The 136,009-nt window shown below is 28.0% G+C and overlaps 6 protein-coding genes and 1 long non-coding RNA gene across 12 annotated transcripts; 3 read left to right on the top strand and 4 right to left on the bottom strand.

Annotated features, from left to right (window-relative positions):
• The first annotated feature begins 9,805 nt into the window (after positions 1 to 9,805).
• LOC122510072 lies at positions 9,806 to 12,847 on the top strand. Of its 2 annotated transcripts, XR_006302413.1 has the most exons (4): positions 9,806 to 9,949; positions 10,421 to 10,786; positions 11,740 to 12,325; positions 12,665 to 12,847. XR_006302413.1 is itself a non-coding variant. In XM_043624479.1 (3 exons), the coding sequence occupies exons 1-3, from the start codon at positions 9,890 to 9,892 to the stop codon at positions 12,169 to 12,171; spliced, it is 858 nt and encodes a 285-aa protein (XP_043480414.1). In that variant the 5' UTR covers positions 9,806 to 9,889; the 3' UTR covers positions 12,172 to 12,423. The 2 variants fall into 2 exon arrangements, 1 of the variants encoding a protein (XP_043480414.1); XM_043624479.1 differs by lacking the exon at positions 12,665 to 12,847 and having other exon boundaries at positions 11,740 to 12,423.
• A 21,225-nt stretch (positions 12,848 to 34,072) lies between these two features.
• LOC122510070 (RING finger protein 121) lies at positions 34,073 to 53,100 on the bottom strand. 4 transcript variants are annotated; one of them, XM_043624473.1, is made up of 8 exons: positions 52,945 to 53,100; positions 49,088 to 49,122; positions 37,965 to 38,106; positions 37,725 to 37,879; positions 37,405 to 37,633; positions 36,110 to 36,345; positions 35,658 to 35,774; positions 34,074 to 34,289 (listed from the first exon to the last, which is right to left on the bottom strand). In XM_043624473.1, exons 1-8 carry the CDS (start codon positions 52,969 to 52,971, stop codon positions 34,265 to 34,267), a joined length of 966 nt encoding a protein of 321 aa, XP_043480408.1. In that variant the 5' UTR covers positions 52,972 to 53,100; the 3' UTR covers positions 34,074 to 34,264. The 4 variants fall into 4 exon arrangements, with proteins under 4 accessions (XP_043480410.1, XP_043480412.1, XP_043480408.1 ...); XM_043624475.1 differs by lacking the exons at positions 49,088 to 49,122; positions 52,945 to 53,100 and adding an exon at positions 39,172 to 39,301 and having other exon boundaries at positions 34,073 to 34,289; XM_043624477.1 differs by lacking the exons at positions 49,088 to 49,122; positions 52,945 to 53,100 and adding an exon at positions 39,187 to 39,301 and having other exon boundaries at positions 34,073 to 34,289.
• A 1,230-nt stretch (positions 53,101 to 54,330) lies between these two features.
• LOC122510057 (protein kinase C and casein kinase substrate in neurons protein 1) lies at positions 54,331 to 100,303 on the top strand. Of its 2 annotated transcripts, XM_043624453.1 has the most exons (9): positions 54,333 to 54,724; positions 67,376 to 67,767; positions 69,977 to 70,165; positions 70,350 to 70,576; positions 83,236 to 83,356; positions 84,063 to 84,173; positions 85,118 to 85,284; positions 96,406 to 96,566; positions 97,313 to 100,303. In XM_043624453.1, exons 2-9 carry the CDS (start codon positions 67,405 to 67,407, stop codon positions 97,423 to 97,425), a joined length of 1,452 nt encoding a protein of 483 aa, XP_043480388.1. In that variant the 5' UTR covers positions 54,333 to 54,724; positions 67,376 to 67,404; the 3' UTR covers positions 97,426 to 100,303. The 2 variants fall into 2 exon arrangements, with proteins under 2 accessions (XP_043480389.1, XP_043480388.1); XM_043624454.1 differs by lacking the exon at positions 84,063 to 84,173 and having other exon boundaries at positions 54,331 to 54,724.
• Positions 79,057 to 80,546, bottom strand: LOC122510058. Its single transcript, XM_043624455.1, has one exon. The coding sequence runs from the start codon at positions 80,379 to 80,381 to the stop codon at positions 79,059 to 79,061; it is 1,323 nt and encodes a 440-aa protein (XP_043480390.1). The 5' UTR covers positions 80,382 to 80,546; the 3' UTR covers positions 79,057 to 79,058.
• A 5,560-nt stretch (positions 100,304 to 105,863) lies between the features above and the next one.
• LOC122510084 lies at positions 105,864 to 107,177 on the top strand. The gene is made up of 2 exons (XM_043624493.1): positions 105,864 to 106,047; positions 106,177 to 107,177. The coding sequence occupies exons 1-2, from the start codon at positions 105,864 to 105,866 to the stop codon at positions 107,175 to 107,177; spliced, it is 1,185 nt and encodes a 394-aa protein (XP_043480428.1).
• Positions 107,178 to 116,806: 9,629 nt separating this feature from the next.
• On the bottom strand, positions 116,807 to 117,811 carry LOC122510083 (piggyBac transposable element-derived protein 3-like). The gene has a single exon (XM_043624492.1). The coding sequence runs from the start codon at positions 117,809 to 117,811 to the stop codon at positions 116,807 to 116,809; it is 1,005 nt and encodes a 334-aa protein (XP_043480427.1).
• Positions 117,812 to 124,770: 6,959 nt separating this feature from the next.
• On the bottom strand, positions 124,771 to 126,965 carry LOC122510077. Its single transcript, XR_006302415.1, has 3 exons — positions 126,656 to 126,965; positions 125,652 to 126,381; positions 124,771 to 125,584 (listed from the first exon to the last, which is right to left on the bottom strand). It is a non-coding gene; the product is annotated as an uncharacterized LOC122510077 (long non-coding RNA).
• Positions 126,966 to 136,009: the final 9,044 nt, after the last annotated feature.

Raw genomic sequence — 136,009 nt, 5'->3', positions numbered from 1 at the left:
ACTGCGCAAGTTTGCAAGTTGTTTTTCGCCCAAAAAGTATTTTTCTTAGTAAATTTTGAGTCAACTTATTCGTACCTATGGTTCAAAATAATTAAAAATTATTTGGTTTTGAATAAATGAGGTTATAAATGTCATACTTTTTCTCACCTCGTTTAAAACAAATTAAAAATAATTTTTTTGATAACTGAAGGTATTTTAGGGGTTTTTGGGGTCGCTGATTACGAATCTGAAGTCAGATTTTTAAAATTCAAAATGGCGGATTCAATATGGCGGATGACATATTTAAAATTTGATCGAATTGGCTTGAAAGTTGTTACCTGGGGGTTTTTTCGGTCGCTGATTACGAATCTGATGTTAGTTTCTTAAAATTCAAAATGGCGGATCCAATATGTCGGATAATATATATAAAAATTGATCAAATTGGCTTGAAATTCGTTACCTGGGGGTTTTTCCGGTCGCTGATTACGAATCTGATGTTAGTTTCTTAAAATTCAAAATGGCGGATCCAATATGGCGGATGACATATATAAAATTTGATCGAATTGGCTTGAAAGTTGTTACCTGGGGGTTTTCTCGGTCGCTGATTACGAATCTGATGTTAGTTTTTTAAAATTCAAAATGGCGGATCCAATATGGCGGATAATATATATAAAAATTGATCAAATTGGCTTCGAAGTCATTATTCGGGAGATTTTATGGTCGCTGATTACGAATCTGAGGTCAGTTTTTTGAAATTCCAATTTGCGGATTTAAAATTTGTATGTTTAATATGGTCGTCTGCAGTGTTATTAGTGTTGCAAATTTAATTTTAATTAAATACATGTTAACATCTTTTTTGTATCCGGAATTATTAAAAAAATACGTATTAAAGTTCCATGCTGTTATTTAAGAAAAGAGAATTTAGCAACGAAAAGTATATTCAAAAAAACAAATGAGTAGATACTTTCTGATATGCTTTGACATTTCTAATACGGATGAGAGAATATGTCTATTTAAAAAATTATAGTTTAAACATTTTTATTTGAAAGTGTATACTCATTTGTTTTTTTGAATATACTTTTCGTTGCTAAATTCTCTTTTCTTAAATAACAGCATGGAACTTTAATACGTATTTTTTTAATAATTCCGGATACAAAAAAGATGTTAACATGTATTTAATTAAAATTAAATTTGCAACACTAATAACACTGCAGACGACCATATTAAACATACAAATTTTAAATCCGCAAATTGGAATTTCAAAAAACTGACCTCAGATTCGTAATCAGCGACCATAAAATCTCCCGAATAATGACTTCTAAGCCAATTTGATCAATTTTTATATATATTATCCGCCATATTGGATCCGCCATTTTGAATTTTAAAAAACTAACATCAGATTCGTAATCAGCGACCGAGAAAACCCCCAGGTAACAACTTTCAAGCCAATTCGATCAAATTTTATATATGTCATCCGCCATATTGGATCCGCCATTTTGAATTTTAAGAAACTAACATCAGATTCGTAATCAGCGACCGGAAAAACCCCCAGGTAACGAATTTCAAGCCAATTTGATCAATTTTTATATATATTATCCGACATATTGGATCCGCCATTTTGAATTTTAAGAAACTAACATCAGATTCGTAATCAGCGACCGAAAAAACCCCCAGGTAACAACTTTCAAGCCAATTCGATCAAATTTTAAATATGTCATCCGCCATATTGAATCCGCCATTTTGAATTTTAAAAATCTGACTTCAGATTCGTAATCAGCGACCCCAAAAACCCCTAAAATACCTTCAGTTATCAAAAAAATTATTTTTAATTTGTTTTAAACGAGGTGAGAAAAAGTATGACATTTATAACCTCATTTATTCAAAACCAAATAATTTTTAATTATTTTGAACCATAGGTACGAATAAGTTGACTCAAAATTTACTAAGAAAAATACTTTTTGGGCGAAAAACAACTTGCAAACTTGCGCAGTAATGGATAATATTGATTGTTTACTGAAACTTCTGACTTCCACGTAAAATTTTAAGGTTATAAAATTTTTTTTAACGCTTCTGTTTATTTTTCCCGTAATCTGTAGGCACTAATCTATACTCTCGAAAAAGATTTATCCTTTTATGTTGTTTCTGCTCAGAGTTTTACGATTTTGACACAAAAATGAGCAAAATCACCCACTGTGCGTCGCATCAATGCTCCGGCAATGCTATAACGTCTATGTAACTAACGGAGGCGGTTCAGGGCCCATCCTGGCCAGATGGTAGTACCTTGTTAAGGCCTGATTGTCTATCGACACGAGACAAAGAATTAAAAAAAATGAAATGGACAAAAAATTAGATATTATACTCCAAGCGGGTACCTCAAATGAGGGTAATCCCGTCACCGATTCTGATCGGGTTGAAGCCCCAGTAGTCGGTGCAGACGGCTCCAAGGATTTTGGAGGGAGCCAAAGCAAAAATTCTGAGGATGTGGGACTTAGCAGATTCGAAAGAAATGTTTTAGAACAGGTCGATCTGATCCCTAAAATACTGGAAAGTATGTGGCGTGCATGCAAAAAGCAAAGAAACATTAGCAAGGATGTTCAGGATGGAATGGTGGCATTGGGGAAGGTGCACGAGGTGCTTCGCAGCAACCTGCGTTTTATACCTAAGCCCTTCATTAGCCCAGGCAAACCAAGGTCGAATCCTGAAACTCCTAGATCGATGTCGCACGCCACATCCAGCGAAAGCAAGTCCATCGACCCAAGGAAGCGCCCTAGAGAGTTTGAAGGTCCGGAGACTGATTCTACTGTGAACACTCCCAAGGGCAAGAGGGTTAAGAGCAAAGAAACAAAGGCAAACCCTACTGCTATGGAGACGGAGGTGAGTAAGGCTGCTTCGGCCAGGGTTGCTTCTTATTCGGAGGCAACTGTGGAAAATAAGCCTGAAAACGAAAAAGACTTTGAAACCGTCTCCAACAGGAAACGGGAGGCTCGTAAGAGAAAGGCCTTGAAGAGAGCGGAGGAGAGGGAGGGACTTCAGAAGCGCCTTTCAAGATTAGAACCACGGAGGCAATAAAAATTTCGGCCCAGAATCCAGAGACCTACTATGATCTTATAAAACTGGCAACAACTTCGGTAAAGACAGAGGAAATTGGCACCGAGATTGTGAAAATTAGGAGAACTCTCAAAAAGGAGGTTCTTGTTGTGGTCAAAAAGAGGGGTGAAACTTCAAAGTTCGCTGAGAAACTTACCTCCGTCCTTCAGGACAAGGCCGAGCAGTAGCGTAACAAGAGAGGCCGGGCCCTGGGGCGAGTAAATAGCCTGGGGGCCCACTAGTAGAAATTAAATTTGATTAACAATGGGAAATACCAAATACCTTACAGCAATAATAAAATTACTCCTTATTCTCTTTAAAAACATTTATTAAGTTTTTCTAGTCGTAAGAAATATTTATAGAAGAATGTTGAGACTAGATATCAAGCTTAAAGTATATTTACTCAAAGACATAAATAAAAATTTTAGTATAATTTATTATAACAATTTGACGATAGAATGATTACAATATATATATTATAGTAAAAATTTTATCTTTAGAATTTATTTAAACAAGATTTTTAGTTTCAAATATGTTCATATTAAATATCAATAATAATTCATTAATTTAATAAAATGAAAAATAATAATAAATATAATAAATACATAAAATAATTTAAAAAATTAATAATAATCTAAGTTTCATATTTAAATCGTCTTAATCGCGGGCCCCCAAAGTCGCGGGGCCCCGGGATTTCACCCGGTTTGCCCTATGGTAGTTCCGCCACTGCCCAGTGGGCACACTTGTTCAAAAGACGTCCTAAGGATGTCTTTTTACGGACGTCTTTTGGACTTGTACAAAAAGACGTCTTAAAGACGTCCTATTCATTATCTATGTCTTGGCCATTAGATATCTTTAAAGTGTCTAAAAGACGTCTTTTTTATTCAACATTCGAAAATAGAAAAATTTTCATAAATAGAAAATATTATTTTCTAAGTTCAACTTGGACTTAGAAATTTATGAATGTGAAAATCATTGGAATTTTTCTAAGTTAAAATCATTTTATTGACAAGTGAGATTGTTAACTTTGTAGAGGTTCATATCTGTCTTGAACGGCTGAGGTGCTTAAGGCGCAGTGTTTCAAGCCCAAGGTATCCGAGTTCGATCCCAGCTTCGTAGGATTTTTTTCATTATTTCTCCACATTTTAGAAAAAATAAAATGAAACATAAAATAAATTTAATACAATGTTACTGAATTTCAACTTAGAAAATGTTATAAAAGAAATGTTTATTTAAGATCTGAAGGAATGTAAAAAGGACGTCCAAAAGACGTCTTTTAGACGTCCCTTTTATGTCTTTTAGACGTCTTTTGGACCAGACATAGAACGTCTTTTAGTTGTCTTTTTGATGACTCAGAGACATTGCCATCATTGTCCCCGAATCGTCCGCGGACAAAAAGGGACGTCTTTTAGACGTCCCTGTGCCCACTGGGAGGACCACGTTTTGTCTAAAAATGAATGCAATTCAATTCTGTTTGTAATTGTTAACAAAGACAAAATTTTTTTCTGAATGCTTTCCAATCCCATCCGAAATTATTATAGCCTGTCATTCCATCACTTTTCAATTTTTCATTGGAACCGCGTTTCTGCATGCATTCAAGCAATCTTCTGGATTTTTGTAATTTATAAGATACATACATTGGCAGATTTTGTAAAAAGTGTTTGTGTTGAAAGAAAAACTTGCTGAAAAATTGATTGTTTACCAATTTTACGTCATTTAAACGAGTCAGGGCCGTTATTCTGTTAGACAATAAATCATAACCTAAAAATTTCAGAGACCTTTAAACAATTTTAACCCTCTTAACTAATAATTTAATAATTATTCCTTTTTAAAATAGCAAATAAAGTCATGAGTGCAGTTATTTAGAAGTAATTGAACATTCTATGCAATGTCAACAATATTAGTATTATATTATTATACTATATTTGTATGAGCATTAGGGTGTCCGTTATTTCCCAAGTTAGCTATTTTCATTTGGGTATCGTCAAAATCGATTCTTTTTGACCTCAAAATAATTCTAGAAACTAGAAAAAAATGTTGCGATGCTGTTTAACCCTGCCTAAATAACAATACTTTTCCCATTTAATTAACATGGGATTTTTGCACTTTTTAGAAAATAATTTTTATTTCGTTTAAAATACTCTTTGACTAACCAACAATGCTTGATTTTGCTTCTATTATGATTCCTTTAGATAGAGAATTTTTCCTTGTATCGCGAAAAATTTATTACACAATTTTTAAAAAGGTCAATTTCATTTTTATTGATTTTTCTGATTATTTTGCTAAATCTACTTATTAATTAATTTTTACTCGGTATTTTATTGAAAGTTTCTTGTTTTATGCATCCAATTGGACCATAGCAATAATTTCAATTCATAAACTATCCAAGAATCACACAGTAGACTGAATCCATTTCAAATCAGGCATGTCGACTAACTTCATGTTATAGAAAAAAAATTGTTTTGCTTGTCATTTATTTTCTTTTGAGTATAATTGAATTTTCTTTCTTAGGTCTTGTAGATGGTCCTGTCCTCTTCAAAATCCAGTTCGAAATTTGAAAAAATATTTAAAATTATTAAAATAGGGGATGATTTTTTGAAAATAAATAAGATCAATTTTCCCAAAAACACCACCTTTTTTGTTATCAAATTTTTACTACAAATTCTTAAAATAATTATGAACATTTCCTATGAATTTTAAGCGGGCTAAACCATTCTGGCAATCAGGAGAATTTTTTTCGAAAATATTATTTTTACAAATTTTCAAATTGTTAACGTTCACGTCAACAATGCTATAACGATTTATTTGTTTTTAAAAATGCAAGTTAAAAATTTGAAATTTTGCAAAACTAAGTATTTAAAAAAAAATTCTCTTGATTGACAGAATGGTTTAGCCCGCTTGAAATTCATAGGAAATGTTCATAATTATTTTAAGAATTTGTAGCAAAAATTTGATAACAGAAAAAGGTGGTGTTTTTGAGAAAATTGATCTTATTTATTTTCAGAAAATCATCCCCTATTTTTATAATTTTAAATATTTTTTTAAATTTTAAACTGGATTGTGAAGAGGACAAGACCATCTACAAGACTCAAAAAAGAAAATTCAATTATACTCAAAAGAAAAAAAATGACAAGCAAAACAATTTTTTTTTCTATAACATGAAGTTAGTCGACATGCCTGATTTGAAATGGATTTAGTCTACTGTGTGACTCTTGGATAGTTTATGAATTGAAATTATTGTTATGGTCCAATTGGATGCATAAAACAAGAAACTTTCAATGAAATACCGAATAAAAATTAATTAATATGTATTTTTAGCAAAATAATCAGAAAAATCAATAAAAATGAAATTGACCTTTTTAAAACTTGTGTAATAAATTTTTCGCGATAATATAAAAATTTCTCTATCTAAAGGAATCATAATAGAAGCAAAATCAAGCATTGTTGGTTAGTCAAAGAGTATTATAAACAAAATAAAAATTATTTTCTAATACTTGCAAAAATCCCATGTTAATTAAACGGGAAAAGTCTTGTTATTAAGGCAGGGTTAAACGGCATCGTAAAAATTTTTTCTAGTTTCTAAAATTGTTTTTAGGTCAAAAAGAAACGATTTTGACTATACCCAAATGAAAATAGCTAACTTGGGAAATAACGGACACCCTAATGAGCATTTGAAAGGATTGAAATTGTAAACTTTTCAACTACTGTCGCGGAATTCAGAAGCATAGGGCAGAAATGGTATTTAAACGGATAGAATTTTTTTAATGCTTCTTAATTTTTGCTTTCTTACTGGGTATTCAAGAGAATTGATATCGTTACATTTCATATTGCTCTCACTGGATAGAAAAGTATTGGACAGAAATGGCATTCAAAAGAATAAAATCTTTTCATAACGCGGTGCAAAAAAGGGCACTTTTTTGCACCTTGTTATGAAAAATATCGTTCGTAACTAGTGCTAGCAGTTGCCAATTTTTGAACGAGCACTTTTTTTGGAACAAACTGTAGGCGAAGCTTCGCTTCGCCTACAGTTCGTTCCAAAAAAAGTGCTCATTCAAAAATTGACAACTGCTCGCACTCGTTACGAAATATACTATTTAAATACTTTTCAATTTTTTGTTTCTTACTGGAGAATAACCTTTTTTCCTTGCGACGCGGCGGAGAACGATATGTAAACAAAACCGGCCGGCTTCTAATTTTCACGAAAATCGCACATTTTAGGAAAAATAACACACGCCACAATGAGACAAATCTAGAACATTGAAGTTCAGAAGATACTACACAACAATTGGCTTTACGAATTCGTGATAAATTACTCAAAATGCACTCTTAGTCGTTTATATCATAAATATATTATTTTTTAAAACCAATTGTTTACCATCGTAAAATTGAGAAATTTTTCTTTTAAAAGCAATAATATTAAATAAAGTTTAGCTTTAATAAATAGGAGAAATAAATATTTAAAAATTGCCTTATAATGACAATTGTTTATAAGGCGGGTCTTTCTAAAATTGAATGCTACATATACAAAAATAAATGTAGTAGTTTTAATAAATATATTCATTTTGTATTATTTATAATTATAAATTAAAATTGTTATTTAATTTGAAGAAAAACCTTAAAGTGATACAGTAGATTTTAATAATATGTTAACAACAAAATTCTTAATTACTAACAAAATAAATTGATAAATAATAAAGGCATTATTAATAATAAAGTAGGGGAACATAGTCGAAGTCGGCCCACTTTTTGACTTTTGTTTATAACTTTTTTTAAAAAATGAATTTGGACAATTGAAGTATATTGTTGGAAAGTCCTGTTTAATAGGAACATTTTTTCTGTACAAAGTAAATTGATTGGTTTTAAAATGAAAAAGTTATAAAGATTTAAAAAAAAAAATTTGTAGTCCAGGTTGGTCCTTACAGTCAAGGTCGGTCCATGTTTAAAATTCAAAGGGCATTAATCGTTAAAAAATAAAATAACATGTTTGGAGTTACGGAAAATTGATTCTTTATTGCTTACAGCTTGCAACTTAATCAAATAATAAAATAATAAAAATAAACAATATAAAAAAATAAATATAAATAAAAAAAATTTTTGCACTGAAATATTAATAAAAATTAATAAAATAATATTAATAAGAATTTTTTGGGGGCATCAGCTACAGTTTGCACAAAGGTTAATATTTTTTAAGTTTCAAAGTAGCTAAAAGTTCATAAAACCATGTAGGGGAGGATGGGGCAAGGATAGTTAGGTAAGACCTTTTCGGATCTAGCGGCCAAACTTGATTATGTATCTGCAAATGAAAAGTATTTTTGGAAAGCCTGGTTATTTGGCTATAATTTTGCTGTACATTATTTTACTGTAGACTCAAATCCCTACGAGATACGAATGAAAAAGTTATCAAAAATTTTTAACTATCCTTGCCCCAGGACCGGGGCAAGGATAGTTAAAAGAATTCGAATGCCAAAAATGTTATAGAAAATCAGTAAATTTTTGTTTTTTTTTATTTTACTGGATTTAGACTATTCAATATTGATATCCGAAGTATTAAAAATATGTATGGGAGATTTTCTGAATTGCAATTATTATATTAAAATTCATCTGAACTAGAATCAGAAGTTTAACCAATTTTTTTCAGACGACCACCTATTTCTTGGTCATAAGCTTCGTTTTCCGTATGTAATTACGCAACATTATGTATATCAACCTAAAAAGAACAATTAAACAGTTTTTTAAAATTTTCAATGGTATTAACACGCTTTTACCGTGCCGTATTATCTCTAACATATCCTTGCCCCATGAGCCCATATTTCAGTTTATTCCAAATTTTAAGGAACGACGTGAATTAATTTGAAAATAAATACGATATTCGTGTTCAGCAGGAAATTCCACTCCGGAAAACATTTTACGTAAAAAATATTCTGAAATTCTAATGTAGAAAACAATATGATAAACATTACGTTGACATTTTAGCAAAACAGACTTTTTTCAAAAATAATCTCCCAACTTCGCAAATGGTGACAGATTGACTTGCAATTTTTACAATCACCTTTTGGTGTTAAAACGCGAATATACTATGAATTACGCGATTTTTGAGCAAGCCGTCTAAGCATAACAGCAACTAACTATCCTTGCCCCTTAATTATCCTTGCCCCATCCTCCCCTACTATCTGTTGCAACGTAAATTATTTTAATAAAATTTTAATGAAAAGTCTAAAAATAATTATGAAAATCACTTTTTTGCGATTAAAAATGTATGTAATCCCTTAAATGTAGAATAAATGTAAAAAACTCAATAAAACAAGAACTATAAAAAAAATTTTGAAATATTTTGAAGAAGCACTTTTTGTAAATAATTAGTAGAACATTGTATTAAGTACACTTAATATGCAGAAAGCTTCAATATAATGAAATAACCTTTCGTCTTTATAATTATCATTTCTGTGCTTTACATAAATTTTTTTATTCTCTCAAAAGTTACAGTGTCAAAATTTCAGAAAATTATAAGTATATAAAAAATAATGCAATTATATGATTAATATTTAAAAAATATAAATATGAGAATGACCGCTAAGATCTGCTAGTCAACATATTTGTAGATATATTAGATAAACTTAGTTCACTACATAGTATATACTATCGTAACAGGTTAAATGATATAAGAGAAGAAATATTTGTAAATAAAAAATATAAATTAGCTTAGAGAGAGATTGTTTTCAGTTTATGATTTAATCTTTAGCAAGTAACTGAACAAATTTATTCATTTCTAACTAGAAATTTACATTAATTACATTTGTCTTTTAAGTGTTAAGTCAAAATAAAAATGTTGTTTAAAACTATTTTCCATATAGTGATTTTCTTCATTGTCTTCGATCTTAATTATGTAAGCAATAAATCAACAATATAGTTGACGTTTTGATAAAAAATTTCATCAAATTCTAGATACATTTGTCAATAATGCGTGCTTAAGAAGTAGTGTACAGCAATATAAAGTAAAGCAATCTTCTTCCAATACTGTTTTTAAAAGTTGTTACAAAATCATTATACATGATTTTAAATCTTTCAATTAATCAGAAAAATCAACTATTTACATTTACCCCAAATTACTCATATACAATTTTATTTTCAAATTAAGGAAAATTATACGAAAACATTCGAACAATGAAAAAAATATTTATTTACTTCAACGTTTCGAAATCCAAATGATTTCCTCTTCAGGGAGTCTATCCAAAAAAATATACAAAATTAAAATAATAATAAAAATTATATACATAATTAAAATAAAAAAAAATTATTTAACAATAAGCAAATAAAGATAATTTTAGAATAATGCCAAGTATTTAACAATTTACAGAGTTATTACCAAAATTGTCCAAAAAATATGAAAATTTTCACGGAAGAGGATGAATATGAATATGAAGAATTTTGTGATTGTGAAGATAATCTATTATATAATCCTGCAGATGGAAATTGTTACGATCCTTATAGAGAAGGGCCTTGTTCGATTGGATATTATTTTGCACTTCTGCCTGGAGAAATAAGTGCAAAATGTATAGAAAATCCTTGTCGCATTGATGGTCTTGTTCCTTATAATGGACAATGCTACAATCTGTGGAGATATGGACACCCATGTAGTAATAATAACACTTATTTAGGAATTAGTGAAAATTTTCAAATACAATGTGATAACTCGAAGTATTTAGGAACAATTGATAATCAGGTAACTTTTATTAAAGACGAAAATAGTTCTTTAATTTTAAAACAATCTGCTTTAATCTAAAATGATCAAGAAAGAGTATTTTCCATTCATAGAGCAGATATTGACCTAAATTTTTTTTACCAATGAAAAGTTATGCGGTTACAAAGAAAAAATGCTAAAAAATGTCAAAGTTGTATATTCCCTATGTTTATATATAAATATTTTCCCAAAAAGTTTCACAATTTTCTTTTAGTTGCATTCAAGAGAACAATAAAACACAGTTTCATCAAAATCCCATACTAGCAGGATATTTACATGATCACTTATCATGGAATTGATCATTTTCTTTTTTTAGATTTTATTAGTTCTTTCTGGACATAGCCAATCGTAATTGTTAATTCTTTTTTGCTAATGATGTTCCACTTTCTCTGAATTACACAGTCCGTCCAAATTTTGGCCATCGCAGAACGAAGAACTGAAAGATTTTTTTTGGAATGTGTTTTTAATCAATAAACTCAAGATTTTCATTGGGATATAATATTTACATATTTCTTAAAATATTATATAATTCCTAATTTATTCTTGCAGTACATTAAAACTATTTTTATTGTTTAAAAATTCAGAAAAATTGGAAAGCTATTTCCAGTCACTACATTAAAAAAAAAACATATCTTGCAGTTGTCAAAACTTAAAAAAAAAATAAATAAAATATATAAAAAAAATATATAAATAAAAAAATAAAAATAAAATAAATAAATATATAATAAATATATAAATATATTTATATTTATAAATTTTTTTTTACTCTAATTAGTAGTGTAGTTAACTGTTTCTAGCTCATAACTATTTAAATTGAAACAGAAAAGGAACATGTTTAAATTAACATAATTACATACTAATTTAATTCTATTCTTTAATATATAATGACATTTATTCCTGTTTTATGTTGTTAATCTTGACGCATTTAATTTCAGAATTCTTCTAAAATATGTCCACAAAATGCCTATTTACATTCGAGCCATTACCCGTCAAACTATCTCTGTCGGTGTAGAAATAATTTTATATTCTCAAATGGTTCTTGCTATGAACCTTATAGGCAAGGTCCTTGTCATCTAGGAAGTTACTTAATATTTACTCCAGGAGAAGGTCATCCGAAATGCGAAGCAAATCCATGTGAATCAGATGGTATTGTTCCATTTGAAGGTGGATGTTATAAAATAAACAAATACGGTCATCCATGTACTCCATATTTCTATAAATTAACTGTGACTAAAGGAACTTTTGAATTAAAATGCATTTCTACTTCGTTGACCGAATATAAAAAGATGATAACTGCACCTGGTAAAATTTGTCGACCTGGAAGTAAAAGAGTTCTTCTATTAGGGTGTAAACATGTTTTTCAATAGAGTTCAACTTTTCTGTAATCCTTATATGAAATTAGTAGATATGCAAATTAGGGCATTACTGGTGTTCAAAACGTTCCATTGCTGGGCCAATGATGGCGTCGATGGTCAGATTTTCAAATTTTCTAAGACTGGGCCGGCTCTCAGCCCAATAATGGTACATTCACGGCAAAGTTGAACAATCTTTAATAACAAAAGACAATTGCCAGTGATGTGACGTAGATCGGCCCATTAATGGAACATGAGTGGCACTTTAATGGCAAAAATTTTGTATCTTTGATGGCAAATTACAATTGCCAGTATTTTGTATTTTTGTATTTTTGTTATTAAAGTGCCACTCATGTTTCATTAATGGGCCGATCTACGTCACATCACTGGCAATTGTAAAACCTTATTCTTCAATGTTTAAAGAATATTAAACAATTTTTTTTATGTAAAATGAATGATAAGTTTATAAAGAGTACAGTTTTGAAAAGTAACATTCTTTCAATTTCAGTAGTGGATACAGAACAGAAATTTTCCATTCATTTTCTATTTTTCGTCGTTTAAAGATAAGTTAATGAATATTGAGTTTTTTATCAAACAATCAGTGAACTGTAAGTTATTTCCACATAATAAATTAATATATTTTTTACAATTTATATAGATAGAGCAAACAAATATTTTTAGTACAAAAGACATTGAAATTAGTTATTTAAACAATATAAAATTTTCTTTTTGTACAGTTCTTATATATTTTTTCTATGATACAAAATTGTCTACAGATATTTATAATGAAAATTCATTAACATTCTGTAATTTAAAATTGTAATAATTAGAATTAGATGTTAAATAACACTAAAATAAAAATTGGAAATAGATATTGAATACAAATAAATTAAAAATAAAGAAAAATGAAAAAATTGTAAATAAACAAATAAGAGAAAACTGGAAATGGACATTTTTAATCAAATTGTATTAAGAAAAACTTAATCTTTCTTTCTTTCTTTTGAATAAAAAGGAAGTTAATTGAATATATAATGTTTTGGTTCTTTGGATTTAGACAATTTAGTTTAAATGTAAGATGTCAGCGAGAGAAAGCTTATAAATAAATTATATTTAGATTTCTTTCCCAATGTAAATCTTGGAAGTTTAAGTGAAGAACAAGGGGAAAGGTTCCATCAGGATATAAAAGAAATGAAAAAGTGGTATCAGGGAAGATGGAATACGAATATGCTAGCTGATTATTGTTGGTCCTTAAAACGCGACTTTCAGTCACAAGCTTAAAAAACGAAAATCTAAAAAACCAAGCTTCTTTGAAACTCAATGATTTCTGCATTAGCTCACTTTCGTTTCGTTGTTTTTTCAAATTTTCTTAAGACATCATTTTTTTTAATAAAACAAAAAAGTACTTTTAGAAATACAAAAAATATAAAAGAACAAAAATACATAAAAAATTACAACAAATGGAGTGTAATTTAGATCGCCTCCCCGTAGTGTACTCTGGCAAGCAGAGTATTATAAATCCTGTAGCTAAATGATCTTAACAAATACAGAGTTTTAGTATTCTTTATAACATTTACTTCGAACGTCATTTCTTTACTGCATATAAAGCTTCTCCGATTTTTCTCAAACAACAAAATTCATAATTTTTTAAAAATTTTTATTGACTTTCGTATTGAATTAAACCTATACACTTGAATTTTTTAAATCTAACTTTTTATTCGTACTCAGGAACCCCAACAACCCCGCTTAAACGTTTCATTGAAATAGACGGAGTTTTAAATATTTTTGTTCTATTAACATTTTCTTCTTGCACCCCTAGATATAAACACACCCCCTGCTTCAAGGGTGCATGCGATCAAATCTTCATAGGGCTCATGTGAAAGGGCATGGTTTAATTTTTAATTTCTGATATTAGCGAAGTTTGTAGCACGTCAGGATTTAGCTGTATAATTTTTTAAAAATGGCCAAAAACGCAGTTTTTAGGGGTTTCAATCACAATTTTTTCTAAAACCTAACGCGATGGGAAGTTTTCAAGCCCTGCACTGTAAATAAAAGCTTCTAAATTAGAGCTGATTTTCGGTATTAAAATAGAACCAAATCTCGATTTAGTACCGAAAATTGGTACTGAATTAGTACCTTTCTTTTTACAGTGTGATTCGTGTTCAGCACAAAAAGTCAGTTCGGGAACACTATACCACATTCTATTCGCAGAACCCTTGCAGGGCAGCGATATTTAAATTTATTTATTTTAAAAACAGATTACTTTAATTACATTTAATACTTTATTTTAATTATTTGAGTTCAATAGAATATTTTCAGAAATTAAATATTACAAACTAAAAAATAAAATAGGTTTGATTTATAAAATTTTTAAAACCATTTTTTAAATTATTTCCAAAATATATGTAATTTAATCAATTTTTTGTTATTATAAAGTTTCTTATATCTAATTAATTGTTACATTATTCAATATGAGTATTTATAATTAATAATAAGTAATACATTTGTTAATTTTTATTGTATTAAATTATAAAGGGATTCTTTATTTGAAGTAATATTATCTTCGATTCATTTAATAATAATTATAAAAAATTAATTAAAAAATGGATTAATTAATACCTAATAAAATTTTTATTTTAATTAATACATTAATAAACTAAAATGTACTACTGAATTAAAATGTAGTTTATAACTATAAATTATAGAAGAATTTAATAATGTTTATTCAAATTACGACATCAAAAACATTTTTGGATCTGAGTGTTTCTGACATAGAAGTTCGTTTTGTCAAACAATTCAAAATGACAGTTTAGTTGTCAAGTCAAGTGCAAAACAAAAATTTCGTTCGTCTAACGGTTCGTTTCGTCCGAATGAATCACTTGTGATTTATCTAACTTTTTTATATGTCCCAAAAAAGTAACATTTGTTTCATAGGCTTATTTGTATCGAATTTTTTATAGAATTGATATTTTGACGAGACTTTATCTACATACGTTTCTTTAGAAAATGCAAGTAAAATGTATAAAAAATTTTAAGTTACTTTTACAATAGAAAAATAATTCTTATATATAAAATATATACTAGATATTATTACAGTAGTGTTACAGTAATGTCACCGTAATAATACGGAAAAAGATCACCTGTCATATAAGAAGAATTGTTTTTATCTTTCTTTGCGATAATACTTTCACATTACTGCAATATTACAGTAATATTACCATGTAATGTAACTACAATAACTTAAAATATCACATTGGGGTGGACATGTTAATGTTGTTGAAATTTCATTTTTGTATTACATTGGTATATTAATAACATTACATGGAACATTACGGTCACATTACTGTAATGTCATGTGTTACTTAGGTGATATTTAAGAATACCCTGAATGTTTCCCATTTCTATACAATTAGGGTATCCCTCAGATATTTGTACTCTCTAAATTTGAATCAGTGATAAGTCGCTGATTGGGTAGCTATAAGTATATATGCAGCTGATTCAATCAGCGAATAGTCACTTATTTTTTAGCTTATATTCTACGATATCTGTAGGATATTAAAATTCTTCGCTCTACTGGATATTCGAAATATTTTATGTGAACATTTTAAAAGGTCTGTGAAGCTGGCCGAACCACTTTCATAAAAATGAATTTAAATTATACCATTAATTAGTGCTCAATTAGTGCTATTTTTGTAGCATATTGACGAATTTAGTGCTCAATGTTTATTTAAAAAAAACAATGGTTCTGCTGAGTGAACGTTCCGCTGGCCGGACCATAACGAAAAACGCTTAAAAAACGTGAACAGAATATTTATAAATAGCCTATTATTTAGTGCTCAATTAGTGCTCAAAGATTAACAAAATAAAAAATTTTTTTATTAATTATTTATTTAAAAAAAATTTTTTTCGAATGAGTGAGTAATCCGCTAGCCAGACCATAACGAAAAACGCAATAAAAACACCAACAAAATATTTACCGATAGCCTATTATTTAGTGCTCAATAAGTGCTCAAAGATTAACAAAATAAAAAATTTTTTTATTAATTATTTATTTAAAAAAAATTTTTTTTCGAATGAGTGAGTAATCCGCTAGCCAGACCATAACGAAAAACGCACTAAAAACACCAACAAAATATTTATCGATAGCCTATTATTTAGTGCTCAATTAGTGCTCAAAGATTAACAAAATAAAAAATTTTTTTATTAATTATTTATTTAAAAAAAAAAATTTTTCGAATGAGTGAGTAATCCGCCAACCGCACCATTACGACAGACACGTCAAAAACAACAACAAAATATTTATCAATAGCCTAAAATTTAATGCTCAATTAGTGCTTAAATATTAACACAGTAAAAAATTGTTTATTAATTATTTATTTTATAAAAAACATTTCTTTGAAAGAGTGAACACGTTAAAAATGTTTTAAATTCGTTTTATAATTCGTTTTCTTAGCCTATAATTTAGTGCTCAAATAGTGTTCGCAGATTAACAAAATAAAAAATTTTTTTTATTAATTATTTATTTAAAAAACTAACTTATTCGTCTGACTGAGCGATCCGCTGGCCGGACCATAACGAAAAACACGCTAAAAACGCCAACAGAATATTTACAATTAGCCTATTATTTAGTGCTCAATTAGTGCTCAAAGATTAACAAAATAAAAAATTGTTTATTAATTATTTATTTATAAAAAACATTTCTTCAATAGTTCTAGAGTTCCTGATAGTTTTTAGAAATAGTTCCGGCGATTAATAAATAGTAAAAAATAAGTTTTTCCATAATAGGGGGCCAACTTCACGCAGTTCCCCACTATTGAAAAATTGGATTTATAATTAGAGTTTTGAGTTGTTTTAATAGAGTTCTAGAGTTCCCTACATTTTATTCGAATAGTTCTGATAATCCGAAGTGATAAAAACATAATTGAAAACACGAGAATTTTTCAAAAAATTTTAAATGTTACGTTACAAGAGTTCTGATTAGAGTTCCGTTAGCCCCCCATCTAGATCGATAAAAAACTCTTATAACAATTTTTTCAAAACCTAAAAACTACAAGACTTTCATGTTTTAAAAGAAATTTTTTTTTTCAATTGAAAGTTCTATGAGTTCTAATCAGATTTCTGTGAGCTCCCAATACTGTTCGATAAAATAACTATAATAGGTAACAATTTTCTTAAGATCCAAAAACTACTGAATTACAAGACTTTAAAGTTTCAAAAAAATTCAGTTTTTTGTTAAATTTAGAGTTCTAAGAGTTCTGATGAGATTTCTGCAAGCCCCCAATAGTGTTCGATAAAAAACCCTGAAACCAATTTTTTCAAAACCTAAAAACTATTAAACTACAAGACTTTTATGTTTCAAAAGAAATTTGTTTTTTTTAAATTGAAAGTTCTATGAGTTCTGATCAGAGTTTTGTGAACCCCCAATAGTGTTTGATATAAAACCCTAATAAGAATTTTTTCAAAACCTAAAAACTACTGAACTACAAGACATTGAAGTTTCAAAAAAATTTGTTTTTTTTAAATTAAGAGTTCTTGTAGTTCTGATCAGAGTTCTGTGAGCCACCCATGGAGTTCGAGAAAAAACCCTAATAACAATTTTCTCAAAAACCCAAAAACTACTGAATTACAAGACTTTAAGGTTTGAAATTAATTTGTTTTTGAATAATTGAATAAGTTCAAACACTCAGTCATGTAAAGTTGGCACTACTTTTTAAAAAAATCAAAATTTTAACAAGAGTTCTGGGCACTTTAGCAATAGTTCTCGAGTTCTATAACGATTATTATTTAAATAGTTCTGATGATTGACAAAAAAAAGCGACAATGAAAAAACTTGGTGTTAACTTTGCATAGAACTATTATTTATGCAAAAAAGTTTTGTCCTCATATTCTGAAAGAGAATAAAGAGTTCTACAGTTCTCTACCAAAACAACAAGAGTTCTGCAAAATTCATCGAATTTGCTTGAAACTGGTTACTCAGGGGTTTTAAGCGTCACTGATCACGATTCTGACATTAGTTTTTCAAAATTCAAAATGGCGGATCCAATATGTCGGAAAATTTTTTTAATTGGGGGGCAAGGATAGTTAGAGATAATACGGCACGGTAAAATCCTGTTAATGCCATTGCAAATTTTAAAAAAGTGTTTAATTGTTCGTTTTAGGTTGATATACATAATGGTGTGTAATTATATATGGAAAACAAAGCTTATATTAACCAAGCAATTGGTAGTTGTCTGAAGATTTGGGGTTCACAAAACTCTGATCAGAACTCATAGAACTTTCAATTTAAATAAAAAACAAATTTCTTTTGAAACATAAAAGTCTTCACTGCAAAAACAAGTGTCTCATTTTGAGACGTTTTGTCCCATATTTGAAACACATAAGATGTCTTAGTCCACATATTTGAAACAGATATGCGTCTCATTTTAAGACGTTTCAAAGTGTCTTACACATTTAGCAATGCATTTTGAGGCACGAAATGTGTTTCGAGTATCCGTCTCACACTAAGAAGACGTTTTACGTGTCTTATACGCATTGAGTTACCTTTAATGTCTTAAAATAAGACACGAGATGTAATTAAATGTCTCAATATAAAACAGATTTTGTATCTCAATGGTTTAAACACTTAAAGCAACTCATTTTAAGACACGAGTGAGATACCAGTTTTTGCAGTGTTGTAGTTTAATAGTTTTTAGGTTTTGAAAAAATTGGTTTCAGGGTTTTTTATCGAACACTATTGGGGGCTTGCAGAAATCTCATCAGAACTCCCAGGTGGAAATTTCAACTCTATAATGACCAGTCACTGAGAAGTTTTTCTAGATTCTGGCCAGTGATTGACCAGAAAATCTGGCAAGTGATTGATTAGAAATGTAACGCGCTGCTTTAGCAGTCACTGGTTAGATTATCTGGCCAGTGACTGGCAAGTAACTGACCAGTAACTGGACAGTTTTCTGCTCAAAATCTAGAATAAAATATAATTTTTCCCGGCTCTTTTTATTTTGTTTATAATTACATATTTATTTATATTTTTGTGTTTATTCCAATATTTAAGACTAATGAACAATTACTCTACCAATAACACTTAAATCTAAGAATGAAAAATTCGCACGCATGGGGGATCGAACCCTAGACCCTGGAGACACAACGCATGTGCGTTACCACGCAGTCACGGTGACTAGATGATAACTTATCATAACTACAAGTTTAAGAACTGCAGTTCTATTCCGATTGTGACCAGAATTTCTGGCCAGTGACTTGTCAGAAGTAATGATCAGAAATCATGACCAGATAAACTGTTTAGTCACTTGTCAGAGACTTGACGGCTTATCTTGTCAAAATTTAGAAAAATGTAAACTTTGGTAATGTGACAGTGAAACGATCATAGCTTTTATATATAAAGTTTCTTTAGACTTTTCTGTTTTTGACCGTATGGAACATAAAAATTATTTTTAATATCTAATTATAAATGATTGACTAAGAGTTTATTTTTATGGCTTTGTTTTTTTTCTTAGTAACTGGTCAGTTTCTGTGTCCGCAGTTTCTTTTTTTAATAGTGTCAAGATTTTCTGGCTATAAAATTTTATTTTCTAATATATATTTAATTGAAGAAATTACAAATAATTGAAATTTCGTAAAATTGAATATTGTAAACAAATGGATTTGAAAATTGTCAAAGAACTTTTTCGAAAATTATTAAAAATAATCGATTTTAAGAAGAATTTTAGTTAAAAATTCTTGAAAAAATCTAGAATAATTCATTTAATAGGTTTCGGCAAGTTTTTCTGATCAGTGGTGGACCAGTTTTTCTAGGTGGAATCTTAAATAATTCTTCAAATCAGTGACTGGCCAGTGTCTGGAAAGAAATTTTTGTCCCGATTATGATCAGATTTTCTGGTCAGTGACTTGACAAAAGTACTGTTTGCAAAGAGGAATTGTTTTTACTTTTTATCCAGTAAAACTGTCCAGTCGCTTATTCAGGACTGGCCAGATTGTCTTGGCAAGTAAAACTCGCTCTCGACTCTACAGCTACTGGAAGGAAACAAGTAATACTTGATAAATTTCTACCTGGGCTCTTAGAACTCTAAATTTAACAAAAAACTGAATTTTTTTGAAACTTTAAAGTCTTGTAATTCAGTACTTTTTGGGTCTTAAGAAAATTGTTACCTATTATAGTTATTTTATCAAACAGTATTGGGGGCTCACAGAAATCTGATTAGAACTCATAGAACTTTCAAGTGAAAAAAAAAATTTCTTTTAAAACATGAAAGTCTTGTAGTTTTTAGGTTTTGACAAAATTGCTATAAGAGTTTTTTATCGATCTAGATGGGGGGCTAACGGAACTCTAATCAGAACTCTTGTAACGTAACATTTAAAATTTTTTGAAAAATTCTCGTGTTTTCAATTATTTTTTTATGACTTCGGATTACACAGGCCTACAAAATTTGGAATTTTGTCAGACCCAGAAACGGGATAAGTCATTTCCGATGTAATTTGTCACCCTGAATCCAAAACTGGCAGCGAAATTGCTCTATCACGTCAGGATTATGAGATATTCTAACCTAAAAGAGTAAAAAAGGTCATTTTTGGCAACATTGGACTCTTAATAAAATCTACAAAAAATTTTTTTTATCATTGGAACAAATTTTAAAAGAAAGTACAATTATTCACCTTTCAAAATATTCTACACCCGATCCGATCAGACTTTTTTTTCACTAAGGTACAACAATTTAAAGTTTAGGTTACACGACCTAAAAACTGAAAAAAGGAAGAAAAGAATAATTGGAAAGTACTTTAACTTAAGCATTTGATTCTTAATATTTTGGGATCGTTTATTAGAAAACCGATGTCGGATTTTCAAAATTCAAAATGGCGGATCCAATATGGCGGCTGTCAAATTAAAAAATTGATCGGATTCGCTTGAAACTTTTTACTCGGGGGTTTTTGAGGTCGCTAATTACGAATCTGATGTCACATTTTCGAAATTAAAAATTGCGGATCTAATATGGTATTGTATGTTAGTAAAATCGAAAAACGTAAAATTCAAACATTTAGGGCATAATTTATACACTCTTTTAGTAAAGAAAATTAAAAGTTTTATTTTTCTTTATAAACCTTAACACATTTTTCTTCAAAGAATCTTCGTATAGTTGGTTTCGTTTTTAGAATATAATACAAAATCACTCCTTTGCTTATATCTGGAGCTGTAAATACATCTTTTCTCAATTTAGATATCTATAGGTGTGGAAATCTTTTTTTCAAGTACTCAAAAGACTTCGAATTTCACGCTTTTCGATTTTACTAACATATAATACCATAATAGATCCACAATAATTTTAAATTTCGAAAATGTGACACCAGATTCGTAATAAGCGACCTCAAAAACACCCGAGTGAAGAGTTTCAAGCGAATCCGTTAAATTTTTTAAAATTATGTTGCCATATTACATCCGCCATTTTTAATTTCGAAAATCTGACATCAGATTCATAATTAGCGACCTCAAAAACCCCCGAGTAAAAAGTTTCAAGCGAATCCGATCAATTTTTTATTTTGACAGCCGCCATATTGGATCCGCCATTTTGAATTTTGAAAATCCGACATCGGTTTTCTAATCAACGATCCCAAAATATTAAGAATCAAATGCTTAAGTTAAAGTACTTTCCAATTATTCTTTTCTTCCTTTTTTCAGTTATTAGGTCGTGTAACCTAAACTTTAAATTGTTGTACCTTAGTGAAAAAAAAGTCTGATCGGATCGGGTGTAGAATATTTTGAAAGGTGAATAATTGTACTTTCTTTTAAAATTTGTTCCAATGATAAAAAAAATTTTTTGTAGATTTTATTGAGAGTCCAATGTTGCCAAAAATGACCTTTTTTACTCTTTTAGGTTAGAATATCTCAGAATCCTGACGTGATAGAGTCAGTCAGACGAATAAGTTAGTTTTTTAAATAAATAATTAATAAAAAAAATTTTTTATTTTGTTAATCTGCGAACACTATTTGAGCACTAAATTATAGGCTAAGAAAACGAATTATAAAACGAATTTAAAACATTTTTAACGTGTTCACTCTTTCAAAGAAATGTTTTTTATAAAATAAATAATTAATAAACAATTTTTTACTGTGTTAATATTTAAGCACTAATTGAGCATTAAATTTTAGGCTATTGATAAATATTTTGTTGTTGTTTTTGACGTGTCTGTCGTAATGGTGCGGTTGGCGGATTACTCACTCATTCGAAAAATTTTTTTTTTTTAAATAAATAATTAATAAAAAAATTTTTTATTTTGTTAATCTTTGAGCACTAATTGAGCACTAAATAATAGGCTATCGATAAATATTTTGTTGGTGTTTTTAGTGCGTTTTTCGTTATGGTCTGGCTAGCGGATTACTCACTCATTCGAAAAAAAATTTTTTTTAAATAAATAATTAATAAAAAAATTTTTTATTTTGTTAATCTTTGAGCACTTATTGAGCACTAAATAATAGGCTATCGGTAAATATTTTGTTGGTGTTTTTATTGCGTTTTTCGTTATGGTCTGGCTAGCGGATTACTCACTCATTCGAAAAAAATTTTTTTTAAATAAATAATTAATAAAAAAATTTTTTATTTTGTTAATCTTTGAGCACTAATTGAGCACTAAATAATAGGCTATTTATAAATATTCTGTTCACGTTTTTTAAGCGTTTTTCGTTATGGTCCGGCCAGCGGAACGTTCACTCAGCAGAACCATTGTTTTTTTTAAATAAACATTGAGCACTAAATTCGTCAATATGGTACAAAAATAGCACTAATTGAGCACTAATTAATGGTATAATTTAAATTCATTTTTATGAAAGTGGTTCGGCCAGCTTCACAGACCTCATTTTTAAGATATTAAAGCATATGAAAATTACTTAAATGTATTGTGGAATTTGTGGGATTCATTTCTAAATGATTGACATATTAAAAAAAATTGAAGTGCTCATTTAAAGCGTTTTTGTTTAAAAGAAGCATAATCTTTTATAGTTAAAAAACAATTAATGGGCGCGCGTAGCGCGCAGAAGTTGTACTAGTATATATTAAATATACATATAAAGATTTTTTATTTATGACTAAATTATAAAGGATGTTAATAATTTTTAGTCATTTCATAATCAAAATTTTATAATATACAAACTTCAAGGCGCAAAAAGCTTGTACAACAGTGGTCTTGAATCATTTTCTTGAAACCCTTTCTAAATCTTGAAAAAAATGATTCTGTAACACCTTCTGAATTGATTTTAACAAAAATCAAAATCGCGTATTGGGCCAATTTTTTTTAAACTGACAAAAAGCTGTCAACATTTTTTAAACAATATTTACTGTCAATTAAAAAATAATAAATAAATGAACGATCACAAAAGATTACAAACTCATTTTGAATCAGTTTTTAAGTTTACGTCACCAGCTTCAACAATAAAATCTATAAATATTGATCTGAAGAAACAATTAGAAGTTAAAAAGAGATATTGGAGAAATGTATTGCGAAGAGTTATTAGTGTTATTGTATTTTTAGTTGAACGAAATTTGTCTTTTTGGGGAAACAATGAAATGTTAGGATCACCAAATAACAATAACTTTCCTGGCTCTTGAAGCAAAAGTAGGGTTTTTGAAAATGGATGGAAGATCTTTCAACGTAAAGTTTACCTACATGCTCTCTAGTTATGGAATTTTCAAACTCAAAAACAGTGTATAATCATTCTTTTTGTAATAATTACTGAGAAATATAATTATTTGGAATAAGGTACAAAATAAAATGAAATAAGTTTAATAAATTTAATTTAGTATTTTTAATCCATTTTAATCAATATGACGATAACATATTACTTTAAATTCTTTAAAATAATAAAATATTCATATAACGACTGAGAAAAATTTACAGTGAATAAATAGTTGTTTGAATGCAACAAATAAAAAAATTGATTTTAGTAAAAAGTAGGAGATTGAATCTTATTTTTATTGATCAAAAGTCTCTATTTTCTCTTTAGGGGTTGAGGCTAAATATTATATTTTTTGAAAATTAAAATTTTTCGCTATTTTCTTCAAATGACCAAACGAATAAAAAAAATTGATGTTAGTAAAAAAAGGAATTTAAATCTTATTTTTATTGGTCAAAAGTCTTTAATTATTCTTTGAGGATTGAGGCTAAAAGTATTATATATTTTAAAATGAAATATTCTCACTACTTTTTTAATTGACGCAACGAATAAACAAGTATGACCATTTACCTTCTTCAATATTATATAATATACAGATTGCTTGATTTTTTATTATAGAATAATAATTATTTTAAAGTGTTAAGATAAAATTTCAAACATGCAAAATTTGAATTTTTTGTGAAAAATATAAATGGGTGATTCTCCTCGTAGCGCACGATTTGGTTTATGCAATTAAATAAATTTTTTTTATCGTTATGATTATTATCAATATATTTTTTTGAAGATAAAGGCTTTAAAAAGAAAAATCCATAGTGGGCCGGAAAAATTATTTATAATTTTTGTTGTAAACAAGTGTAGTAATTAACTAATTCACTGTTTGGACACATTCTGTCAAAAAAAAATTTTGCGGTAATTTAAACAATATTATAGCATAAATCTCATTTAAAAATTATTATTTTGGTAATTTATGGAAATTTATGGAAATTTTAGCGGTAATTTATGGAAATTTATAAGGTAATTTATGGCAATTTGTAAGGTAATTTAAAGAAATTTTTAAAAATATGCAAAGTAGAAATCACAATTGAAAATTTTTATTTCGGTAATTTATGGAAATTTTTGCGGTAATTTATAAAAATTTTCGTGGTAATTTATGGAAATTTATTTAAGTAATTTATGGTAAACTTTCCTGAGCTATAGGTTTTTTTTATTCCTTATATATGTGTTACCATAACACTACATTTGCACTAGGTTCTTCGTAATACGAAAAGGTAATACGAAGGTCGGTGGAAATTCTGAGGTCGGTGGAAACTCAGGCTGGTGGGAACTTTTTCAACCGACTTTGGATATTTTAATTTTTTGAAAAAAGTATCATTAATTTTCAATCGGTTTAAAGTGGATCTCATTCGTATTCTAAAACAATATAACTACGCTTTATTTAACCTTTTTTTTATAAATAATTGTTTAATTTGTGGTAAAATATTTAAGGATCGGTGGAGATTATTTTGTGATTCCCTTATCAAATTTCCAACTTAAAATGAGTGAAAAATGAATAAATCAATTAGAACATTAGAAATTCAATATTCAATTAGACATTCAATTAGAACATTGATTTTTTTTCCTAAATTAACTTAAGGAATTTATTTATTGGGTTTACAAAAGTAATTTTAAGTTAACATTTGATTTTCATTTAAATAATTTACTGTTTTTTAATAAAATAATGAATAGCATCCAAATTTGCTGTCAAGCATAAACTGAAAAAAAACATATATAAAATGAATTTTTTTTAAAAAAAATTTTTTATTCAACTGTACTAAAGTAGACGATACTAAAATGTCAATAATAATTGTATTTATTATTGCATATTACTAAAATTATTAACTTTTTTTTCTAAACTTCCTGTGGGGACAGGTAAAATTTTGACGTTTGTAGCCTTAAAACCGCTTATTTATGAAAAATTATAATATTAGATACAAAAGTAATTATTGGTTTTTGTTTTTAAACATATAGTTAACCTTTTCACGTTGAAATTGTAAAAATATATGAAAATTATTTATTATTTTTCCATTTCAACATGAAAAAAACTAAGTTCTGCGCTACGCGGAGAATTACCCAAATAGCGATTAATTTTATAAATTTTAATAAAATGTATACTTTATATACATGAATCGATTTGTTTTCATGTTGGGAATGTAATTTTGACAAGAATATATTAAAATTAGACATTTGTGACTGTAATACAGGTAATACAGTAATACACCCTAATATGATACACTTGAAAATTAAGGCAAAATTTGAAAAACTTTTGAGCGGTCTTGGAATCTTTTTGGTGAAAAATTCGATGACCCGGTAAGAAGCTGAAAATTGAAAATAATTCAAAAGTTGTATTCTTCTTAATAGGCGAATTTACCTCGGAGATCTGAGGTGCCGTAAAATCTTATAATTACCAGTTGTCCAAATTACCACTTAACCGAAAATCATTTAACCGATTAATCAAACTTCAGAAATTTTGTTTAATATACTAAAACATTATCAAACTTTTGATTTAATAATGTTTTTAACTAGTAAAAAATTTGAAATTCTTAACTTGTTATAAGTATAATTTTTGTTTTTAATATTATTTGTATAAAATATTATTTATTTAGTACAATTTTGAACATACCTAATACTTCTTTTAATTAGAATGAAATTCAGATATTTTTTCTTTTCTAAACTATAACTTTTTATAACTTTTGATAAGTTTAAATGCCAAATGACAAAAATTTTTCGTCGTCAAACTGGCATTTGTTTAAATTTTATACATCTAAATTATTCATTCAAGTCATGTCTTATAAAATCAAATCAATAATAAATATAAACGCTTTTGAATCTAATGCTAAAAAGGTTTAATGTTTTTTTATAAAATCATCATTTGTCACAATTTTCAAACAACCTAACAATAACTTAACAGAAATACATTGTCTGCTAATTTTAATGTGTCGTAAATTTTTTAAATACGTAAACAACTTATTCCATATTTTCGTTTGTCTAAAATTACATATCAGACAATTTTAGTTTAACAGAATTTATAAATGTCATAATTACCACTTATCAAATTTACCATTTTTCCTAAACTTTCTTAGAAAACCTGTATTATCTCCTTTTGTTGAAGACGAACAATAATGGTTTCCTAGGAGATAATACAGGTTTTCTAAGAAAGTTTAGGAAAAATGGTAAATTTGATAAGTGGTAATTATGACATTTATAAATTCTGTTAAACTAAAATTGTCTGATATGTAATTTTAGACAAACGAAAATATGGAATAAGTTGTTTACGTATTTAAAAAATTTACGACACATTAAAATTAGCAGACAATGTATTTCTGTTAAGTTATTGTTAGGTTGTTTGAAAATTGTGACAAATGATGATTTTATAAAAAAAACATTAAACCTTTTCACCATTAGATTCAAAAGGGTTTATATTTATTATTGATTTGATTTTATAAGACATGACTTGAATGAATAATTTAGATGTAGGGGAGAGTCTCCAGTTGTGAGACGGGTTTTATTTTTGACCCGTAAATTGTAAACGGGTAAACGAAATTGTAAATAAAATACACCGTTCGACAGGTAACAGAAATACGCAACTTTTATTAAAAGAAAGTATAGTGTTTCGATGAACTCAAAAAATTTTACGATACATTTTCCGAGCACATCGCTTTTTTCAAAAAAAAAAAATGTCTCCAGTTGTGAGACACTCATTAAAAATTGCTAAAATTTAATAAGTTTGACATAAAATGTTATGTTTAGTAGAAATAATTAAATATATTAATAATATATATATTATTATATACTAAATATTAATATTTATTCGCAAAAATATGACTATCAAATAACCACAATTTAATAGCTTCAAGAAGAGGATTAAAATTGATTTCTTCTGAATCAATTGACTTTTTTCCACTTGAAATGCCCAAAAATACTAGAAAAAAAATCAAAACAACATTTAAATAGTATGCCTGCAAAGTCGTATTTTTTATGCTGCCCAGATGGGTGTTGACACCGTCTCACAACTGGTGATATGCTGTGTCTCACACCCAGAAATTGGCGCTATTTTGAAAAAGGAAAATTAAATTATTTTTAACCGTAGATTGGAACAATGCAATATTGCATCACAAAATATAAGGAAAACACTAAAAGAAAATGCATTACATTTACCTTTTCCAATTAATTAACTTGGAAAAGAAGTACTTTGCATTTATTGAAAAAACGCTTTTTAGTCGATTATCACACACAGTGTTGGTATTTAACAAAAACAGTTTATGTATCTGCTTCGGCGTACACGAAAAAGTTGGCTCATACAAAAAGAAATGTTTTTATATAAACCAATCGGCTTTTTAATATTGCATGTTAAAAAAAATTGACTGTCTCACAACTGGAGGTGTCTCACAACTGGAGACTCTCCCCTATAAAATTTAAACAAATGCCAATTTGACGACGAAAAATTTTTATCATTTGGCATTTAAACTTATCAAAAGTTATAAAAAGTTATAGTTTAGAAAAGAAAAAATATCTGAATTTCATTCTAATTAAAAGAAGTATTAGGTATGTTCAAAATTGTACTAAATAAATAATATTTTATACAAATATTATTAAAAACAAAAATTATACTTATGACAAGTTAAGAATTTCAAATATTTTACTAGTTAAAAACAGTATTAAATCAAAAGTTTGATAATGTTTTAGTATATTAAACAAAATTTCTGAAGTTTGATTAATCGGTTAAATGATTTTCGGTTAAGTGGTAATTTGGACAACTGGTAATTATAAGATTTTACGGCACCTCCGGAGATCTTGAGTGGTAGTAAGTTAATTCAGTGGAATAGAAATTTCTACCGATTTGTTGCACTTTCTCATTCTTTTGAATGCACGTTTCATATTTTTGCGATGTCAATTCAGAATAATAGTTGGTTCCCATTATGGAATAGAGCTCCGAGGTAAATTTGCCTATTAAGAAGAATACATGTTTTCAATTCTTCGCTTCTTACCGGGATCATAGTATCTGGAGATGCTTCTAACCCAGAGAAGTTTGCTCTCTTAATCTGAATCAGTGAAATTCCACTGAAGATAAGTGAAATTTGACTGATAATCAGTGACTCTATTCTCGCGATTTGATTCAGTAGAATTTCATTGAAAATCAGTTAAAAATATCTGAAATTTCAGTCATTTTCCACTGATTCGCCAATTAAAAAACTACTGAAAATTTCTGTCACACATATTGAAAATGTCAGTTATTTTTTAATTGGCCAATCAGTGAAAAATGACTTAAATTTCAATTATTTTTAACTGATCTTTAGTGAAATTTCACTGATTTAAATCGCGAGAATAAAGTTACTGATTCTCAGTCAAATTTCACTAATTCAGTTTTAGAGAGTGAATTGATCCATAAACCTGTTTTTTAACCTCATATCCAAAATTCGCAATATAATCTTGCAGAGCTTTACTCTAATGTTCTTTTCCGTATTTTAAAGTAGGAACAAAATCGATTGATACATCTTCCCATAAATGACGTTTTTAAATTCATTATAATTTTTTGGTAGAACGTAAGTTTTAACATTGGAAACAGATATTAGAAGCTTCTTCAAACTTTTCCATTTCTGAGAATCTTGATCCTGAGTTATTTCTTCCGGTCCATTTACATCTGATTCAAGAGCAAACCTAAACTGACAATGAGTTACTTGTTCTTCCAAAAAAATTCTTCTTTCAGCGGTTAATTTATAATCTTCATACGCAGGCTGAAATAATAATTCCCAACCGCATGGAGTATACTTCGCACCTTGATGTTTTTTAAACGAATACATTTGCAAGCTGGTCAGAAAATCTGAAACTTTCTCATTAGATTTTTTAGGATCGCAAACGTTGTTCGAGTTACGCGGATCAAATGATTGCTTTGCGAGTGCTAAAGATCTGTAATTATACTGCTTCTCTGCAGCTTTAGTTGGCTCATTTTTTTGCGACGCTGTTTTCAATAGCATGGTTTGCTGGTAGGTGCTATTTTTATTTTTCACAGCATTTCATATAGTCTTGAATAACATAGAGAACTGCTGCGACATGACTGCATCTACTCAAAGCTGATGTTTTACAACAACACTTTCCTTTCATCACTTCTCCATTTTTGCAAAGCATCATATTGACTTTGTATTGGACGATTGATTGAAAAAATGCTGCAACCAAAGATAGAACAGAATAATATTCATTTACCACAGAATCCTACATCTTTATAACATGGTAACATGCTTGCAAAGGGCATAAAGAGGAGGAAGAAGAGACTTTCTAAACGGACTGAAGGCAAGGGTACCAAAACGGCACCAAAGCCGAGTTTAGTCAAGAAAGGAAGACATACACAAGAACGAACAACAATGATCGTCAAAGTGGCTGAAGGAACGTCGTTCGCCAGTGTTGCGGAAGGTTCGGAAAGAGGCTGACCTAGAAGCCAGTCAGACAAGAGTTGTGGTAGCTTTATCCACTAAAAAGGGAGACCTCCGTATTAAAATTGGAGGGACTTTAAATAAGGCGTCGTTCACCGAGGAGGTGACAAAGGTAATTGGAGCTTTAGGTAAGGTGCAGATTGCGGACCGGCAAACTTAACTACGTTGGAAATCCGCGATATGGATGCCTTTACAAAAAAGCAAGACGTTCAGAATGACCTGAAAAAAATTTCTACGGTTCTAGCAGGAAGGTGACGGCTCTTGGACCAAATAAGCGAGGAGTTTACGCTCGCTGTCGTAGTTACCAGCCAAGAAGACGCTGACAAGCTGGAGAAATTTCGGTACGTTAAGATTGTTTTTGTGTCCTGCAAGGTTACAAGAAGAGTTATGGTTACAAGGTGCCATAGGTGCCTTGACTACAGCCATATGTGACCGGGTCTGAGAAAAGGGACCTACTTACCAAAATCAACTTTTTGAGAAAAATGCGTTTAAAGTTTTCTATCCAAATAAATTAGATTTCTTGAAACATTTTACATTTAAATTAACATGATGAGTGTTCTTTATGTATTTTTTTATGCTAAATCCGATTTTCATGGTTAATAATTGTTCAAAAAACCCTGTAATTGTTATAAACAATTTACTTTGCAAAAGTCAAATTATGAAATTTTCAAAATTAATTTAAAAGACTTCCGGATGTCCTAGAGGTCTGAAATTTTTTATGCAAGTTCAGAACTGATACAATAATGAATAATTCTGAACTCTACAATAATCCATAGTTATTGTTTGACTTGCACAACCAGGTTGCCGATGACGGGTATACTTGGGGATCATCTTCGAGGAATTAAGTCGAATTTTTTGTAAATGGTTTAGGCATTCAATTTAAAATTTAGGGGAAATATTTTTGACACTTAGACGACCAAGAGTAATTTTTGTCTTAAAATTACTAATTAATTACTAATTATTAGATTTTCATAAAAAAACTTTTAAAAAAATTTTTTTTTTTAATTTGTTTAAACAATTGCAAAAAAAATTTTTTAACAATCGGGACTGATTGCATTGTATTTCTAAGACCTTAAGGGGTTACGTACAGTTAGGGCTTCAAAAAAAAGCTGTTTTTTAGGAATTTTTTGTGGCCACACATTAAAATAATTATTAACAAATCTTTTTCCACATAAAATATATATATTTCAAGAAAATTTTCTGAAATTATAGTCCATAAATATAAAGAAATATGCGAATAATAGAACATTTGCGTGAGCTTCTCAAATAAAAATGGTTTCGCGGTGATCACGCTATCTTTTGACTAGATCATCTAAAATCAAATCGTGAAGAAGAAATCGTTAGGTAATGATATAATGCGGTACTTGAACGAAGGGATTTGAAAAATTTTGATTTTTCGCAAAATGGCGGATGTTGAAAGTCAAAAATTGTTTTTTGACCAAAATTTTACTCACATTTTCAGCTATACAAAAAAAATTATTGTCAAAAAAAAATCCTTCGTTCAAGTACCGACCAATTATATAACAAATAAGTGGTAAAAATTTCAAACCGATCGGTAAAGCCGTTCTCAAGTTACAGTGATCACCGACTCCCAAAACATGGTTTTGAGAAAAACGAGTTTAAAGTTTTGAATACCGCCGCCTGGCCACAGTAACGGCTGAGATGGCTGCATTCAAAATTCTATATCTCCATAAATAATAGTCCGATTTGTCTCAAATTTTCAGAGAATACTTTTGAAATGGTATACTTTTAGAAAATGCATTTTTAAAAAAATCGATTTTTTGAAAATCCTAAGTGTACGTAACCCCTTAAACTATAAGAAACCATCATAAAAGAAAAAATTTTTTTGGTAAGTAGGTCCCTTTTTTCAGACCCGGTCACATATAGGTTGAAACTGTCAAGCAGTAGATAGGTCGACTGCGTGCTTCAAGTGCGAAAAAGCCGGTCACAAAAGTAGCAGATTGCAAGAAGCCGGTCGACAAAAAGCTTCTTATGCAAAGAAAAGTGCAGCGACAAAGCTGACATCAACCATGTCGCAGGCAGTGGTGAATGCGGAGTCTTCAGGTCGGCCTTTGAGGAAGCCAAAAAGACTCTCGCAAGAACGAGAAATAAATAGGCCAGAACAAGAGAGGCACGGAAGGGTTGCGCGAGCAACAAAATGGGACCTTTACCCCACGAAGTTTAAAGCTAATAGGTACTTCCTTCGACCAGAACAAGAGCAGTTATCCCCACATAACCTGGGATTCTTTATCCAGGTATCTGAATTCACAGATTTTCCACTTCCGACTACAAAAAAACATGGTCGCTGCTGAAATACTGTTCAGCTCTTTTTAAAGATTTTTCATGAACCTTGTGTGGTTCCTGTCACTTGGAATATAGAATTTTCATATATTCAAGAGCTTGATTCTCTTTGGAGATCTCTGAAAATGAATTGCGCATGCGAGGTTGCAAAAGTCCCGAATCTCCGCGGTCCCTCCCAAGTTGTCTTTTACAGGTTGTCGCTATCCAATGGTGTGAGTGAGAGAACAGATGCGGGCCCTTATCAAAATTAGAAAGAGATACAAAAGATGAAAGAAACTGGTAAGCGTGCGAATCTTATCAGTAGTATAGTTCGTAGGCCGTTAATTTAATAGGGCCGAATTTTACTCAGGTTTCCACTTTTAGAAATTTCGAAGTAGTGTGTTTGTCGAATTGTATGTAATGGTTGTATTAAATGAAGTTTTAAAGATTAAATAAATTAGCCAATTGTTAAGTGAAATATTGTGTTTCATTATTTATTTGTAATATGAATGATTGTTTGGCTAAGTCATTGCGGTAAGTCATTGTGTCCAACATTCTGATGTCTTGTATCCGTCTGTTGGTCTGTGGCAAAATCTCCTCTGCGATATGTCTTTTTGTTTTTGGTGTATCATTGAACGGTCGATACAATTAATTTCATTATTATAAGACCGAATAAAAAAACCACCAATTCACTAATTCAATTTAAGGGTAGGGGAAAGGTATTAAAATTATGAGTATTTTAGTTCCATTGGTTCAGGCTTCAGGATTCATGTTTTTTTATTAAATAATTTGTTTATTTTTAAATTTGCAATATTTTTGGCTACCCACTTTGAAAAAACGATTCCTGAGCCATAAGAAATATCTATTGCTAAATTTTTTAAATTGCGTTTTAAAGTTTAAAAATTTCGTATGAAATTTGGTACAGTACTTCATTACTGGGAGATTTTTTTAAAAACGAAAAAAGTATTAATTTTACAATAACAAATTTGCCGATGTTTTAAAAAGAAAATGGTTTTTTTGGCTTCAAAGTGCTGCATAAAAATAAAAAATAATTATCCTCCCAGGATTACCCTTAGAAATGTTTCCTTTAACAAATGTATTTCGATTTTTTTGTTTTAAATGGTTCTGTTGCGAGATACAGCGTACACCCTGAATTTCTTCCACTGTTTTAGGCTGACACCATAATTTCAAAAAAATTTACTAAATATTATATAATATTTAATTTTATAACTAACAGAGACCGAACTTACTGTATTGAAAATCTTTAGAGAAGACTGTATTCTATAAAATAATTATTTAAAATTATAGTGCAAAATAAAAGTTTGCAATTATTGTTCTAAGGACTGCAAATATCGAATAATAGTTGTAATAATCTATTAGTTAATAAGTAAGAATAAAAACTTTTCATTTTTAATAACATATTTATTCTAGATATAATTATAATTAGAATTTTAGGTTTTATATTTGACAAGATTGTTGTAAACAACTAAGTTTCTTTTTAAATTGAAAGATTTAATAAACGTGCTTTATTTAAAATTGGTTTTGCAGTAGTATTAATAAACATTAATATAGAATTCTTCTTTCTTATTAATTATATACAAGAAAACATTTATTAAATATTTATTTCACAACAAATTCATTATATAACGTAAATTTATTTATAAGGCTAAGAAAATGCTGACATGATTTCTGCAGCTTAACTTGTTGACAGACGCTCAGATCTGAAAAAATTTCAAAAATATCTTGTAATTTATTGTTAATATAAATTTTAGGCACAATATTCAAAATAGATACATAAAAGATAATCAGTTTGTTTTATGTAAGGAATCAAATTTTATTTTACATTAATTTTTATTTGAAAAAAGAAATAAATTTTATAATACAACAAAATTTTTCAGAAACTAATTTTCTCTGGGTATCTCTAGAAATCATTGTCTCTATTGTCATTTTAATGATATAAATGAATCTATCAAATTTAATTGCTAAAACGTTTTCAATTTATTCTGTTTAAAAGAAAGTGCCTTCTACACAAAAACAAACATACGTACATTCAAAGATTTCAATGGTAATCATCCCGAGCTCCGCAGCATATTGAAAAAAATAAAAAAGAGAAAATACGTATCTCATGTTTTTAGACATTGAATAAAATTTATAAGTAAACTTGTTTATTTGTTTATTTAAATAATTAAAAATTAAGGTTTGAAAGTAATTTTGTCTTTGGTAGAATGTATTAAAATAATATATGAATATTTCAAACAAGAGAAAAACTATAAGAAAAGGGTGTGGTTCAGAAAAAGATTCTCACTCGAAAGCTACAAATCATGTATTTCAGACCATTCTAGCAGCAGCTGCTAAAATGTAATATTAATTTTGTTTGGAGTGAAAAAGCCTAAATAAATTAACGCTGTTATATACAGATAAAAAACTGTTTATTTACATAAAATTTTTAAATAGGAAAATCTATTTATATTTTAAAAATGTAAACGTACATATTAATATATAGTAATTTGCATTTTATCAGTTTACATTAAAGTTAATATTTCGAAGTTTTCAACACAAGTTCAGTTTTCGATAAAAAGCCATTTAAGGGGACCTTCTGGTGCAGAATTTGTAAAAAATACACTTTTTAAAAGTTTTACTTTACCTGTTTTACATAGATTAAAAATCAAAACGGATTTCTCTTCATGAGGTTTTTTTTCCAGAAAAGAAACCTTAAAAACTATTTTTTTAATGTTTTACAATTTTTTATACACATTTTTTTCAGAAAATCGAAAAAATGCTGTATTTCTGGGTCAATGTGAAATTTTAGAGGTTTGTTGTCTAGTTTTTTAAATAAAGATTGGAATGGTTTTTTTTACCCAGAAAGTTCCCTTGAAACATGTGAATGTTTTTGAAATGTTTTTACGAAGGCCACTAAAAGATAATTTTATTTTTCATGTAAATGGTAAGTATTACTGCATAACGCAAAATTATAAATTTAATACATGTACCGTCGTTTTTCAATTATCTCAATGCTTTTCAAAAGTAGAAAAGAGAATCGTGCGGTGATTTGATGATACATTGATGCATATCAAAACAATTTTACTTACTCAAGGCCCAAGGCCCAATTGATACCACGTACTAGGAACAAAATTAATGGCTGCCATGCAACCAACCACCTGATCCAATCTAATAACTGGCCATAAAGAACGTGTGGTCGTTCCCATCTGTATATTTTTATTAAGAAAATACAATTGAAAGTGCATGGAAAATAAAATAAACTTAATAGTTGTAGTGATATGACAAAGAATAAAGAAGAGATTTTGTTTATCAATAGTGGATGCTTATAATGATATTTGTAGATAATAAAAGAATAATTTTATAGATATCATTATAAACGCCGAAGCATTTTCAATCAAAAACAGTACAAAATTGTTTAATTTAATGCATTTGTCCGAAAACATGCTCTGACATTTATAATGATATCTCGCGAACCAAATAAGATTTTTTAACTTTTTTTGAAATTAATCAAATTAATCAAATCAATTTTTTAAAAGGATACGGATTGCAAAACATTTTCTTGAGATCAACTTTTTCTTTGCAGTAAGGACAAATTTGTTTCTTTCCTACAATGCACCAACCTCGGATGCAAAACTCGTGAAATTCGTGTTCACAACTAAGTTTATAAGTGTTTTCTATAACTCCTTCTTCGTTTTCAGAAACTAGAAGTTTGTTTCCACACACAGCACACACATGTTTGTCTAACGTTCTAGTTGGCATTTTTCCTGGTGTATAATACTGAAAAATATAGTACAAAATGTTAATTTTTTAAATTAATCAAGTAGAAATAAAAGGGAAGAACTCTTTATGCTTTTAAGATTTCCACTATTTCTATCATAAAATAGTTATTTTCGATTAAAAAACGTTTCGTTAAAATGACAGTTCGGTAAAATGACACTTCGGCCAAATGACAGTTGGGGAATAATCATACGCCTCAGAAAGTATATTTTGTAACAAAGTAGAATAAAAAATAACAAATATACGTTCTGTAAAAATTCGAATGAGGGTATTTAGAAATTTTTTTATTTGGGAACAATCATGGGAGTCGAAAAGAGACATTCATCTCTCAAAGGGAGTATTTCTATTGCCGCTATAATCCACATAATCGCTCAGCAAGTGATTGCACGCTGGACAGTCACTCTAAATATGGAATAAGTTCTCGTTTTCCAGTTAGCACGATTCACAAAAGGATTCCTGATTTAATACTATTTTCTTTTTATCAAAGTAAGCTCTACAAACATATTTATTTAGTAGTCTGAGTTGAGCAAGAATTTTTTTGTATCTTAAAGGCATATTTAGGGAAAGGTAGTTTCGCGAATCTCCCGGGGTAATAACTATAAATAATTAACAAATAACATAACAAATTATAATTAAAAATAACAAATTAAAAATTGATAATTAACAAAAATGTAATAAAAAATAACACGTGTAATAATAGAACAGGTTCCACGTGCGATCTCATGGATGAGTCAAACAAGTGTTCATACAAACAATGGTTTTTGAAAAATACATGGCTTAGGAGACAATTTTTTAGTATAACAAGAGCGAAACTATCAATTTTTGGTTCCACATGGTAGCCCCCTAGAGTAATTAATCGCTGTGAATATAGCGATTAATTATAATTAAAAATGACTACAAAGATTTAAATACATTCACCAAGTTGAAGGAAGAAATAGTTTGTTTGTAACGTGCCTCTTGTGTGCACATACTACTCACATTCTCCCAAAGTCTACGTTTTGTAAACTTTAGAAAATTGAGAGTTCTAATTTCAAGTTGAGAGATTACACACTAACTTACCCCTATATGAGATGCCATTTTATCAGCACATATTTCAGCAACATCTCTTCCCAATACTCCAAAATATAGTCCATAAAATAAACACAGTAAAGCAAAATCCATCCAAACTTGTGGTTTCATGTTGAAAATATAATTTAAACCAAAGAAAGCTGCAAGCATTGCAAAATAACCAACGATACCGAAACCGTAACTAAGTTTGTATATAAAATAGAACCACTTGTATACCAATCTGAAAAATATTAATAGTTATACAAACATAAATATGTTGCAATTAGTAATTATGAATAGATAATTAAGCAAAGTAATGAAATATATTAAACCTTGGAGTGTTCCCCTGCAATGGATGCTGTAAAGCTTTCCTCATAATAAGACCAGTTATGCACGAAAATACTAGCCATACAAAAATGAACCTCCACCAAAGATTTTGTATACAAATTCCTAATGGTATAATCCACATGGCTACTAATGTAACTAACTAAAATAACAAATAAGTGTTAATTTAATTAATCTAAATTTTAAATATAAGGTGAGTTGATAAATAAGTTGTTATTAATAAGCACCTGATATGATCTGCAGTGCCTTTTCTTCCATTCAACTAGTGCAATTTGGGCTACTATTAAAGTTACCAATAATATAAATAACATCTCTGCATGCATTGCTTCGTGACCTCGATGCAATTCGTGCATCTTTATATGTTCCAGTCTATAAAAATAAACGTATATTACATACAAATTTAATATTTAGGTATGTAAATATAATTTAATTACATATCGGTCTTTATTTCTATAATATGTGAAATGATAAATGGATTATCATATTTTGCACAATTAAAAGTTTCCAATCATATTGATAGTAATTTTTAAAATTCAGCATTCAAGCTATTTAGAAATAGTCGTTATATTGCAGCTGAAAATTTTCTACCACCAATACAATTCGGCTTTGCACCCCATCTCCTTTTCTACTAAGCCACTTACATTTTTCTCATACCCAACTGACTTGCAAATTTATCGCAAGCTTGCAACTCCGGATCTTAAAAAGGCACATATTTTTTTTATAGTCAATGTTGCATGTGCCCTCTTAAAATCTGGAGCCTCAATTGGATAGTCTCTAAAAACAAATGGAAAAAGAGGTGAGTACATATTTTTAACTTTAAGGATGTTGGAGCAAGAAAGGTATTTAAAAATGATGGTCACAAGTTATACTTTTTTTAAACGAATGTTTACCGTTTGGGAAACATTGATCGTAATTTGAAAAGAATAACTAATTTTGAAAATTCATCGAAATTTCTTGAAACTTGTTTCTTGGGGGTTTTTATGATCGCTGATTACGAATTTAGCATTGACTTTAAAATTCAAAATGGCGGATCTAATGTGGCGAACAATTTTTACAAAAATCATCTAATTCGCTTGAATCTTGTCTCAATTCCAAAAAAAAAAAATTTTCTAAAATATTATGGGGATTTCGAGTAACAAAGTTGCCAAGATATCAATCTTTGCTATTTAGTAAATTAAAGTTAATAACATTTCGTTAAAACATTAAAAAACGCATTTGTAAATTACCTACTTCCAATACAAAGGGGTTCTGCCAAATTGATTTTTTAATAGATTTACATAATAATATCAATGACACAAAATAAAATTATAAATTAGGTTATCTGGATATTTTAATGTATACAATTATCTTAATATTCGGAAAAAATATAAATAAATATATTAAACAAATTTTAGTGTAGAAATCTTTATTCATTACAAAATTTTTATAACATACCTTGTCAAAACTTACATTATTTATAGTTATAACTGAATTATAAATTTCTAGAAAATTGGAATGGTTTTTGATTAATGCTGACAGAAGATGTAAACTTGAGTTAACAAATCCAAGGCCATCACGCAGGTATCTAAAATAAAAATCATACATTTAGAATCGTAGTATTTATTTGTAAATGATCAATTGTTACAGTAAATAATTTAAACTAGTAGAAAAAACAAATCTTTCAGTAAAACACACGTAAAGTGGTATAGAGAAAATTCTCAACAAAGTGCGGATACGAATTCTATGAATCTATTGCTAGCAACTAGTGAGTTTCTATAAGCTATAGAAAATTTTATTTACTTTATGTTGTGCCACTTCTTTAAAGTAATTATGTACAGTTTAAGGTCGATTCTATCACTAAATCGCATTAATAGGTAAAAAAAATTGTTGAAATGAATGCTCAGTCCGACTCAATGTAAATGAGAATTTATTTTTACGCTTTATAAACGTATTCGTCACATAAACTCAAACTTACAAAAAACAATAATTTCTACAATATACTGACAGAAATGTTCTTACCATACGTTCCAAAACTTTACAAAACACTCTGCTTTCTTATCTGTTCCCGTCAAAACCAAAAATTCAGGCATTTCAGGCAATTACAAACAACGTCTAATGTTTGAGATGATTCTTACTAGTTTACAAAACAATTCTACTAATAAAAAAGATGACATACAAATACAAAATTATTACTACATTCACTTTAACGAAAAGATATATTTGTAATTTATCTATTTTGATTTACCTTGGCAGATCCCTTTTAGAACAACTTTATTTTCTGCTTTGCTAATTTTTTGGTAATTGATTTTTTAAAGAACTATTTTGTTAATTGATTTTTAAAGTTTTTCTTATGGACTACGAACTCACTCTTCGAAATACATCGAGGCATTCACTCAAGTTGATACTGATCAGACGGATATTTCCTAACATCCTTGCTCTGCATCCCAGGTGTATAAAGGTGCTACTCTTACACCAGAGTCTATGCCACAGAGATAAATTCATATCTCAGGGTGCTACCTGGATAAGAAATCGCCGTTGTGTTTCCTTATTTAACGAACAACGAATCATCAAATGTTAATTACTCACGTTCATGATTATTTTATTTGTCATTTGCAAATGCTCATTTACTTGTGTTATGGAATTATATTGTTAATGAGTATTATTTCTCGATTATATTCTCGATCATTATTATTTTATCATCGTTGTACTTTATTTGTTGTTATTATTTTTCTATAATATTATTGTTAATTCTAAATATTTATTAGTTTGTATTGTATTATTATAATATACATTTCTTTCGAAGGTTTAATTCTCTTCTCTTTACTGACTACAACTCTTCTCAAAATCACAGATACAACGTTATAGTTTTTGAATAATAGTAAGCTCGATAGATGGCGCTTAGCCTCAATAACTATTGATAATTAATTATTTAAATAATATTTAAGGAAACCCTGACTCCATCCAGCGAGCGAATTCCTAGCAGATAAAAAAGCATATCATTACATTTGTAAAAAGGATAGATATGCTGTTGAGACATAAATAAAAATTCTTATTTACATTAACTCGGAGTGATCGTTCATTTCAACAGTTTTTATCCTAATTGTGTAATGGTTTAAATTTAGTTAACATTAGCATTGTGCTGCACGAAATACGTCGAATTTGGAACAAGTCCAAAAGATGTGATCAAAATCTTGTTCAATATTGGGACAATATTGGCAATTGATTTATTAATTATTTTTTCTACCTATAACTATTAATACATGAGAGTATAGATCGGCTGGCGTGATATAAAGTGAAACAGTTCTTAATCTATTACTTGCGAAGTTCACAAATCAAGACTTCCTTCCAGGTTAATAGAAATATTTTATACATTTAATTCTCTTTTTTACCTACACCTTTAAATACGAATTTGCTCAAATGATACAGAAAAAGGTAGAAAATGGAAAAGATATGTTTAGAGGAACTCGGTTGGTGATTGCGTTCTTTGGTACTTTGTTGGATGTTTCATTTGCATTAATTTCTGAATGATCATGCAGATGCAGAGAAAATAATCATCCTTTTCTAGCAAATCATCTATACTTCTTTTGAATATACTCTTTCGTTCGTTTTTGGTACTATCAGACCAAGGACTGTAGTGCCCAAAATTACGGCTGCTCTAGAATAGGACGGAGTCTGCAGCAATAATACCAAAACGAACAAAGAAGTACATATAAATGATGTTTTGATATAAAGTGTAGATTTCTTCCGTGCAGGAATCTAAATAGAGGTTGTTGGTTGATTCCAGTTATTAAGGAATGTTAATCGCTTTTTAATAGCCATAATGATATAAGACTAAGGGCTAATTCCGCCAACCTCAATTAAAAGTTAATTAATGATTGAAACCAGTTAAAAAACTAAATTTTTTTTTTTAAATTGAAAATTTTTTTTATTGCTAATTGCATTTAAACAATGAAGAACTTGTTTTTTAAATTTATTATTTTGATATTAGGAAAGTAAAAAATATTCGCTTTGAAATGAGACCTTAACCAACTTTCTATCTTTACTAGAAATTAAAATAAATAACCTTTTGTAATCTCTTGATTTACAGTAGGGTGGGCAAATCCTACTGGCCTGCACTGTATATGCAGTTCAAAAAAGGTTTTTCTTTATCCAAATTTAGAAGTATTTTTTAACAATATCAAACCAAGATAGAAAAAAGTAAAAAATGTTAGAAGATGCAATCAATTAAAAAAATGTTTCAAATTAGTTGAAAAATCACCTTTTCAAAAAATAAAACAGTAACTTTCATTTCTATAATATCCCAAAACAGTCAAACTATTTGAAAATATTAAATGTACTCTGTAATAGTAAAATACATATGCAACATCAAACATTATTTTTTTATATCACTGTAAAAAGTAAGTATTATTTTACGCCTGATTATGGTTCAAAGAACTTACTTTAGCCAAAGATATGAATCAATTTCAGTTACAGAAACTGATATTTAGACTTAAAATTCGGCTACTAATATAAGTAACCGAATTTTAAGTCCTATTTTTTGGTATTAAATATAATACCTAAAAATAGGAAGAATTTAAGCAAGAATGCATTTCAGTTATAAGTAATTAAGACTTTTCTTTACAGTGATATCAAAACTCTACGCACGACAAAAATTTGAATTTTTGAAGATAAGACAAATCCTAAAAGTTAATCAAGAGTCCTACCTGGCTTAGGTGGTCACAGAAGTCATCACTATTGAACTTCTTCACAATACTGTATCACTTAATTTATCTTAGATACTTGAATTAAAATATCAAAATTACCGAAAAATAAGCATAAGTTTATGAGCTATTTCCAAACTTGATATCTCATCAAAAAAATTACCCATGTTTTTTTAATTAAGCAATATTAAACTGTGCCTAAGATACTTAAAATGTGATAAAAATCATGTTTCGTAAATTTAACATAAAATCTAAAAAAAAACTTATATTTTTTAATAAGAATTTAATGTTCTCTTTCAAAATATTCGAAAAATAAAATTCATACACATATTTAAAAAAAACTTTATTTTTAATATTTTAAAATACTATTGAAACATTCGCATAAAAACAAAAAACGGGAATTTATTACAGAGCTTCACAAAAAAGTTTTGATCTGGAGGTCTAACTGAGATTACTGTATGATGCAAAGAAAGGGCAAAACATTGTAGGAGAAATCTTTTTGAGTTTAATTTATTACTTCATTTACTTCTGTAAATATCCAACTCGAGAGGGTAGGGGGATCAATTTTACCAACTTTGCTAAACACTTTATGGGTATTATATATGTCGCAGGCAATAAGGAGAATTAGACGTTTAGCTTAATTCTTAAACATTAAGCTAAATGGTGGCAACTACACCTTAATGACGCGTAAGAAACGCATATTTTTCTATTTGCCTGGATTCAATCAGACAAATAGCCTAATGCCTAAGCAATTTAAAAAATTGCCAAAAGTGCTCTCGGTAATAAGAAAAATAAAAAAGTCTGAAAAATTTAAAAGGAATTATTATTATTATTATATGTATTATATATATTTTATATTATTATTATAACTTTTATTTTATTATTAATTTACTATAAATTAATTTTGTATTTTGAAAATCCAATTGCAGATTCCTGATCAGTGACCTAAAAACCCCTAAGTAACAATTTTCAAGTGAATCGAACAAATTTTTTAAATTCTTGTCCGACATAATAAATCCGCCATTTTGTATTTTGAAACTTCGATTATCGTAATGAGCGACCTCAAAAACATATATAAATACTAAGTTCTATTACGAATTATATTTTAAATAAATTAAACACAAAGTTTCAGAGGTTGCAGGCGATAATGGGTTAATGCGTGTTACAGTTAATAATTTAAATTCTCTGAAAAGTGAAAATGTCAGTTGTAATAAAGATTTACTTAATTTTTCAAGACGAACGTTGTTTCTTTTCGAAATTTTGTTGTATATTGTAAAGGAAGCGAAAAAACTCCGAATTTTCATTTTTGAAAAAACAAAAAAGTTTTTTATTCATCTTTAAGTCGCGGGACCCCGATAAATTCTGTTGGAAAATAATCTTTAGACTTCCAGAAAGTAATAAAAAAATCGAGAGGAAAAAAACGCTGGGGTTTATGAGAAAACTTGATTTTAATTTTTTTTCGAAAAATAGCCGCCATTTTGTTAAATTTAAAATTTTTTTAATTAAACCTGTGGGATTTCAAAGAACATTTAATCCGTAATTAGGGACAAAAAGAATCATTACATTATAGGCAGATACAAGAAAGATACAATAATTTTAATATTTTTTACCGGCATTTTCTTGAATTCAGACTTGCGGAGTGGGTGTTCCACAGGGGGGTGTATTATCTCCTCTACTCTTCAACTTTTATCTTCGAGATCTAGAACAATACCTCCCTCATAATGTCAGAGCAGCTATGTACGCTGACGACCTGCAAGTTTGATTCAACTCGTAATTTGGGTCAAGATCTGTCCGCTGCCTTAGAAAGCTTATTATTAAACTGGCTGCAAACTCTGGGTATGGACATTGCACCCCAGAAAACAATTTGTTGTATCTTCTCGCGATCGAGAACCAAATTTAATGATATACAGATAAAGATAGGGAATTCAATGATCCCCTGCGAATCTACGATGAAACACTTGGGGATCCTTCTTGACCGGGAACTTTTATGGTCCCCGCATATGAGGACATTTTTGGAGAGGAGATTTCCGGGTTCTGATCCTGGACAAGCTGAGATCAACCAACTGGTATTCTCTCCAAATGAACTAGTGGTCAGAGAATTGGCTGGCTTTCTAACTCACAATCGTTATTGTATTTAAAGTAAAGCTTTCCTTAATACAGCTTGATTTCTTTCAAATCTCCCTCCTTAAACGACTTATATCAAAATTGGACTTCAAATGATTGCGAACGAAGCTGAAAATGTCTACCACCAGCACAACTGGTCTGCCCTCTGGTTCATCATATTCAATCACGCAACATGGATCTACATACATTTTCAACTACCAACTTGATTTTCTCTTTTTCTTATATTTTTAGAGTTCTGACAGTCGGCAATGCCACAAGTCATTTAAGAAGAAGAAGACTTTGACATCCCCTTAAGAATTGGTATGTTCTTGGGCCATGCGCGTGGAGCCGTACCGATAATTTCCAACGGTAGTGTATATTGATATTTAAAATAAATTCTTTTTGCATAAATTTTCTTCTGAATATGTTCCCTTTTATATAAAAAAATTTTAGTTATTATGTCATTAGAAAAAACACTTCGAAAAAAACCTTCGGTTTGACCAGACTCCCCCTTAAGCTAAACGTCTAATTCTTCTTATTGCCTGCACGTGTTAATACATTTATTTATTTATTTAAATTTGACGAAACTCGGTACTCGGGGGGTTTGTCGGGTCGCTGATTACGAATCGGAGGTCATTTTGAAAAAATTCAAAATGGCGGATCCAATATGGCGGACATAAAAAATAGAAAGTCGTTCAATTGAACTGAAACTCCGTACTCGAAGGTTCTTGGCGTCGCTGATTACGAATCATTTTGAAAAAGGTCAATTTGAAAAAATTCAAATTGGCGGAGCTAATTTTTTTGTTTTTTAAAAACTTTTTTTCGTTTCTTAATTTTTTTGCTTTTTTATTTGTTTGTAGTGTGTTTTTTTTGGCACATATTAACTATTTATATGAAATTCCAGAAAATATTTTCTCTCTTCTGAAAGGCAGAGATACTCAGCCTTCTATGGCATTGCAAAATTATCGATTTAAAATCTTAGAAACGCAAATAACGAGTAAGTATATCCGCGATTTTGGCTCCGACATTTCGAATTTTTTCAAAATGATCTTTTTCAAAATGATTCGTAATCAGCGACCCCTAAATCCTCCGAGTACCGAGTTTCAGTTCAATTAAACGACTTTTTATTTTTTATGTCCGCCATATTGGATCCGCCATTTTGAATTTTTTAAAACTAACCCCGGATTCGTAATCAGCGACCCCAGAAACCCCCGAGTACCAAGTTTCAGTCCAATTGAACGACTTTTTATTTTTTATGTCCGCCATATTAGATCCACCATATTGAATTTTTTTAAAATGACCTTTGTTTCGTAATCAGTGACCCGATAAACCCCCCGAGTACCGAGTTTCGTCAAATTTAAATGAATAAATAAATGTATGCATCTAAGTGTTAATATATGGTCCTGTTTACTGTGATAGCGGCATATTCATCAAGCTTCTAAATGAAGAAAATACTTTCAAAAAAATTTGGAAAAATTGAAAGTTTTACCTCTTATTATGTACTAAAAGAACCCAAAGATAGAGAATTTTAAATAAATTTGTATAAGCTAGAAATTTTCTTTTGTGTTTTCTAGGAAAAATTACATGTATTTTCCATTTAAAATTTCAGTCGACTAAAGGCACGTGTTAATATTGATCGATTTGCTTCAAACTTTCAGGAAAATTTTTTTTTTTATACCTTAATTAATTTTTTGGGGTGAGACCGAAGATTTGGAAACATCGCCTAAATAAGAACCACCCTAATATATATATGTAAATATGTTGTTCAAATTATAATTCTGTTTCATTTCAATTATGTTTCTTATTTTTCCTTTGCAAAAATGTTATTAATCAGTTAAGAATATTTCAACAGGAATAATACGGTGTTTGCATTTATAAAAATTTTATAAAAATAGCTCCTGCTTAATTTTTTAACGCATTATATAGTAATATATCGATAATAATAAATTTTTTTCGTGCGTAGTAATTGGATTATTAGTAGATACAGAAGTTTGTGAAAGAGTAAAAATGCATCTATTAAAGTACATGATATGAATATTCCTCGGAATATTATTACTATATTAATGTATTAAGGCAGAATAATTTATAAAGTAGGTATTTGTAATGAAAACATATCAATATATTAAGGTTAAGAAATAGAAACATTTTATGCATGCAAAAAGATGACTGTAAACTTGTATAGAAGTATTCCTGAATTGAAGGGCTACATAGAATAAGGGGACGAACGCGAGGCTTGGAAGGGATAGTACCAGTCAGGTAGCAGTGACGAGCCTTGAGCCGCTCGCTGCTACCTGACTGATATTATCCCTTTCAACCATGCGTTCGTCCCCTTATTTTATGTAGCCCTTCAATTGTCCCAACTTTTTTTGGCAAAATTTAAGATCGCTTCCAAATGCTTCTTACTTTTTTTAAAAAAGTAAACTAAACTTTTAAATTTAAAAAAAGTTTTTCATGGCTTTCAATAATATTGTTAAACAAAACAACAATCACTTTTATTTGGGGAAATAGTTTCCGGGCAACCTATTTTACATAAATTAAAAATTCCAACGGGATTCTTTTCATAAGGATTTTTTCTAGACAACAAACCTCAAAAACAATTTTTCTAAATGTTTTACCATTTTATATACACACATTTCTCAAAAAATCTAAAAAATGCTGTTTTTGTGTCAATTTACCACAGTAGAAAAAAATAGGGGGTAAAAATGTAAAATTTTAGAGGTTTCTTGTCTACTTTTTTAAATAAAGAATAGAATGGTTTTCGGATTTTTAAAATCGGTTCAGTAATTTTCAAGAAAAGTTTATCCCCGTTTTCAAAAATGTTTTTTCGAGAAAAACGTGTTTAAAGTTTTCTAAATGTATTACATTGAGTTAAAACACTGTTATAAAAATTGCTATAACTTTTTTCTTTCGCATATTTTTTCGAAAATGTTTTGGGACAGTAATTTTATGATACTAAGGAACATTTTAAATTTTAAAGAAAAAAAAAGAAAAATCGATTTTTTTAAGGTGGTTACACCCATTGTAAAGTTTACAACGGGTTTAATTGCCTTTTTCAAGAATTTTTTTCTTATAAATCATGAAACTTTTTTAAAAATACTATTTATTACTTAAAAGTACTTAGGCTTTATTATAAATAAAGTATAAAGCTTTAATTTAAAAAAGAAAATAATCTTATTTATCAATATGAGCATTGAAGTGACGCCTTCGGAAAAAACATGAATTCCAGTGACCAGCATTCCGCAAGACGAAAGATTTTAAAAATAGTATTTGACAAAATGACGACCTGTCAAAGTCTAGAGTATGATTTTCGTTAAAAAATAAATGTCGATTTTCAACTGTAGGAAAACAAGTTTTGCATTAAAAAAGAAAACCTTCGATTGGGAACTAGATAATCTTATAATAAATGTAAATCAATTTCATTTCTGCATTTCAGACAAACTGTACTTGCGGAATGCTGGTTACTGGAATTCATGTTTTTTCCGAAGGCGTCACTTCAATGGCTCATATCTCAGAAAGTTTTTGATAAAAAGTTTTTTTTAAAATTAAAGCCTTATGTATGTACTTTTAGGTAATAAATAGTATTTTTAAAAAAGTTTCATAGTTTATTAGAACAAAATTTTTGAAAAAGGCATTTTTTAACATTCAAACTGGTGTACCCCTCTTAAATCCTTGACCAGAAATTCCCTTACAAAAATGTTAAGGGGTAACATTACCCAAAGGTCATGTTTTTCAAAAGAATCTCTACAGCCGGAAGGATTTCTCCCACGGTTTCTAACCGATTTAATTCAAATTTGGACTATAGCTTTAAAACACCATTCTTTAGAGAAGTACATAAGATTTTTCAAAAATATTAATTTTTGGCAAAATAGCATGACTTTGATGACAGAAATATCATTTTTCATAAAAAGAATCACACAAGAAATAGTTATATAAAATGGAAACGTATCAACCAATTTAAAAAAATCCTATGTTCTTCTAAAGAATGGTGTTTTAAAGCTACAGTCCAAATTTGAATTAAATCCGTTAAAAACAGTGAGAGAAAACCTTTCGACCATAGAGGTTATTTTGAGAAACGTAATTTCAGTTGAACTCTAATAAAGGAGCCGTTTTGTAAAAAAAAGAAAAACAAATTTAGTTTTAAATTAAGTTTGATACATACGTTTAACGTTAAAGAAAACTCAGTTTCATTATACTGTACTATTTTTTAGAAATAATCAGTTGAAAATAGACTTAATTTTTTATGAGCTTTAGGTGATGTTACCCCTTAAATTTAAACTATTTAACTTTTTAAGACTTTTTGGGTATTTTCTCAAGTATTAAGAGGCAAATAATATTTTTTATGGTTGTTTATAACCAAAAAAAAGCTTTTGTTTGAAAAAAAATATAAAAATTATTAGGCAGGCGAATTGGACAGACGGCTTAACCAATTCGCTTTTTAGCTATTGGCGAATTGGACCGATTGTTCAATTGGCCTTTGTTATAAGTCTAATTTTATCTTGAAATTTTTCTGGGCTTGAAAATAGAAGAATTTATAATTATGAATTATTTCAAATATTATTAAAATTTACCTCATTTTTTCCTCCCGCGTCAACTCAGTCTCGTTCTGAAACAAAAGAAACAATTTTTTTTATGTCAACATAAAAATTAGGATACATTTAGTGCAAACGTTAAAAAAAGTGTGAATCAAATCCACTTTTTTAGGTGCCTATTGTAGAAGCTCCTTAAAATTTTCAAACTTAAAAAATACTTCTTTCTGGGTATCTTAGCTAATGTTATTAATATTTTAAAAATTAAAGAATGCGTAAAAAAGTGTCTATTTACAGGATAAAATTAAAAAAATGAAAATTAATAAAACTTAACATCTAATTTTTTAAAATTAAATATTTTCAGTATTTACAATTACATATTTTCGAAAATTCAAATACATAGGGGAATATAGTCAAGGTTGGCCCATCGCGATTTTTTTTAGACAAAATCACTAGCGTCACCTATGCCCATGCTTGAAGAAGCTTGTCTTAGTGACACCTAACTTTTTGTTTCATTAAATTCTTGGAGAATCGAAAGTAGTGTTTTTTGTGACCCGGTACATTAAGAAGCTCAAAAAAAATTTTGTACATCATGTGAAATAAACATATAAAAAATGGTAAAAAAACATGGAATCGTCAAGTTAAGCATGCAGAAGTATTGTGGGATTCATGATTGAAAAAAAACAAAGTGAAAAATCGAACCCTGAAACGTATCCCTTTTTGGTTAGAACAATTCGGCAATGGTACCTGCTTTTTGTCAAGGTTGGCCCACCATTTATAATATGAATTTGACAGATACTTTTTAAATTAATATACAACAAAACATTAGGACATATACACACATTTTGACATAGATATTAGAAAAATAATATTAAATCCTATAAATTTTGTTCATTATTTCATTATGTTACTTTGAACTGTTACGCGTTACTTTTTGTAACAGTAACGTATTACTTTTTTGTTTTTTGTATTTGTAACCCTTTACAAGTTGTAAACAATAAAGGATACATTTTTCGTAATGCTAAAAAAGTTATTTTATTTTTTAACGGTAATTCCCTTTGAATTTCAATTATGGGCCGACCTTGACTATAAGGGACAACCTTAACTATTTATATATATATATATATTTTGAAATCTTTATAACTTTTGTTAGAATTTAAATTTTCGTAGTTAAAATATTTTATACTTCCGGTGTTTCTAGTTTATTTTTCGGAATTTGGAAATTTAGTTTACGCGGGATTTCTTAATGGTAAGCGAGGGAAAAGTAGGTTTGATAGTCTTTGGCGGGGCAGAGCCCTTTTGGAGTGCAAAGAGTTTGGTCGTGCGTTACGGAAACCAAATCTTGCAAATTGTAATAAGCGTCGGTCGAATTGTGAATTAAATAAGTGAGAACTTTAAAGGCAGTATGCTGCGTGTTATTTTAATTATTAGTTCAAATGTTAAATAAACTTACGAGTTAATTTTTAATAAACTGTGTTTAATATTTTTAAATTCAGTGGTATAATCTCTTTGTCTCATTAAGCCCGAAACTCAGTTGCTTCCTTGATAACTAAACTAAAGTTAAAAAAATCTCTAACACTTTTTCATTTTAAAACTAATCAATTTACATTGTTCATCAAAAGTGTTCATATTACACAGGACTTTCCAACAATATACTTCAATTGGCCAAATTCATTTTTAAAAAAAAGTTATAAAGAAAAGTCAAAAGGTGGGCCGACCTTGACTATGTTTTCTTACAAAAATAATAACATTCTATAATTATTTTTAATATTTAGGAGAAAAAAATCAAGTTCAAAATTTTTAATTAAATTTCATCAAAAAAATTAATTAGTCTTTTTAAATTATACAAAAATTCTTTTAAGAAATCCAATTATTATGGAAAAATTACATTAAAATAATGTTATCATAATTTTTTTTAATTTAATTATCTTCCAACGAAGTAAATAAATAAAAATTTGTAAGAATTTATTTTTTTAAACTTATTAAAATTTCGGAGAAATAATGGTCATAATTATAATTAAACTTCTTCAAAAATTTATTTATTTATTTCAAGTATCAACGGGCTTACAAAATAAAAAACGCCCTTTCTAAATTTGATTATTTTTGTAAATATGTTTTTTGAAAATTCAATTAATTTAGAAAGATTTTACCAAATTTCAATTGTTTGGAAATTTTTCAATTGTACATGATTAATTAAATAACTTTATCTTTCAAAAATTATTTAAAAAATTAATTGTAAGAATTTCTTTATTATAATTTTTTGAAAATATTAAATTTTAATAACTTATGAAAGAACATGGACAGTTACAATTATTAAAAATTAATTTTTTGTATTCAAATAATTGAATTCTAGAAGAACTTTCAGAAAATTATTTTAAATAATTGATGTTGAAATGAAGTTTATAGTTGAAAATTGAAGAAAATAATTAAATGTAGGAAGGATTATAATTTTATAATTGTAATTTTTAGAAATTATTAAATTTCATAAATTTTATTCATTTTCCGTAAACTTTTTATATTTTCCTATAAAAAGAATTTTGTCAGGGAAAATATTTTAATGTCAGTAAGTTGTCAGGAAAATTGATAAACTGAAACTTGTGACCACCCTGGATTTTGGGTATTGACTGAATCTGGTTACTAATTTATATCTAGAAACAATTCGAATTTAGTTTACTTTATTTATTTAATTTTAATTGGATTTATTAATTCAGCCGAAAAAATTTTTTCTAAAATTCAAAATGGCGGCCATTTTTGAGGCGCCATTTTGAATTTTGTAAAAAAATTTCATTTGGGACGAAATGGGGTTAGTATACCATAATAATTAACAACTAGTTAAATAATAATAATTATTAATGGTAAATATTCATAAATTAATATTTTTATAATTCTAAAAAAAGTCAATAAACTTTTGTAAAAAAACGCGTTTTTCATTGTTTAAAATCAATAATAAACACCTTGGTTTGGTTTTTTGAAATGAATAAATCAATATTATCAAGTTTCAAGAAAATTGGTTAGGTTGATGAGAAATTATATTAAACATCTCTTAAACTCATTATAACTTATAATTTATCGATTTGTATAAGTTTTTGGTATTGACAAATACTTAAAAATTGTTTTAAAGAAATGATTGTGTAACACAATTCACATGAAAAAATAAATATTAAAAAGATTGGGTTTACTTTAGTCTTGATAAGATAATTTTAAAATACAGTTAAAAGAATGTGATACTCATTTTTTCTATTTTCTGTTAGAAAAAACATTTAATTAACAAAAAAACAAAAAATTAAAAAAAGATTTTTAAATTAAACTTTTTCGGTAAATAAAATAATTTAGAAAAGAAAAGTAAATTATTTAAATAAAATTAAAAACAAAAGAATAATTCAAAATAAAAAATACATCAATACTGTTTAAAAAAAAGAGTATTCTAATCGTTAAATATTTGTACTTATTTAAAAATAATTAAAAATCGTCCTTGATAACATTTATGAAAATATATGATGTTTAAAATTTTGATAAACTTTTGTCGAATTTAAGTGATTACCGAAAAACCCTCAATTCATATATTTATCACGAATCGGAATAAATTAATACTCTTTTGTATATTCAATCTAAATTAGGCTAATTTATTTTCCTTTACTGATAAAAAACACTTAATATTTTAGACCAATTGCGAATGAAGGAAAAAATTCTTCGATACAACGTAGTTTTAAACTAGGTAAAATTTAGAATTTTCTTAATGTGATAAAGTTGGTGAAATAATTTTTTTTTAATATACGACTATATGTATATATTATTTATTTATTCTAAATTTTGAGGTTATTTGCAAAAGAAACATTAGAATAAATGGATTATTAAAAAATAAAATTTAAAGAAAAAATAATAAAATTATTGTATATTACCTTATTGTGTATGCTATTTAAATCCATTTTAATATTTTTTAATTACTATTACTCCTGATGAATGTTCGAGTGTTAAAAAATAGGTGAATTGACACAACAGTTCTATATACATACATAACATGACATATCAATTTGTCAATGAATAAATCGATACAAGTGTGGCCACTGACAAAGGAGAATTTGTCGACTTTAATGTTAATAAGTTGGATCATTTTCCAATAGGGAGCGTCCTAACGACGTGACGTAAACAACGGAGTTATGCTCATTCCACACTTAAGTCCAACGCACAATAGATTCGTGAAATGGAAAGTCGTTCGCGAACGAGACGCATGAGATAGAAAAGGACAGAGATATATTTGTGTCATTTTCTATTTCATGTGACTCGTTCGCGAACGAGTTTCGCGAACCTATTGGGAACCGCAGAGCTGCGTAGGCCCTCTGGTGTCGACCCACTTGCGGTAGTTGTCTTTTCATTTCGTCTCTCTCTAACATATGTAAAAAAAAGAGATAAAATCCAAGATGTCGGACGCAAGTGGGTACAGGGGTGGGTCAGTTTCACATGATTTCGGATCCCAATTGTGCGTTGGACTAAAGGCCTAAGCACAATAGATCCGCGAAAGTCGTTCGCGAACGCAAAGCATGAGTTAGAAAAGGACAGAGATATATTTGTGTCCTTGTCTATCTCATGCGTCTCGTTCACGAACGACTTTCGCGAACCTATTGTGCGTTGGACTTTAGGCTGGAGTCCCATGGTAGCGTTTTGCGTTTTGTAACTAGGCTATGAGTGCAAATAGAGCAAACATAGTAGGCATAAGTTTGTCTCACTCTGCATTTTCTGTTTTTGGAAAAGTAAGAAAACGTAAAGTGAGACAAACTTATGCCTCTGCCATAGGAGAGAGAAAGATAAGACGATTTTTCCAAAAGTCGTGTGAACGTACTCTAAGGGTGCAATCCCATGTGAGCAGAATACGTCGACCGAAAGCAGAAAATCATGAGTGCAAAAGAGATAGGTAGATATTGTTGTTCTTTTCACTCTCATGATTTTCTGCTTTCGGTCGACGTATTCTGCTCACATGGGATCGCACCCTGAGGCCACAGTCCCATGGCAGCGTTTTGCGTTGCGTTGTAATAAGAGAGAATGCAGCAAACGTATATTTGCGTCTTTTTCTCTTCCATTACGACGCAACGCAAAACGCTGTCATGGGACACCACCCTGAGAGTACGTTCACACGATAAAATAAATAATAATTATCATTCATCCCAAGTGTCATATTTCGGAATCACACTCTAGCACCTCTATTGGATTCTTAACGAACTACATTTTAAAGAACATGTTTTTTGTTAAACAGGTTGGGACGTAACTTAACATTTTAATTCAACGTCCTCCTTTCTAACAGTATGCCATGGGCAAAATATCCCATTTCTATATAGTTGATGGATTGTTTCGTAAAAGAAGTAAACTTGAAAGTTACACGGAATCAATTAAAATTATTGTTGTACAGCATAATACCAATGTGTTTTATTGGTAGATTATTTCAAGAAATTGTGTGTGAATTTCTAAACTAGTTATAATATCAAATATTCAATGCATACATCTATTTTGAATGTAAATTTCACAGTGTTCACTACTGATTCTTGTCAGTTTGAGTTTACATTATAAACCTACACGTGGATACTGAATTCCAGGACCTTTAAAAGCACTTGTCTGAACTACATTTTTATCATCATCATCATCATCATCAAATCAAGTTTTATTTATTTTCGTAAAAATTCTTCTGCGGTATGTATATATAGAAGTAAATAACACTATATTTGTCTCTAAAGAAAAATTTACATAAATTGTGTTTTACTTTTTCTCGGTATAAATTTCATCTCATTTTTTTTTCGTCAATTAAATGACTTTTAATCTACATTTCCCTCTTTAATTATCATTTATTTTCTTATAAAAGTTGTGAGAAAATAAATTTCAATTTTTTTCAACTTAATTATTTCTCTGTAAATGGAACTATAGCTATATGCATATTTATCTTTCCAACTTTTATTAAATTATAATTAACTAGTCAGGTTTCCACTACCAACTGTTGATGCAATTTCTAATCCGAGAATGTGACAATATATATATAAGGTTACCAGACGTACTGTTTTCTCTAGACCTGTTTTGGAAGTGTATTCATTTCCTTTTTTTGTACAAAAAAATAAGTCTCACTTTAAATACCTATTTATTTTCACAATTTGAAGTTTAGAAAATTTTTTTTGGAATTTTAGTTGTTTATTTTTATGATTATGTCGATAAATCAAAAAGATAAGGTTCATCAATTTAATACATAATAAATAAATTACGAAACTATTTTAATTGTAATTATTTTCATCAGTTAATAATAATTACTTTAGCAGTAAATGAATAAATTTTACCTCGTTATAAATAATTTTTAGCTGTGAAATTAATTGAAAATTTAAATCATATGTATTTTAACATAAAGTGCAATATTGCACATTTTACGAGCAGTTTTATAAAAAAAAAGAAATACTATTACATAATCTTTATTTTCCGTTAGTTTGTTTGTTCAAGAAATTAATTTATGTGGGTTATTGTCATTTAAACGACAAACTTGGCGACAGTTATGTAAAAGTTTGTTATTTTGAGTATTCGTAACATTTTTTTTCTACTGATGATGTAAAAAGAATTTTAAATTCACAAAATATAGTTAAAGTCAACAACGATTTATTATAATTTCTGAACTTAAATTAAATAATTGGTTACAGGGTCAATTCATTGAATTTCATCTATAGGCACTAGTAGTTTTATTTGTTTACTATTTTTTAATTTTTTAATTTCATACACTTAACTATATGTGTTTTTTTGCCCTAAATTATTCTTTGAAAAATTTCGAATTATTTAGCGATTTTATGTTAAATTTACATGCTGAAAATCTTGATAACTTTCGCCACTATTTTCAAAATATTTTCAGGCCTCGGATATTATGACTTTTTTTTACTTTTTTCAACTTATTTTAAAAAATTGATATCTTTTCGACTTTTCTTACAAATATTGCGACTTTTTCTCCAAATATTGCAACAAAATATCACATTTTTAGTATAAATATTGCAAATTATTTCGATTTTTCTAGTGTAAAAAATAAATTATAAACAAAATTTATCAAAAATTATTTTTGAATAATTTTTCTAATTAAATTTTCGAAATATACAATTAAAGTGATTTGGAATAATTGAAATTTTGTAAAATTTAATTTTGAAAATAATTGATTTTTTGTTCAAGTATTTATTATTACAATTTTTGAAAATCAACTTTTGAAGAAATATAATTGCAAATTTTGTGAAAATAATTATTGAATTCTCAAAAAAAATTTAATGAAAAATCTTCAAATTAGAAAGAAACGAATATTTTTTTTCATTATTTTTTTTTTTTGTGTCTAACCGATACTTACTCATTTTTAAAAATGAAAATTATAATAAAAACATTCTTCTATAAACTAATATTAAATTTTTTTCTAAAAAAGAGTGCTTCTTAGAATTTTTTATCATTATAAATTTTTAAAATTAAATTATCAATATTTTCAAAAATATAATTTCGAAAATTCAAATACATAGGTACAAAAAATAATACAAATATTAAAATTTTCCACAAATTATTTTTAACATTTTTGGATAAAACAATAATTATTGTAGAAATTTTTAATTAAAATTCTTCTAAAAATTACTTAGTTTTTTTTAAATTATACAAAAATTCTTTTAATAAATTCAATTATTTTCGAAAAATTACATTAGAATATTTTTAAAAAACTAATTCTTAGAATTTTTTTAAGATTTACTTATCTTCGAACAAAGTAAATTAAATTTTCTTTAAATTCACTTCTTTAGATTCTTATTAAAATTTCGGAAAAATCATGTTTATATTTATAATTGAAATTCTTCAAAAATTTGATTATTTATATTATATTTTTCAAAAATTTGCAATTATTTTAAAAATACTTTCACAAATTTCATGTATTTTTAAACGATTTTATCAAAATTCAATTGTTTTAAAAAGTTTTATAAAATTTCAATTATTTTTAAAAGATTTTACCAAAATTCAATTCTTTGGAAATTTTCTAATTGTTTATATACCTAATTGAAAGGCAACCTATTATCTTTAAAAAATTATTTTAAAATATTTAAAAAAAATTAATTTTAAGAGTTTCTTTATTATAGTTTTTTAAAAATATTATATCTTAATAACTTTAAGAAAAACATGGGCAATAATTACAGTTACAAGGTAAAATTTTTGTTGCAACACTGAATTAAATAAACGATTTTTTTTTACTTTTTTTGTATTTTTAAAATCGACTAAAGCGACTTTTTTGTGTGTCTTAAAGTCGATCCGAGGTCTGTTATTTTAATAGAATTCGACTTTTTTCCACGTATTGGTATAAAATTATAAATTGAAAAAAACAAATGAATTATTCTAGTGGTACACGGAGAAAACTGAATATTCAAAATTAGAAATAAATAATAAACAAATAATAATAAATAATAAATGAATAATAAATAAATAATTAACCCACTAAATTAATTTCTTGAACAAACTAATTATTCTATAATACAAAATTAAGCAATTGGTATATATTATATTGAGGAAAGCTAAATGATCATGAAATAAACAACTTTTGTTATATTGTTGAGAACAATATTTATACAATATTTAGATTGCCTACCTAACAGTACATTTTGTTAGTAAATTTAAGTTTATCAATCAAATTAATTTAATCAAACTTTAGTAGATTAAAATTTTAAACTATTAAAACTTTAACTGTTAAAAAAAGCTTTAATCCATCCATAGAAGGCCGCGCCGTGAGAAAAATTCTCACGCAACACTACTCACAATCTGTAGAACGCTCTTGTAGTGTGAGTGAGACACTGTAAGAACAGCGCGACTGCTTACAGGTTAATTAATTAAAATTATGGTACAGGTTTATATTAATTATTTTATAATTAAATTAGTTTTATTTTAATTTTTTTAATACGTATTTTAAAAAAAAATTCCAACCTCTCATCTATTATAGTTAGCAATGTGCCGTTGAAATTTTCAATTGGTAACTTTTGTTTAGAAAGTTTCAAATCATGAAATTTATGATCGATGAAATTTATAAAATTTGTAAGGATTATATTTTGGTGAAATCAAGTCTCAATCATGTTTAGAAGTTGGTAGAATTTGTGCGTATTTTAAATTCATAACCTGCACAAACTTGTTATTACATAGATATATGTAATATTTATTTATTCATGTGATCCTTGAAATCTTATTTTTAAAAGACTAAATTATTTTTAAAAAATGTAATGATTTTGGTGCAATTTAATTACTATGATTATAATATAGATGTTCTTTAAGACATAAATGGTATTAAAAACTTTTTTTGTGTTTATTAAGTTCATGTGTTTAAAAAAATCTTAGTTTAATAATGCAAATAAAAAAAATTTTATGAAAATTAAAATTAAGGAATTCAATTTTTATAAAAATAAATATTTTGAATTAAAACATTTAGAATAGTACAAAAAAACGTAAAGTAAAATAAAACATAAAATAATAAATAGTAAAATAAAGAAATTTTTTCTGTCTTATTATGAAAATAATTAATTTTTTTCAAATATTTTGTTATAATTTTTGTAAATCAACTTTTGAAGAATTTTAATTGCAAATTTTGTAATTGAATTATCAAAAATCTTTAAATGTAAATTTAAAAATGGAATAATTAATGAAAATTAGCTCTTAATTTTTTTAAAATTCAATATTTTCAGTATTTTCAATTACATATTTCCGAAAATTCAAATACATACAAGAATAATAACATTTTAGAATTATTGTTAACATTTTGGAGAAAAAAATCATGTTCAAAATTTTTAATTAAAATTCCATAAAAAAATTAATTAGTTTTTTTTAAATTATACAAAAATTCTTTTAAGAAATTAATTATTTTCGAAAAGTTACATTGAAATATTTTTAAAAACTAATTCTTAAAATTGTTTCATCATAATTTTTTAATATTCAATTATTTTCGAACAAAGTAAATGAAAATTTATAAGAATATACTTTTTTAGACTTTTTAAAATTTCGGAGAAATCATGGCCATGTTTATAATTAAAATTCTTTAAAAATTTGATTATTTTTATTTATATTTTTCAAAAATTCAATTATTTTTAAAAGATTTTACCAAGTTTTAATTGCTTGGAAATATTTCAAATTTTATAATTAAAAAAAACTATTATCAAAAAGGCCAAAAAAGAAAATTTTTTTTCAAAATTTTGATTTTTTAAAATGTCAATATCTTTGGCTTTTAACGAAAATTGTTCAATGTGGGATCAAATGATGTGTCTCAAAAAGCACTACAAAAGGAAGAAATAGTATATTGTGCAACAAGTACAGAAAGAAGCTGTTTTCTGACGAGTGCAAAGTTTGCTGCTCCGAGAGAAGCGAGGGCAGTAATTTGCACAAGTTCGGAAAATCTTCTTTCGTACGTGTTGCACACAGTACTTTGTGCAACACCTGTTTACCGAAAAAAGTCATTTTTATACTTTTCTAATCAATAAATATAGTTTTATGTTGATTATAGTGTATATTATACTGTTTACAGAAAAGTGTGCAGGAAAGTACACTTTCCTGCACTTTTAAATGTGCAGAAATTGACCACTTTGTGCTGCATTTATGTTAAAGAAAAGTAGCTCTTTTCCAGCAGATGTTGCACAAAAATATTTATAGGAGGTCTCATAACATTTTTTCAAAATATTTGTAAAGAACGTTTCTTGAAAAAATTTTAAAACGTGAAAAAACGTAGTACCTAAAACTTGATGAATAAGGTTCAAAAACTACAAAAAAATAAACTTTTGTGTCCGCCAATGAGATCTACAATTTAAAAAAATGTCATCTCTTTAGCTCTTATAGAATTTGAGATATTTATGAAAATATGATATTTACACACACGGTTTGGCATTTTTTAAAAATTTTATTTTTGAGTTCCTGAGGTCAGGAAACATAATGAAAATTTTGGAGTTTAGCAATTTTCTGTAAAACAATGCTTCCATGAGAAAGTAAAATCGAGTATTTGTAGTATAACTCGGACTTTATAAAGTTTTTGTTATCTACAAATACTTGACATTTCTCTCCGTGTAGTTTCCACTTTCGAAGATGATTTTTATTCGTCAACTTTTCTCGATATAGCTACTTTTTAAGCTCGCTATAAGATCTGTACTACACATGCGCATTAATTGAAGTTTTTCAAACAGTATGCTAATTTAAATATTTAAAACTTTGTCTATAATTATCTCTCTTATAAATATTAAAAAAAAAGATTAATTTCTGTATATATTAAAATTTTTAAGAAATATAATATTAATTTAAATATTTTAACTTAGAATGTTTTCAGGACCTTAATTTTTGTTTTTTTTAATATTTTAAAAACTATTCATTTATTTTCTAATAAATATTATGATTTCTAATATTTTTAATATTTCTTAACAATAACGGTCGTTAGCAACAGCAGAGGGTTAATAATTAAATAAAATAATAAAATTTTTAAAAATAAAAAATTAATAAATTTTTTATAGTATAAGATTATTTAAATATTTAATAGTTAAAATAATGAACAAAAAATAGTCTTTTATTTTATATATGAGTAGTTGAAAAGCTCCAGTATAAAGAAGGTACAGTACCGATATTTAAAAAAACTAATGCTGTGGATTTGAGGTACAGACATTGATAAACAAATATTGAATTTTCTTTTTTTTTGTTTTAGTCTATAAATTTCCTCTTTATGTAGAAAATACTGTTTAAGAGTTTTACGGTTAATTTCTTATACATTTATTGATTCGATGTGAATCTCTAGAAGTTTATAATGCTACTTCTGACCTATTTATTTACAATTCTATTACAGACGTTGAACCAGTAAGAATGCATGTTACAGGCATATCTTATTTCAATGATTACTGATTTATTTAGTTTCAATTGAAATAAAATGATTGGGTGCATCTTGTATTTAATTTAATTTTTATTATATCTGAAACTCAAAAGTACGAAGTAAATTACCGTCAACCGGGACTATTTTGTGCATCAAATAGCTATTTTTTGATTCAACGATTCATTCAAATTTAGAATTAAAAAAAGGAAATCAACTGTTGGTGTATGTTATGTGGACATCCTAACTAACCGGAAAAACCAGGAAATAGCCGGGAATAAGCCAGAAATTTTATGCCAACCCGGGAATTTTTTCACCAAATTAAAAAAAGTTTTATTATTTTAATTTATTTTTAAAAAGTCGCTTTTTATTTCAATTTTTATAGATATTTATACTGTTATCTAAATTTGCATTAGTTAAAAATAATTAATTTGATAGTAAAAAATCAGTCACTGATTCAAATAAAGTATGTAAATAAATGTAAAAAAAATTATCAAATTAATAGAAATTTTGTGAAATTCAACTGAAAATAATTAAATTTGTTAAAGAATTTCATTAAAAACTTTTTAACAAATCAAATTTTCAAAGTATTTTAATTTAATAATTGATAAATAATTGAATTTTATAAAGAGTCACATTCTAATATATTCATGTTTCTTAGTGCAAAGATACACACTTAAAATTTTTTTAATAAAATTGAATTTTCCCAAAGTTTTTTTGAAAATTCTGAAAAATAAGATTTTGGAAATTTTTTAATTCTATTATTTCAAAATAATTCAATTTTTATAAAAAAATAATTGAAAATTTTTACACGGAAAGAAAAAGTCCGTCAATCATTAATAGACTAGTATATTACTTTGAGACGGGACACAAAATCATTCAATGGATAACATACTTTGAGTCACAATCAGTGACGAGTTGCTTGCTAAAATTTAGAAAACTGTCATCAATATATAAAACTCGTTCACTAAAATTTAGAAAACTGTCTATTAAATTTTCTATGACTATCAAAAGCATTCAAAAAATTCAACTTCTTTCAGAATTATCCCTAATTTTAGACACTATTTGGTACAGAATGAACACATTTTTTTCGTTGCACAGTTCCGATATTTTATTTACACTCTTAGACGCTTTAAACCAACACATTTTCGCACTTATAATAACTACACGTAGAAACGCACACTTATAACACTTTAAGTTTAGAAGCAAACTGTTCTTATATACCAAATAACAAAATTTTTCACAACTTGTGAGAAATGATTTTGCACTAATAACTACTTTTTAATTAGCGAGAAATATAAAAGAAAATATATTTTCATCGAGGTCAATTTCTAGACGCAATTCAACTGCAAATTGTTAGTTAAGTTAAATATTCACATTACACATAATAGTATATAGGGATATGTATAGCAGACAGCAAAAACACATGGACTATAGAGAAACCGGAAGAAATGCGCATCGGTACACTGCGCAGCAATGCGCTAGTGAAGAGCGCCGATTTAGAATACGAGTCAACTAACGTTTCACAAACTTTCACTAATGATTCGTAAACATTCAAACAGCCATTGATAACAATTCAGCATTAAATCTAAAACAATTGGTCACATACTGGCATTCTAATCAATCCATGACTCGTTTTCAATCGTTAAGTAAAGTTAAGTAACCATCAACGGAAAAAGTGTCCCGTCTCAAAGTAATATACTAATCCATTAATGGTTGACGGACTTTTTCTTTCCGTGTATAATAATAATTGAAATTTCTTTACATTCTTATTAAAAATAATTAAATTCTTTTAAAGAATTTTATTTAAATTTTTCGAAATTAATCAAGGGAAGTTAGTCACCGTAATTTTAATTTTATTTTTAAAAATTTCTTCGCAATATATTCAATTATTTTCATAAATAGTAAAACTCATTGAAGAATTTCAATTATTTTTAACAGAATTTTAATCGAATTCCTCGAAAAATGTAATTATTTTTTAAAATTTTATATTAAAATTCGTCGAAAGAATTCAATTATTTCTAGAAACTGTAAAAAAAATTCTTCTCAAGAATTAAATTATTTCCATAAATGGGAAAATTCTTCAGATTTACTAAATTCTTTTGAATATTATTTTTAGAAAAAATTCTTCACAAGAATTCAATTATTTTCATAAATTTCCATAAAATTATAAAAAACAATTTAATTATTTTCAAAAGTAATACAATTCTTCGCAAAAATTCAATTATGTTTAAAAATTTTTTTAAATTCACCTTAAAGTTTCAATTATCTTTATAAATAATTAAATTGTTCTCCACAATTGAATTATTTTCAAAAATCTTAATAAAATTCTACGCAAAAATTTTATTATTTTCATAAATAATAACATTCTTTGGAAGGATTCAATTACTTTTATAAATTGTAAAATTCTTTGCAAAAATTCAATTAGTATCAATACATTTTAATACAATTGAATTAATCAAATTTTTAATTATAATTATGAACACACAAGATTATTTTAAAAAATTGAAAAAATTCTTTGCTTAATTTAATTATTTTCCAAATTTTTAATTAAAATTACCTATTAAAAAAAATATTATTTTCAAAAAATTTAAAGAAACTCGTCAAAAGAATTTAATTATATTCATAAAAACTCTAATAAAAATTTTTGAAGTCATTAGTAAATTTATTTATGTTCGAAATCAAATAAAGTTAAATTTGTTGAGAAAAAAAACCGTGAAAAATTATTCTATTTATTTATTTCCCCTAAAATCTTTTAGTTTTTAGGTAAAATTTTATTTATTTTTAATTTTTTTTAACGTATAGAACAACTATGATAAACTTATTGTTCACTCATCAAATATATTATCGACTTTGTACCGCTGCATTATAATAAATGTGTCATGCTGTTTACATTTACCTCAAAACTATGATAAAATCAATATTTCTCTAATAATTTAAAAAAAAAAATTTTTTTTACCAAAAAATTTTAACTGGAGAAAAGCTTTTAGAGATTCATATATTTATTAAACTACTATAAAGTATTCTAGAAAATTTTATTTCAATTGCCTTAACTGTCGAAGAAATATAATTGATTAACTATTTTCATGTAAAGCGTGGGAGTTTAGAATTTAGCGTTCATTGAGAGTAAGTGTTCGAACAATAAGTCATTCATATTACTCTAATATCAATTTTTGGTGTTAGAAATAAAATATTATTCCATGTGGTCCAAAATCAAATTTTTGAAATAATTCCAATGATGTAATTTATAATATTTACTCAATGTATATTTATTTCATTCAGTGTTGATAGATGAATGGTTTTATTTATTTAATGCTAAAATTTTTTAATTAATTAATTAATCAATTAATGGTCCCTAAAATAAAGAATAAGTAACAATTTTCCGGATTTGCAAAAATATCCAAACAATTTGTTTTTTCATTAATTTTATAATTTTTGAAAAAAATCTTTTTTTTGTATTTTTGAAATAACTTTTTTCTTTTATAGAAATTTAAATATATTAATTCTGGTCAAAATTATATTCTTGGCACAAAAAAAATCTATTAATGTATATAAAGTATACATTTTATCAATACTTATAAAATTAATCACTATTTTTATTTTTAACGAAAAATTCAAATTGTGTATTTTTTCAAAACCTATCTTTGAAATAGTTATTCTACAATAAAAAATAAAACGATTGGCATATAAAATTTTAAATTTCACCATTGATTCGAAAACAGTTTAAAAATTATATTTATGTCATGTACAGTTTTTGCTTTTTAAAGAAGAAATTTGTTTATTATTATGAGGAAGCAAAATGATCATGAAATGAACAACTTGTTTTGATTTATTGTCTTGCATGCGTCATTTTCACTAAATCGTTTTCTAATTTTCTGTCAAAAAATAACAGCTGAAATTTCGAAACCAATTTGTCATTAAGGTTATTCCAACTATTTTTCATTGAAAAGTTAATTGAAATTTTTAGTTACATATTTTCATTTCGCTGTAAATAAAATATATTTTCATAAATGACAAAAATGAAAACCTTTTTTCTTCAAAGGATACTTGATTTAATGGAAAGATTAATTGTTATTAGAATATAAACTCTGATAGAATATGAGAATTAAAAAAAATAATAAAAATATATTTTAAAAAATGTATCTTATTTAATTGAATCATTAAAAAATGTCGGATTAGTTAACATCAATGTACCTTCTTCAAAATTAATCTAATCTTCTTGCGTGAGATTAGAATCAAAATATAGTTTAGAGCTACATATTGAAAATACTTCAAACTATGTGAAACAATTTTTAATTATTGACATTTAATAATAATTATATTTAAAAATTATTAATATTTTTAAAAATTTAAAAACATTTAAATATAAAACCGGTTAAAATTCAAAAAAAAATTTGATAAATTAGAAATTCTTTCATAATTATTAAAAATCATAAAAAATGATTTTAAAAACTTTAAAAATAATAGATTGCAAGGTATATATTATACAAAAATTGAGTGTCTTTTAAAAATTTATTCATTTATATATTTCAACTGAAAAACTTAAATTTTTTTAAAATATTTAAAAAAACGATATAAAAACTATTTCAAAATTTAATTGTGTTTATTTCATGAACACTGTTTTCTCAAGAAAATTCTCATTTTATGATTATTATAAACTGCATTTTTTCCATACATTATAATAAATCAAAACCAAAAAAGTTACTTTTCACACATCTCTTTAACGAAATTTAAGAACTTTTAATTTTTTGGCAAAACGCTGATTTTCTTACAGGTGAATTTAAATTGTATCAACACCTCGAAAATCGGTCAAATTTTCTCAAAAAAATCAAAGTTGGTCATGGGTTTTTCAATTTTTTTGAAACTTGATATAAATGTAGTGTTTTATGACAGAAGATTTTAGGATAAAAAGATTTTAAAAAATTTTCAAAATTGTGAATTTTACCGGGCATCAAACATTAAAGTACATTAAAAAAACGAATAACTTTTATACATTTAGTTAGATTTTGATTATATTTTGGGTAATAATAACTGATTTTCTAATAGTTTAAAGTGCAATATTAAAAATTTATTATGCTCGAAAAAATGAAATCAAATTTTTTTTTCCGGGCAAATTTTGGATTTTTTATTTCTTAATATTGCACTTTTAGGCCTCGGATATTATATAACATTTTCGACTTTTTTCGACTATTTTCAAAAAATGCGACTTCTTTCGACTTATTTTCAAAAATCACGACTTTTTCGACTTTTTTTCAAATATAGAAATAATTTTTAGTATAAAATGAAACTTATTTCGATTTTTATATATAGTGTGAAAAATAACTATAGACAAATCTTCAAAAAATATTTTTTAATGTTCTCGAATTAAAATTTCGAAATTTACAATTGAAAAAGAGTGTCAATAAATATTGAAATTTTTTCAAATTTTATAATTGAAAATAATCAATTTTTTAAAGTGTTTTATACAAATTTTTGAAAATTAACTTTTGAAGAATTTTAATTGCAAATTTTGAGAATAATTGAAATTGAATTCCTCGGAAGAATTTAATTTTTATAAAAAATTTTAATATATTTCTATAAAATTCAATTATTTCCTAAAATTTTAATAATTTCTTCGAAACAAATCAACTATTTTTATAAATATTAAATACTAAATAAATTTTAAAAATTTACAATAAAAAAAGAGTTTCAATAATTGAAATTTTGTAAAATTTAATTGAAACTAATTGATTTTTTTCAAAGTGTTTGATAAAAATTTTTGAAAATAAACTTTAAAAGAATTTGAATTGTAAATTTTGAAAATAATTGATTTCTCAAAAATGTTAATAAAAAATCTTCAAGTGTAAATTTAAAAATGGTAATTAATAAAAATTAGCTACAAAAAAATTATATTAAAATATTTTTGAAAAAAATATATCTTAGAATTTTTGCATTCTAATTTTTTAAAATTCAATTATTTTCAATTATTTTCAAATACAAATTTCCAAAAATTCAAATACATACAAAAATAATAACATTAAAATTTTTTACAATTACTTTTAACATTTTAACAACAATTATTATTACCCAAAATATAAACATAATCTAACTAAATGGACAAAAGTAATAACTTTTTCAAAAAAATGTACTTTAATGTTTGATGTCTGGTAAAATCTACAATTTTGAAAATTTTTAAAAATCTTTTTTTCATAAAATCTTCTGTCATAAAACACTTCATTTATATCATAAGTTTCACAAAAATTGAAAGACTCATGACCAGCTTTGATTTTTTTGAGAAAATTTGACCCAGATGCAAAATTTGCTGGCACAGCAAAACTGCACGAGGGAAAAAAATTAATACTATGATTTTTTTTTATTTAAAAAATACCCCACTAATCGATACAAAAAGATTTTGTTCGATTGTCAATTTCACTGTTAACAGGTGTAATTAATGATTTGGAATCTTGAATTATTATTACAATGTTAAAGAATGTTAAATTTTATTTTAGGTGGATTAAGTTTATCATCATAGGTTAGTATGTCACACCACAGCGATGATAACATGCTAATAGCATCAACAGATTCCTTCTGGGAACCTGGGAATTATAAGCGTACCACTAAAAGAATTGAGGACGGTCATAAACTTTGTGACAGTCTCATCCAACTTGTGCAAGAGAGATCAGAAATAGAGAAGAATTATGCAAAGGCTCTAAAAAGTTGGTCAAAAAATTGGAATGATAAAATCGAAAAAGGACCTGAATATGGTACAACTGAAGCTGCATGGAAAGGGGTTTTGGTTGAATCTGATAGATTATGCGACCTACACCTAAAAGTCAAAGAAAATCTCTGCAACGACATAATACAGCAAGTGAAAACTTGGCAAAAAGATGCCTATCATAAGGTTAGAGATAAGAAATTTTCTTTATATCTATTTTAACTTAAACTAGCCATACAGTTTTTTATAGGGTTGCCACGCAACCTGGAAACCTGGAAAACCTGGAAATTTCAGGGAATTTTATAAACCTTAAAAAAACTTGGAAAAGTCAGGGAATTTTGATCGAAATCCTAGAAAATTGTTGTTTTCTAAAGTTATTCTTAAAATATAATTTTACTTAAATATTTCAAAATTCATTCAATTTTAAATGAATTTAATTAGAAATTTTAAAAAATTTTAATAACTAAAATTCTTCTGAAATTAGTTAAATTTTGTAATATATATTTAATTGATTATTAAAAATAATGGATTTATAGAAGAATTTTAGTTAAAAACACTCAAACAAATTGAATTTTGAAGCAATTACAAATAATTGCAAAAATTCAATTATTTTCAAAAATTTTAATAAAATTCTTGGTAAAATTTTAATTATTTTCAAATCAAAAACTTTTCTTAATTCAATGATTTTTAATATCTATACTACTTTAATAAAAATTCCCAAAAGAATTCAATTAGTTAAAAAAAATTTGTATAAAATTCTACGTAAACATTTCACTCTTTTCATAAATAATAAAAATTTCACAGGAAATTAATTATTTTCATAAATAATAAAATTTATCGTAGTCTTTTAATTATTTTTAATACAATTTTAATGGAATTCCTTGAAAAATGTAATTATTCTTAAAAATTTTATTAAAATTTATCAAAGAAATTTAATTATTATAAAAACCTTTGCTACAATTCATTTATTTTAATTTAAGTCTTATTTTCAATACATTTTTAAGTAAATTTCTTCAAAAAATTTAATTATTTTCAAAAATTTTAATGAAATTCTTTGTAAAAATTTTTTGAAAAATAATTTTAATAAAATTCTCTGTAGAAATTTAATTAATTTCAAAAATTTGTCAAAATTCAATTATTTTCAAAGTCTATTATTTCAATAAAATTTTACAAAATAATTCAATTATTTAAAAATGAAATTTTAATAAAATTCGTCTCAAGAATTGAATTATTTTCAAAAGTATTAAAAATTTTTCGCAGAAATTAAATTATGTTAAAAAAATTTTAAAAATTGTCGTCAAAACTTCAATTATCTTTAGAAATAATTAAATTCTTCTCCAAAATTTTAATACAATTCTTCTATTTTCATAAATAATGAAATTTTTACAGGGATTCAATTATTTTCGTAAATAATAAAATTCTTTCTAGAAATTCAATTATTTTCGTAAATAATAAAACTCATTGCAGAATTTCAATTATTTTGAAAACAATTTTACGGAAATTGATCAAAAAATGTAATTATTCTTAAAAATTTTGTTAAAATTCATCAAAAGAATTCAATTATTTAAAAATTTATTGATAAAATTCTTTATGGGAATTCAATTTTAAGAAACATGCAATTATTCAATAAATTGTTTTTTTAATTTAAATAATTGAATTCTCGTAAAATTTTCATATAAAAATTTATTTAAAAATTAATTTCAGTTAAAATTTTAGATTATAATTGAATATTAAAAGCATTAGAGCGTGCATTTTTAGAAATAATTGAATTTTTAAAACGTTTTAAATTAAAATCTTTGAAAATTTGTACATTTAATACTTTTAATTAAGAATTCTGTAGAATTAATTTTTTTAAAAGTTTAATGGAATTTTTTTAATTTATTTGAAGTTTTTAATTTCTAATATATTTAATTGAAGAATGTCAGAATTATCAAAATTTCGAAAAATTAAATTTTCAACAAAAGGATTTGAAAATTCTCAAAGAACTTTTTTTAAAAATTATTTTTAAAAAATTGATTTGAAGAAGAATTTCAGTTAAAATTTCTAGAAATTAATAATTGAATCAAAATGATGTAATAATTTTTTATAAGTTATTGAATTTCCAATTTTTGAAAATCTTAATTTCTATATGAAAAAATAATAATGATTAAATAATTATTTAAAGATGAAGTTATTGATGTTTTCGAATAATTTTCCAATTAAAGAAATTCGTAAATAAATGCAATAGGACATTTTTTTGTAAATCTAATCATTTTGCGAGTGAATAAGAATATTCTTTAGAGTCAGGGAAAAAAAGCGTGGCAACCCTGCTGTTAATTTTATTCATTCTTATAATATGCATGTAAATCGAATAGGTTTTTATTTAATTGTAAAAAAATGAATATTTTATTTACAGTCGGTGATGACATTGAAAGAACGAAAGGAAATGGAGGATGCTTTTAAGAAAGCACAAAAACCGTGGGGAAAAATTTTGCAAAAAGTGGAGAAAACTAAGGCTGAGTATCATAATAGTTGCAAAATTGAACGTACTGCAACGAATGTTGAAAGAAATGCGTCTGCTGATAGTTCACTCTCACCAGACCAGGTAATAATTTTTAATTCATTCAATAGTTTCTTTCTAATATTTCACATAATTTTTCAATTTTTCAATTTTTTTATTTTTTATATTTTTCTTTTCAAAAATCAGTCCTAGTATCTTTATTAACCGATCAAAGGATATTATATTTTTCCTCGATTTCTCAAATTTCTTTAAAAATATTTATTAACAGGTAAAGAAGATGCAAGACAGAGTGCAAAAAACAAAGGGTGAAGTACAGAATGCTAAGGAAAAATACGAAGCAGCTCTTCAAGAAATAAATTCTTATAATCCAAAGTACATGGAGGATATGACTCAAGTCTTTGAGAAATGTCAAGAAATGGAAGCTCAAAGACTTCAATTTTTCAAAGACGTACTCTTTGGAATTCACAAGTGTTTGAATATTTCACAGGATCCAGTGTAAGTTTTTTCTAATTTAATATATACTCCTATGAATATTTTCCCCAATGGCAGGGCTCCAAATAGGTCCGTAAATTTGCTTAAAGTCCGTAAAATTCATTTTTATTTTGCAAAAAGGTCCATAAAATCCGTAATTTGATTGAGAAAAGGACGAAAAGTTCGTAAATTGTACGATATAATTTGGAGAATTTTAGAAAAACATTACAAATGATTACAAAAATTCAATTATTTTCAAAAGTAATGAAATTCTTCACAAAAATTCAATTATGTTCAAAAAATTTTAAAAAAATCTCGTCAAAATTTTAATTATTTTTAGAAATAATTAAATTCTTCTCCAAAATTCAATTATTTTCTAAAATTTTAATAAAATGCTTGACAAAATTCCAATTATTCCTAAAAATTTTGTGTCAATTCAATGATTTTAAATATCTACTGTTTTAATAAAATTTTCCAAAAGAATTCAATTATTTAAAAAAAATTATGTAATTTTCGTCGTAAGAATTCAAGTGTTTTCGAAAATTTTAATAAAATTCGTTGCAAGAATTAAATTATTTTTAAACTTTTTAATATAATTCCTCGTATCAATTCAATAATTTAAAAAAAATTTTGATAAAATTCCCGGAAAAATTTCAATTATTTTCAAAAAATTTCCTCAATTACATGATTTTTAATATCAAGTATTATAATAACATTTAATTACTTATTTTCATAAAATAATAAAAATTTCACAAGAATTTATGTATTTACAAATTTTTTTTATAAATTTTTTCGTAATCTTTCAATTATTTTCATAAATAATATAAAATTTTTACAGGGATTTAATTTTATTCGTAAATATAAAATTCTTATAAGGAATTGAATTATTTTCATAAACAATAAAATTTTCACAAGAAATTAACTTTTTTCAAACACAATTTTCATAAAATTTTTCGAAAAAAATCAATTTCATATTTAAAATGATTTTTATAAAATTCTTCGCTAGAATTCAATTATTTAAAGAAATTTGTTAAATTAGTAAAGTTCTTCGTAAGAATTTAATTGTTTTTTAAAATTTTAATAAAATTCGTTGCAAGAATTCAATTATTTTTAAAATTTTTAATATAATTCGTCGTATCAATTCAATTATATTAAAAAATTTTCATAAAATTCTCGGCAGAATTACAATTATTTTCAAAAAATTTCCTCAATAGAATGATTTTTAATATCTAGTATTTTAATAACATTTTTCAAAAGAATTCAATTTTTTTTTTAAATTTAATAAAATTCTACGCAAACCTTTTAATTATTTTCATAAAATAATAAAAATTCTCCAGGAATTTAATTATTTTTATATTTTTACAGTTATTTAATTATTTTCGTAACTAATAAAATTTTTTTTAGAAATGCAATTATTTTCATAAGTTAATAAAACTCATTGCAGAATTTCAATTATTTTTAATACAATTTTAATCGAATTCCTCGAAAAATGTAATTTTCTTAAAATTTTTATTAAAATTCGTCAAAAGAATCTTATTATTTAAAAACTTATTAATTAAATTCTTTATAAAAATTCAGTTTTAAGAAACATGCAATTATTCAATATTTTTTTTTTGTATTGAAATAATTGAATTCTCGTAGAATTTTCCAGGGTGTCTAGCGAACCGGGAAATCGGGAAAAACCCGGGAATTTGGTTCGACCTCAAAAAACCGGGAAAAACCCGGGAATTTTCTATTTATAGGGTATTTTTTGAATTATGTATATAAAAAATTATAATTTTTTTCAAAGCGTAATATAATAACACGGTCACAGCTCAAATCGTCAAGGGTAAATTGATAGTATGAAGCAGTAGTAAAAATAATAACTTAAATTTTATTTAAAACTAACTTTAGTACACGTTATATTATAAAAGTTAAAGGATTTTTACTATTATTATTTTTATATAACAATTTATAGGTATGCAATACGTAACTAATAGTAAATAAAGTTTGGCTTCAATAAATATAAGAAATAATGATTTAAAAATTGCCTTACAATGTCAATTGTTTATAAGGAGGATCGTTTTGAAATGGAATGCCCCATATTTAGTTTTAAAAAGTAAAATCTTTGCCTTTCCTACACGGAAAGGAAATTATATTAAATTTTGTAAAAGTGCTTCTCAATTTAGGGAAACAGTGCACCAAACCGAAATTTTGGTTTAAAGAATACTAAACAGTGAAAGAAATAATTTGAAATTTAGTAAAGTTAGATTAAAATTCTTGATATTTGATATTATTATACTAAATTTCATATTATTCCTTTCACTGTTTGATATTTTTTATACAAAAATTTCGCCTTGTCGCATTTTTTCCCTAAATTGAGAAGCACTTTTACAAAATTTAATATAATTTTCTTTCCGTGTAGGAAAGGCAAAGATTTTACTTTTTAAAACTAAATATGGGGCATTCCATTTCAAAACGATCCTCCTTATAAACAATTGACATTATAAGGCAATTTTTAAATCATTATTTCTTATATTTATTGAAGCCAAACTTTATTTACTATTAGTGGTTTTAAAACAAAAATTTCTCAACTTTATAATGGTAGAAATTTTTTTTTTTAAATAATAGAATTTATGAAAAAATTAAGTTTGAAAGATAACCTTTTTGAATATCTCAAAACACGTCGCATCCGATTTTCTTGAAACTTATGTCAAAATAAAGCTTAAATATTCTAGTTTAATTCTATGTAAACATTATAATGAGCAATTCATGGTTTGAGAAATTAATTAAATTTTACAAGTATTTCAAAGGGTATAAAATGTATGTACCGAGCGGAATTTTTTTTTCAAATTTTTCCACACTCCAACCTCTGACATCTTTGTAAAATTTAATAAATTTCTTAAATTTCCCTGAATTGACAATTATATTATAAAGTTGAGAAATTTTCATAAGTGAAATTTTGATATTCTATGTCAAGTTTCTAGAAATTATTGTATAACTTTAATCATTGTAATTTAATAAAAACAATATTTAATTACGTAAATAATGTTATTGATAAACATTTAAATATGTTTTTAAATCCTTTGTGAATATCCGGGAAAATTATTCAAGAACCCGGGAAAAAACCGGGAATTTTAAATTGACGAATCGCTAGACACCCTGATTTTCTAATAAAAATTGATTTAAAAATGAATTTCAGTTAAAATTTTAGATAAAAATTGAATATTAAAAGCATTAGTCTGAATTTTTAGAAAAAATTTGGATTTTTGAAAAGGTTTTAAATCAAAATCATTGAAAATCTGAATTTTTCATATCTTTAACTAACAATTCTGTGGAATTATGAAAATTTACGAAAAACTTTTTCAAGAATTATTAAAAATAATGTATTTATAGAAGAATTTTAGTTTAAAAAATGTTACAAATTATTACAGAAATTCAATTATTTTCAAGAGTAATAGAATTCTGCATAGAAATATAATTATACGTTCAAAAATAATAAAATTCTTCTTAGGGATTCAATTATTTTTGCAAATAATAAAACTCATCGTAGAATTTCAATTATTTTTCATACAATTTTAATCGAATTTCTCGAAAAATATAATTATTTTTACAAATTTTATTAAAATTCGTCGATAGAATTCAAGGATTTAAAAATTTAGTGACAAAATTCTTTATGAGAATTCAATTTTAATAAACATGTCATTGAATTGTTTTTTGTATTTAAATAATTGAATTTCAAAAGCAATATAGCGTGATTTGGCTTCGTCCATAAATTACGTCACACTTTTTAGGGGGGAGGGGGTATATGAAAATGTGACTAATTTTGACAAAAGGGGGGGGGGGTTTATTTTGTTATGTCACACTTTATACTCTATTTATTATAATGAGAAAATTGTAATAAATAAAAATATCAAATATATTTCTCGCTTTTTAAAATATTAAAAAGTGTACTAATTATTATGAGGCATTTTACGTGAAATGTCCTAAGTTGAAATTTCAACTTATTGAAAAAAATTGAAACTCGGGGAATTTGTTGTTCTATCAAGTAGAAATGACCCAAAAAATATTTTTGACTTTTTCGAAAATTTGGAGCCAATTTTACGAATTTTGATAACACCGGCTACTTTGTGAATTTTTTCTGAACATACTTGTAATGTAAAAATTTTTTTAGAATATGTTTCTGAAAGGTTTTTTCGTCCTTTTTCCAATGATGAATTTTATTTTTTAATATTTTAAAAATTTACCCTAATTTTTGATAATTAATATTTAATTTTCAATTTCCCAAAAATCGGTCCGTTTTATTTAAAAATAAATTATTGCAAGTATGTTCAGAAAAAATTCACAAAGTAGGCGGTGTTAGAAAAATTGGTAAAATTGGCCTCCCTCTACCCCCCAAATTTTCAAAAAAAGTCAAATTTTTTAAAGGGGGGTTTACGAATTGTGACGTAATTTAGAGGGAGGGGGTTCCTTCAGATGTTACGTAGTGTGACAAAGGGGGAGAGGGGGTCAAAAATGGGCTAAAAACGTGTGACGTAATTTATGGACGAAGCCTTTTTACTTTTTATGAAGATATTTGAATATTTAGAAAAAATTTTATTAAAATTTTTGAAAATGAATTAAATTTGTTAAAAAATTTTATTATTCATGAAAATAATTGAAATCTTTTGAAAATTTTATTATTTATGAAAAAAATGAATCCTTGACAAGAATTTGTTTTAAAATTTAAAAAAAAATTAAATCCTCCGAAGAATTTTTTAATTAATCAAAATTATTGAAATCTTGCAAAGATTTTTATTTAAATTTTTAAATATAATATAATTGTTTGGATGAAAATTTAAATCCTTTGTAGAAATTTAATTAAGATACAATTGAAAATAATTGAATTCTTTTGGAAAATTTTATAACGATCGAATTAAGAAATAAATTGAATTCTTTTGTGAATTATTTATTGATAATAATTGAATTTTTGCAAAGATTATAGTATTTTAAAAAAATAATTGAATTGTTTCTAAGGATTTATTAAAGTTTTGTTGAAAATAATTGTTTTTTTTTAAAGAGTTTTAAAAGTTTTATTATTTATAAAAATAACTGGATTTTTCCAAAGAATATTATTATCAATGAAAATAATTGAAATCTTCAAAAGAATTTTACTTTTTATAATCAAAATTAATAAATTGAACGAACTTACCCTAAGTGAAGTTCAATTGTAATTGTATGAGCTGCCTCGTCCGAAGAGATCAAAATTATGTAGTTGCGTAAGTAACTGTTTGTTCCGCCACAGTATTTCAAATTCTAAAGTTTTTAGCGCCACTTATATGTGTCGCTTCCTACTCTTCCGCTTCCTGTCATTACATTTTTAAAGTTTAAAGTAAATCACTTGTTATTTTTGGGGACTTCGATGGTAGTCAAGGGACGGGAGGGTTTGATCTCTTCGGACGAGGCAGCTCATACAATTACAATTGAACTTCACTTAGGGTAAGTTCGTTCAATTTATTAATTGTACTTCGCTGCCTCGTCCTCAAGATCAAAATTATGTAGATGTTTAGAGTGATGAAGTGATTTACTCTATTCTCCGTTTACATTATTTTTTATTTAATAAAATTGTATTTATTATGAACAAGATAATGAAACAAATTTCCGAATATAATTAGAGTAATTAAATGAAGAAATGGAATATAAAGAAAAAAGAATAGAATCATCTCGTTTTTATTGCAGTATTGCCTCTGAAAATATTGATTTCTTTGTAATTGGACGATTGTAAAATTTGGCGAATACTGACGATTTAGGTGTCCATCCTGCTGCCTTGCGGATGGTTTCCAGGTTGACTCCTCTGCGCGCTGCTGCTGATGTCGCAGCGTGCCTGGTGCTGTGTGTGGAAAAGGTTTCCGTGTCTATTCCGCTTTCATTCAGCACGTCTTTTATCCATCTACTAATACTTTGTGTAGTAGCTGCGTGGTGCGGTTTTTTGTAAGTCAGGAAGAGTTTTTCTTCCTTAGAAACTGCACGTATCTCTCTTGTTTTCTCGATATATTTCTTTAATATTGTTGCTGCACACAGTACCTTGTTGTCTGGAAATGTTGGGACTTCTAAAATCGGTTGGAATCTATTGCGTCCTGTAGTTTTTATTCTCGATGTTATTTTTATTTGTATTGGCTCGACCTCCGTGTTGATGTTGTTTAGTTCAATCGCTGCTAACGTTTGCACTCTTTGTGCTGATATTAGTGCTAATATTGTCGCTAATTTTTTTGTTATCATTTCTAAAGATAGTTTTTCATTTTCACCTAGTGATTGCAGATAAGTTAGAACTACTTGAGGGTCCCATGTCTCTTCATATTTCGGTTTCGGTGGATTTATCGAGGAGACCCCTTTAAAGTATCTCGAAACGATATTATCTTTGCCCAATTGATTTGCCGTAAGAAGCGATATTGCCGCTCTGTAGATATTTAATGTACTATATGAAATTCCCGAGTGAAAGATTTCTGTAAAGAAGTCTAGAGCTGATGAGGTAGAGCATTCGTGTATTTGGAGGCGGTGCTCTTGAGTGTAATACCACCACGACTCGATCGGTTTCTCGTATTGCTTCAACGTTCCCTCGGAGATTGAGGCCAGCAAGACGTCGGCTGCTTCTTCGGATGCTCCTCTCTTCATGAAAGCCTCCCTGACAAGTGTCCTACCACCAGGGTAAGTGTTTCGTGAAGGGGATGTGTTTTTCTAAAAGGACAAGATAATAATTTAGTATTAGGTTGAAATAAGATTTGTTCTGAGATCATTAAGCGCACAAAGAGAGGGTACCACGGTTGTGTGGGCCACAGGGGCACCACCACCACTCCTTCAGCTTTGTCCTCTTGTATTTTTTGCAAGGTTTGTAATATAAGACAAAATGGAGGAAACGCGTAAAAATGAAGGCCAGACCAATTTATTGTAAATGCGTCTACTGCTACAGAGTCAGGGTCGCGATGCCAGGAGACGTATTCTTTGCATTTTGCATTAGCCCTTGAGGCGAATAAATCGATGTCACATTTACCAAATCTTTCGACAATAACTTCGAAAGCCCAATCCGCTAATTCCCACTCAGTGTCTGACGGTGCAATTCTTGATTGCTTATCTGCTTCCTTGTTCTCTTTTGATTCTATATAAGAAGCATGAATCCACAACCTACGATCTTCGCACCATTTCCATATAGACCTAGTGATTTCCGTTAGTTTTGGGTATTGAATCCCCCCCATTCTGTTGATGTACGATATTGCCGTAGTGTTGTCTATTCTTAACAGGATTGAGCAGTCGTGAAATTTTTTAGCGTGACATTTAAGTCCATAGAATGCTGCTTTTAACTCTAGGTAATTTATGTGGGCTTCTTTTTCTTCTTCATCCCACCAGCCATGGGCTTTTTCACCTTCAGAGAAACTGCCCCAGCCTGAAAGGGATGCGTCTGAAAAGATTACTTTTTGGTAGGAATTTGTTCGGATTGGGTTGCTTGCTGATTTCACCGTTTTTATCCACCATTTTATGTCGTCAGTAACGTCATCGGTGACGGTCATCTTTTCGTTGAAGTCATTGTTAGATTTTTTTAATGCAAGGAATTTTTCGCGTTCTAAACGTTTCGTGTATAGCCAGCCGTAGGGAATTGCTGGACACGCTGCTACCAAGGTGCCTAAAAATCTTGCGAGGTCTCTTATTTTTAAGGATTTCTTTTTACAAAATTGTTTTGCTAGGGCTTCTATAGACGACCTCTTTTCTTGTGGAAGTTCCACTGAAAATGATACGCTGTTTAATAAAAAACCTAAAAATTTACATTTTTGTGAGGGCATTAAGGCACTTTTTTCTGTATTGATTACAAAACCTAGTTTCTCTAGCAATCTCTTTGTGATATTTACATTGTTTTTACATTCATATTCCGACCTAGCAATTATTAAAATATCGTCTAGATACACTACTAATACTATTCCTTTTTCTCTAAGATTTTGCATGACTGGCTTTAATATTTTTGTGAACATATAAGGTGCAGTGCAGAGTCCAAATGGCAACGCTGTAAATTCATAATATTTATCGTTAAAAAAGAATCTGAGGTATTTTCTGTCGTTTTTGTGAATTGGGATATGTAAATAACCGTCTTTTAAATCAATAGATGCAAGGTAACAACCGGGTCTAATTAATTTTAGGGCAGTTTTTATATCTTCCATTTTGAAGTGGGGAGGGTTTATAAATGAGTTAAGACCTTTAAGGTTAAGTATAAACCTGTCATCACCATTTTGCTTTTCTCTTAAAAAGAAAGGCGAAAGAAATTGCCCTTTGCATGGTTTACAGCTGGCCACTGCGCCTTTATTTTCTAATTTATCAATGGCATTTTTTGTTTTCAGAAAAAGTTCTGACGAATACTCTGGATTGATGGGAAGCTTCGTTTGAATGGGGTTTTTCAGAAAAGGAAGCTTATACCCTTTAATGCAATTTAATATAAATTGGTCTGGCTTTAAATTTTTCCAGGCATCGTAATAATTAAATAGGCGTCCACCTATTTGGCTTACCTTTAATTCCTCTGTTGTTGGTTGCGCATTGTCCGATATGGTTGTAGCCCTCCCCTCCTGGGGTTCGTGTAACTCCTCTTCGGAGGGCCCTTCCAGTTTAAATCGTTGGGTCTTGATGTAGATTGTCGTGAGCGAGATTGGTGATGGAATGGCTTCTTCCCAATTTGCTTCGTTGTCGTTTGAGAAAGTTCCTTACTTACTTTCTCAACTTCCCTTGCGGCTTTGAATTGTTCCGCAAAATTTATACCAAACAAGAACCTGTCAACTGGAGCGTTTTCTGCAACTATTTTTAATTTAGGATCTCTTCCCGAAGTAATAAAATTTCTCCTGGTGAGGGATATCTCATGATGGAGGTCCGTTAAAAGTTTTCCGGAGTCGCTTAGAAGAGATATAGTCGTAGTCAGCTGATCATTTGAGATCGACTGATTTTTCTGCTGTTGAATAGACAATAGTTCGGTTATCGCTGATCCCAAAGCACTTATTGCTGCACCCAACTGGTTTTGCGAAGCTACTTGGAATTGATCTTTCTTTACTCCTGTCGATCCGATGATATTTTTTAATTCCGGATTCAAGATAGGGGCTTCCATCATAGAGCAGTTTTCGGCTGGAGGGTGCTTTTCAGCTAAGTCTTTGCGAGCTTCTTTCGTCAGTCCTATCTGCATAATTTTTTGCCATACTTCTGCCAATGTTTTGTTTATTGGTGCACTTGTTTTGACAGCTGCGAAGGGATCGCCACCTAGACAGGCTAGATCAGAAGCTTCAGTACTGGCATTCTTCTTTACCGACTGTGGGTCCGCCTCGCTATTTTCCAAAGGATTAATTTCGCCATCCTTTTGATGCATATTTTTCTTTTTTACGACCTGGGAATTAGGAGGTGATGTCGCTTTCTTTCTTTCACTGTCGTTGATTTCCTCATCGGTTCGCGGGGAAGGTTCCCTGCTTGTTGAATCTCTTGGGCTACGCCTTCCGCTATGGCTGTGTTCTTCTACTGAACTATCATGTCTGCGGGACGTACCTCTGAGAGTTTTGGCTGAGGAGTTCGAGTTGTCGAGTGAGTTTCTTCGGAATCTCTCGTTGCTCGAGCTCCTTCTTTTTCCTCGTATTGTGCGTGACCTACCTCTAGACCGAGGGTCTCGGATAGGACTACGCGATCGGGATCGTTGTAGCGTCCTTTCTCTGCTGCTTCTTGACGTTGCCGTGCTAGAACTGCTCGATTCTGACGAATAATCTCTTTTCTTGTTTCTCCTTTTTCTCTTCTTTGCTTCTTTTTTCAGTTTTTTAATTTTTTTAAGAAGTTTTTCAGTAGAATGCACTTTTTTACCCATTTTTAACTATTTTTACTCTGTCCACGATGTGGCAAGGAACACACAGAAAAAACGTAATGACAGGAAGCGGAAGAGTAGGAAGCGACACATATAAGTGGCGCTAAAAACTTTAGAATTTGAAATACTGTGGCGGAACAAACAGTTACTTACGCAACTACATAATTTTGATCTTGAGGACGAGGCAGCGAAGTACAATTGAATTCTTACGAAGAATTTTATTAAAATTTTTGAAAATAATTGAAATTCTCCAAAGAATTTTATTATTTAAGAAAATATTTGAAATCTTCAAAAGAATTTTACTTTTTATAATCAAAATTGAATTCTTGCGAAGAATTTTATTAAAATTTTTGAAAATAATTGAAATTCTCCAAAGAATTTTATTATTTAAGAAAATAATTGAAATCTTCAAAAGAATTTTACTTTTTATAATCAAAATTGAATTCTTGCGAAGAATTTTATTAAAATTTTTGAAAATAATTGAAATTCTTTAATGAATTCAGTTAGTTATGAAAAACTTGAATTCTTGACAAGAATATGTTTCAAAATTTAAAGAAAAATTGAAATCCTCCAAAGAAATTTATTATTAATGAAAATCATTGAAAACTTATAAAGAATTTTATTTTTTATGAAGGTAATTAAATTCTTGCGTAAAATTTTATTAAAATTTTTTGTAAATAATTGAAATCCTTTAAAGAATTCAATTTTATTGATAATAATTGAATTTTTTGAAAAATTTTTATTATTTATAAAAATAACTAAATTTTTCTAAAGAATTGTATTAAAATTATTCAAAAATTTAAATTTGCAAATAACATTCCATTTTTTTACATTTTTTACATTTTGAATTTAATTTTTTTACATTTTGCGCGTAACATTTGCTAGTTCTTATTATATAAAAATAATGATTTTATCACTGGGACATCTTTAATTATTATAAAACATGAAGAAATCGATCACTCCGAGTCTTCGACTCGGATTGATCGATTTCTTCATGTTTTATAGTTATGGAAAAATTTAATTTACAGTTTTAAGTAAAATGGTCTCTTATTTGACTCGGACAGGTTATAGATTAGATTAGATTAGATTTATTCTTCATTGTACACTTTTTTCAAGTTTTACAATATATCACACACCCCTTTCAAAATTTATAATTGTCATGTTGAATTTCCCTATATTAAAATTATCCATTTGAACATTCAAACAAAACATCATATCCAATATAGTTCTTGATATAAAAAGTTTAGTAATAAAGCCCTTAATTCTAATACACAGAAAGTTGTGTAAGCAATCGAAAGAAACAAAAAAGTTAAACAAGCAGTAATTGTTAAATAAAATGAAATTAGATTAAATAAACTATTAACACTTTAGCACCACTGTCTTTCATATATCTTCCTTTCAAACTCCTTCGCGTAAGCACATACGATTGGATTCGGTAATTTAGTCAAACTGTCGAGTAAAAAGTTGTCCAGATTTTGTCCTTCTCGTTCTCCAATCCACTCCTTCACTCCCAGGATCAAATTGTTGCTTATAATTCCATTTACTTCACCACATACGAAAATATGCCCCAAATCTTCAAGTTCTTTTTTGCACATTCTGCACTTCTCATCTTTATATCCCTTTTTGCCCGCTTTTCCCAAATTTCCACATCTTAATCTCGCCCATTCTTCTTTCATCCCTTCATCTATATTTTCCTTGTCCCAGTATTCTTCTCGCCCTATTTGCTTCTTTATTTCTTTGTAGTACTTACAATAGCTGGATTTATCAATTCTTCCCCAATCCCCTTGCAGTTCTCGATCAATTTTCTTCTTGACCAGTGTTGTTAAGTTATTGCTAATTATTTCCGATTCTTCCTCGTACCAAATCATCGAAATAGTTTCTCCATCTCCTACGTCGCTAAAGGCCTTTTTAAGCATTTTTCCCCAATTCGTAAGATTGTTATTTATCAAACCCCTTATTTCTTCTCTGAGGCAAATTTTTGGCCATCTGTGACTGTCCATTCTCAAGATTTCTAAAAGATATTTTCCAGCTCTCATAACTGTTTCTGTTTCCAAACTGTGCCTTCCCGATTCCATTCTCCATATGTAGTCTGGTGTCGTTCTAGCTAAACCCATTGCCATTTTGACAAACTTTCCCTGCATTCTTTCCACATCTTCACTTCTTGCCCAGCCCCAAATTTCTACCCCGTACAAACCTCCAGCTTTCACTAGTGTATCCATTAAATACAATCTTTTCTTCATTTTGTTCAGTCCTGCTCGCTTCATAACTCCCCAAGCTGCATTTGTTGCTCTTTGAGCTTTTCCAACTATTTTCCTTAAATGTTTCTTGTATGTTCCTCCCGTCGAAAACCAAAATCCCAGGAATTTATAACTGTCAACAATTCCTAGCAATTCGTTATTAACTTCAAAATTTTCGTTTTTCATTCTCCCCCCTTTTCTAAATATCATAACTTTCGATTTAGCAACATTAATTTCCATTTTGTTTTTTATTATATACTTGTTTGTAGTTTTTATTAAGTCCCTTAATCCCTCAGGTGTATCTGACACTAATGCCAGATCGTCGGACAGGTTATATTTTTGTCAGTAATTGGTCCTGAAATGGTCCGTATTATTTTTCAAAGATTTTTAAGAAGCGATATGACAAAAAATTGGCATCTAATGTAAATTGTATGAACAAATAAAGTTGATTGTCAATTTCTTTTTTTGAAAATTAATGTTTGTTTTTCTATAAAATACTATTAATTACTAATATTTTAATTATTTAAATGTTAATTAATTTTTTTTGAAAAGTCTAAATTCTGTCTAAATTTCTGTTGTCTAAATTCACTTTAAAATTAAAAAAAAAATGCTTTTTTCAGACTTCCGCAAATATATGAAGAATTTTATCACACAATCAATAACGCGGATCATGAAAAGGACTTGAAGTGGTGGTCTAATAATCATGGAGTAAATATGGCTATGAATTGGCCACAATTCGAGGTGAGTACTTATGAAAAGTTAGTTTTTCATTTTTTTTTCTTATCTGCAAGTATTGAAATATATTCAATAGTGCAAATTATAATTTTCTTTATTAAACACCGCTGGTCAAAATTGTCTGACCGTTTCTTTTTAGTACTGAGTAACAAATAACAATTTTAAGCTTGATTTAGCTGCAACTACATTTTATACTATAAAATACTTATTGAGAAAGAAATTAGATTTCACCAGGATCTAAAAGTATGGAATATTTTTTGACGTATGCTTAAATAATTGAATTTCAATAATCAAAGATTTTTTGCAATTTTATATTTATTTCAGCTGTGGCTGAAAATTTCGATTTGAGATGTTTTGTTCTATGATTGTTGCTTCTCTGAACTTAATATGAATTTGTTTTTTATTTCAAAATAGTTTATTTGATAATGTATTTTACTTTTTTGTTATTTTATTCTTGATTAAATTGATTAATTTCTCAATGTTAATTGTAAATAAACTTGCAACAATCGGATAAAATTAGAACTGCAGTTGGAAATAATATAAATTTAGTGACATATTACTCACTGAAATGCCTGCCAGCATTATTTCACTTATGTCTTAATTAAATTTTAATTGCATATTTAAAAATTTTTTGTTTTACTAATCAGTTAATCTAGAATAGATATTAAAGGAATGTATGCATGTTATTTGTGTGTTCATTGATATTATGCAGGATTACACGGAGGAGTTCCGAGATATTACGAAGGGTGCTAAATCAAAGGAATCTTTACCAGCAGGTTCTATCACCCTCATCAATCAACGACCCGTTGGAGAGGATTCGCATGTAATATTTTTTTTTGTTTACTATATATTTGTTTATAAAAAAATTAAGTGTAGTTTACTTTATACTATCATCGTTCGTATGTAATTTTACCGTTATATTACTTTAATTTATTTTATTTAATTTAATCAAAAATAGTTCTTTTTTTTATGTTCCTCAAATTTTTCTCTTTATTATTATATTTCATATTCATTGCTTTCAGTAAAATATTTTTTTTTATTTTACATATTGTATTTTTAAAACAAAATTTTTTGTTTAGAAAAACAGTTGAGAATTTATGTTTCTGTTATAAAATTGCAATAGCTCACATCCTATGGTTTGAACCTTATTAGAGTCAGAGAATGAAAATTTCATACATTTCTAATAGAATTCATTTTCATTTTAAACTTTACCTTTTTATAGTTGTTGATGAATTTACTACGGTTCGTTTTATTCAGACTTTAAAAAAACATACATTGTAGAGTTTAACAAAAAAATTTCTCATTTAGATAATACATTTTTTGAACTTCATTAAATAGACAGAGATTTAATAAACAAAATTCTTTATTTAATTTTCTCTTTTTTATTATAAATAATTTTATTAAGTACGTATATAAAAACACTTTTGTTGCAATATAAAAATTTAATTTTCCTTTTTTTAACAAAAAAAAATTATTTAATTTTGTTCGGTTTTTTAATGCTTTATATGCAATGGAGTGTTTTCGAGCTTTTATGAATTGCATGCATTTACGATTGTGCATTAAAAATTTTGTTATGAAAAAATTAAATAGATTTATCCCATATATGTACATATATTCTAAACTTTATTTTTTAAAAGAATGAAATCGTGAAATTTCACATATAAATACATGGATCCTATTGTAAAGAAGAAGTTATTTTCCGACCTTATTTGAATACTTTTATTTAACTTTGATTAATTGTTGTAATTTTTATTGTTGTTTCCTTAGGATTATCTGCCAACTAGTCACAAAGCTAAAGCGAAACCAGTAGGAAGTATAATATCTACAAATGTTAGCACAGAAGAAGGAAAAGCAGATGGTGTTAATTCGAGAAAAGAAATACTAGAGAAAAACAACGATGATGATCATTCCGTCAATAGGACTTCTTCAATCACGTAAATATTCATTATTATATAATTATTCATTATTTATTAAAAGTAATTAAAAAATTAATTTCAGGCTTCGCCCTCTACTAAAACCTACTATTTACTACTTTTTTACGATTAAAAAAATACTTTTTTCTTTTTAAATTTACACTAGTTCAAATTAGCTAATATGTTAAAATGAAAAAAATTATTCTCAACAATTATAATAAAATTTTTCTTAGAGACAAATCAAAAAATGTTTATAAAATTCTTTGAAAAAATTCAATAAATATCATGAATAATAAAATTTCCACAAGAATTCAATTATTTGAAACACAATAATTTCAAGGAAAATTTTTGAAAAAAATCAATTTAAAATATTTTCAAAAAAATTTTTTGAAAGATAATTATTTTCTAAAATTTTGATAACATTTGTTTAGAGGGAATAAATTATTTCCATATAAATAATAATATTCATCCTATTAAATTATTTTTCATACAATTTTAATTAGATAATTTGGAATAATTAAATTATTCTTTTCAATTTTTATATAATGATTAAAAAAAATTCAAGTATTTTCAAAAATTTTAATAAAATCCTTTCCAAAAATTCAATTATGTTTAAAAATAAGAAAAATTTTCACAGGAATTCAATGACTTCGAAAAATCCAATAAAATTCGTTGGAAGAATTAAATTATTTTTATTATAATAAAACTCATCAGAGGATTTTGATTATTTTTTAAATAAAATTTAAAATAAATTCCTCGAAAAATTTAATTATTTTCAAAACAAATCAATTATTTTCAAAATTTTTTGGAAAATCTTCGTCAAGAATTCAATTATTTTCACAAATAATGAAATTCTTCACTGAATTTAAAATATTTTTAATATCTACTATTTTAATATAATTTTTCATAAGATTTCAATTATTTAAGAATAATAATAATAAAATTCTTCTGAAAAATTCAATTGATTGAATAATAAAATTTCCATATGAATTCAATTATTTTTAATAAAATTTTGAATTAATTCCTCGGAGAATGTATAATTGTTTTCATAAGTTATATTAAAATTCTTCGAAACAAATCAATTATATTCCAAAATTTAAAAAAAAAAATTCTTTATAAGTATTCAATTTTAAAAATAATCAATTGTTTATAAATAAATTATTTATTTTTGTATTTAAATAATTGAATTCTTGTAAAACTTTTTAATAAAAATTGATTTATAAATGAATTTCATTTAAAATTTTAAATTATAATTGAATATTAAAAGAAAAATACACTTAAATTCTCGTAAAAATTAAAAATATTTATATTAAAATTTTCAATTAATTGGAAATTTTGTCAAATTTAATTGAAGTAGATGTAATATTTTTAAAAAATTAATTTTTTTAGTTTTAAAAATTATTTTGAAATATAATCGAATTTTTGAATAATTGGAACTGAAAGTTTGGAAAATAATTTTCTTTCATAAAAATTTAGAATTGAAGTTATTACCAGGATAAGAAAAAAAGAGAATTTTTTATGCATATGATGAAAATGTCGCAGGGAAATACAAAATCAAATTTTTGCGATTTTTGTAAATCGACTAAAACGAGTTTTTTAGTCATAAAATTTAATTTTCCAATACCTAGCTACTTTCCTACTACTTTTTGCAGTCTTAAAGCTACCTTTTGCTACTTTTTTAAAAATTAATTACTGAGTGCGAAGCCTGAATTTTCATTTATTTTATAAAATCTGCTCGCTAATAATTATTGATGACAATGTGCAATACGACAGCAAAAAATGTTTTATTTATATGATTTTAATTATATACTTATTTAATTTTACTTAAAAGTTCCAAAAACTAATTGAATTTTGGAAGAATTGCAATTATAATGTTTAGAAATTATTTTTCAATAGGTTTTACATATTGAAAGTATTTTAAAATTTTAATTCATGTGAACAAATAAATAACAATAAGTAGGTACCTATTTAAATATTTATTTAGATAGCAAAAAGTATGTAAATTTGAAAAATTTAATTTATAAATCTTGAAAAATCGAAGTTTTTAAAAAATTATAATTACAAATTTTTGAAGATATTTGAAGTCCCGAAAATAATTTGAAAAATAATTTTTAAATATAATTGTATTTTTGAAGAATTGTACTTAAAAATTTGAAAAATAATTGAATTTTACAAAAAATTATTGTATTCAAATAATTCAATTTTTGTAGTAGAATTTTGGTATGTGACGGGAAAGTCATTCTGACGTTATTTCAAGCCATATATTGATCAAATATCTTTTTAATAAGGGTAAGGGTTGTAAGGTCAATAGTTCGCCCCTGCGACCTTACATCGATTGAAGCGCCAATAATTCGATCAATTGACGCATTACCAAATTTTCAAAAAGAGCACGTTACTCTTTGTTCGACCGTTGTTGTATGTAACTGCTTAGTGTGATCTCAAAATTGATATTGTAACTTTTGTTTGAGTGGTTCGATGTGACTTGTAAAATCTTGATTTGAGAGAGAAAGATCGACAAGAGTCGATATTTGATCAACAATACGTAAGTGGTTAATGTTCTTTTGATTTATTTAATAAATTTGTTTTATTCCTGGAAGTCGCTTGATCTTTATTTTATATTATTTTGTTAGGGTTCCCCAACGCTACCCTCCTTGTGATCTCGTGTCTAATTTATTTATCTGTGTTTTGTTAATTTCATAAAAATTAACTGGCGTCCGCGTATTTATTAATATTTTCTTCTCGCCAAATAGAGCTCCAGCAACTCTGAACCCGGTCGCGCTGGATGTGAATAGAATTTGTTTAATTTATTTTTGATCAGATTTATCTTACTCTTTTATTTTACTTAATTTAATATATTTTTATTCTTAAATTTCAATATAAAAATTCTATTCGTCTCATTTGGCGCCCAACGTGGGGCCACGTTGGATTTTGTTTGAATATTTGCCAATAATTTTGAATTTTGTGTGCAGATTAAATTTTCTTTAATAATTTTGAAATAAAATTTTGGAATGATGAAATTATTAAAGTGTTTAAATTGTGATTTTGTATGTTCGAGTATTTGGTCTGTGTTTATATTTATTGTCTAAGCGACCTTGAAGGATCAAAGCTATGAACTTATTTTGAATAGTGACAAACTAGGAAGTTCGATAATTTTATTTTATATTTATTTGTCGACGGTATATTAATTAAACTAAAATTATTATTGTGTTAAAATTTTTTGTTGGTTTAATTGAATTTGTATGTCGAATGATAAAATTTGTCTGTTAGTTGGAAACAAAAAAATTTTTTGTTTGGTATTGTTTTTAGCTAAAATTTTGTTTGTTTATTGAAAATTGTTTTTTAAGTGTAGAACAAAGAGTCATTTTTTATTTTTTGATTTGATTTTCGACAGGATCTTGCTCCGTCGAGAAAAATTGTTTTTGTATTTGATGGCGATTATTTTCGCTGAAATTTGTTTTAATTTTAATTTCGATGACCGTGAGTCAATTTTGAGGATTTTGTCATTGAAATTATTGAATTTTGTCAATTCAAGATCTTGCTCTTGTTGGCAAAAACCGTTTTGATATCTAAATTTTGTCTGGTTGTCAAAAATTTTGTTTGTGTTAATGCAAAGCGTTTTTTATGTTGACGATGGCTCGATGCATGTTCGCAACGATTTTGAGTTTTTGCATTAAATTTTATTTTTGATAATCCAAGATCTTGCTCTTGTTGTCAAAATTTTTGTTGCTTTGTATTTTGACAATAAGACCTTTGTTTGTGTTAATGCAGAACATTGGTTATGTTGACGATGGCTCGATGCATGTTCGCAACAATTTTGAGTTTTTGCATTAATTTTTGTTTTGATAATTCAAGATCTTGCTCTTGTTGTCAAAAATTTTGTTGTTCTTGTTGTCGAGATTTTGTTTTTTACTTTACATTTTGACAATGAGAACTTTGCTGTGTTAATACAAGACTGTTGTTATGTTGACGATGGCTCGATGCATGTTCGCAACGATTTTGAGTTTTTGTATTAATTTTAGTTTTGACAGTTCAGGATCTTGCTCTTGCTGTCAAAATTTTTGTTGCTCTTGTTATAAAGAGTAATTTGTGTTTTTTTTGTGATTCAAGATCTTGTTCTTGTCATAAAAAGTTGATTTTTTTTTGCTTTTTTCAAATAGAAATTGAATTTTTTTTGTCTTTATTATTGCTTATTTTGCATAAAAGTTTTTGTTTTGACAGCTAGATCTTGCTCTGCTGTTGGGTTTTTGTGCAAAGTAAAATTTATTTATTGAAAATTTTTTTCAGTTTTGTTGATATAAGATCTTGCTCTTGTCAACAAAATATTTGATCGTTTATAAAGATTATTTTGTATAAGTGCTGATGATTCAAGATCTTGCTCTTGTCATTGGTAATTTTGCTAAGTACAAATTTTTTTTAAACATTAAAGAAACTTATTTTTTTATTGCCTGACGGTATGATCTTGCTCAGCTGTCATAAAATTTTTTTTTGAACTAATCAGTTGTCTAAAGAAAATTTTGACTTAAAAATATTGATTTTTTTTCTTTAATAATTAACAATAATGAACAGCTGATTGTTCAAATAACTAAAATTATTTTGTGATCTTGTCTCGAGTCAGAATATTTGAAGTCTCGTTAACGAGATCAATTGTTTGACAACATTTTTTTTTATATGTAAATGTTTGTCAAAATTATTTTAGATAAATATTTTGTTCGGATAATGATCCTTATATAACGACGAAATATAGTCGTAACTATTATTTGAAATTGTATTATTTTATTAATTCATTTTAATTTACAGATTTTATTATCGAATTATATGTATTAGAAAATTATTTAAAAAATTTTTTTTAAATAGGAATTCGACTTGGCTTGACGTTAAAATAAAGAAAGATTTTTTTTTCTCGATTATAATTGATTAATTTTTGTTTCTTTCGTTTGCAATGACGTCAATGTTCTTTTCTCCTCCAAAACGGAATTTGGATTCAACAGTGTTGGTTTCGGGCGGAGATTTGCCGGGTCGAAAGGATCATAATACATTAGAGTCACAAAATAATTCGACTTTGCTTAATACGCGAAATTTTTCGGATACAAATGCAGATCAGTTAAGATCATTATCGCGTAATAGTACCGGAAGTCTTTACGGTTTTGCAATGGAATCTGCGATCGGAAAGGGAAATGGTAGAATTGATACCCCCTCTCTTTACATTGCATCTGCAATGCATCGTCGATTAGACTCATTGGAAGAAGCCTTGATTTTATTGACGGCTAAATTTGATCAAGTTTTGAATATCGTAAGCTCTCGGGGTAACTTACGCTCTGAAGGGGGAGAAGCGCGAATAATAGAACAATCTTTTTCCTCCGACGAAGAATTGATCGATGTTAATTCGCGTAAAAATAAACAACCGTCAGTTCACCCTCGATCTTCGGTCGATCATACCCAAATAAAACAATTAAGTCAAAATCGTAGTGATTTAGATTCGGTTCAACAAGTCGCGCAATTTGAGAATAATTCAAGACGCGTACGTTTAGAAAATGTTTCTTGTTTGTTAAATGAAAATTCTCAATCCATTGCTGGCGAAATAGGGGGCGCTGATAATTGGCGTTCGTATACAGAATCGAATATTGGAAACAATTATATCCCACACATGATTCGGGTAATGAATAGAACTTTGATCAACGAAGAAATTTTCAAAGATCAGTGTCGTCAAATGATCGATACTTCAAGGCATAACGTAAACCATATTGATAATAACGTGAATCGTGATTTGGGTTTTTCTCGTAATAATTTCAGTTTTCCAGATCGTGATTTGTCAAGATCATTTGTTCGTAGAACGGGTTCAATGTTTTTATGGAATGATAGTGACTTCAGAGAGGATGGACAAATTGGACAAAATCATTTTATGTCTGGGGATCAAAATCGATTTAGAGGTTCTCTTCGAATAGATCACAGAATAGATTAATTCCTCCGTATTGTTCAGCTTCTGCGGAGAGTTCAAGTTCTATCCAGATCGGTCGAATAGTAAATTCTTGGAGTATTTCCTTCCCTAGATCAGACAAAGATCCAGTACAATTTTTTACTCATCCTAAAGGACTATTTAAGTACGAGTGGTATAGATAAGAATTTATTTATTTTGTCTAAATTTAACCCTCATTTAACCCTCATTTTATCATTTATTTGAAATTTTGAACTTGACTTCGAAGAATGATCAGAAATTATTACATAATGTCAATGAACGTAATTACATCTTTAATTGTTCAACTGACATTCAAAAATCAGTATCACACCCTAAAACGGATTTGTTTGTTGTAAAAAGATCAAATGGATTCCGATAATGACCAGGTAGATGATCATTGATCAATCAGACACTTCAGAAAATAAATCATATTTATCAGGAAAGTAGTTTGAACATGATTCAGAATCGTGAATCTAATCGTGTTAGAAATGGACCCAGATCTCGAAAAAATCAATTGTTTAATAAACAGAAATTGAATCAGAATTTTGATAAATTAATTAATCAACAAAAAACAGTATCAAATTCTGAATATTCAACTTAAGTTTTTATTTAATATAGATCAAACCAATGATTTAGTTAGAGTTTGTTCTTTCGACTCTGAAAACGAGATCAATAATCTGGTTTGATGTGAAATAGAAAATCTTGTCAGTTATCGATAATCACTAGAGACGAGTTAGGAAAGTTAGTTCCTGTAAAGGAAGTTGATTGTGAGTTATTGAAAAATTGGAAATAAGTTACAATATCTTTCACCTAATTTTACTTCTGAGAGTGGAGTTCGGTTGGGTGATGGATTAATTTTTAAAACCAAAGATTGAACTTCTTTTGGGATTGACATGGGTGATGTTTATGGTAAACATTTATGGTAAACATACGTATTCATATCGCAACGTTGTTCAGGTTTTAATCTTTTCCAGAGTTTTTCAATTAAGTAATCTCTTAGATTAAAAAGCTTTCTTAATAAAGAGTCTTTAAATTTGACAAGCGAAAGTACAGATTTTCAGAATGTGTTGGTTAGCGATAAAAGTTGATTGACACAGTAATGCCTCAAACTCGTTCTAAAGATGGAAATTCGGATATGGTTGTTCATGACTTATTTGTTGGGTTTTTAGACTTGGTTGCAGTTCGAAGTCGGACAGGATAATAGTTGTCAAAGTACTTGATACAGTTTATCGATTTTGGGAATACCGGAAACTAAAGTGACCGATAACGGGAGAGAAGTTATAAACAAAGATGTCAAAGCGTACTTACTGGCCAGAGACGTTAGACATATTACTAACCTGTTAGCATATTCTCAAAGTAATCCGATCGAGCATGTAGATCGAATGATAAAACCTATAATTTCCGCTTATACAGATTAAGATCGTAGAGAACGGGATGAAAATTTATCAAATAAACAATTTGTTCGTAAACTGTGATTCATACCGGTACTCGAGTCCTCCGTTTTCTGAAATTACGGTCACGAAGCTTAGCGAGAATTAAAATCAGACGAGTCCGATATGAGCATTGACGAATTTGTCGACGACGCGGTAATAACTTGGATTGATCACATAAAGATCATTGACGAATTTCGTCATAAAATCGAGAATGAATGAATCAATCATAAATTGAGCAATCATAAATCATGATTAAATCATGATTTATAATAATCATTAAATCATGATTTGATCATAAATTGCTCGATTCGCCAAGTCGCATGCCGATAGAGATAATGTCAGTTGAACTTAAAGAGGGTATAGAGGATTATTATCCGAATAATGAGTTAAATAGTAAAGTTGAATGATATTCCTCAAGTTTGGCTCACCTTTACTTAGGTCTTGCTTTTATTTGTAAAATTTGTGGTCTAGGTATAGTCCAACTGACAGACAACAATTGTAGAGTTGTTGGCAGGTATTCTGTATCAAATTAGAAAATACTACGTCGAAGTTTGCGATTGTTATAAGATTGTTTTGTAGATCGATTGTAAGCAACGACATTTTGCGGAATCATCAACCTTGTTCCTGGGAGATCACAGAGAATTCTGGTCTGACTGAATCGCTTGTTGAGTTCAAGATAGCTTCGAATTTTGAACTAGCTGAATCAGATGTACGAGAGAAATTGGATCAACTCGGGAAGTTAAAGAAAAGATCGACGACCTGATGTGGGATTTTGATCAGCAGGTGATCAGCTATCAAGATTGCACTGACTCAAGGGAAAGTTACTTAGATGACGGCTTTTCCCGATTATTCCATGATGTCTCCCAGATTGAATTTTGATGATCAGCAGGTTGGGAAGTCACATCATAGACTCAAGATCTTATTGACGAGATTCAATCGAGAAAACCCGAACCAGTTAAATTAACCAGAACAATCAGGTTGACTCAGCAACAAATTGATGCTGAGAGTCTCTAAAGGAATAAGTTTTCAAGGCTAAAGGAGTCGAAGATTGTCGAGGGATATATTTCCAGGTCGACAGATGATCCTGCGGCGGTTATTACATCTTCAGTAAAAGTGGAGCGCTTGCCTTATACTATGAAGGATGTTCCAGATTTTGACGGAGCTCGGGAAGAACTCGGAATGCTAAAATTGATCATTCAGGAGTGCCAGTCTTCACCAATTTACAGGACCGACTACAGAATTTTGTCCGATAAGTTATTGAAAATGCTTATTATCAAGAGGGCAGAATTGCTGATGAAGGGATTTTGGTCAGTGTTAGATCAAGATGAGGTCTTGATTTTACCGTGTCTGTGGAGCTGATGGATTGGAACTGACGACTGCATCTTTCCATATGTTGATTGACTTCGTCCAAATTATACAACGATGACAAGTGAGTCAGTTCTGAGAGATCAGATGATCAAGGAGGCAGAAGTATAAGAGCTTCGACGCAAGGGCAAGGATAGTTTTGACAGTCCTGATTCAGCAAATCGAATCAGACAATTTTTGATCAAAGAGATTGCTTTGCCTGTTGTTGAAGAGCCTGCAAATCCAACTGTGCCTGGACTTCATCAATTAGCGGAAGACAAAAAGAATATAGCTGACTACATCTTTTGCTAATATGACACTTGACAAAGTGATGAGGCTCAGACCGGAATTGGAAGATGGAGAAGAATATCGTGTCATCGTACCAGCGTCAAATTGGATGCATCGAATGATCAAAGCATCATTGTGAACAAGGACTTGTACCAGAGTAACGAAATATGATTTTGACTTCGATATTGGACTGTATATTCTTTTTTTTGTATTGCATATTCGACAATGCGTTGCATTTTCTTTGTTGAAAAACTTCGACAAAATAAGAATCAATTTTGACCAAGGGTTGTACCAAAGTTTCATTTATTCATTTATTTTTGATCTAATTAATTCAACTTTCATAATTTTATATACAATTAAGTTAAACGAAATTTCTTTCTTTTTTATATCTAACCTTGGTAATTTTGATTTCTTATCAACCCAAACTTGACAAATGTTTAAGATTTCTTAGTTTAAAAAAATTGTTTGAACCATATTATACATTGACTAAGAAACTTCCAGGAATGTTTAAATATCTTAATTTTTAGAAGCAAGAATGATATTAATCTAATTTTTCTTACAGACATTAATCACTATTATTTTACTTGTCTTATTTTGTATTAATTATCAATTTAATTTTTCCAGATTAATTAATTGTTTTTGTTTAGTTTCAAGTTCTCATTTTTCTTGAACTAACGTCATCTCTGAAGGGGGAGAATGTGACGGGAAAGTCATTCTGACGTTATTTCAAGCCATATATTGATCAAATATCTTTTTAATAAGGGTAAGGGTTGTAAGGTCAATAGTTCGCCCCTGCGACCTTACATCGATTGAAGCGCCAATAATTCGATCAATTGACGCATTACCAAATTTTCAAAAAGAGCACGTTACTCTTTGTTCGACCGTTGTTGTATGTAACTGCTTAGTGTGATCTCAAAATTGATATTGTAACTTTTGTTTGAGTGGTTCGATGTGACTTGTAAAATCTTGATTTGAGAGAGAAAGATCGACAAGAGTCGATATTTGATCAACAATACGTAAGTGGTTAATGTTCTTTTGATTTATTTAATAAATTTGTTTTATTCCTGGAAGTCGCTTGATCTTTATTTTATATTATTTTGTTAGGGTTCCCCAACGCTACCCTCCTTGTGATCTCGTGTCTAATTTATTTATCTGTGTTTTGTTAATTTCATAAAAATTAACTGGCGTCCGCGTATTTATTAATATTTTCTTCTCGCCAAATAGAGCTCCAGCAACTCTGAACCCGGTCGCGCTGGATGTGAATAGAATTTGTTTAATTTATTTTTGATCAGATTTATCTTACTCTTTTATTTTACTTAATTTAATATATTTTTATTCTTAAATTTCAATATAAAAATTCTATTCGTCTCAGTATAAGAATTAATTAAAAAAAATTTCAGTTGGAATTTTAGAAAATAATTGAATATTAAAAGCGTTATAACAGAAATTTTAAAAGGTTTTTAAATTGAAATCTTTGAAAATTTTAATCGCTGTAAGAGTATAATAATATTTTTAATGTTTATTATAAAAAATATTAATATATTTTATTCCTATAAAAATTATTAAAGTTTCAGAATAAATTTTTTTAAAAATTTTATAAAATAATTGAATTTTGAAAGAATTGTAGTTGTAATTTTTAGAAATAATTTTAATTTGAAAGGGTTTTACATTGAAATTATTTGAAATTTTAATTCATGTGGAAAAATAAATAATTTAATAAGAGAGATTTAAATATTAATTTGACAAATATACTGAAGTTTTGAACAATTTAATTTAGAAACTCTGAAGAAATGAGATTTTTTGAAAATTGCTTACGCGCGTATAGTAATGCTAATTATTTAAAAAAGTGAAATTAAATAAAATGAAAAATCAAAATACAAAAATGACAATTTTTAGAGAAATCACCTAAATATATTATAATTGGAACGGAATTTAATAAACTTGTGAAAATTATTGTTAAAAAACATTTATATTTTACACACTTTTTTGTATTCAAATTATTTTTTTAATAATTGTATTTATAGTGACAAAATAAATTTAAAAATAGTTTGCTTTAACAAGTTATTAATTTATTTTTTTTATTATTCTATTATTATTCTAATAATCTGACAATTATAATTTCAGAAATGGCACTAAAACAAAACAAGAATCGAATCCTTTTGAAGAAGAGGAATGGGACGAAGAAGCCGGAGAAACATTAGTTGATAATGGAGAACCAGGTGTACCTGTACGAGCACTTTATGATTATGAGGGTGCAGAAGCAGACGAACTGAGCTTCAAACAAGGTAGATATGTAATTTATATCGCAAGTAATATTTCTAAGCCTTTTATTAATTATGTTAAAGTTTTATTAATTTAAAGAATTTTAAATAAAATAAATAATAATTAGCTAAGTCGTTATTTCATTATCGTTTTTAATAGTGAGTTTTATTGAAATTATTTGACTCAAAAATTTAACATTTCTCTATTTTCTTTGCTTTCAATAATAAAATTATATAAATTAAAAGTTTAATTTAAATTAAAAAATTAATTAAATTAATTAATTTAATTAATTTTAATTTTAATTAAAAGTCTCGGGGTGCATGTAGCTCAGTGGTCAGAGCAGTCTACCGGCAATAGAAAGGTCGTGGGCTCGTATCCCACTATGCTACCGTTTTTTCTGAGTTCTTTGATAATTTTGAAATTATTAATTAATTTCGAAAATATTTTTCAAATTAAGCAGGTTTCTGTATTAGGGCAGCTGTGCTGTCTATACATTGAAGCCCATGAGCTTATCGAGATTTATTTAAGATATTTAATTTATTTGTGTAGATTGATTCGGGAAAATTGTTAACTTCTTCAAATTTAATATTTAATCACCGAATGATAAATTCACTTCCTTCAATTTAATTTAAATTATTGTTTTAGTCATATCTTTACAATATAATTACAATATAATTACAATATATACTTTTTTTATTCATAATTATTTAATTTTTACTTACCTTTTATATTTGTTATAAAAAATAAACTTAAAAAAATGAATTTTCAGGTGATGTATTCGAAAAATTAGAAGAAGAAGACGAACAAGGATGGTGTAAAGGAAGAAAAGACGGCAGAGTTGGCCTGTATCCAGCAAATTATGTGGACTTAGTAACGCAGTAGAGATTAAAAACTAAATCCAAAAACAACCTATTAAACTTGATTATAAATATCATTCATAGTAACTCATGTTGAAATTTTATGGCGACAAAAAATTAAAAGACTGCAGAATACAATTATAATGAAATTAAAATTTTTAGTGCGAAAAGAAAATGTGTACAATTTTTAAAGTTCTCTGTGTAGTTTATTCTAAAGGACTTTAACAATTGGACCGAATGAGTATTCTTTTTTTTTGCACTTAATTTGCCAACATCAAATATATGAAAAGGAATGAAAGCATTTCTTGTATTTGCTGAATATTAACTATATCTGATTAAATAAATCGCAGTATATGGATTTTACAATTCTGCAGTTTGATATATAAAAGAAATTATATATAATATACATATATAATTTTATTATTATTATTTATAAATTTTGATCGCCACTTACAAGTAAATATTGTAACAATTATGTTTAGTCGTATATTTTTATGACTTGTATTATCATATGTATTATTGTACATTCTATATACATATATATGCCCGTATGTATATAATTGAATGTATAAATAGACAAACAGCAGCTCATCTAGTGCCGAAGATCTATTTAAGGTTAATTTATTTTCTTTTTTTTCATAAAGTGAATATTGTTTAGAAATTCAGCATCTATTCCCAACTGTGTCATTGTACATAGTAGTGTTAGAAAAATTAGAAATATAATTCTTAATTTCGTTTGTTGATGTGTTCGAAACGAAGAAAAAAGAATAGATGAAAACTATTTTTCGAAAACTTTTTTGTTGATAAATATTCTTAAAAAAAATTGTTTAATTATTAAGTTTCATTATGTTTGGAAATCAAAGTAAGATAATTTATATCCTTGAAATTAATTAAAGATGCATCGATTTTTTTTATTGTAAAAAAATTTTTGAATTTCATTTTTCAAGATATCATTTTAAATGATATCACTGTTGATCACTCTTAATAATTATAATAATGTTATTTGTTTTAATGGCAGTATGAAATTATTTATACATTTTTTTTCGCATTTCTGATTAATTGTATACTTGATAATTTCAATATTTTATTTTGTTTTCATTATATTATTGCACTGGAATATAATTCATAAATCGTAATGTAAATATACGAAAGCATTTTTTTTTGTTCACTGACGCACTTTTACTTTTGGAATTTTTTTTAAATTTAACATGCAAAAGCTGTCTAAAAAGTATTAAGATAAATGTTAATTTGAAGTAGTGGAATTTTTACTATATATTTTTTGTCTTGACTTTTTATTCTCTGCTTTAGTTTCTCGTTGATTATTAAAATACTTATTTTTATACTACACTTTTTTGTATAGAATTTTTATAGAATTTTCCGTGAAACTAAATGACATTCTTTGAACATTTTTTGTAAAAAAAACACTTGTTTGTTGAAACAATATATTAACAGTTCAACAATTGTTTCAAGAGTAAAATATATTCTGTAATTCGAATATTGTTATAAAAAAATGCATAAAAAGTAGACATTTTTAAGTTTGAAGATTTTGAATGATAATAAATGTAAAAAAAATTTAAAAAGCAAATGTGCTCCAGTAGACAATACACAAGTGTAATAGTTTTTGAGAAAAATATTCTATTATAAATGAAGTAGATGGATGATTTCTGTTATTAGTTTTAGAGTGTATAACTCTGTGAGTTTCAAATGTTAATCACTCAACGTCTATTGTAAAATAAAATATTACGATGCTGTAAAAATTTTCTTTTATACACATTTAGCAGAAATTAATTTAAATCGAAAATTATGCTAATAAGAAACACTGACACAATCTTTTTGATTATTTCAATAAAAATTTAAAGAAATTTGTTAATGAAATTAAAATGAAATTTTATTTTGTTATTTGACAAAAAAAATTGGTTTATTTATTATTTTAGTCACAAGTGGATTCAGTGAGATCGCAAATACGTAATATTTAGAAAAAAGGATTAATAACAGATTAATTGAGTTTAACAATAAAGAATCCAATGTACCAAATGCAACAAAGTACAAAGCTTGCTTTTTTAAATTAAACACAAAATTAAATTATATTATATTTCTTAAAGTTAAACTTAATTGATTTTTATTTCTCAATCGTTCGTTAATATTTATTATCAATCGTCACTGATTTTAGCTGTGGAAACTTTTTTTAAATTAAAAAACATAAAATCAACCAAAGATAAGAAGCATTTATTTCTATCTAATGTCAATTGTTGGACAATTTTTAATCTTTTATTGAAATTATCGATAATTGTAAAGTGAAACAATTTTTTTGGAAATTATTAAATTTTGGAAATTATATTTTTTTTTATTTCCTGTAGACTAAAAAAGTAAATTTAACAATTATACTTAATTTATGTTACTGTATACAAATCTAAAATTTTTAAAAATTATGTTAATTATTAATATGTTTAAAAAAAGTACATTTGAAATGTAAAATTAAGTAAAGAGCAAACATGTTATGTTTATTATAATAAACAGAAAATAATTAAACTGTACGCATTGAAAATTTGACATGTAAAGTATTTTTCAAGCAATACTTATTCCAGTAACTTCATTGTAATAATGTAAAATGGTTCTTCCATTCTATGACATTTATGTTAAAATGTTATGTTTAGATAAGCTTATTGGTTAATGCCGCAGTAACTTTTAGAGTACATAAGAATAATGTTTGGCTTTATTGTTAATTATATTATAAAATATCATTTATAAAGATGATTCATTATTGTTGTACTTTTTGTACTTTAATTTACTTGTCTTATACAAAGTCGCATGTTAACTAACATTATTCCTCCGAATAAAAAGAAACGTTGGGTGTGAATCAGTAAAAAAAGAAGATCAAGTTTATTAAAATATGGATAAAGAAAGTTATATTTGAAAAGTATTAGAAAAACCTTCATATTAGTGAATTATTTTATTTTAATTTCTGGATCAGTCCACTTACTTTTGTCTGGGGGTTATTGACGTAATTAAAAAAAAATTATGACATATTTTAATTAAGAGACAATGTATTTCTGTTAAGTTATTATTAGGTTTGATGAAAATTATGAAATGTTACTTTTGTTTAAAGAATATTGCATCTTTTCATTATTAACTTCAAAAGTACTTATATTTTTATTAATTTGCTTTTATAATCATTCCATGAATGAAAAATCAAGATGTACAAAATTTATACAAATGCTGACATTTTATAAAAAAAATATATATTAATTTTATTTTACTTGCAATAAAAACTAGGTGCATCGAAAATTATACGAAATATAAATATTATTCTGTAAAAAAAATTATTAAAAACAAAAATTACGCTTATAAAAAGTTAAGAGTTTTTAATATTTTACTAGTTAAGAATATTAATAAACCAAAATTTTGACAATGTTTTAGAATATTAAAAAAAATTCTGAAATTTGCTCAATAGGTTAATAATCTTAATTTACGTTATAATTACTTTACTAATTTTAAGATTAAGTGAATTATATCAGTAATAAATTATACGGAGAAGACTGAAAATTTTAGAAGCATTGAGAAAAAAGTCTATAGACTTTAAAAAATCTGAAAATAAAATTTACATCATAATATTAGAGTTAATGGACTCAGGAAGTCTTGTAGTTTTACATATTGAAAAACCAGATTTCTTAGAGAGTATAACCGCAACAGACCTCAGACGAATGTCAGTGAACTGACCCTTATGCATAAAGATCATCATTTAATCTTCTTTCATTAGTTTAAAATTTTTTCATCTATTTTACCCGTTTTTGACGAATATTAACATTTTCTTCAATTTTAGTTTTGAAATTTAAATTTAATTTTTAAACTTTTTTGATCAACTTCTTTTAATTTTCCTATTGTGAAATGTAACTAATTAATTTATTTTTAAATTCTAGTATAATATTATTATCATTGAAAAAATTTAAAATTCATTTAAAATAAAATTTTTCAATGAAGACATTTGAGACATTTGACATAAATTTTTTTTTGTAAAACAGTGAAATTTTTTTCAATTAATAATAGAAGAAAAAATGTATTTTTTAAAAACATTTTTAAAACGTTATTGTAAATAAAATTTACTGAAAATATTCCTATCAACTATCCTCATTAGGGAATTAATAAAACTTATTAAACATCTAACCACAGTATTTTATAATTAAATATTTATTTTAATTCTTTAAAATTAATATAAACGTTTCTTTAACTTTCCTCATAATTTAAAATCGACTAAGGGGACATTTTTTAGAGCTGAATTTTTTATTGCATACATTTAAAGAATTCATGGCATATTATTTTCTCTCATGATATTGAGAGAAAAAAATGCTTTCGAAAAGTATACTGGGGTGCGTTCATGTAATTTTCACTTTCACTTAAAAAATTTTTACCTTCATTGAAAAAAAATTCTCACTTTCACTAAAAAAATTTTGACTTCTTATAAAAAGTTCAGTTTCACTCAAAAACATTTCACTTTCTCTCAAAAAATTGTCACATTCACTCAAAAAATTTTCACATTCATTAAAAAAAATCCTCAGTTTCAGTAAAAAAAAATCGACTTCACTCAGATGTTCACATTCGCTCAAAGCATTTTACTTTTCCTAAAAAATTTCCACTTTCATTAAAAAAATTCTTACTTTCACTTAAAAAAAATATCTATCTTCGCTAAAAAAATTTTCACTTTCATTTAAAAAAATTTTCATATCCATTGAAAAAATTCTCACTTTCAGTAAAAAATGTCGACTTCACTCAAAAAAATTTACTTTTTCTAAAAATTTCCACTTTCATTAAAAAAATTATTACTTTCACTTTGATTAAATTACTTTAATTTTTACTCAAAAAAATTCTCATTATCACTCAAAAAATGTTCACTTTAACCCAAATTATTTTTACTTCCACTTGAAAAATTTTTTATTTTGAAGTGAAGTTGGAAGTGGAAATATTTTGGGTGAAAGTGTGAAATTATAAGGAAAATTAAAATTAAAAATTTTTGAGTGAAAGTGAAAGTTACGTAAACGCACCCCTGTTTTTGAAAACATTAAATTTCAAGAATTCATAAAACTTGGGTAATTAAAATCTTTTTAAAGCTAACTAATTGATAAAAATTTTAATTGCAACTCTTATATTAAAATAAAAAAAATTTTAGGTACAAATTTGTACCCTTTATACATACTTTCTATACTAATAAACATATAAATACATTCAATTCTGAATGTAAAATATCATTATTTATCAATTTTTAAATTCAAATTCTTTAATAAAAATTATAACAAAAATTTTGAGTATCTATAAAAAATTGAATTAAAATTTCTCAAAGAACTAATTTTTTCAGAATTACAGATAAAATTATTCTTTACTTAGGTATATATTATTTTGAAAAAAATATTTAATTATTATTATTTTCTTCACAGTAAAAAGTTTTTTGGTTTAAAACTTTCATACCTAAATTAAATTATTTCTGAAAATTTCAAGTTTTTAACTATTTGTGCTTATAGTGCGAAAAAATGTATTTTTACATTTTGTAGTAAATCTATTATTGAAGTAAGGGGTTAAAAATTAAGAGTGGTTAATTTTATAAAAAAATAGGTTTAGAAATTTAAAAAAAAATTATTTTACATTTATGAGGCATTATTCCTGAACTGCCCCAAAAATAAAAAAAAGTTCTTGGATTTCCTTTATACTTTGGAAATATGTTACCCTAGTAGGTACAAGTTACTACACCAATTTAAAGGTCCAACCCCCCACCACAATCAAAAGGGTGGGGGGTTGAAATTTTAGCTTCAACTCGAACATGCATTCTTTAAACATTTGTAGTTTCTACTTAAATTATTCAATTAAAAAAAGTAAGTAGTGTTTTAGAAAGGTTTTTTTGTGTACTTTTAAAATATTTTATTTATATAATAAAAAAAAAAATTTTTTTGCAAAAATTTTTTAAAATAAATAGTTTTTTGCAATTTTGTGCAAGTTCGGTAGTTTTTATTTTCTTTTTAATAATCTCAAATGAAAGCTTGGGAATTCCCCTAAAAGAAGATATAAGTCTGAAAATGGGTCGAAACAATTTGCCAAAGATATAGTGTAATAAGTAAAATTTGTCCGTCCGCTCGCGCACTCCAGCGCGATGAACAGTGGGATTTTTTTTCAACTTACTATTGAAAATTGTCTAGAAACTACAAATTTTATCGGATGTTGATGTTCTTGATTTAAAATTACTAAGAGATCCATCAAAGTCGATTTTTGAATTTTTAATTGTTTATTTTTTTCTTGTTACTCAAAAATTTGACAAATTACAATATTTTTAGAAAAAATCATGTTAGTTTTTTTATTTTTCCATTACACATGATCGAAATCAATTTAAATTAGTCTAGTATGACCACCGGACAATTAATAAAGCATATTACAATTTATTTAAATTGTTGCAAACAATGTTAATTAACAAATAGATTACTTCGGACCTTCTTCATAAAAAAAATTGGTTTTTTTGCAGACAAGTTTAAATTTATGTCTAATTTAGTAAAAAACTATTTTACAGTTAAAAATTATCATTAATATTAACAATTATATAAACAATAATCAACTTCCTTTTGTATTTGTAAACATTTTCGTCATTTTTCAAACTTTAAATATTTATATCATATGTACATTCTTTCAAAAACTTAAAAAATTTATTTGCTTAAACAATTACATTTGTTATAAACAAATTTTTCATTTTTAAACAAATAATTAGCTTTTTTCATCAAACAAAATTTTTTCCTTTTTTATATTTACTATCATAAAAAAGAACTCCTTAATGAAATGGGAATACTATAAATTATTCATTTAATTCTAACGAACATTATAAGTTAACAAATATTTAACTTTGTTCTTTTTTCACAGAAAAAATATATTTATTATGAATAAATATATTTTTTAAAAAAAAATTTTTTTTTTTTTTAAAAAAGGAAAAAATTTTGATGATGAAAAAAGCTATTATTTGTTTAAAAATGAAAAATTTGTTTATAACAAATGTAATTGTTTAAGCAAATAAATTTTTTAAGTTTTTGAAAGAATGTACATATGATATAAATATTTAAAGTTTGAAAAATGACGAAAATGTTTACAAATACAAAAGGAAGTTGATTATTGTTTATATAATTGTTAATATTAATGATAATTTTTAACTGTAAAATAGTTTTTTACTAAATTAGACATAAATTTAAACTTGTCTGCAAAAAAACCAATTTTTTTTATGAAGAAGGTCCGAAGTAATCTATTTGTTAATTAACATTGTTTGCAACAATTTAAATAAATTGAATTATGCTTTATTAATTGTCCGGTGGTCATACTAGATTAATTTAAATTGATTTCGATCATGTGTAATGGAAAAATAAAAAAACTAACATGATTTTTTCTAAAAATATTGTAATTTGTCAAATTTTTGAGTAACAAGAAAAAAATAAACAATTAAAAATTCAAAAATCGACTTTGATGGATCTCTTAGTAATTTTAAATCAAGAACATCAACATCCGATAAAATTTGTAGTTTCTAGACAATTTTCAATAGTAAGTTGAAAAAAAATCCCACTGTTCATCGCGCTGGAGTGCGCGAGCGGACGGACAAATTTTACTTATTACACTATATCTTTGGCAAATTGTTTCGGCCCATTTTCAGACTTATATCTTCTTTTAGGGGAATTCCCAAGCTTTCATTTGAGATTATTAAAAAGAAAATAAAAACTACCGAACTTGCACAAAATTGCAAAAAACTATTTATTTTAAAAAATTTTTGCAAAAAAAATTTTTTTTTTATTATATAAATAAAATATTTTAAAAGTACACAAAAAAACCTTTCTAAAACACTACTTACTTTTTTTAATTGAATAATTTAAGTAGAAACTACAAATGTTTAAAGAATGCATGTTCGAGTTGAAGCTGAAATTTCAACCCCCCACCCTTTTGATTGGGGTGGGGGGTTGGACCTTTAAATTGGTGTAGTAACTTGTACCTACTAGGGTAACATATTTCCAAAGTATAAAGGAAATCCAAGAACTTTTTTTTATTTTTGGGGCAGTTCAGGAATAATGCCTCTTATATAGATCTAAATATAATTTATCGAAGTTTCGAGTCAATCTAATAAATTTTTATTTTTAGGTGGTTTTTTCAAAGATGAAAAATTGTCTTCAATGGAATCTACATTTCTTGTAAATGCATTAAATAAAGTAAATTAAAAAATGTTGGTATCACTTTCTATACAATGTTTCTTTGTACTATGCGCGTTCGTCATGTTACCATGGATACTCATAGCATCAAAACAAAGCTGTACTGTTTACACACGTGCAGTCACTACTAGTATAGGCGGTCAATTGCATAGGGTATAACAGTGAATTTTTACTTTTTAAATATTATAAATTAGTTGATAAACGAATTTTTAAACTTTTTTAAACGAATAAAAATAAAAGTGATAAATTCGAAATGAACACCAAAGTAATAGATGAAAATTCTTCAACAAAAACGAGTGATTACAATTTTGATCTTCAATGTGTACGACCGAAAATAAAAGATGTTAATGATAAAAGTGTAATATTAATTGCTAATAGATTCAGACATAGGTTAGAAAATGACAACAAGGATTTGAGAAATGATGGTTTTTACATAAGTTTGAAGCATTTATCAGCAGATAATGTTGTAAATTATTTTCAAAACGAAGAATCAAAATTAAACATTTTAAAAAAATTTAAGAATTTTAGTAAATTAGTAGAAATAACATTTCATGATGTACAATTAGATAAAATTCATCATGTTCAAACAGAGTTAAAAATTACAGCAATTGCAATTATTTTAGAAAATAAAGTAATTTGTAAAACAAAATATCCCTTTAATCGAAAAATTCATAAATTGCTGTTTCAAAGTAAATCATTAAATTATAATTATTTGGCTATTCAAATAATTGCTCAAGGGGGAATTCACAGTACACTTCCACTTTACTTGCCAAAAGTTGATGAAAAGAATATGAAAATTGAAACACAATTTGGAATAGATGATGCTTTTGGAAATTTTCATTCTGGTACTATTCACTATACTGTATCGTCATCTAATCAAGAACAGTATTCTGAAGTTGAGCAAACGTATATTTATCCTATAGTAAATGATCCGAATGATCCTAGTCATAATATATTTTACTTCCGACCAAGTGCTCTAGTTCAAAAGAATGTAGGATATTTATTACTAGACCATTATGCTCTAAAACTTAAAGACATCTTTAGAAAAGAAAATATACAAGAAAAAAATCAGTCAAAGTCTTCAAATATATCAGTATCTGAAAGTAATATGTCATTATTGGGTCTTAGAAATTTTATTCAAGGCAAAAAGTCTGTAGAACTTCAAGAGATGTCAAGAAGCTACATTAATAAAAAACCTGTTCTTTCAATTACTATTCTAAGAGGTGTTGAAGTTCCTGTAAGAGAAGAATCTGCAACGGTTGAACCCTTAATAGAAATTCAATGGGGCGATACTTTTCGATCTACATTACCAGCAGATGGGCCAGCTCCTGTATGGCATCAAGTTCTTTCTTTTCCGGTACTTAAAATTTGCGATCAAAAATATATTGATATACGACTATTTGATCAACATCCAATATGGGGTATGCAGTGGCTCGGAGAATGTAAAATTCCTATTGAGTGTTATGGAGAATATGAAGAATTTGAAAGATGGATTGATTTATCACCTCTCCAAAGTCCATTTTTATCTTTTGGATACGTACAGGTAAAAAAAACCTTCATTAGTTAATTTTTATAGATTTTAAGAACCTCTTCCAATAAAGAAGAATCATGAATCATTTGTGAACCAAACAGATCATATTTGAATTCTAATTTCTCTAAATTTATGATTTTAGAATAAATTTTAAATATTTGAAAGTATGAAATATCACAGATTCTAAATTTTTTAATTATAAAATTATAGATTTAATTATAAAATCAAAATTTAAGAACTTAAAACTTCTTCAAATTAACTAATAATTCAACTTTGTAATATAAATATAAAACATTCAAATCTGCGTCATTTTACGCCGATTCAAAATATCTACTCTTCTGATGACTAATAACTTTTAATTTGAAAGAAATAATATCTAAAATTCTGAATAAAGACGCCTCAAAAGACAAAAAAATATTATTTTTCCAATCAAATATGTAACAAAAACTCAATTTTCTGGTATTTTTTTTAGAATTGAGATTTTTTACAAGTATATTTATCGACATATGCATTTCTTTAGAAAATGCAAGTCATGAAAGTTGAATATAAAAAGTATAAAAATTTTAAAGGTACTGTTATAATTAAAAAATAAGTTTTTTAAAAATATGGGAAAATCTACGGAATCGGTCGATTTCACGTTACTCCTTATTTTTACTGCTTTAATAATACTAATTAATTTTTGTCTAGTTCTGAATCTCATTTTTATGACTTTTAAACTTTATAACTTTTTTGTTTTGAATTTTTTTTACTTTTAATATGGTGGATATCACGTCAAAACTCCACCAAAAAAAAAAATGTTGTCCAATTATTCCCAAATTTTTTTTATGATATGCCCTATAGGTTAGTAATTTATCATATAAATTTTTTTGAATTTTATAAAAAATTGTCCAAGGGGGAGGGGGTAGAAGTTCTGAACTTTTGCGTGACGCGCTCCACTTTGATTATTTCTTATAATTAGAGGGAAAAATTTTAAAAAAAATTAGAATATGGGTTTTTTAGATTTTTTCATGGGCTTTCGAATGGCAAAGTCTATTTTCAAAAATTTTTTATTTTGACATAAATTTTGAAAAAATAAAAATAAATTTTCACTTTTCGCATCTTTGGGTTCATTTTTTCTTTTTCCTTTTATTTTTAAATGAAAGCTGAGCTTTTTTCTGATGAAATACTTGTTTTCCAAAAAACCGTTTTTTTTTTGTTTTCGAGAAATGAATTTTTGAATATAGCGCATCACGTCGTCGCGCCGCAATTTAATTTATAAAACGTTACAATGAACTATTTTCTGCATTTTACAGGGTTGAGACTGACATTAGAACAATATAATGCCTGCATTATAGTTTTTTTTTATTTTTTTAAATTAAAAAAAATATTTATTTTTTTAAATTTTTAACAAAATTTTTTTGCAATTTTATTTTTAATTTAATGCCTGTATTTTATTTTTCTGTTCGCTTTTTTTTACTTTAGAAATGAAAATAAATAAATTGTAGGCATTAAATTAAAAATAAAAGTCTAAAAAAAATTTTTTTTAAATTTTGTTAAAAATTTTAAAAAATAAATATTTTTTTTAATTTAAAAAAATAAAAAAAAACTATAATGCAGGCATTATATTGTTCTAATGTCAGTCTCAACCCTGTAAAATGCAGAAAATAGTTCATTGTAACGTTTTATAAATTAAATTGCGGCGCGACGACGTGATGCGCTATATTCAAAAATTCATTTCTCGAAAACAAAAAAAAACGGTTTTTTGGAAAACAAGTATTTCATCAGAAAAAAGCTCAGCTTTCATTTAAAAATAAAAGGAAAAAGAAAAAATGAACCCAAAGATGCGAAAAGTGAAAATTTATTTTTATTTTTTCAAAATTTATGTCAAAATAAAAAAATTTTTGAAAATAGACTTTGCCATTCGAAAGCCCATGAAAAAATCTAAAAAACCCATATTCTAATTTTTTTAAAAATTTTTTCCTCTAATTATAAGAAATAATCAAAGTGGAGCGCGTCACGCAAAAGTTCAGAACTTCTACCCCCTCCCCCTTGGACAATTTTTTATAAAATTCAAAAAAATTTATATGATAAATTACTAACCTATAGGGCATATCATAAAAAAAATTTGGGAATAATTGGACAACATTTTTTTTTTGGGTGGAGTTTTGACGTGATATCCACCATATGTACAATTATATAAAGCTAAAACTGGCACCCAATTATCCAGCACTCACTTTTAGAAATTAAATTTTAAAGTTTTAAAATCAAACTCAAAATGACTAATTCCTCTAGTACTGAAGAATGCATTACATGTAAATAAAATTTTGTGTTCCATGATTAAAACTAAATAGTAACTGTTCAAAGAACTGTTTTTTTAATATATCAGTAACATAAAGTTTTGGAGATTTTTTCATTTTGTCATGAAAAAAGGAATAACTTGAAACCTTATTACATTGTGTGCTTTTAAAAATAAATATAATATAAAAATATTTTTACCTCTTTGTGTTGAAACGTGAACGACTTTAAATTTTGAGTATTTTTAATAGCACATAGAGATTGAAGAATAGGTTAAATTTGTTTATGTGAACAATAGATATTATTGTCAATAATATTGTTGATAAACGTTAAAAATGTACTTCAAATAAAACATTTAAAAACGTTACACGGAGAAAACTGGAGTGTTAAATTTTAAGTGTTAAAATTTATATAGTCATTCTAATCTTCTTCATAATATTACTAACACTTTACTATATTTTTTCTTTTGTAAAAGTTACACATATTTTATTATTTGTTTTATATTAATATCTGTATTTTTCATGTGATTTTAATGTACTACATTGAAAAAAGGGATAAAATTAAAAAATATACTTGTTATTTTATGAAAAAGTACACTACCGGTCAAAATTGAGAGACCACCCATTTTCAGGCGAATGAAAATCGTTTTAAAACAAAATTTATTGAAACTAACATTTTTTTCTGTTCATTTTTTTAAAGATGATAAAATTTTGAACAGAACAAGATATTTCAGAAGTCGTTTGGCCAATAATTCATTTATATATTTTTAAAAAATCGTCATTCTCAATGTTTTACAAAAATTTGAATAACTTCTAAAATAATGAACGCTTTTTAATGATCTTAAGCTTATTTTAAGGGTCATTTGCTACACTATAAGAATTACTTATAGGCATTAACGTGTAATTTTTTTCTTAAAAAATGCAGGCCATCAAACTTGAACCAAAAAATATAAAAAAATTGAAACATTCTTATTAACAAAAAAATAATTTTTAAAATTCAAACGTATTTTTTTATTAAATTTTCTTAAAACATCTACACCAAATAATGTTTTATATATTTTCTAAAATAGTTTTTAGTACAGAAAAATTGTTCCAAATTTTTTGAATTTTTTTGGTCCAAGTTTGACGGCCTGCACTCTAAATCTGAATCAGTGGAAATTTCGAGACGCATGCTTATTCCCGAAATTTTGTTTGACCAAATAGTTACCCAAGGGGCACACGATAACTAAAAGGCATTAAAATGTTAACATCTACTCAAAACGATAACTTGAAGTTATCAAAAAGAGAAGTGTGCCCGCTGGGTATTTGATATAAAACTACTTAACTTAAAATTCACATAATATGCACATTATTTGACATAAATTTCATTGTACACAAAAACCATTTAACCTTTAAAGTGCTATGCCGGTCTGGCAGACCGCTATTAAAATTTTCTTTGCTTGTAACTTTTTTTCAAAGTATAATAAGAACTTGAACTTTTTAGTAGCTTCATATTTTATGAAAATCTGTTAGGAGACAACTTTTTCAAAAATTTTTATTAGTTAAATTTTGTAATATAAATAAATATTTGAGGTATAGCGGTCTGTGAGACCGGGGTTAGCTTTAAGTGAAAGTATATTCCAGTATATTCCCATGAGTAACGTCTGCGCAACTTGACGCGCAGCTAGTTCTACTGACAGTTCTCATAGACTGCATTTATAAAATAAATAAATGCATAATACAGAAATGACTTTTTTTGTTAAAAAGTAAAAAATATTTATAATAGTTATCTTTTAAAAATTATAAATGACTAAGAAACTGTCAAAAGGGAATAGCGGTCTGACAGACCGGGGTTAGCACTGAGCGTGATTTTTCAACACTTAGCACTTTAAAGGTTAACATAAATATCATTTGTCATAGAATTCATTAAACAGAAATATTATGTTACATAAAACTCAGATAACTTAATTCCCATTTTACATAAAAATCATGTAACATAAATTTCTATTGACATAAAAATCATTAAACATAAATTTCTTTTGACATAAAATTCATTTAGCGTAAATTTTATTTGTTATAAAATTCATTTGACATCAATTTCATTTGTCATAAATGTCATTTAACGTAATTCTCATTTGACATAAATATCATTAGACATAAAATTAGCTTGACATAAATTTCATTTGACGTGAATATTATTTAACATAATAATTATTTAACGTAAAATTAAATTTATATAAATTTCATTTAGCATAAATTCCATTTAACATAATTCTCATTGGGCATAAAATTTACTTGACATAAATTTCATTTGGTATAAATCCCATTTTACATAATTTTCATTTGACATAAAGTTCATTTGTCATAAAAGTCATTTGACATAAATCAGATTTGACATAAAAGTCATTCAACAAAATTCTCATTTGACATAAAAATCATTTTACACAAATAACATTTTACATAACAATATCGGCGCGAATTTTAAAAGTAACCAATTAGATATTATCAACAACATTGTGATTCGATAATTTTGAAATTCGCGCCTATATTTCCATGTCAAATGATCTGTATGTAAAATAAAATCTATGACAACTGAATTTTATGTCAAATGAGAATTATTTGTAATGAGTTATCCGTCAAATGAAATTTATATCAAGTGAACTTTATGTCAAATGAAAATGATCCCTGTCGAAAATGTGACCAACAATAGAAGGTTTAATAAGTGTTTGAAAATAGTTTTATTCTAGTTAAACACAGAATGCACTATCTTGAAACACACTTATACGATTACACACAGTATGAACACAATTTAAGCATAGAATTCGTAGTTTGAAAATGGTTCATACAATACTATTAAAACACATTTCCAACATTCAGTAAGAACACTCATTAAACACTTTTCTGACATACATAACAGGGTTCATACAGTGTTTTGAGAACATTAAGTTCACTGACTAATGAAATAAGTGTTTATGAAACACTGAAACGTTCCAATATACACGCATCAAACACATTTATTGTGTTCTTAAACACGCAATTCACATGCAATAAACATTTTATAAAACACTATTTAAACGCTCTTTGTTCCAATTTTTTCGACAGGGATGTAAAATGGGATTTATAACAAATGAAATTTATGTCAAGTAAATTTTATGCCAAATGAGAATTATGTTAAATGGAATTTATGCTAAATGAAATTTATATAAATTTAATTTTACGTTAAATAATAATTATGTTAAATGACATTCACGTCAAATGAAATTTATGTCAAGCTAATTTTATGTCTAATGATATTTATGTCAAATGAGAATTACGTTAAATGACATTTATGCCAAATGAAATTGATGCCAAACGAATTTTGTAACAAATAAAATTTACGTTAAATGAATTTTATGTCAAAAGAAATTCATGTTAAATGATTTTTATGTCAATAGAAATTTATGTTACATAATTTTTATGTCAAATGGGAATTAAGTTATCTGAGTTTTATGTAACATAATATTTCTGTTTAATGAATTCTTTGACAAATGATATTTATGTTAAATGGTTTTTGTGTACAATGAAATTTATGTCAAATAATGTGCATATTATGTGAATTTTAAGTTAAGTAGTTTTATATCAAATAACTATTTGGTCAAACAAAATTTCGGGAATAAGCATGCGTCTCGAAATTTAACTGATTTTAATTCAGTGGCCCAGTTTTCTTTTATTCACCAGTGGGATTTCACTGAGAATCAGTAAAAGCCACTGATTGTCAGTGAAATTCCACTAATTCATCAAAGAAAACTGGGTCACTGAATTGAAATCAGTGAAATTTTCACTGATTCAGATTTAGAGTGTGCATTTTCTAAGAAAAAAATTACACGTTAATGCCTATAAGTAATTCTTATAGTGTTGCAAATGACCTTTGAAATAAGCTTAAGATCATTAAGAAGCGTTCATTATTTTAGAAGTTATTCAAATTTTTGTAAGACATTGAAAATGACGATTTTTTAAAAATATCTAAATAAAATATTGGCCAAATGACTTCTAAAAGATCTTGTTCTTTTCAAAATTTTATCATCTTTCAAAAAATAAAAATATTTTAGTTTCCATACATTTTATGTTTTAAAATGTTTTTCAATCACCTGAAAATGGTTGATCTCTCAATTTTGACAGGTAGTGTATATTCTAATTACAATAAATAATTATATATGTATAAAACTTACAAATCAGTTTCATTAATCCAACTGTTGTGTGATTTATCAAAACCTAACCATTTTACAAACACCTTTCTACTTCGTTTTGAGTATTTTCTCAATTAAATATATATTAGAATATTTGACTTCAGTAAGTTCTTTTTCATAAAACCCACCAATTACTGGATTTCCCTGATAATCCTCAAGTTGGTACGTTAATGGTTTAGCATTTTTTACATGAGTTACATTAAATATTTCAGTAGTCCAATTTGGTGTATAACCTTTCTCAAACAAATATTTAAATTTGCTTATACGCACTTTATCATATTATATCGAGGAATAAATTACGATTTACAAATTCATCGATTTTTCGAACAGCCGTAGCCGCTTTTGTGATTCGCACTGCGTATAATTGGCAGAACTTCGTCAATCTACAAATCGCTATAGTTACAAAGGGACCTAAAGTGATCCAGATGTACAATCGCAAAAAGTCGATCACCCACTAAGATCGGATTCAATTCACCAACTTTTTTTCCGGCCCTATGCTTACACGGTGTGCCTGAACCAACTTTAAATCACAACTTTTTTTACTTCAAATTTTTTTCTTGCATTCGATTCGATTATGTCGATTTGATAATGAAAACAAGTCGATTAATAAAATAATTTTTCTTAAAAATGTTATGGAAAAAAGAAGTATTGCAAATGAACTAAAAATAAGAGTTTTTATCTTTAAATATATAAAGAAATCCAGTGTTTACATATCGTAAAATACGAAATATCGAAAAATCCAAGCGATCTTCCTGCTTTGCTACAAAACTCACTGACATGAAAAAATATGGCGTGGATTTTAGGAGTGATTGGGATGTTCAAATCACAATAACTTCTTTGAAACGCAGAAATACATTCTAAATAATTCGGTTTTAAAATCGAAGAAAATCATGAATTTACAACAGATCGAAAATCTTCAAAACATTTAACGTACTTTAAGCAACCAATGTTACATACGCATGTTACACATTGTACTGTAGTCTCCACGTTTTTGTAATTCATTTTTTGAAGCAGTGCACCATGTACAAGAAAAACTACTGGCGTGTGACATAATTCCCGCTAAAATGTTAGCAAGTTTTAAATCGGTAGCTATGGTTGCTCTTAAATTTTGAATATTCAGAAATGACCACAATAATGAAACATTTTTATAGTTTTTTTGTGTATGTGCAATTATTCCTAGCAGTAGCAATTTTTTTACACCTGAGTCCGTAAAATTCTTCACCACTGGACCATCAGTATATTCCTGTCTACATTTTATATTTTCAATCTCTGATTTGTTAGCAATTAATTTTTGGATAACAATTAGACACGAGGTTATATCACAATTTATAAATTAAACACAATTTATAAATGAAACAATTTATTTATTAAGGTCGAGTTAATTAAAATAATTATAAAATTGAGAAAATAAACTACAGCTAGCTGCCATCACATAAATATATAATATTCTTTAGGACTGAGTTTCGACACGACCGACTCATCCTATTTCTAATTTCTCTCTAACATTCATTCCTTTTATTTTGGCGCTATTCACTTTCCCCTTATCAATATATTTGCGCGCTTTCCCAAACAACCAATAGAAAAATTAGATTTTCCCTCCAAATAAAAATAATAAACAGAACAAACAAATAATATTGCCAACATTCGGCCATCCTAAAATTTGTTGGTCCTCCAACATAAAAAAAAAAAAAATTAAAAATTTTACTTTAACCCTTTAAAGCCGGGACGGACACTTTTTTTGAATTATTTTCAACGTTAATTATTTTGGTTATTAGACATGTAGAAAATTTTCGGAATAACATTTTCTGACGTATTTTTTATCGCTCTTTCAGAATCTGTCATCAAAATTGCAAAAAACAAAAATTCCTAAAAGTTATGGCCATTTTTTTGGAAAAAAATCCAAATTATTGACATTTTGGATTAAAAAATGATTTTTTTTTCATGTTAGCAGTAACCAGAAAAATTCTTTATCATAAAATATCGCGTCCACAATATCCAAGCATCAAAGTTGTGGACCATACAATTAAAAATTTCAAGATGGCGGATCCAAAATGGCGACAAAAGAATTTTTTTCCCCCAAAATTGACACCCTGTGGACTTTTTTTTAATTCTTCTTTTATCTTCAAGACAAATAATATTTGAATGTTTTTTGGGTCGCTGATTACGAATATGATGTCAGTTTTCAAAAATTCAAAATGGCGGATCCAATATGGCGGACGAAATTCTAAAAAATTATCAAATTCACTTGAAACTTGTTACTCGGGGGTTTTTGGGGTCGCTGATTACGAATATGGTGTCAGTTTTCAAAAATTTAAAATGGCGGATCCAACATGGCGGCTATTTTTGTAAAATTTATCGGATTTGCGTAAAACCTGTTGCTCGGGGGTTTTTTGGGGTCGCTGAAAATGAATATGAAGTCAGATTTTAAAAATTCAATATTTCGAATTCAATATGGTAGTGAAAATTTCAGAGAAAGATTAGATTGTTTTAAAAGTTTATACGTTCTTTAGCCATTAAAAATATTTCAATGTTGTCCGACTCAAACCACGAGGAGGTAAACGTACAGTCAAGAGTCTTCCTTTTTTGTACTTTTTTAATATTTTTTGTATTTTTTTGTACTTTTTGTATTTTTTGTATTTTTTTGTATTTTTTTTGTATTTTTTTGTATATTTTTGTATTTTTTTGTATTTTTTTTGTTTTTTCATATAAGTTAGACAGGAACACAATCATTTAATTTGCATGCTTTTTTTAAAAACATACTTTTCAAAAACACGAGCCACATTTTTCACAAAATTTTTAATATTCATATCAGTTAGAGAGAAACGCAATCATCTAATTTGTATGGGTTTTTTTAAAACATACTTTACAAACAAGTTGTTCATTTCATGATCATTAAGCTTCCTCAATATAATATATACCAATTGTTTAATTTTTTATTTTAGAATAATTATTTTAAAGTGTTAAGATAAAATGTCAAAACATACACACACACACATCCATACACACATACATCCGGACATTTGTTTCTTTCGACGAATTATATATACTACACTTGAAAATTTGTAAAAATAATTGGTTCTAAAAAATTCGGAAATCGACATCACTATAAGGCTTCCTTTATGAGGAAGCAAAATATGAGCCACATTTTTCACAAAATAGTTGTGTTCTTGTTGGACACTTGTCGCCACTACAATTTCTTTTTTTTTTCATGTGTCATCAATTCATGTGATTTCCAACGTGAGGAAGATTGAGCTAAATAATTTTCTGCAATTTGCATTGCAAATTCTTTTGCACTTGATTTTTTGCCCTCCAACTGTGCAGCATTAAAAATTATTACTGCGTTAGTAATGGAGGACTGAATCAATCTCATCAGTACTGGCCATGTCCATTTTTTACTTCTTAGTGAAGGTAAAAGTTTACTACAGTACTGATCATGGATATCAACTCCTCCCATGAATCTATTGTACAGAGCAAATGCTGCTGGCATTGGTATTTCAACCCTATCTTTTTTGTCTTTAGAGTAACGCTTAACGCTTTTCAGTGGACTATCTCCTACAGCTGTTGAAAGCATTGATACAATTTTAGAGTCCATAATCGTAATATAATTTACTCCGCTATTTGTATCATGCTTCAAGCAGTGAGTGCCTCTAGATGATTTTACATCGATGGTGTTCTTTTCCTTTACCCTATCTTGTCTCACTGTGCCAGTTGCAACTACACCAACTTTTTTTAGATGGACTATCAAATCGGGGTTGCAGAAGAAATTGTCAAAATAAATATGATAATTATCTAACTTTTTGGGAATAGTATTAAGCAGTAGATCTTGCCCCATATTCAGAACAACTCGGCTTCCCAAAGCACAGGAATTTAAATTACTGGAATTTTTGCCATTTTTTCCGCAATAAATGTCAGTTTTAAATAAAAAGCCATCGGCGCCGCACAAACCCCACATTTTTACTCCGAATCTGACTGGTTTGTTTCGAATATATTGCTTTATATTCAAACGACCGTAAAATTTAACCATCATTTCATCGACGGATAGTGCTGTTTCGAAAAAACCAAAGGATGTAATTGTTTTTGCAAACAAATCCAAAATAGCTCGAACTCGCCAGGCTGCGTCATTAGGATTTTTATCTTTAACTTTAGAGCACTTCAAGTTTGTTTTGATGTGTAAAAATCGATCACGAGACATTGTTGAACTAACTATAGGACATTCAAGTAGCAAACTTTTCGACCAATAATCTCTCTCTGATGTCCTTGTGTTAAAAGTAGTCAAAATTACTATTCCTAAGAATGCGTTTAGCTCCTTCAATGTAATATGCAGACCATTTTCGCATGAGGCAGCAATAATATAATTTTTCATTTCATTGGAAAAAAAGTTTCAAAAAGTTCTACTGGAGTACTGTTACAGATCTTTTTCTTTTGTGCATCTGTTAGAAGATGCTGATTTTCCCGTACACGATTATCAGTCTTTTCCCCAGAGACCCAGTTATATTCGTGATCTTGTTCCAGTTTTTTTTTGTGTACTAGAGTAACTTTCATAAACTGTCCTGTAAGACAGAATCGCATTATCACTTGGAGATAAGTCAACTTCACTCTCATCATCACTGCCGTCTTCAGATTCAACATCTGAACTCATTGAATCTGGTAAAAGTACTAGATCAATATGCGTGTCACTCTCAAAGAGCTCAGTTGACTCAGATTGTACAACTTTAGATGATGAGGTTGCATTAGAACGCCTTTTTTTAGATGGCATTTTCAATTACTTGAAATTAATAGTAACATGATATAAAATAAATAAGGATTCAAATAATAATTAAAAATACTCACCAAAAAAATGGAATACCCGATGTGCTTACCAATGAGAATGGAACTCAATTCAAAAAAACAAGTTATCCAGGAAATGCCAAAGAAAGTATAATTCAATAAAAGAACAAACAATCCAGTTGTGGAAGAACTGATATTTGGTGGATGTTGTAAAAAAGTTAAAAATAAATATAATAAAATCATGCTGAATAATAGTCAATCCAATGCAGCTGTATGAGAAACCATGTCTTTCTGCTGTTGTTAATAAAGTAAGAAACAATATGTGACCGTCTGAGAACAGGGACATTATGAACAAACTCAAATTTTTTTAAGTGAAAATATTTTATTTGTTTAAAAAATTAAATTTTTTTTTACCATAAGGTTCCTTTTCTCAGAAGGGGTCACATATACTTTCTAAAGGAAATGGAATTCAATGTTATTGTAAAACAACTGACTGCAAAGACTAACTAATAGACAATTCATTCAGCTAAATGAATGAAGTAAGAAATTATCCACCATTTTGAATTTTTAAAATCTGACTTCATATTCATTTTCAGCGACCCCAAAAAAACCCCGAGCAACATGTTTTACGCAAATCCGATAAATTTTACAAAAATAGCCGCCATGTTGGATCCGCCATTTTAAATTTTTGAAAACTGACATCATATTCGTAATCAGCGACCCCAAAAACCCCCGAGTAACAAGTTTCAAGTGAATTTGATAACTTTTTAGAATTTCGTCCGCCATATTGCATCCGCCATTTTGAATTTTTGAAAACTGACTTCATATTCGTAATCAGCGACCCCAAAAACCCCCGAGTAACAAGTTTCAAGTGAATTTGATAATTTTTTAGAAATTCGGCCGCCATATTGGATCCGCCATTTTGAATTTTTGAAAACTGACATCATATTCGTAATCAGCGACCCCAAAAACCCCCGAGTAACAAGTTTTAAGTGAATTTGATAATTTTTTAGAATTTCGTCCGCCATATTGGATCCGCCATTTTGAATTTTTGAAAACTGACATCATATTCGTAATCAGCGACCCAAAAAACATTCAGATATTATTTGTCTTGAAGATAAAAGAAGAATTAAAAAAAAAGTCCACAGGGTGTCAATTTTGGAAAAAAAAAATTCTTTTGTCGCCATTTTGGATCCGCCATCTTGAAATTTTTAATTGTATGGTCCACAACTTTGATGCTTAGATATTGTGTACGCGATATTTTATGATAAAGAATTTTTCTGGTTACTGCTAACATGAAAAAAAAATCATTTTTTAATCCAAAATGTCAATAATTTGGATTTTTTTCCAAAAAAATGGCCATAACTTTTAGGAATTTTTGTTTTTTGCAATTTTGATGACAGATTCTGAAAGAGCGATAAAAAATACGTCAGAAAATGTTATTCCGAAAATTTTCTACATGTCTAATAACCAAAATAATTAACGTTGAAAATGATTCAAAAAAAGTGTCCGTCCCGGCGTTAAAGGGTTAACTCATAATCCTTCAAATAATTCGAAGTACAATGTTTTCTCTTACCTCTTCTAAGCTCTGGTTCACTCTTTTCTGCATTCTCTGATTCACTCTGTTCCTGATTGAAATTTACATTTATATTTACTTCATCTAACGGTTGCCTATTCATATAAACTCCTTCATTCTCAATATCATACAATTCTTCTTGATCTTCCACACATTCCTCATTCTCATTATGAAAATTTCCCCCACTCCAAAGCTTCAACTGACTCACATGTACTGCAGTTTCATAATTTCGATCTCTAAATTCATTTAATTTTTTAACTCGATAAGTATCACTTGGTTCACATTTAAAAATAACAAACGGTCCTGTGAAAGATGGTTGAAGCTTTGTAGAGGAACCTGTACATTCCGTATTTCGCTTGACAAAAACTATATCTCCCACATTATACTTTACATTCATGTTTTTATTCGCATCATAACGATTTTTTTACTTCAATTGTTCTTCAAGAATATTTTCCCTTATGACCTTTTGTACTTCAGTAGAAGGCGTGTATTTTTCATTATCATTAGTAATCAATCTAAGTTCACCCTCATTAAATCTAGGATTATAACCCAAAAGTGATTCAAACGGAGTTTTACCCGAAGCTTTATTTATTGACGAATTTAAATCTCTCTCAATTTCTTTAAGTTTTCGATCCCAATCATTTTGTTCATCAGACTGCGTAGCAATTTTCATAATTGGAAGAATTGTTTGATTCAATCTTTCAATTAGTCCATTTGCTTGAGGATGACGACTCGAATTAAGTGTACGAATAATACCGTGATTAGAACAAAACCTTTGAAATAATTCAGATGTAAAACACGTCCCCCTATCACTAATTAATCTTCGCGGAGCTCCAAATCGATTAACTAATTCTTCTGCTTTAGCTACTGTCACTTTTGCAGTTACATTCCTAACAGGGAAAAGCGTAATGAATTTTGTTAAATTGTCGATAAAACCCAGAACATAATTATTGTGACGAGGTGTCGAAGGAAAGGGACCAACATGGTCACAATGTACAACATCAAATGGTCTACGACCAGGAGGTATGGGATGTAATTCCCCCTCCTTTCTTCCCGTCTTTCTTTTCGCCAAAATACATTCAAGACAGTTTCTAATATGCATTTTAATATACCTTCGCATATACGGAAAATAATAAAAATTCTTTATTCGATTTATTGTTTTATCCACCCCCAAGTGACTGTACAAATCATGATAACGAATCGCGATAGATTTTCTCATTACTTTTGGCACATAATACAAATCAATTAACGAATTATCAACAACTTGTTGTTTATACACTAACCCTTCTTTTAAAACCAAACTTTTTACCTCATCACTTTCCAAATTAGTTCGCTCAATTTCAGGTTTTCTCAAAATATCAATAATTTCCTTTAATTTCTGGTCACTTCTTTGAAACATGAGAATTTCTTCTTCTCGCGTTTCAATAACCATTATTTTCTCGACTTTTTCATCCACAGGAGCACGTGAGAGTGCGTCCACATGTTTCATATTTTCACCCGGAACATGCTTAATTTCAAAACTAAATTCTGCTATTTCACTAATCCAACGCGCGATCTGAGAGCTTTGTGTTCTCCATGCGTTTATATTTACTAGAAAACGACAATCAGTACAAATAGTAAAAGGAATTCCAATTAAAAGGGGACGAAGTCTTCTCAGTGCCCAAGCAATAACCAATAATTCAAGTCGAGACGAATGATATTTTGATTCTACTCCAGTGGTCTTTCGACTAATTGCATACACCATCTGTTTTTTATCTCCCGCAACATCCGCTTGAAAAAGAATTGCACCCAAGCCCACAGAAGAAGCATCTGTATGCAACTCTGTAATTTCAGCCTTTGGATTATATAATTTTAGAACAGGTTTAGCGAGTAAAGCACCTTTCAATGATTCAAATGCTTGTTGTTGACACTCTGACCACTTAAACGGTTCCTCATCCTTCAACAAATTAGTAATAGGTGCAGCAATCTTCGAAAAACCTACTATAAATCTCCGAAAAAAACTTACTAAACCAATAAATCGTCTTATTTCATGCTTATTGCTTGGTTCTGGGAAATCTCTAATCGCTTCTATTTTTCTATCTCCCGGATAAAGTTTTCCCTCTCCCAAAATATATCCCAAATATTCAATTTGTCTCATACCGAAGCTACATTTTTTTAAATTTAATGTTAATCTCACGATTTTTAATTGCTCTAACACCTCCTTTAAATTATCCATTAATTCAGGCCATGATTTCGCATACAAACATATGTCATCGAAAAACATAAAGGCTAAACCTTTCCGTTTAACATTTCCCAAAACCCGATCCATTAATTTCGAAAAATACATCGGCGCATTAACCAACCCAAACATAGCCCTCTCAAATTGACCTGTTTGCGTTTCCGTTATGAAAGCTGTCAATTCTTTCGATTTTTCACTTAAAGGCATTTGTAGATAACCTAACGCCAGATCTAATTTAATAAAAATTTTCGCGCCATGCAATTTTTCTAATAACTCTTCTATACTCGGAATTGGAAAATAAAATCTTTTGGTATTTTTATTAACGAATCTATAATCTGTGACCATTCTAGGTTTACCTTCTGAATATCGAACAATAAATGCTGGACTTACTGTGTCCGCTTTTGTATCTTTAATTATTCCTGCTTTTCTGTATTGAAAAATTATTTTATCTAACTCATTGCGATCATTAACATTCAGCCTATACGGTTTAATATAATGAGGTTGTGTACCTTCATTCAATTCAATTTCCATTTCAAAATCTTGCGCGCAACCAATTTGAAAAACGTCATCTGCAATACACATTTTATATTCATTGAGAATTTCTAATATTTCGTTTCTTTGCTCTCTTGTTACTGAATTATCAGTTACCACTTCCTCCTCTTCAATTTGCGTCTCTCTCCCTATGCGCGTCGGTGCTTCCTCAACCACAAGAACTTTATTCCCCACTTTATCACCCAATTTTAGGTGCACGCCTTCTTCCCCCAAATTCATGACTGGCCAAGTCATATCACCTATGTTAGATTTTACATTAATAAAACTCACAACTCCCGTTTCTACTTCTACTTCTTCTGAACTGCGAACCCTCGAAAGATCATTATTATTTTCAAAAATATCCTCTTTAACATTAATAAAAATTAACTCATTACCTGTACGAGTATAAGATATATCTGGAGCATCCGTGAAAGGTCTCCCCAAAATTACCTCATAATCTTGTGCAGTATCGGGCACTACTCTAAATTCTACCATTTTTGGCACTAAATTATTCAACACTACTTTTTCTTTTACTACACCTGGAGAACACACTTCACTAGATCCAAATCCCCCGAGTTTTGATTTTAATGGAATTAATTCAAAATTTTCATTTAAAACTGTGGAAGCCCTCATCGTGCACATTGAAGCTCCCATATCTATCTGAGCTGTCAAATTTGAATTCCCGACCTGAAGTTGTCGAACAAATTTTGAAAATGATTTATCGTTTATTAAACTCGAAACTAAATTTATTTCCCCACTAGGCTGAATATTTTTCGACTCTTTATTTTGATTACATTTAGTCGCTATGTGACCTGGCTTTTTACAAATATAACAAATAATTTCAGGTCTGGGTTTAGGACAATCACGTATAATATGGGTACTTGACCCGCAACGATAACATTTTCTTTCCATCTTACCTTGATTCGACGCTGAACTTACAGACGGCTCGGAACGCTCCGAACTTTTCGGTGATTCTCTTCTCCTGTCGCTCGATGAGTATTCACTTGACTGTGTTCTCCCTGAAGTTTCTGCTCCCACTTTACTCGCAGCAATCCTGAGTCGTCGACGACTATCCACTGATTCGAAATGTAATAACTCCTGGAGAATTTAATCTGTAGACTCAAATTTTTGCACTAATAAATGACTCGCAGCTTCCCTCGACCAAAGACCTGCAGCAATCTCATCTCTAGTTTCCTTGACAGATAAATTTAGTTCTGAACACAACCATGCCTTGTCGTGGAAATAGTCCAAAATTGATTCCCGCCGATCCTGCTCTCGTGCCATCATATTTTTCAACTGCTCTGTCTTGCTTTGAGCAATCAAAAAGTTTGCTTTAAACGACACGATGAATGCGTTATAATCCTTTATAGCCTCTGTTTTTGTGAGAAACCATTTTAGCGCTGAATCTCGCATTTTCGATTTAATTATACTGAACGCCACCGCATCATTCCAATTATGCACCGTCTTCGTATTCTGAAATTCCTCAATCCATGCTTTCGCCTGCTGGGGATCCTCATCACCATGAAACTCAATAATAATACTACGAGGATCAGCAAAAATTTGTTGTACTGCCGGTAGCCCGCCAACGTTTCCCATATTTGCATGCTGCGTTTGCATGGACAATTGAAAATCTTGCAAAGTACTATTCAAAAGTAGTAACGCACTTGCCATCAGATCTTGGGTATTGGCTGCCGATGCACCCATTGGAGCACTGTTACTAGTGAGTTCTTTTTGTAACGTTTCCATTTGTAGCCTATTTTCCGCCAAGACTCGTTCATACTCTGTCTTATCCTCTCTTCGCCTCATCTTTTGTCTTTCCACCTCGTGTGCTAACGCTTCAGCTCTTTCTCTCTCCGACATCTTTTCACTATAACCACTTCTCAGAAGAATGGATTTCTGAAACTTGTCGAATTCTTCCGCCATTAACGTCCTTATCACATTGCACGTGTTTTCAACTTATTCTTAAAACACTTACACAAACCACATAGGAGCATATAAAGAAAAACAATTATTTTCTGAGTACACCTCAATTATTTTTCCGGTTTTTGCAGAACTTTGCTTTTTAATATCCCACTTCTGAATTCTTGTTAGCAATTAATTTTTGGATAACAATTAGACACGAGGTTATATCACAATTTATAAATTAAACACAATTTATAAATGAAACAATTTATTTATTAAGGTCGAGTTAATTAAAATAATTATAAAATTGAGAAAATAAACTACAGCTAGCTGCCATCACATAAATATATAATATTCTTTAGGACTGAGTTTCGACACGACCGACTCATCCTATCTCTAATTTCTCTCTAACATTCATTCCTTTTATTTTGGCGCTATTCACTTTCCCCTTATCAATATATTTGCGCGCATTCCCAAACAACCAATAGAAAAATTAGATTTTCCCTCCAAATAAAAATAATAAACAGAACAAACAAATAATATTGCCAACAGATTCAATGATCGCAGACGACTGTATCGAAAGACAAACTCTTAAAAATACTCCGCCTCCATCTATACCAATCTTTAAATACACTTCATTAACTTTCCTTTTCTCTTTAACAAAATCAATCAATTCGTTTACATTATTGCAAAAAACTAAAATTTCTGATGCAGTTGTAATTTGATTATTCTTGGATTTGGTCACGTTACATTTTTCTTTTAAATTTGGTTCAAACAGCTTTCTGTTATTTGTAGCTACACGAAAGTAATTCTGTGTACTGTAAAAAAGTTGAAAGGTCACAATCTGTTCCAATTCTCGAAATATCTTCAGCAGAAAGTTTTTCTTTTTTTAAATTTCGATTCTTGGTCAATATTCAAAGAAATTTTTAATGACTTTCCATGTTTTTGAGATAAAGCAATTGTATCTTTACCTAGATGAGAGAGGAAAATATTTCAATACATTTCACTTAATTATTAAGTTTTTATATTAAATTTTACCTGATTAATTTTCTTCAGAATTAATTCTCTTTTTTGTACTTGAAATATCTTTAATTAAATGAAAAACTAAGTGTTCTTTTTCCTTTGTAAATAAATAATTTATAATATGCTTCTCCAAATTCTCTATACAACAAAAATGTGATTTTCCTACAAATATTTCTAATCGGCACTTAGCGCAATAATTTTTCTTCTTTTTTTGTTATTGGTTTATTTTTTTCGAAGTTAATGTGCCCCGGTTTTCTCACTAAATTACAACTACATAATTTGTCTTCGGTGCTCCTGGTATTACAACATTGTAATCCAAATTGGGAACAATCGGGTATTTTTAAATACGCTTCATATTTCTTATCTTTGAGCGAACTATAAACAAGAATTTTGCAAGAATTACAAATAACAGTAGGAACACTAGTATCTTCTACATCGAAAGTCACAAGTTTTTTCACTCGATCCTTTAAAGCATCATTAATTTCTATCATTTTCTCCTTTTTCTTTAAACAGAAAAAACAAATTTTTTTTCGGTTTTCATCATGTGAACCAGCATCTTTTGAATTTGAAAACATGTTGTCCTGGGAAAACTCAAACTTTCTGACGTAAAAATGGAAGAATACAAATTTTTCCATCTTTCTTTTGTCTAATATGTGCCTAACGTAACGAAATATAGGTAAATTTTGAAAAAATGTTAATTTGGAAGCTTTTTGCTTCAAAAATGTTAATGTTTTAAACACATGATCTGCAAAATAGAAATAATTTTTTTTTATTTTTCCTTTGATGTTGGTAAAAATTTTATAAATAATTTTACTCATAGAAAATATTATATTAATAAATTTATTCAAATACCATTTATTTATTACATTTATTTTTTAAAAAATTGATTTTTTGACAAAAAAAACATTTTTTTTATAAACTGTTTGATGAATTTTGCTAAAAATTATTTTACACGCTATCCTTGAGTTCCTGAATTGAATGCAAGAAAAAAATTTGAAGTAAAAAAAGCTGTTATTTACAGTTGGTTCAGGCACACCGTGCTTAGCAAACAAGCATTCAATGCAGAAAGCTGTGTCTTTTTACGTAACTTCGTAATTTAGGAAAATAGTAAACCTCACTTATTCGTGCAACGGTTCGGTCTATTCCGAAGTGACTTGACAAATCGTGACTCTTAATAACCAACGCTTTCCTCATCGCGCGTGGAACTACGTATAATTCCCTGTCATCAACTCTAATTTTGACGAGTGGTAATTTCGATCCACTTCTATCGTGCTACGACTTATCGCATATATTAAACGTAGCGTTCCATTACTATCAGCCTGAAATAGCAAGGCACCTAAACTATTGGTGCACGCGTCAGTGTGTAACTCCGTGTGGCTGGCTTTGCGGTAGTAACTTAATACCGAAGAAGAGCTTATCAGTCACCTGATTTTTTTTAATGCTTCGTCTCGTACTAACGTTCAGTCAAATTTTTCGTCTTTTCTAAAGAGTTCGATTAATAGGCGCAGCTATCTTCACGAAAACTGTCCAATCCGTAAAAACTTCTCGCCTGATGCACGGTTTTTAGAGTAGGGAATTCGGTAATGGCTTGCAACTTTCTCGCTCCGGGAATAAGGCCATCCTTACCGAATATATGTATACTCCAAATAATCGACCTGATCTACTCCGAATTTACATTTCTTCAAATTGAGGGTCAATCCCGAGTCTTTCTCTATTAACCGAGTTCCGTCATGTCCAAAACGACTCACATTCGGTAATCGTTGATAAGTATCAGTAATACTAAGAGGTAAGTCCTCAGCTAAATCGTATTTAGTTATCTCTTTCCTATTGGGTTTAATTTCTGGTACGTTCTCGTTAATGACTTAAAAGGGAATATGAAGCTATTTGCTGTAGGTCGGTATAATTTCAGCCGACGATTACATCGTAGTGTTGACTGTCATCCTTCACAACTCTAAAGCGAATATTTTCAGCTACACATCCATCAACATCCAATCTCTCGATAATAATGCTTTCTGATATCAAAAATGAAGTCCGTTCGTTAAAACAACCGGAAAACTGGATGTTTTAACTTAAACATCTGTTTAATAAAATAATAGGCACTAAAAAGTCCTCAATGTATTAGGTTCCATGGCCATCGTCATGCTACATAAAAAGAATTTGTCTAACCCTATAAATTATAGACCTATAACATTGGTAAATTGCTTGGACAGACAGACGAGACTGATGCTATTCCTGAGTTCCAGTCGGGCTGTAGGAGGGATAGAGGATGTATGGATAATTTGTTTACTCTACAAGCCTTAATACAAATTATACATCTTAGACACCCACGAAGTGCGGTTTATGCAGCCTACATTGATTTTAAAAGAGCCTTTCCCTCAGCTTTCCATATTTTGTTGTGGTCAAAGTTGCATGCGAAGGGAGTGAGCAAAAAAATTTATAATTATTTTGAAGAGTTTCTATAAAAACGCTTTCTTAAATTAAAGGGTTGTAGAAGAGGGATTGCCATTTACCACAAGATTGAGGTGCTGATTTTTGCGTATGCAGACGACATAGTGCTTTTATCAGATACGCCGCTGGAGCTTTCGAACAAGCTCAAAGCCTTGCGAAAGTACTGTTTGCTTAATATACTGAATGTAAATACAGACAAATTGCAATTTTCCGTAGTAAAGATAAAATAAACTCGATGAAATTTAAGTATTTTAAATATGGTGAGAAAAAGATCGAAGTGGTAAATGAATATTTGTACTCTCTTAGTTGAGAGTATTATGCTTTATGCGATTTTAGGTATGGGGACAAAGTTGTATTCATTTAACCCTTTGAGGACCAAATTTCTTCTTAAAAAATCGCGATTTTTGATTTTTAAGGAAACTTTTCAGGAACAGTTATTGAAGTTTTTTATTTGAAGACCAGTGTCTGTCATACGCAATTTTTCAGACTATGTGAAAATTATTGTTTCAATATTCAGTTTTAAAAATTAGGAAATTTATGCACGAGTTAATAAAAAAATGTTCATGTTGCCTGAAAGCAACACTGGTCCTTGTTACGGTATAACCTCACAGCTAAAAAAATAAAATAAAATAAAAATTATTAAAATTAAACATTATTTTAATAATCCTATAAAATATTTCTCGCGAGTAATATAATTGAAAGGTGATATCCTCGATATCACCAAGCATAAGCTGCGCCAGCATCGCATCGGAAACAAAGTTGGCTTACTTGAGCATATTTCTTTTATAACTAACAAAAGGTTAGTTAATAATAAATTTTATGAATTTCAGGAAATCACTGAATACTAAAATAAAATTTTCACTTGCAATAATGTGCAGTATTTATAATTAATTACCGGTAATAACGATTTCTGATGGGCGCAGTAACATGCAGCTCCAAACAAATTATTGTCTATAATTTAAAATAATTAATTTTTTTTCTCCTCGACAAAACACTCTAAATTTCTCCGAAATTGTTCTTCTTCAATTCCAGCTGACGTAAAATGCAAAATGGAGAAACAACATGCATTTTCTGCTTGAAATATTGAATAAAACCTGTTAAAAGTACTTAAATCGGAATGGCAGCTACTTAAAAGTGATAATAAACCTTGCGGCAACATTCCCATTTGAAAAACTAAAACGGCAATGTTGCGAATGTTGCAACCCATAAAACGAAGCTTGCGGCATCTGCCTGAACAGCTTCCACTGGGTCGCAACATTTCCATTTTGAAAAACTATGTATAATAATTTTGCGAATGTTGCGAACCGTAAAATGAAGCTTGCGGCATCTGCCTGAACAGTTTCCGCTGGGTCGCAACATTCGCAATTCAAAATTAATGTACGACAATCTTATAAACACTTAAACACGATTCCATGATTAAAAGTCGAACGTATGGGTTATGTGTGCACATTTCGCGACAACGAAATAATCTAAGAAAATTTTGCTGTAATTTTATAATTGTGATTCGCATATTTTGTTGTAAAATCGATATGTTGTCAACATAACTAAAAAGATATTAAAAAAAAAAGAAATTTTGAAAGTATATAATATAACAATAAACCCTAAAATTATTAAAATTAACTACGAACCCGTGTAAATGAAAAGAAAAGAAATTGTTTTATAAAATAAAATAGTAAATGGAATTAAAGGTAAAGAAATAAAATAATCCGTAATTATATCGCTTAGACCTACACATCTTCGGATGGCTGTGGCAATGCACACACATACATACGAACTCTTTGGGACAATGCTAGCTGTAGAGAAACGCACACAGGTGTACAATGCATAGTACATACTACTCACACATCGTAAGCCTTCACTCGTTGCGACCTAATTTTAATTATTTTCGCAATTTCAAAAATTTAAAGTAGAAAAAAAAAGAATTCTAAATTTTGATTCGCGTCTTAATTAAAAATTACTCGAATTCAATTCCCAAATAGTGAATTGTTCTTGTGTGTGTTTTGTTCGAGCTATTCAAAGATTAAGGGCCCAGAACATTACAAACAATTGAAAATTTTGCCCGCCGAGCATCTCAAAACTCCGGCGGTAGTGAGTAAGAAATTAGATCTAAAGGAGAGGGGTGAGTTTGTAAATACTGTATCGTTCCTTTTATTTTGTACTTTATGTAATAATCTTTCATTCTTTAATTAAAATAAATTGTACTTTTATTTGAAATTCTTGTCTTTTCTATCCTAATTAATTTCTATTATAAATATAATTAGAAAAATGTTGCTTGGTAAATTCTTTTAAAAGAGAAAAACGATCCCATAAAATAAAAACAGGGTCACCCGACCCTGGCAGCTTGGTTTACTCCGGCGAATCTTCGCAGGCGCGCACTTAAATTTTGCTCTCTCGGTAATTAATAACGTAAAATTTTAAAATTAAATTTTTTTTGATTGTTTATTCTTCAATTAAATTTTCCAAATAATTTTCGGTTCGTAACAGTCCTCAAAGGGTTAATAAAAAAGATTCAGTTATTGTTTTTGAGAATATTAAACTTCTATGGGTCCCAAATAATACTCCGAATTATGTAGTACGTTTAGGGTTGTAAAGTTTCATGAAACTTTGGAAAATGAAATGTTTCATGAAAGTTTCAATGCTTCATGAAACATTTCTAAGTTTCAAGTTTTAAGCGGGAAATTTCAAATTCAATGCAAGAAAGTATAATAATTAACGCATATTATTGTCGACAAAAACATGAAGTATTATTATTTACTTAAATATCTTTCTTTGATTTTTATAAATAAAATAAATATTTAAAAAATATATTAATAATTTAATTTTAAGTCACTCGTTAGAGGTAATATTTCAGGTAATTTTTAGTTAATATTAACATAACTACTCTCGTGTTTTCGGATGTAAACAAAAAATTTTCATTAAATTGTTTCGAACTAACCTAAAATTTCTAGAGATTATCTAACCGAAACTGACAACTGCGTATGTGCAAATAAAGCTTAATTATTGGTTCTTCAATGTTTCATGAAATTAATAAAACTTTCGCTTATGAAACATTGAAACTTTCAAATGAAAGTTTCATTGTCTCAATGAAACGCTTCATCACTCACAACCCTAAGTACGTTTGGAGACCGGGAGGCTGCACCTGGCCTGTGCCGTGCTAAAGCGGACTGTCTTGGATAAATAAGATAAGTAATATGGATAATACAAGGTTATCAAGTCAGTGCTTGACTAGATTGATGGCCTTGGACAGGGAAGGTGGCGCCAGCTCCAAATTTAATTGATTCTCTGTCATCAAACTTTTTTTAAATGAATGTGGGATGATGGAGGTTTGGGATACATCGGAGTTGAATAGTTTAATAAGAAAAGCTGATAATCTAATTTCTAAATACTTTTTGTTTTTGTGTTTTTAGCCGAGTTTTATTTATATTTTTATTGTATAAATTGATCGTAAGATCTTTATTTTAGTGAGTATTGGACCGAATGGTTGAAAATAAAGAATTATACTAACTATTTCTATGAATTTTTTAAAAAATAACACAGAACCACAAAGGGAAATTGAGGTGAAAATGTTCTAAGTAAGTGAAAATGACCTTTATGTTTTTGGGGTCGCTGATTACAATGCCGGTGTCTGTAAGACCCAACCACGTCATCATTAAGGTCAAACACCTTAACTTTTCAGAAAGAGCGAAAAAATTTACGTCCTAATAGGTTTTGACCGTTTTTATGAACCTACATTTAAAGATCAATTGTAGGAAAAAAATTGTCATCTAAAAGGTCAAATTTTGATTTCATTCTCTTGTCTAGAAAGTGAGCTAGAAATGGATTTTAAAACAAAATGCTTTTTGTTTTTGGGGTCGCTGATTACGATCCAGGTGTCCGTATGACTCGATTACGTTAGCGTTAAGGTCAAATCAAGGTCAGAAACCTGTATTTGAAATATTTAATTTTTCCAACACCCGATCAAGATGACCTTCAATTCACCTTTAAAGGTTGGTTCATAAAAACAGTCAAAACCTATTCCGATGAACAATATTCCGCTCTTTCTGAATCTGGGGTAAAAAATTAAATATTTCAGATTGAGGTGTTTGACTTAAAGTTGACCTTGATGCTGACGTGGTGGGGTCATACGGACACTGGCATCGTAATCAGCGACCCCAAAATCATAAAGGTCACCTTCACGTAGAACATATCCACCTCAATTTCCTTTTGTGGTTCTGTGTAATTAAGCAAATTAGTAAAAATAATAATTATTATTTTTAATTCTGTAAAATAACGTTCTATTATTTATTTTAAAAAAGTGAAAATTACACTTAACATACAAAGGTGAAAAACTGTGTTAGAGATTTAATTTAAAAAATACACATTTGAAAATTTGTTTTTAAAATTTTTAATTATTTTCCTTTATTTCAATACTACTACTTACTAGATTACAAATTTTTTTAAAATTAATATTAGCAATATAAAGCAATTCACATTTGTTTTGCTTTAAGTAGACCAAAATTAAATTTTTTTAAAAATTATATGAGCTATATCTTCATACACCAGGTGGTTTAAACTCCAGTGAATTATGACTGTTGATGACATTAACGTTAACAGTAATTCTGATACTGTTAGTTAATTTTTCTTGTAATATACTTTCCAACCAGATCTGGCAACACTGTTTAATTATTATTTTCAAAATTATTCCAGCATCGGGGCTTGCTACCACGTAGTAAGGCCTTGATGCTGGACACCCGACACCCTGATAAGGCCGACTCTGTCAGCTAAAATATTTTTCGATCAAGCTCACGAAAGAGCAGAAATAAAATAATATATTAATTTAATTTTGTCACCAGAATTATTTAAATAAAACCTATCAACCAAAATAGTATTAAATAAAAAAAAATAAATAAATAAATAATACAAATAATAAAGTAATGATGCAGCAATGTTGCGAAGCCAAAATGGCAATAAACAACATTGTTGCAAGGGTAAGGCGGAAGGGTTTCTTTTCTTTCTCTCTCTTTTCGACAGCATTACGAAAAATTATAATTCCAGTAAAAGCGTATCGAGTGGCCGCGCATATGTGTGGACGATGACGCACGCGGGTTGGTGTTTGCGGGACGAAGGTACCAATACCTTCACGGCCTTAAGAACTCACACCATTGCGAGACTGTGCGCTATGGGCACCAACACTCTCGCGGGTCTCCCTCCGTTACAGACTCACACGAACACTACTACCTGCCTCTACTCCATGTTTCTTACTCCACGGAACCTTCTCTTTCCCCTCGGCCTACAAGTTGAATTGCTGAATCATAACAAACGCACGTGCGTTTGACTGATGGCCGATCACTACCATAGGGCCATAAGCTAAATAATTGCACCCGTAAAGAAGAGGGGTCAATTTTGTAAAAAAAAAATAATAAACATTTCTCCAAAAATATTTAAACAAATTGAGAAATATTAAAAAAAAAAACAACATCGGTCACCATGCTAGAATAAATCACCCTTCTATTTGGTTATGGTGGTATGGATATAGTTTATTAGCAAAGGTTAAGAATAACAATTGATTAATAATGGAATTATTATTCCAGAAAAAGATCAAATTTATTCTTTTCCGTTCTCACGGAGCTACCGTGAGAATTAACAAGATCAGCAGAATTGCAATGTCCAATGGGCCGCGAATTCCTTCCTACTCCTGAAAATTAAAATTTCCTCGTCTGCAAAATTGTCCCACTCTGAAGTTAAAACAAGGACTAGAGGCTAGTCAAAATCTTTTAATCATGGCAGTACTACTTCTTGCTTCTCTCGAGCAACACTTCTCCTGGCCTTAGCTTGGCAAGTGTTGCGAGAAACAAGAACGCCGCGACTTAGCCCGTCCGCGAGTCGGACCCCCGCGTAAAACTTTTAAAGTACAACGCGAAAGGCGGACGAAAAATATAAATTAAATTCTTCTAACCGACGGAGTCCCGCGAGAATTGCTTTCGAAAAATTGGGTGATTAGAGTTTAACTGCATTCAACCAATTTGTTCCCGTAACCGGCCAGCCCGTGCGTGTGGCACCTGCGCCGTTCGAAATCAACGGCCCGCTAAGCTCATCTAAAGTAAATTCTGAAAATGCATTATTAGTAGTGCTGACGAAATTTAAGAGAGCTATTAAATTTGAATTTGGCATGTCAATTATAAAAATAAATTTTTATAAAGAGAACAGTGCTCAAATTTAAATTTAACGACGGTAAAACGAACAATTAAGAGTTGTGTGTGTAACGACGGAATTGTTTCTGCCCGACGGCAGCTATATGTCATCATCACTACCGCCGGTAGTTGTAAGTAAAATATTGTATCGTTCTAATGAATTATTATTATCTTTAATAAACTTTCTCAACTAAACTCTGTCTCATTTATACTTACTTTTCACACCTATTTCAACTAAAAACAAATAATCGCCTATCGAAGCAGTGTCTAACTTCTAAAATTGGATAAACGACCCCACAATTCAAACAGGGTCCCTCAGACCCTGGCAGCTTGGTGCCTCCCCAATCCAAAAAATAAAGGGCCAACTCAAAAGCCCATAAAATAAATAAAATTTATTTTTGGTTTGTAACAAGCTGATGGTGGCAGCGGTGGGATCTATCCACGCGTTACCGCCCTGCTTCGTTGCCTGGTAACCTTGTTACCAGTGGCACCAATTTATTTTCTTTTCACCAATTTATTTTATTATCACAAAACTTTTGCGAGCACTGGTTAGTCGCTGGTGTTCCTACCCCTCACGGGTAACTATAGTTTAATTTTTCCATGATGATTTTTGACTATTTCTTTTCTGTTCTACTGTTTTCGATTCTAATAGCCAAATTTTCGGGTGTTCTGGTTTTTGAGGTTCTGTCTGCCCTTTCTACTTTGGTCACTGTTGTTGGTTGCCTCTTTAAATAAAAAAAAATTTTGCTATTGGAGGAATAGTAAAAAAAAAAAATAAAATACGATAATTTATTTACGTTTTATTGGTTTTGAATAGTCCGTGGTGACAAGTCTCCGTGATTCGCTCACTGGATGACATGTCTCCGAAACTTCACTACTAATGATTAGTACTAATTCCGACTAATAGCATATAGACCTTGAATGTGGCGTGAACTCCCGTCAGTTAACAAAACTGTGCAGAATATTCTATTAATATAATTAATTGAATTTAATTTTCTGTGATTAGTCCGTGAAGACAAGTCTCCGTGATTCGCTCACTGGATGACATGGCTCCGAAATTTCACAGTTAATTCTTTTGCATAGCCTTGTTTAAAGGACGGAAATTTTAATTGTTACTTCAGGGAAATTGCCTTAACTTAATTTCAACAATGAACGACAATGCCTGGTAATTTCCGACAAAGAGGAAAAAGAAATCGAAGAAAGGACAGACCCAAAAGAGTTCGAATTCCAGAACGGGAAGAGAAAATTAAGGCGGAGATTAGTACTCCACAGGAAATTTTTAAGAAGCCTTCTGCACCCATTAAAAAGGAACAAAAGGAACCCTTAAATGATTGGAAAGAATTTTCCAATTATTTTGAACACCTTTTAAATAAAGCTGAGGCCGAAATTAATAAAAACAATAAACGTCGTGAAATCGAAAGGCGTGTAAGGGTGGCTTTGGAAGAACGGGAATTAAAAGATTGATTAGTTTTTTTTTTCTTCTCTCTCAATGACTATTCCCGAAAATTCCTATCGCTTTGGTAGTACCTTTGCTATTTCGGAAATTCTACAAGGCGAAATAGTTACCGTCTCTATAGATTTTTGTTATAAACATAACTACGTTTGCGAAAGTGCTCTAAAATTACACTCCCCTATCCTAGGTCATCCAAGTGCAGATTATATCAATAATATCTATGTCGATATTCTTGGATTCGTATATCTCCAAGTCGCAAACCAAACGGTGTGTTTCCAGGTCGTAGATTCTTTCTACTCCCA

The sequence above is a fragment of the Leptopilina heterotoma genome, unplaced genomic scaffold (assembly GCF_015476425.1).
Source record: "Leptopilina heterotoma isolate Lh14 unplaced genomic scaffold, ASM1547642v1 Lhet_66, whole genome shotgun sequence".
In the NCBI taxonomy this organism is placed as follows: Eukaryota; Metazoa; Arthropoda; class Insecta; order Hymenoptera; family Figitidae; genus Leptopilina; species Leptopilina heterotoma.
This window is presented reverse-complemented; position numbering and strand designations above follow the sequence as displayed.

Excerpts from the sequence above, each read along its gene's own strand:
- LOC122510072 (XM_043624479.1), top strand. The coding sequence starts at position 9,890 with ATGTTGTTTAAAACTATTTTCCATATAGTGATTTTCTTCATTGTCTTC. Across the intron at positions 9,950-10,420 it reads TTGTCTTCGATCTTAATTAT|AGTTATTACCAAAATTGTCC; the intron begins GTAAGCAATAAA and ends AACAATTTACAG. Across the intron at positions 10,787-11,739 it reads TAGGAACAATTGATAATCAG|AATTCTTCTAAAATATGTCC; the intron begins GTAACTTTTATT and ends ATTTAATTTCAG.
- LOC122510070 (XM_043624473.1), bottom strand. The coding sequence starts at position 52,971 with ATGGATTTAAATAGCATACACAATAAG. Across the intron at positions 37,880-37,964 it reads GGCACTGCAGATCATATCAG|TTAGTTACATTAGTAGCCAT; the intron begins GTGCTTATTAAT and ends TTGTTATTTTAG. Across the intron at positions 35,775-36,109 it reads AAGAAAATGTTTTGCAATCC|ATGGGAACGACCACACGTTC; the intron begins GTATCCTTTTAA and ends AAAAATATACAG.
- LOC122510057 (XM_043624453.1), top strand. The coding sequence starts at position 67,405 with ATGTCACACCACAGCGATGATAACATGCTAATAGCATCAACAGATTCC. Across the intron at positions 84,174-85,117 it reads CCGTTGGAGAGGATTCGCAT|GATTATCTGCCAACTAGTCA; the intron begins GTAATATTTTTT and ends TTGTTTCCTTAG. Across the intron at positions 96,567-97,312 it reads CGAACTGAGCTTCAAACAAG|GTGATGTATTCGAAAAATTA; the intron begins GTAGATATGTAA and ends ATGAATTTTCAG.
- LOC122510058 (XM_043624455.1), bottom strand. The coding sequence starts at position 80,381 with ATGGGTAAAAAAGTGCATTCTACTGAAAAACTTCTTAAAAAAATTAAA.
- LOC122510084 (XM_043624493.1), top strand. The coding sequence starts at position 105,864 with ATGAACACCAAAGTAATAGATGAAAATTCTTCAACAAAAACGAGTGAT. Across the intron at positions 106,048-106,176 it reads AAATGATGGTTTTTACATAA|ATAAAATTCATCATGTTCAA; the intron begins GTTTGAAGCATT and ends ATGTACAATTAG.
- LOC122510083 (XM_043624492.1), bottom strand. The coding sequence starts at position 117,811 with ATGTCTCGTGATCGATTTTTACACATCAAAACAAACTTGAAGTGCTCT.